This window comes from Populus trichocarpa, chromosome 14, assembly GCF_000002775.5.
Source record: "Populus trichocarpa isolate Nisqually-1 chromosome 14, P.trichocarpa_v4.1, whole genome shotgun sequence".
Lineage (NCBI taxonomy): Eukaryota > Viridiplantae > Streptophyta > Magnoliopsida > Malpighiales > Salicaceae > Populus > Populus trichocarpa.
Window position 1 is genome coordinate 10,997,430 of NC_037298.2, and position 126,032 is coordinate 11,123,461.

Consider the following 126,032-nt stretch of genomic DNA (forward strand, 5'->3'; position numbering starts at 1 on the left):
ATATCCATGGCTGAGCTAACCTTCTTTATGCATACTTATAGGGAGTTTAATCAAGCTCTGAAGACTTGGACAAGACTTAGACATCTTATTGAGGAATTTTTAATCTAAACACAAAAGGGTGACATCTCTTTATTTTTCTCCTATCATTTCAGAACTACATTTTCAGTTTTTTTTTATCTGAAGCCCTTTTTTTCTATACTTCGGTAAAATTAATGTTGGTGATAGCAATGAAAACTTCATATCCAGAAAGGGAAAAGCTGCTCTCTAGACGTTTTCTTCCCAAAAAAGCTGAGCCAACTCAACTTTCAAGATCTTATGACTGCTTGTAAGGTTCAACTGACAAGTCTTTCGTGGCAGGAAACAGCAGTGAACACTATAAAATAGTAATAGCAATTCTATACAGTGGTTCCAGCTTCGCTGACTCAACCTTAGGAAAACATACAAGTTACCTAGGATTGAGTCCTGTTCCAGCTTCTACTTCAAAAAATCAAGACAAAAAAAAAGGTGAAAGTATAAGCACACCTGGACAGGCATTTGGGGAGATTCTTGTATGTGGTGCCAAAGAGTTTCCTTTAGTGTCTGGACATCAACTTGCTTAGAAGCCTTGTCATAGTGTACTTCGATTTTATTTACCTGAATTGTTTACATATAGGAAACGAAAATAAGAACATGACTTGACCTTTTCCAGCATTTGACTAGCACTTGAAGTGGCATATTGACCATGTGCTAAATTTAAGCAGAAATTAGGATTTGGTGCTAGCTCATCGGCCTCCTTACTGTTTAATTTCAGTCTCGTAAATAATGTATGAAAACAAGTGCTAAATCAAACATACTCTAGAACGAGATTATAGACCAACCTGGCGAGGCTGGGTAACGAGTGTGTTGGGGTCTTCCACGTCACTATAGGCATCTCCATCATCAAATTGGCCAGCAAAGGCACTTTCACCATCCCATGATGGCAGTGGTCCACAATCATCTGCCTGTTGCCTCGTTTCATCTAAAATATTGTATAACCAGAATTGGAAACTGTAGACATGCTTTATTGTGAATGCAGACAATTCATATGATAAATACAGACTGTTACATTATTTCATGGAGCTAAATGAAGTTTGCAAGGAATGAAACGATTGTTATCACAATAACATCTAATAATTAGTTGGAAGGGCTGAGTGAAATTTTCGATTGCACCATACATTCTGATGAAATCTATAATGAGAGATTCCTCATACTATGTAGAAAATGGTATAAACAAGCATATCTCTGCTAGAAAGCAGCGAATGAAACCTATCTGAAATATTAGAGGGATAATCTGAGCAAGATGAGTTGCTTTCAGTTGACTCTTGAGTTTATGTTCCATCTTACGTAACTGTTGCCTTCTAAAAGTTAGAAGCTTAGCCTTCACATTTTCAATACTTTCTCGTATGTTTTCCTCTTTATATCTAACTTCCAATAATAATCAAACTAGCTCAGAAAAAGCAGAAAAGAGAATGATTCATGAGAGGAAAAATAGCATGATTCTTTTTTTATTCTTCTTTGATTTATTTTTTTTAATGACAAATCAGAGCAGCAAAGAAGCGTAACTCAACTCCGTGAACGGTGGCAGCAAGGCCCTCCACCACTTACTATGCCTCATTGCATATTTAAGTATTCTACTCACTGCTTAATATTCTAGTTTGGCCATGCCTTTTCTGCAAGTAAGATCATTTTGGTTGCAATTAAACTTGATAACTAAATACGGGGCTTTTCCTTTAAAATTAAGAGATGACTAGAAAACAGATACTTCCATGTGTCTTATTAATGCAGAAGCAGAACATGAATGCACTTTTCTAGTAATGAGGAACAAGAACAATTTCTACAAATTGAGATTTGATCAAATGGTTATTAAAATTACTGGTTCAGGTCAAAAGAAAAGAAAAGAATAATTCACACCAAACTTCCGAACCAAGATCCAATTATAATTATAAGCACAATTACAGCTATGAAACATTTAAGGAATAGATTAATTCAAAAGACGTACAAATTCATTAAAATATGCAGCGATGAGTACTGGAGATTTATTGCATTCAATTATAGTATTATGCAACTGACAAGGCAAGATATGCAGAAATTGTTGAACTTTCAAAGCAACAGGAAGCAAAATACAAATAAAATTATGGGAACTGCTGGAATATTCTAGAAAATTGTGTAGTATGTCTTGAAAAAATAATTACCTGAAAACTTTTTTCTTCTCTTCCCAAGGCACTGCAACCACAACAAGTCTTTCATTAACAAAAAAAAAATATCTAAATAATGTTTCGATAGAATTAGCAAACAATCCCAAAGTTCCGTAATAAGCATTACCATTATATTAGGTAGAAGAAACAACTTAGCAAGATCCTCAGGCTGGTAATGGCAATCTTCTGGCAGTGTTGTATTACACTGTGGTCTATTTGCAGGTAGAAGTAATGACTTCGCATTTTTGGGAGGAGCAAAGACATCAGGCATTTCTTCATCCAAGGCTTTTGTGAAATCAATATCAACTTCTGTTTTCTTCTTGGTCTTTGGTCTCTTAGTTATTACTGGTGATCCTTCTTCTGTAGTAGAAGGATCCTCTGCACCCATAGAACAGCTTCCAAATTACAATTCATGAAATGGACTAGTAGTGCAAAATGCTGATGATATCACATGCACTGGCACAAAAGTTTTACCTTTAACTTTCTGATACTTCCAATGATCAGGACCTGCCCAATCATTTCGTTTTGATGTAAATCCCAAACTCAAAAACAATGGCCAATCAACTTTGTCAAATCTGTCATCCGTATCTGGGTTATCGAACAAATGTGGCTCTCTTTCCTACAAGAATTGATCGCAACTTGTCAGCAACTTCTTCTTTTATTTTTTAAAGTAATGAGCAGAAAAATCAAAGATAGAAATGTAATGGGAAAAAAGACTCCCGTTAGTGTATAGCTTAAACCTCATGATAACTTGGAAAAGTTGTATCTGCACCAATGGGGTCCTCATCAATCACACTTCTTTGGTCATCTTGATCTACATTCCAGGGTCCACAATTCTCATGTGTTTCACCATCGAACTCAACTTCATTATTATAAGTTCTATCATCTTCATGAAATTGGTCACCGCATGTCTGGTGACATGGAAAAATATTTAATGGCCTTTTGTTGTCTTCATCAAATTGATCGACTATAGTCCCAAGAGTTGGCGAAATTTCATCCTGTGTCCGCATGTTCAGTACCATTTGTTCAATGTAATCTGGAAAGTAAATGAGAAACTGGCGCTTAATGACTCGAATAAGTATTTGAATGTTGAATGCAAGAAGAGAAAACAGCAACTAAAAGCAAACACCACACCTCTAGCGAAAGAAAGCTCAATCATATCAAGCCCTTCACGCTGATTTTCACATGATGTGCACTTCCCCGGTACTTCTTGTGAATCAAAAAGCACTCGACATCCACCATACACTCCAAGATTGTTCAATAAAAGACCCTTGGCTCCACCTTCATCGAATTGTGCAGATGTCTGATGATACAAAGGATCCACAGCAAATGCAACTGAAAAGAAAATGAAATCCCATTTCCAACATAAACAAAATTTTAACTCCCACACTAAAAACAGAGATATAACATTTCATGTGTGATCACTAACCATCAAACTTCTTTACATTAAGAGCTTCAAAAGACGGCTCCAATGTTGACAAAGGTGACATCTGCATAAAGTCTTCTGTAAGTTTCTACTTGTTCATCTAATCAATCAATGTAAGTCTGTAAATCAGGAAACTACCAACCTTTTTCTCAGTCTCTTTTTTCGAATGGCTTTCCTCGTGTCCATTGTCAGCATTAACACCATCCACAGTACCTTCATTCAAATAACACAACATCAATGAGATCAACAAAGATAAAAAGATCATGAATTATGCAGCAACATTAATAGCACAGCCTTTTCTAATTGTAATTCACAACCCAGTAACACTAAAATGTAGGAAACTAACATGTCTAATTTTGATTTCAAGTCATTAACTTGTTAGATGTGTAATGGAGTGGGTTAAGAAACCCAACCTGGTTCATCTTCAAGACCAGCTCTATTAATCCCACCAAGCACCTTATACGCCTCTGAATGCACAGAATCTACCCTTAATGAGTAGATTTTAACACCAGCTTCTAGGGTACAACTCGCCTGCACAAATTCCCAAATTCAATGCTATCAATTTTGCGTGAAAATAAAAAGGAAAAAGGAAATTGATGTTTTACCTTTTGGAAATTGGTCTCAGTATCACTTTCTTCTTCGACCTTGATGATCTCGGCGAGATGGTCAATCAAATTCAATTCCCATGTGTTCTTTTGATTTATTTTCTGCTCCAAAACACCAAAAATAAAACAATAATTACATTAAGAATCTCAATAGTTTTTAGAGGAACAGATAAGAAAGAAGACGGGGAGAGAACCGGACATTCTCGCTGGCGAGTTTTATGCAATTATGGAAGAGATCGAGGATCTGCTGCTTGTCGAGGCAGGGATCTGGATCTTGGAGAGGCGGTGGTTGAGAGTGAGCGGCGATAGTCTTGCGGCGGATAGCGGCGGCGCGGGCGGCGCGTGCCTGAGCACGCTCGAGGTTGTCGTCGTTGGAGCCTAAGAAGAAAGGGGAAGTTGGGGATTGAATCCTGGGGAGTCTCTGCTTAGGGCTTAGAATTTCTCCCATTTTTTTTCCTTTTCCTTTCAAATTCAGCACTAACCGATTGATTAATAGATTAATTTTTTAAACAAAAATAGGGTGAAAATTTTAAGTTTGGGTTTTTCCCTCCAATTTAGTGTTTTGAATTGGGTTCCGTTCGGGGGGAAGTTACGGTGTCGTCAGTCTCGTACGGTGAAAAGTTAGTTTTTTAAAGTATTTTTTATTTAAAAATATATTAATATAATATTTTTTATTTTTTAAAATTTATTTTTAATATTAGTATATTAAAAAAATTTAATTTTTTTCAAAAAATATTTTTTCAGTACAAATACAAACATACTCAAAATGATAAAAATGAATTTTAAATAAAAAAATATTATTTTTAAAAAAATATTATTTAAAACACAATTCTAAAATTACATAAAACAACACAACAGCGAAACAAATAACTAATAAATGAGAAGAGCTAACAAAGGCAAACGAGTTACATAAATTCATTCAAATTACAGCAATATGCACGAGAAATGCATTTCAAGTAAATCAAAATGAAGTTGTGAAAGGAGAACAGATCATGAAGACCAGAATTAAAAAAAGAGAAAAATGGGAGGCCTTTAATTTTTTTAAAATACAATGGTGTCAATTTTGGTTGTTTTTCCTCTCTTTTTTTGCCGTTAATTATTTTTTTTTAATTTAATTATTCGATATTATATTTATTAAGATTTAAAATTAGTTATTTATTTAATTAAGGCTATCTTGATTTAAAAGGAAATCATCGTCATCGGGCTAGAGCTTTATCTTACAAAAAAAAATTAATTTTATTGTTTGAGAAAAATAAAAAATAAGAGGGCTAGAATTAAAACAAAGTAAAAGATGAGAGGCTCTTTTTTTAAAAAAAAAACAATATAAGTCAGTGCCTTTATACCTTAAAATTGTCAAAATTTTCTTTGGTCCTTTTAGTTTTGATACGAAACTATTTAATTTAAAATTTTATTTTATTTATATTTGATTTGAAGAAGTAAGAGAGTTGTCAAATTATAACAAATAAACAGAAAGTTAATGAATAGCCTGTTTTAAGATGTGAAACTAGCTATCCTTTGTAATGATATATTCAATTTAATGAGCATGGTTCTATCTAAATCTTTTGTTTTTCCCTTTATCTTACAAGAAAAACAAGCAAGCAAATTTTTTTTTGTTTAGGTTGATTTTTTATTTTTAAATCAATTAAATGCTAATTTAAAACCACAAATGGATTTATTGGAGGCTTGTTGCGTATTTTAGGTGTTTCTAATTGAAAAATTTCAATTAGTGAAGATAAGTTATTTTAAGATTAAAAGTTGACAACTTGACTTTTTTATTATCTATGATTATCAAAATTTAGAATAATAAGCGACTTGTTATATGCTGTAATTTTGTTTTTTAAAAAAGAGTTATATGTACTTTAAAAAATAAATAAACAAGACTAATGTGTACTTGCTTTAGCTTATTTATAAAAGTCCAAGTATACTGGGCCACCTTGGCCCACACTCTAGGCCTTTTATTTTTTTCTTTTTTCTTCGGTTTTTTTTTTAATTTTAATTTTTAAAATTGCTTTTTATTTTTTTATTTTTTTATTTTTTTAATTCTATCATTCATATTTTTTTTATCAAGGCTTTATAATTTATTTAAATTTTTCATTGTTTTGCTAAAAAAAATAAAACAGATCAAGCCTTGAAATTTTTTATTTTTTATTTTTTATTTTTTATTTTTTTCTTTTAATATTTTGTTGGTATTGAATAAAGCTTTATAAATTATTTTATTTTTTCTAAAAAACAAAAACAAATCGAGCCTTTAAAAACTTCTATTTTTTTTAATTTTATCATTCGAATATTTTATTGATTTTGAATAAAACTTTATAATTTATTTATGTTTTTCCTTTGTCTTGCAACAAAAAAAAAAATTCAAGCCCTGGGCAGCTAGGCCCACTGCTTGGCATTTTTCACTCTTTTTATTTTTATTTTTTTTAACTTCAACTTTTATCATTGTTTTTTTTATTATTTTATTGTTGTTGTTGTTGTTTTTATCATTCAATATTTTATTGGGTTTGAATAAGGCTTTATAAGTTAATTTCAATTTTTTTTTAGGTTTATATCGATATCTAATAAGCTTCTTAATATTTGGTTGATGTTCAATTTTGTAGGTGTAATTTTTTTTATCGTGTGATAAAAAAAATATATAATGATTTTAGAAAAAAAACAACGTTGTTAAAACAATGAAGTCCATAACCTAAGTCGCAGGTTTGACGAGTTAAATTGAGTTGATTAAGAATTGAGTTTCATAACGTTTTTTGTTATTATTTTTATAGGGTTGCCACAGTGTCGAACATGTCCAACGTTGTTTAGTGCTTGATTTTGCGATAATTCGTTTTTATTATCGAATAATTAAATAAAAAAGTTATTCAACCCAGTAGATAGAGTTCATGATTCAGATATCTGGTTTGATGAGTTAACTTAAGTTAATTGAGAATTAGATTTTCTAATTCGTTTTAATTTACTTTCTATAAGGTTATCGTTGTCCTAAGCAAATATCTCGATGCTGGGTTGATGGTCAATTTTAAGAGCGTCTATTTTTATTAGCATATAATTAAATAAAAAATATTTTAAAAAATATCATCAAACTCAGTAAAATTCATTACCCAGGTTGCAAGTTTAGAGGATCAATTCGCGAAACCTAAGTTAACCCAATATTTAGACGTTTCAATTTTAATTTTTTTTTAAAAAAAACTAAAGTCATACTTTTATCTACGTTTGAGTTACATCCGAACTCATCAAGTTATTTTAAAAATAATTTAATTTAAAATCTGAATTACTTAAAATTTAGGTAAAAAAGTTAAAAAGTTTTAAGCTGACGTGACAGAATAAATTTTATAAATTATCTGGGATTTTTTAAGTATAAGCATTGTTTTTAAATTGAAACTTTGATTTAGAAAGAATGATTATGATTTTTTTCCCCTGCTTGAAAGACGTTGAGCATCATTAAACAATTTTATATTTTTTTAACGTTGAAAATGCATGGACAACGTATTTAGTACGACCTGCAACATGAATAACAATACATGATAATAAATACAAATCTGACTTGGCTGTAATTCATACCCTTTACCTCTATTTTACAGAAAAAACATCAAGGGGGGAACATGACCATAAATGAACCCAAAATAACTAGTAAAAAAAATAAAATTTGAGTACAATAGAATGAGCACCTGGACATTATAGTTCAATTGCAAAGATGCCAGATACAATAGCTGCACTAAATTCATTCTGGAAGCATTGTTTATCCATGAATGTCTTTTTACATATATTACAAAATCAATAAAATTCCCAGTTTCCAGGCATCAATTGTACATCTGTTTTCCAACAATTTTGGAGCTACAATATACAACAGCTCTTCCACTCTTTACTGGAATTGCCGCATAAGGGCCTGTAAATAATAAGTGATGGTTGTGCTAATCAGTATTTCTCATCAGGTAGCCTACAATGCATCCCAGGATAGCTCCGGCAACAACCTGTTCAAAGCAATAAGCTGGTTATTTGCACTTGAATGTCAATCTCAATACGTTTAACAAACTTCTATCCCAACTAGCATGGATAATTGTGAGATATAATAGAGCATCCTCCCATTTTCCTTGCACCCCACTTGGAAGGATTTGGAAAGTATACATAATCTAGCAAGGAATCATGAAAAAATAAAGTGCAAATATTATTAATTGACTTGCTGTAATGATTTCTAAAATCTCATCCTTCCCCTTAGAAATTGTTCTCCACGAAATTGTTTTCAAGTTTCAAGAACATAAAAACTCTTCCCTCAGCAATCACCGAATATGCCAAAACTTGGCTACATCTTTATCATAAAAGCCTTCCAATAACAAACTTTGTTTCATGGCCAGTTCTATCAACCTGTGCCTTTTGGAAGCAGGGAAAATGCTCTTTAACCACCTTTCTATAGAGATTTTGTTTGCATAATCAACGTGTACAACTATCACTTCCTTGCTTAAGTCTCCATGTCTCATTTCTCCTTTTTTTTTCTATCCCCGTATTTATTGTTTACAATCTTGCTATCATATTATTTTTCACACAGATGTTTCCAATTTACAATGTCAACGTACTTTGTCTACAGCATGAGTAAAGAAGTGTGATTATAAGGCTTGCAGCAGCCAGTAAACAATAACTAGCATCTCATCTGGATGGTTATCATTTGACAGTAAATCGAGTACTTTTGAAATGCAGAATACACAAACTCTAAAAAGAAAAAAAAACAGCACAAGCATAAAACAGAGAACTTGTTTTTTGAAACAAAATGCTATAATGCAACAAACCTGAAGGGGAGTATGTCCAAGTAATTCGCGCAGAGGTCTAGAACTGGATAACGGGTGTTCTGGAGGAAACTCACAGACTATTTGATTCAGCAACTGTATCAGGCACACAAAAAAACAACCATGTAAAGCAGTAGAAACAAAAAGACACCTATGGATGTGCCAAAATGCACTTGCAAGTTGAATATTAGAAGCAAACAAAAAACGCAACCTAGATTTGCCAAATGTGTCAAGATGACTTACTTCAGCTTGCCGACCAGCATGAAGTCTGACCCCTGAAGCATCATACATCACCTGCAAAAACATAAAAGCCAATCATGCCAACCTAAATGGCACTACAACCCTATGAATTTTATAGCACGTAGCAATATAACTGGGTGAATCAAACTTCATGATTAATGAGGGATTAACACTAAACAGAAAACATAAATGGCATTACAACCCTATGAATTTTATAGCTAGTATGAAATCATCCAGATCAAAAGCAGGATAAATCAGGTTAGATCATAAACTTGACAACACTTGCTGCATCCCAGCTAAACCAGCTTTTAAGGCTGCCCTGTAACAATCCATCAAAACCTAGATATTGGAATGGGAAATTATATATGAAATCATGCTAAATGTTTTGGTCTAAAGCATATTGGGATTGCAAAACTTTCTTGTTTGAGAGAACTGAGAAGGAAAATCAACAAATATCTTCATTTGCAGAGTTAGCAATGCTTAGGTTCAATGAAATTTCCACCGCTCCAATCAATTATTCTAGGATCTTCCACTGCATCATTTCAATTGCAGATTAGGCACATTTGAATATCCGAGACTAATTATATCAATTTCATTCCTTTGGTTCAAACAAGGAAACATACTAATCTAACCTTAAATTTTACATCAAAGGAGACCAGGTCAAGACATAAAATTTGAACCAAGTAATTCCTCAAACAATATGCCAGGATTTCCCCCCTCCCTTTTGGTTGGAAGCTAGTGAAGTGAGTCATCATGGCAGTCACAAAAAATGTAAAAAGGCATTTTTTTCCATTGCCAAAAAATGCACATCAAGCATGAAGGAAAAGTACGAATTCTTCCCTCACCACTAAAATTTCCTTAAAAGAAGAACTTCATAAACCTCCTAAAACAAAAAAAACTGAGATTGCTTACTTAAAAATTTACTAAAGCTTCAAAGTAGCCCACCAAGTAATTCCAATTCAAATCAATACAAAAAGGAAAAAAAAACATTATAAAACTAATCAAGTTGTGAAGAAAGTTGGAAGGCAATGTCAGTGAATATTATCAAAAACAGCAAAGAGTCAGGCCACACCACCAGAGTGGGAATATGTAAGATATAAGCAAGCAAACACCACAAGAGAAAAGGGGGCGTCTTACAACACAGGCCAAGACAACAACAATGGCAAAAGCAGGCGATCCCGTCCCTTCTTGCAAACCTACAGCCACAGCTAGAGCTGTAACGGTTGCAGAGTGTGAAGAAGGCATTCCGCCAGAGTCGAGCATTCTTTTAGAATCCCATCTCTTTTCTTTATACCTGAGCATCTAGGACAAGAAATGATCTACATTTAAACTCAATAAATTAATTACACAGAAGGCCATTATTCAAATCAGATGAAAATGGGATGGGATGGGAAGGGAAGGGAAGGACCAGGTGGTGAAGAGCTTGAGGAACTGAGCGAGAGCACAGGCGAGCAAGGCAGAGAGGAGAGGAAGGTTGTATGGTAGAAGAGGCGCGGGTGATGATGATGAAGAAGAAGAGGACGATGTGGTGATGGTTCGAGGCCCAATTCTTGATGATACCAAATCTCCAGCTGCTGCTGCCTCCATTGTTTCTGTGTCTCTCTTGACCTAGGGAGGGAGGGAGGGAAATGAGGAGGAAAGAATGAAAGGGTGGTTGTTGAGGTAGGAAATTGGACCATTTCTATCTGATTAATTTGGTGGCATGCCAGCCTGCCAGATCTCCTTGTTATTTAATTAATAAAATTATAATCGGTTGTTTTTTAAATTAATATCGAATTAAAAGTTTTTGCATAATAACAATTTTTTTTTATAATATATTTTATCTTGTTTCGAACAAAAAATAGTGATATTTAAATGTGTTTTTTTGAAGTGTAATAAGATAAATAGTTAAATATGTTGTGTATGATAGTTTAACATGAAATTTAATTTTTAATTTTTCAACTCAATTGTTTCGTTGATCTAATTATATAAATCAATCGATCATTTTACATAAAAAAAATATAAATTTATAATTTTTTTATATATATTTTATGAGTCAAAATATATATTTTTATCCAACTTGTAGACTCGAAAACAAATTTTAAATTAAAATTTTTAAAAAATTATTATTCACACAATAACTATCCTCTATTTTTTAGTGTCAACTGGTCGATCGGTTTAACTGATCATTACGAGTTGATAGATCGATTCGTTCAAATTTTAATTGATATTGCAGTTCTGAATTATGATATTTAATTAAATATCGTATTGTCTGTTTAAACTTTAATTAACCATTACAAATTAGTCGATCAATTCTTTTTGAATTTAATTAATATCATATTTAAAAAATAAAATATTTAATTAAATATTATGATTTATAACCAAAATTTTCAAAAGTAAATCATTTCACCAAAAAAAATATTTGTTGCTATGTTAATTCATCATTTTTAAAAAAAATTCAAATATCCTTTGTTTGGTCAAATTCACAGCTCATTATCATCTTGTTGTTGTAACTTTAACCTATAATCAAATTATAACACTATTGAATCTTAGAAAAAAAAAAAACTACTAATTCCACAGTTACTTAATACTACTTGCCTAATGAAAAGCATTGATATTTTATAATTTTAATCCCTTTTCTTATTTAATCAGTAAACCTATGCCAATTCTCACATAAAATTTAATGTCTTGCTGTTGATATTTGATTGGACAACTTGATCGGAAGAAAACTAATTTCTTTCTTCTTCTTTTTATTTTCTTAAAAATAATTATATTTATATTTTTTCTAATTCAGGAATAGACTCAAAGCTGAATTTCTTCATAATTTGTGAAATTTTCAATTCCAATCCATTTGTTTTAGGTTTTAACTTCCTCGGTCACTTTAAATTAGTATATTAAGAATGAGTTGAATACTTGAATCTGAGTTTATGAAATTAATTAATTAACAAGGTATTCTTTACCTTGAGAATAATTAATATATATATTAAATAAAAAAACCCAAATTTATGACGACAATTGCATAAACATAATTATTCTGCTAACCTAAGACATGAGTTTGTTCCTATTTCCGTGTTGTGTTCTTTTTGAACAGCTCGCTATCTCTTTTCGTAGTCTATCCTATGTACAACCTCTGTGCTGAAGAAATATCAACCAGTTTAATCTCCCAAGGACTCGCATTTACACACAAGTTGATGTCGCAGAAACAGTTTCAGAGTAGAGGATAATCCTGAGCTTCACGCTGGGAGGATGGAACTGAACCACTATGTTTACTTGGCAATGGCGTATTCCTTCGAGACTGGCGCTTTGTTGGGACCAGATCAGGTTCTTTCTCAAACTCTTCGGGTGCTTCATCACTGTCGCTATCATCTTCGCCTTTAAAAACTGGGTGGCTATAAGCATTTTGAAGGAAGCTTTTCAGGTTCAGGTTTGGCTCTCTGGCACGTTCCAATGTATCTTTCATCATTGCTTCCTGCAAAACAGTGGAAATGACAGAAAAGGAGGTGATGAAATTATTCAAGAAAGTTTTTGAGATTTTATACAGCAGAAACTGCTTGTAGTCTGTCTCAAGAAATATGCAAAATTTAACATACCTGCAATGGATATCTAACAAAAGCAGGTTCATATCGGCCTTTGCAGAACAAATGGAACCATATTGTCAATATTGGGAGTGTAATGAGCAACGGTGTGGACTGAGCAGCTTCTTTTGTGCTTAACAATCCCATTAGCAGCAGTTGTGAGACAATTACTGCAACTATGATGCGTCCATGAACATCAGGCCAGAATGCTGCAGCACTCTCATACTCCTGATTGTAAACATTTATAATCTACAATTTCATGCAGCAATCTATTTTCAGTGAGGATTCACAATCCAATAATGTTTTAGTGCTTGTAATACGAACTGCACATACATTACACATGTATAATTGTAGTTTGAGTGACAATTCTGGATGTGATTCAAATTTTTACCTGATGACGATATACAACAAATGCGAGGGCAAAGAATACAATTATGAAAGGAAGTAAGATAGGCGACACCACTGCATAGACGAGGCCAAGTAGGAAATAAAGTTGTATTTGTGGTTCCCCTGTGTTGAAACCAAGAGTTCCTGGATCCATCGCCTCTTTCTTATCCTTTTCAGTCTTCACCAAGAAAAAGTTTTTCAGGTGATAGATTATCAAGGGTTTCAATCTTAAAATCTCCCCAGCGACTCCAGCCCACCCATCAACCATTATGTAAGTTATGAAGAAAGTTGCCTTCATAGGAATCGAAACTCCAACTGTCTTTGGTATTCTGCAAAAATTCGCTTAATGTGTCAAATAAAAATAAAACTCACAAGTAATTATGAACTAATTGAATTGGGAGAAATGTAATGCATTCCTAAATACTGCACCTTGAAGCAAATTTTTTAAGATTATTAGACTTGGAGCATCCTACTCACCACATACCCTTCGGAAGGTTTAATTTCTACTTAAACAACCAAACACAAAAGCATACAGCAGAATCATAATTCAACTAAATGCAAAATGAATCAAGATTTACATGTGATGTTTAGTTTCTCTAGCGGCTAATGGACAAAGCATTCAAGTAGATGTTTAACTACATCAAAAGAACAATTTCCAATGCTGCATAAACTAATAAATTGGAAGAGTAGAACATATGAGAAGAACTTACTGAGTTGCAGACTGGTGGATAAAATTATCCAGTTGTTGAAATGCAGTTCCGGTGATTATGCTTCCAAGAAACACATTAACGAATTGGAAGATATAATATCTAGCTGCAGATCTCCTCTCTAAGCCTGATAGACTAATGAATCCCTCGAATTTAGACATTAGCATCAATATTGAGGGTAGAAAAATAAGAAATATCTTCAAAGCTATTCCAGGAAGGAAACCTTGAATGAATGACTTAATCACTTTCCTGCATGAAAAACAAGAGGTTGCCATATTTCAGGGGATAATTGCATTCAAGCAACGGAAAACAAAGCACAAATTTGGTAAAGGATTGAAATGATATTCTATGTTTTCTCCCCATATATTTTACTTTATTGAATGAATCATTCTACAACACACCCGAACCTTTGACAATTCAACTCTAATAAATTGACTCGCATCCATAGAAAAAGAAAACATCCAAGACAGGTTGGAAAAAAAAACCAATAACATTTTTTGAAGAAAGCTAAATATTATTCTGCAACATGTTTCCATCTTTTCATCCCCTTCCTAGAATCCACCATAATGTCATTTCCTGTTATCCACTAGAAATTGGCATAAGATGGCATTACAGCTTTCCGATGCCCAAAAACAGAACTTAGATTATTTCTTTCAAAAAAGTATGAGCTAAGCCAAAGAAGTTGGCACAACTGATCTCCATTCCTACATGTCAAATATACCTTTTCTGCCTTTATCTTAACCTAAAATTTGGCCTAGAGGTTAGTGTTTTACCAGAAGGATTAGAAATGTTGTTTTGATTTAATTGCACAATAAAAAAAATACAAGTCAGTAGCTCGCTGCCAGGTTAAGTCTATAAGGAGTGAAGCAAATTTTTATGAAAATAAAAGGCACAATTTTCTCAAAATAAAGTTTAAGGAACTTCCGAGATGATATGAAGCAAGAAGGTGAGGATGAAAGACAGCTATACTGATATAATATCATAACTTTGTCCAATCATGTAGATTACAAGCATTTAATATGACATAATTAAATGATATGCAGTTGTGAACCAAACAAATGACGAGCACAGCTATTTTTCCTAAGAATATAAGGTCACACTTGAGAAAAAGATACTCACATTTCAATTATAGGTTTCAGGAATGGGAGTGCTTTCTCAATTCCTTCAATGTTCGCAAGGGACTGTACAAATGCAATGGGAATCATGAAAAAGAAGGTGAGGAAGAAAAACGCAACAGCAATAACAAGCCTTCTTAGTGTGAGCGAAACAAATGGAATTGCGAGGTTATCCCAATATACATCACGGGGTTCTGGAGCCCACCCAGTCAACCATATAGTTGGATTTCTGGATTGTTGTGTTTGTGCACAAACAGCGGCTCCCCATCGAGTTTTGAAGGAAACAAATGCTGCTGGCATGATTGACTTGGGATTGTTCACAATCTTGTCTCTCTCCAAGGAGATCTAGCAATTGTTAATTTCAAAAGAAAATATGGTTAATCGAAAGCATAGAGATGACTACCTCAACAAAATTCATAATAAAAACATTAGTTAATTGTTAGATGTTTACAAAACTTTACAGGCTATTTAAATTCATGTATACAATTAAGTGACCAGAGCTTCATTCACAACGCAAAAATTTCAGAGCTGGAACATTCTCTGTGCTATGGTGTCAATGCTTCAACAAAGTCAGACCTTCAACAAATAATGACTGAACTAGAACAAACAATTGATTAAAAACAATAAGAGCTTCACAAATAAGACGAAAACAAGACCTAAAAAGGCCTAACTTTACTTTGAATGATGATAAATGTCAGTGAACAAATATGAAGTTAGGACAGAAATAGTTCACGCTGCAAGAAAGTAAAACAATACACTCTAAAATGCAAAACATATAATTTAAAAGTACCACTTACTTCTCTTGATAGTCTCTCAATCTCAGATGTGTAGTGATCAATTGCATCCACCCTATTCCCCCAAAGGCCAAGGAAACCAGTCTGCTCAATGAAAAATAAATTAGCACTACATGTTAGTGATTAAAATCTGAATAACATTTTCTCGTAAATTGTCATGTAAATTGAGTGTAGAAACACTACATCTGGAAGGGAGGGAGGGAGAGAAAATAAAAGATACCGGTGACTTCAATAGGACACCTTTAGCAATGAATACCTTGAGAGAAGGCTTTCTGGATTGATTTCTTGAATATTTGATTTGATAGTAGTCAAGCCAGTTCTTCATCTTTTTCTTCTTGTTGACTAAGTTAGAAAGTTCATTAGCATTGTAGACAACCTGCAAGCAAACGTTTAAGCCAAGGGAAAAGAATCATAACATGATTCACCTCCTCAAACCAGTTGTTTTGGGCCGAATAGGTTAACAAGATATTAATAAGATGAACTTTTCAGTTAGATGATGTGCTTAAGCTTGATGGTATAAAACTAGAAAAGCAATGCAGAATTTTCTTCCAAAGAATGGCTGGTGTAGTTCATAGACAGTACAATTGAAAAGTAAATGGTCAAACTACAATTTTGAGCGAATATAAGACAAGCTTGTTGGAGAAAGGAACTGGATCCATTCTGTGGCAACAAAATCTACATCACCTACTTAGGGAACCCTCCCGCCTCTCTTTTTCTTTCTTACCCTGGCAAATCTTTTGAAGTTTAAACTCCAATGAAAGAAAAAATGAAGATATTGTGACTTTACTCTCCCGGTCCCACTTCAGACACTCTAGGATCTTTTTCTGTATCTGCTCCTACAAATCAAGAGATAGATATGCACAGATTGCACTTGTCAGATTCAGGAGTGTTCTAAGTGACAAAGGAGTTTGAAGGCCAGGTGAAGCTAATAAATGAAAACTTTTCTCCCTTTCATAATCACATATAAGATCTTTTTTTCTGAACCACATCACATACAAGTTCTCATTCTGAGATCTGAGTGATTATAATGAAATTGTGGATCAATTAATGTCACAGTCATATTATGGAATCAAATAACTAGTCTTATAACAACAAAAAGCACTTAATCACTCTCCATCTCTCCGTGTCTCTCTTTGGGTGGGTGCGTGCGTGCATGTGTGCTGGCGGGTGTATTTATGTATTGTTGGTATATGTACTTGTCGCATGTGGAAGTATAAGAGGATCAAACCTGATGAGTGAGATAATCGCTAGGATGGTTAACCAGGAAAAAATGTTCCACAAGTTCACTAACTGATTCATCAGGATCTGGTGGCACATTTCTAACCAGTACCTACACCAAAAATACATTACTTCATCAACGAGGAGCTGGAAGAAAAGAGTTACTAAGAGTGCCCAAAGGAGATCATTTTCAAAGTATTCCAACTTATAAGAATGACCTGGTTATATAAATATATGCTACAGAACTTCAACTTGATTACAATCAAAAGCTGCAGAGGACGCAATCTGTTCAGGTGTTTAGATGCAGTTCTAAACTATCATTCTACTAAGAAATAAAAGTCAAGCTTCTAATATGCACAAAAACATATAGGATATGATTGCTTCCGAATTCTGACAACCGACCTAAAAGAGAGTAACCATTGGCCCTCATAAGAAAATTACTATTAAAGGAAAAGGAACTTTCAGTTGAAAGAGCACTCTAAAAACAAGTTGGCAAAGACTAAATCCAATAAAGCTCACCAAGTTGTAGCGGAATTAAACTAAGAACAAACTATAGGAACCAAGATGAAAAACCTGAACTTTGAGAACCAAAAATGAAGATAACCATAATATTTGCTAACAACGCTTTTTTTTTCTCTTTTTTTTTTTTTTTTTTTTTTTTATCATGTCCCCCCATTCTGAAAGAAGTTAGCAGAAAAAGAAGGCAGGTGGATCCACAAATGAGGCTTTCACATGCAACTGGACTCATGCTACCAGGCATAACCGAATCAAAACAATTTGAGCATTTCAGATATTTTGAACGTTAATATTTTCTATTGGGAAGAATACATCCATGAGTCAATTAAAGCATGGTTGGCTGTGTGCATCTAACATCTGATTGGTTCTAAACATATTCCCTGTCCTATATCTTTAATTGATGATAAACATCCAACCTTCTTTCCATGCCATCTTTTTAATTAATGTCATAGTGCTTTACAGAGTTGCTCTTACTGTAAATTGATCAGGACGTCGTTTCTCTGATGCAAGAAAATGCAACCTCATTTTAGCCACTGTCTCATACTCTGTTTTTAGCACATAGCATGTCCAGAAGGTAAAAGCATAAGCCATCACCATATGGGTCCAGAATCTGCAACCAAAAATTTAAGTTGACTGAAAAGTTCAAACCTACTCTGCCAACAAGAAATTCTATTGAAGGAAAAAATATTAAATTTCAATATTGATATAAAAAACTTGATAGTTCATTAGATCAATTTCTTTCTTAGTCACTGGGCTCCGCACACCAAAGGCTGCGGAATATTCCCCCAACCAACGAAGAGGTCTTGCCGGAATTGCCACATATGAAATTGAGCATAATTTTACAAAGAAAAATTTCAATATTGATATAAAAGACTTGACAGTTCATTAGATCAATTTCTTTCTTAGTCATTGTGCTCCGCACACCAAAGGCTGCGGATTATTTCCCCAACTAACGAAGAGTTCTTGCCGGAATTGCCACATATGAAATTGAGCACAATTTTACAAAGAAATAGCCCACTTCTTTCTTGAGAAGAGATGGAAACATACTCAATATTTCCCCAACTAACGAAGAGTTCTTGCCGGAATTGCCACATATGAAATTGAGCACAATTTTACAAAGAAATAGCCCACTTCTTTCTTGAGAAGAGATGGAAACATACTCAATATCATTTGATTGAATAGTTGACCCAACCCCTTGTTGTTTGAAGAAACCCTCCACTTTAATTGGTATTTTTTTCATAAAAAAGCAAACATAAGATAACAAATTCAGTCTTTCAATGGTTTAAGAATTACTCAACATAGTTCATAGTTCACTACACTAATTTCTTTTTTTAGAAAAAAAAAGTTGATATAAAGCAGAAAGATAACAAAACAAAGGTAATAAGTCTTGTATACCTGCATGATCCTGTGGGTATATTTGATATAGAGAGCTTATCCAAATCACTGTAAGTTAAAGTGGAATGCTCCAGAGTGTTATTTGTCCAATTAACTGGCACTGAGATAGTGAAGGCCAGGAATGCAATAGGAACAAAAATTTTAAGCCTGCACTTAAGAGGAAAAAAGAAAAAAGAAGAAACGAGTCTATGAGTATAAAGGTTAGAAGTCAATATTTTGCTCAGAATAACATTCAACACATGCTCCCAATGCAAAATCCTATTGTATATAGGAAAAGGACAAATCCATTCCACAGACAAGAATTGAATTGATGAATGTGCGAAGGATAAAATTTTCCAAAATGCTCAGAATAACATTATCCCAACTATTTAAAGGAGATATATACTTAGTGGTCGAAACTTCAACTTTTTTAAAGGAATACGATCGATTGAATGCAGGAGAGGGCTCGGTGTACAGGTTCAGCTTACGTAAGGCAGAGAGGAGCCCAATTCATTGTTAGCGGTGTAAATTTCAACAAACTTCCCTAAACTGTTCCAATTTTATCTATCCATTATAACAGAAGGGTAAATCGCAAATCTCAAATTCTTTCTCTTCAACGAGTTAAATGGAAAAACATTTTTGCACATCCCAAAAAGAAAGGGTGGACTAACAATTTGTGATTGGGGGCAGAATAAACCTACCAAAACTCCTAAGAGCATGCTGGCTTTGACTGATGAACAGTGACAATAAGTTCGTGCATATTTTCAAGGTTAGGTGAAGAGGCAGGAGAGAAACAATTTAAGACATCAAAATACCAGCTTCAATTGCAATTACACCACATATCCATCTATTTACTATATTTTTATCCACATTAATCTATTTATAAATTGCTCTTGATACCGAGTATAAATCAGTTAGGTGTAGCTTTGGTGACAGAAGATTTCAAGGTTTGGTCAGGAGAAAGAAGAGACAGTTGAGACATCAAGAATACCAAAATGACAATCAGGTTTCTTTCACATCTGCACCAGATATCCTAGCTATTTGAGTTTTTTGCCAATGTCGATCTGTTCATAAATTACTTGTGTTTTTCCATGATACGACTGTGCTTGTATAAGATACTCTCAATGCCAGCCACTACCAAAAATTGACAATGTGATGGAAAACCTCACTACCACTATCAGAAATAAAGAACAAAAGATGTTATTCTGAGTTCCATCAATTTGCACAAGGCAAGGCCAATCACTTAATTAGTCAATACACAACTAATATGCACATTATTTCCACAAAACAACATGAACTAGAAATACATCACTTAAACAAGTATTATCTAAGCCCATATCACAACAAAAGTGCGGATGATACTGTTCATATGTAGATATTGACAGACTTTCTGGGACTGCAATAAATAATTTCAATGGCTAGACAGAGGTTGGCTTTAGATAAAGCATGAAATCAACTTGAAATAGGGGAACCGTTATGTGGGAAAATGAGCAACAGCTTGCTCCAATGTTGTGTGCTTGCTAAGCACAGCTAACAATTTAAACTGATTTTGTAAAAATATGGGATATCTAAAACAAGCAGAAAAATGTTTACCGACTCAGATGACATTTTGGATCAGCAGTTAATTTTACAGTACATTCTCAGTTCTTCAATCCTACTCCATTTGCAGCAATCATATGTCTTACACCAAAATTTAGCAAAATATGAAAAGAATAGAAAAAAAAAGAAACTACACGCAATTGAACGCCTAATGAATGCCTCCTATAAATACTTCAAATAACTCAGATTATCTACTTAAGAACCAACCTGTGTCTACTTTATATTAGCAGTGGAGCAAACTTAATATCGGAGACATCAAATTTGCAAACAGTCAGGACATAGATCTCTAACTACCAGTTTTTTGTTCGCCTAGAATATAACAACAAAATTAAAAAATTAAGACGATTGAGTTTACTATCAAACTAAAGCATCTCGAATCACACGAAGCATAACGAAAAATAAGAGAACCATCATACCCTGTCAAGTAAATCCTCAAGTACACAGCAGAGTCCAATCCAGCATGGTCAATTAGCTCAGGCTCCGGCATTTGCAATGCTGCGGGCATCCAGTTGAGAAACCTCACATATGACCTGAAGTCCAAATTGACAAACTTGCCTACAAACGCACCAGTGCCCAATGGACTGCTCCTTAAACCCTTGATATACCATTTGGGGAAGTAAACCCTATCATTTACCGGCTGAATCCGAAGAATCGCAAACACAATAAAGAAAGCAAATGCAGTGAGTATATTAATAGCTGCTGCTACTCCTATATCACTTATTGTCGCCATATCCTGTTCACTTCACTTGAAAGAAACAATAACTTATCCTCCCTGCAACAAAGAGATTGACCTTAAAATACCATAAACCGGCTAGTAGGATCAAACATTAAAAGAACAACCTTTTTAACGTTCAAAATCATTGCAGCAAGACAAACAAAATCGCAAATGGGTTGCCATGAAAAGGGGGTGGGGCTAGCTTTTCAGTAACATGAGAATGCCAATCAAACTACCGGCATTTATCTGGAGTGTCAAAATCAAGGGGCTCACAAAATCTTAAATTCTCAAAAAAATTCCATCACTGTAACACATATATGAACACTAAAACTGATTAGTCAAAAAAATTGCTTCTTTCATCCCTATTTTCTCAGAAACCAAACACACCCCTGAAAACAGAAGGAAATATATATATATATATATATATATATATATATATATATATATATATATATATATTACACTGCAATACTGAACTTACCAGCAACGTAACTAAGAGGAATTCTATTCCAGCTCATCAGAAACCAAACCAAAAGGAAGTTTCCTTTTCTTAATCAAACACATTATCTCGATGTTTTTCCTTGCTCAATACTTTCCTCCGCCACCAGTTAATTACTCAGCAAACAAACAACTAACGACTTCGTACAAACATAATTAAGTTTGGAAAGATCCAAACAACTTGGTGTTACCTTTGAAGCGAGAAGACGGCAGCGTTTAAGAGCACAATGCCAGAGAGACAGAAGAAAGAAACGCACGTAACAGAAAAGAAGAGAAAAAGAAAACAAATAAGTACGTGCTAGCGGCTTCTCTCTAACAATTTCTTGTGGTATATCTCCGTTGTCTAATTTATTGTCTTCATCCTCAAAGCTAAAGTGAGAGTAAGTAAGATTCTTCGAACTATTATAATTATTTCTGCGCTTCCTTTTTCTTCTTCTTCTCCGTCTTTTTTAGTTTTTTGAGAAAAAAATTATGGAAGACGCAAACAGTGGGAGTGATGTGAGAGAGATGAAGAAGAGAGAGAGAGAGAGAGAGAGAGAGAGTAGAGAATAAAAAAGAAATGAAAAGTGAGGAGGTGTCTCCTATAAAACGCTCTTTTGACGTTACCAAATGTGTCGTTTAGGGTAACCTTTTAATATTTCTTATTTAAGGAAGAATTGATGAATGGGACAGGGGGTGGCGTGGCACGCTGTTAGCCATTTTGGTATTAATCATTGTTTTTCAATTTTTTTTTTTATAAATTTACTAATATTTTTTTTTTGTTTTTATAAATTTATTAAATTTACTTTGTAATTTAATAAACATTTAGGAGGTAAAGTAATTTTTTAAAGAGAGAGAGAGAAAAGAGTCAATAAAGTTTGCAGGTCGGTGTATTATGCATGTGGTTGGCATGTGATGGGATGGATCACTAACGGCTACACCTCCTTAACAATGTCATTCCCTATAGTCTAACTTTGTTGACTATTTTTTCCTTTGTTGACTAATTTTTCCTCTCTTTTTTTTCGAGTTAACATAAAATAATATTTTTTTAAAATAAAAATTTTATAATTTATTAAGGAATGTCATTAGAATTTATTAACAGTGAACCACAAACGTTAGTCATAATTCAAAGGAGATTAATGTGGAGCCTTTGATTGCATATATATATATATATATATATATATATATATAAAAGATGGATTCTTCACTAGAAAATAACGCCTCCAGAAATTGTATGGTTTTGGGTTCTTAGCAAATTAATTCGGTAAAATAATCTATTCAGTTAAAAAACTTAAGCTACTAGATGAGGTCTTAGAATATGATTTATATTATTATGTAACACACCTCTTCAAGCGAAAGTCCTTTAAACTTGAAACTTGTACATACTCATTTTACCTTATGCTTGATTTTTTTCTAAATAAATAAGGATGATGAGATTCGAACTCGTTATCACTTGGTTATCAAGACTTTGATATAATATTAAAGAACCAATTTAATTAAAAAACTTAAACTATTAAATGAGGTTTCAGAATATAGATTAATTTCTCATCTTGGGAAGGAAAATAATACAATAAAATCGAAGAATTAATTTGCTTTCCCCGCAAAGCAGAAAAAAGAAAGATATTCCGTGGATCTCTCTCATTGAAAAGAAATTGCTTTGTTGTTCGTGGGGCAGTGTATTATTCCATCACAAATCTGATTCTTTTACTAGAGAAGTTCGAAAGATCGGTCTTTTTTCGACCATATGCCGCCAATCTGTACCTTCTTCTCATTTTAATAGAATATTTAAAAATGTAGTTGTGTTTTTTTTAAAAAGTAATTTTTATTTAAAATTATTAAAATTATATTTTTTTATTTTTAAAAATTATTTTTAATATTAACATATTAAAATAATATAAAATCACTAAAAATATATTAATTTAAAATAAAAAAATTAATTTTTTTTAAAACACAAAAAAAAATTACCCTATAATTTGTCGGATGCTGAACTTTTTGCCAACAAAAGTCAAAAGATAAATAAGTTTTTTTTATATTCTTGTACAATAATTATTGTGTTCGCACCATACGATTTATTTATTTGTTTATTTATAAAATGCCCCCACCACTACTATGTTAAGGTCAAAACTTAAAATCTTTTCGAGAGTAGCTACTATCATTCGTGGGGGCTATAGTTTCAGACTAGTTTATTTACTGTGTTTTTTGCTGCGGCTTGGATTAAAAACGTTTCGAACATATGAAGATAATATCTAGATTTTTTAATTTTTTTTGGCATTATAATAAAATTTGGTGTAATGACTTAAATTTTAAAAAATCTGGTCTAATTATTTTATTAATTCAGGTTTTAAATTAATTTGTGTAAACTTGTGTAATCTTGTTTACCCGATAAATCCAAAAACAATCAATTAAATATATAAGAATAAAATTAAATAAAAATCACATATTAAAGAATGAGATTAGAAAAAAAAATCAAAAATTTCAAGAGGAATTAAAAATTTAATAATAAAAGATGAAAATAAAAAAAATAAAAAGATAAAAACAGAACTAGAAAGTAAAATAAATGATATTTATTAATATTATAACTTTATCATTAAACATATAATTATCACTTTGCCATCAAGCTAATATTATAACATTGTCAAAAATTAAAAAAAAAAAATCTAAAACTTTCATAGTGGTATTTTTGTATTTCATTCACTCATTCAATAAGGCATAAACATCTTCTCTTATGAACTCAAAGCCACCATTAATTTGTCTTGATTATCTTCTTTTATCTTCAAGAAAGCCGCCAAGGAGATGATCAAGGGCCTAACACTTTTATAGTGGCAAGCAAAGCCATGATTCCAGCACCGGCTATTTTAATTGATAAAGTGAATTCTAGTAAAATCTTGTTTGTTTTTATATTTTAAAAGTATTTTTAAAAAATTTAAAATTTAAAATTTTATTTATTTATTTAAAATTAATATTTTTTAGTATTTTTAGATCATTTTAATATGCTGTTATCAAAAATAATTTTTTAAAAATAAAAAAATATTAATTTAATATATTTCAAAATAAAAATACTTAAAAATATATCCACAATCATACTCCTTAATGATGCTAAAATAAAATCTCTATTAAAATTATGAAAACCAACACATCCACTACCTCAATTCATTTTTTATTCATTTGCAAATGTCAAATCTGTTGTTAAGGCTACACCACATCAATCATCACCCTATCTCTCTCTAGTGAAACATCCCAGAACCTGTTTTCTCCATTAACATTGTATTGTCGACAATTGGCGAGCCTCACCCTCTCTCTTTCACGTGGCTCATTAGCCAAGCTTACTGATATTATAGGTTTTTTTTTTTTTAAAAAAAAAAATGCTTTTCTTAATTTATTTTATTTTATCAGTTATTCTCATTCAAAATTTTATTGGTGGTGTTCATAATAAAGATCAATATTCTATACAAAAATATTATGTTAGAATTCCACTAAGAATAATCTACACAAAGATATTATATTAAAAACCCAAGATGAGATTAAGAACCATGATAGAGTAATTCATGTATAAAATAGTGTTCTTGATGGATAATGATTTCTAATTGAAGACTAAATATGAGGATGAGTTCATTCTGATATAAAGAGATTGATGCATAAAATATTTGGGGTGAATCACACTCTCCAATTAATCAAGAGTTGATTTCAAAGATTTTATGTTCTTATAAACCTAGAAATTAGATATTTAAGTGGTCTATTTCCATCTATCATAACTTTTAATTCACAACTTTGATTTTAAAAATGATCTATCAAATAAAAAAACTCACGACATACGATAACTAAATATTAATTTCGACCATAGCACTCATCGAAAAACCATATTCTAGTGGTCTAAAGTTACCAGCTCATCATCTTTTTTTTTCTCCTCCTTAATTTCACTATTACTTCAAATTAATCTACCAAAAAACATATAAAATTACTTTCAATGACTTCCTGTAATCAATGACTGCATTAGTGTAACATTTACTTCTTAAAAGTAATTAAAAATTAAATATCATAAAAACTATAATTCATAAACCTTTCTTGGTAACCCTAATATGTATTAGATAGAGCACGTACCTTAAATTAATTAAAAAAACAAAGATTTTGGCATTAAATCAAATCCCCTCCTTAATCTTCTTCTCACTCTCCATGTTGATGGAGGTTTTTTTATACTCTATATTATTATGTAATTACTAATATACCCGGTCTTATTTATAATACCCTTAATAAATAAAAGAAGCATAATAAAAAACCTAAATAATTTTATTATTTTATTTATTATTACTATATTTTTAAATCCATATATATATATATATATATATATATATATATATAATATTAGAACTTGTGAAATGTGTTAATTGGCCCTCAGCTATAATCACCTATAATTACTCATCAAAGAATGTCCTTTCCTATTCAATTTTTCAGTGTTTTTAACATGCAACAAACCTCTTTATCCTTGTTTACTTGGCATTGGAGACCAGTTTCTCAAACTGTATTTCCCGAAAACTTGCTTGAAGACGACAAACGCCCGACCATCGATGTGTTTATATGCACTGTGGATCCAAATAAGGAGTCTACCGTGGCGGTTATGAGCACTATATATTGTCGGCCATGGCTTTGGACAATCCTGCCGGGAAGCTTCATGTATATTTGTCAGATGGTGGTGGTGCTGCTATAACTTTAGTTGGCTGGCATGAGAGGGGCTTGTAAGTTTGCCAGATCGTGGCTTCCATTTTGCCGGAAATATGGAATCAAGACAAGGTGCCCCCAGTTTTATTTTTTTTGATGCCACTGATGAACACAGTCACCTTCGGAGTAGCAAGGAATTCATAGCCGAGAGGGAAATTGTTAAGGTCTGGTAAAATTAATTGAAATTATTTAGAATCTGACTTCCTTTAACTTCATCTTTTCTCGGTTTTTGTGTTTATTTAACTTAATATTCCGTATATTTATTGGAAGATCTTCATCTATATAATTTTGCAATCCAAGTTCAAGGTTCAGTTATTTTTGTTAGAATTTTTGGGCATGTTTAAATTATAGTAGCGGTGAAGGTTTAAAATATTTTTTATTTAGATATATATTAAAATAATTTTTTTTAAAAAAATTATTTTTGATATCAACATACGATGTGAAAATATATATAAAAAATTTATTTTAAACAAAAACAAATTAAAATTTTTGAAAACGATTTTCTTTTATCCTTGTTCAACCTTCATTTTAGTTTTTACAACTTTAATTATAGACTGTAACACTAAATTTAAAATAATCTCTAATTTTTTGTCCAGAATAAATAAATCTTAATTTACTTTATAATTTTCAAATAGTTGGTAAATATTGAAAGATTCATAGCAAAACCTATCAAATTCTATTTTTATATTATTTCAGAAAAAACCATGCTCGTTTAGCAAGGAAGATATGGTTTTTTAAGCGTCTTGTTCCTTTTCATCCAAAGGAATTTATCATTAATCCATTTCCTTGAAAAACATATATATTCTAACTACCAAGATATTTTCATCATTTTACTTACTATCAATTTAACATATTTTTATTTATTATTGTATTTATTTGATATGAAAGTTTGTCAAAAATAAATAAATAAAGAAATAAAGAAAAAGAAAAGAAAAAAACATCACGTTATGTTTATAAAGCTCTTTTTTTATAATAGTAATATGAAAAATCGTAAATATAACTTTCTAAATAATTTATGTTACAATTTTCAGTATTATTCTATCTTCTTTTCTTTTATTTTTAATTTTGGTTTGGGTTCACTCCAAAAAATTATCTTCAATTCTTTTATAAATTTTCTAAATATCTTATTTCATTTATTAAAAAAAAACTCTGAAATGGATGATGAAAACACTATTTTCTTAGATACATTGTATTGTGGGCGAGAATAATATTTTTACCATCTTATTTTTTTTAAAAAAAAAACATTTGTTGATGGTTAAAGGCAATATTGTCTTTATTGTCTTTGCCAGGGACAATTACGGCATTTTAAATTGATTGAGGGGAATGTATATATTTTTTAATGCACAATGAAATAAAATTAATATCATTAAAGGTAAAAAGTTCGTTCGGTGCCCTTTGGAGTTATATTTTTTACTTTTATATGAAAGATGTACAATCAAATAACAATTTTGTACTCATAAATAAAATAATTTAACTTGGAATGTTTGGTTTTTTCTGTTTGATTAGCATAGTAAAAAAGTGAACTTACCGTTGGAGTTTAATTTTTTACACAATCTGAGGGTATCTTTGTCATTTATTTTTTATACCTTAGATATGAGGGTATCTTTGTTATTGTAATATTTTTTTTTTTGTTATTGATGAGTAAAGTTAGGGGAGGTTTGATATTTAAAAAAATAAAAAATATATCAAAATAAAAATACTCATTAATGTGTATGTTCCACTGTCTTTGGGTGGCACGTGCAATTAATTTAAGATGCCAAAAACACCATTCTAGAGTAGCGTTTAATTCATTTTGGTGTTTTCTCCTTGTTAAGACGATGTGTCCAGCAAAATTTCCTTTGGTTCGACTCCGACAAGCTTTTTTTTCTCTTTTTATCTTGATATTTGTGCTGCCCTATAATTTTTAAATCAACCACTCAACTTCTCTTTCCTTTTGATTTAATCTCTGATCTTTTGATTAATGTTTGTTTTATTTGAGATAATTAATGGAATTGAAATTTTGTTTCAATTTTATCCTCATTTGATTTTTTTGTTTGTCAAATTTTATCCCTACTCTTTTAATCGCTATTTATGTATTTTGGGTCTTTTCAATTTAGTCTATAGTCCTTTGGTTAATATTTTTTTTAATTTTAAATAACTTATGAAATTAGAATTTTATTTCAATTTCATCCTCATTTAATTTTTTTCATTTGTTAAAATTTTTTTCCCTTTCTCTTAATTGCTATTCATGTAATCTGAGATAATTTTTAGAATTGATTTTTTTTTCTATGATTTCATCGTCCATCATTTTTTTTTTCTATCAAATTTTATCCTAATTCTTTTTATTGTAGTTTTTTTGCTTTGCTAAATTTTTTACATTGATATTTTTTTTACTTGATTTTATCTTTTAATATTAAATTGATTTAGATTTGAACTTCTTAGTTAATTCTATATCTGAGATTTCATGGGTTGCGGGTTTGGGAAGTTCGCTTGAGGTAACTTTGGTTTTTTTTAATAATTTTTTAAGCTAATTTTTCTCAATTTTATCCTCTGATATTTATTTATTTTATTTGCTTTCTACATCCTTTGTTTTATTTTATATTTAATTGGGTTATCTCGAGTCTTTCTATTTGTTGTTTTTGTTAAGTTGATTTATTCAAAATGAAATTTATTCTTGAATTAAATATAATTAATTGATTGAATATTGGTAGATTCTCATTTCACTTTTTTTTGTTCGGTTTCTTTTTCAGGGCATTACTCTTGCAATCCATGCGGCTTCTTTTGATATCGTCGTGCAACCTTCCATAATGAGATTCAAAATGTTTCAGCAGACTCTTTTAATTATGGGCAATGCCCATGGTGGAATGGCAGTGGGTCTCTAGATGTCTTTTTTCTTTCTTCTCCTTACATGTATGCTATTGTTGGCTTTTTTTAAAAAAAATTAATCAATTGTTGCATGATTTGTTTTTTTGTACATTTCATATATTATCATTGCCTGTGATTTAGATCAGATTATTAAATTACTTGATTTTATTGGAAACAATCAAGTTAATAGCTTGAGCATCAAGTTTTTTTATTTTTTTAAAAATATTATCATCGTATGAGCATTTTCTTAATATTAAAAAATCTAGACCAGCCTGCGACGTAGCACATATCACCCATCTAATAATATTCTAATTAATTTCATTCGTTGTCGTTCTTATACTTCTACAACTTCTTTTAAAATATTATCTTGGTGCTCAATTTACATTTTAAAATTTTCAATTTTATTTTGAAACCTCAAATAATAAATCATTATTGTTATTTTGTTGTGTATCTGTTATCAAAGCGGATACAAGAAATAATACACTTTTCTTTAAAACCATACAATCTGGTATCTGAACTAATTCAGATTGAAGGAAAAAAAATAATTTATTTTTAGAATTAGATTCGGCCAAACCATCCTGTGTGTGACCTGGACGTTACTCTTGATCAACTTTTAAAACGAGTTTTATAATTATGATTAAAATAATTTTATTGTTTAGGTGTTTCTCTGTCTTGAACACACACACACACACACACACATACACACACACAAAATTAAGGGGTCAAACTGCACAGAATACAGAACATGGAAGAATTTTGAGAGCTTTGATAGAGTTGATAATGTGACAGTGGTTGTTTTTTTCATGTTAGATTTTAAAGATGCGCGCTGTCCATGTAGCAGATAAATATTACATCTTTTTGCTAAAAAGAATAGCAAATTCAAGAAAACAAATAATGACACGAGCAGAGATGAAGGCAATATGAATATTAATAACATTACATTGACATGATCCACTGTCTGTGTCATGCCTTGCCATATGGACAACAGTCAGCTTGAACATCAATCATTGACTCCAACAGCCCAGGGCGACGAGACCAGGGTCAGATCACAATTTAATAGATTGCTATATCATGCATCTACACAACACGACCACATGGGCAGCACCTTCAACAGATAACTTGTGTAGGGCATCAACTTTTTTGATGGACAGCAATTTGGTGTATGTCCATCTCCTTCAACATCACTGATCGTCCACAAGAGTCGCATGGAGCAGTTCTAGATCCACAAACACTCTCATGCTCAGTTAATCCTCTCAATCGATCACGCACATCCATAGCTGAAGTCCCAGCTTGAACCATGTCACCACAAAACCGGCATGTAATAAGACGGACGGGACAGATTGAAGCCTGGTGTTGTACCTGCCACAGGCAAATGAATAGATGATATACAACATTGCTAAGAAATGTAGAGGTAACTACGTAATCATGCTTGTGATTTCATGCAGGAGAAATACAACCCTTTAAAAGCTCAGGGAATTTCATTTAGTCTGTTGACTTCTTATTTCATTTGTTTCATGAGGAATTTCAGGGAAATTGTCAACAGAATCAAAAGACAGCATTTTTACAATTCAATTTAAATTCTAACTTGAGGAGCATTTATCATCATCAGCCAAATTGGAACCAAACGAAACTTCAACCAGTTGAAAATTATCCCCACCATCTGAAACTAACAGAAGCTCAGCTTGGACCATTCTAATCTTCCATGCTACATTATGCCAAATCTCACCTAAACAGATGGATTCATGGTTTATTTAACTTTGACAATGAATCGGATGTTCTATGTGCCTTAGATACCCAATTGGCTATACTACACCTTCGATTGAAAATGCAAATTCACACTAAATCAGACAGTAAAATAAACCAGCGAAGAATTTTAAGAAGAGAAGAAGAGGAAGGGTTTGTGTAGCTTACCATCTGGTTCTTTTCAAGGACCACCCCACATGGGCATTGAAGTGGTTCATGGAAAACTTTCATGTGCTTCTCCATTTCACCCTGTTGAAAAGCTTGCCCACATTTGTCACAGTGCAAATGGTTTTTGGACTCTTCAATCCTCAGAACAATTCCACAGCCAGGATGTGAACAAACAATATTATGTCTGCTACAGAAGGCTTCGTGCAATGCTATACTTCTGCTGGGTATAAAATGCTTGCAGTTCCTACACTCTACAGCATCAATGTCCATAGATGATGAAGATCCAGCTTGTTGACCCACCTTGTGGTTGCTATTCTCTTGAACACTCACTGCTACATTGTACTTTGTTGTTCCTTTGAAACCATGCACACCAATGCTGTAAGCACCCATTCCCAAGTTCTTATCCTTAGAGCCAAGTATCAAAACTTTTGAACCTATATCATGAGAAGACCATTCATGTTGGTGTCTGGTTGGAAACATAAGAGGATGCTTTGACATGTAAAGATCAGTATCGCCATTATTGGTCTCGGCCTCTATCCTTACCTCGACCCTAACATCCTCAGCAGCAATTCTGTCCCAAATATCATTATCAATAGAGAATTTAAAATAGTTATAGTTTCCTTCTTCCACCATCCCAGATTCTGCCTTCCCAAATATAAGAGGCTTCAGCACAGGTTGACTGCTCTCCAGACCTGAATCTGGACCAACAACATCAACCTCAATATCTGTTTCCAAGACAGAGACACTCGACGAAGGTCTCAACTCCAGAACCTGTAACTTGTATGTCAGTATCCCATGGTTGACAGTGATCACATCACCTTCAGAAAGCGTAGCATGTTGCCGAAGGCTTGTTTCAAGTACAGCCTTATGATTGGGCAAGTCTGAAAACCCAACAACATCTGGCTGAAGCTTTGCATAAGTTCCTTTAGGCAGCCAGACATACTGAACCTCAATCAAAGGAGCCTTTGGAGAATCTATGGGAAAGAGGTTACTCCATACATGAGGAGGAAGCCCTACTGAACCCTCTTCTGCAGTAAACTCAAGAACACCTGAGTGGGTCGTCGACTGCTTTGAGTCAGTGTCAATCATCTCTGAAGAACCTTCTTGATGAACCACTGATAATTGGAAATACAATGGTCCTTTATCAAATGCACCTTGATCAGACAATCCTGTGAAGCAAGAAGGAGGTAATTTAATCTTATCTCCACTACCCTGAAAAGATACAGCTTCTAGGATGCGAGAAAATACTATTCCTCTCCCTGCAAGCAAATTTTCTTGCATTTGCTCATCAACCTGAAGAGAAAACCAACTTCTTTTGAGCATAAAAAAGACCATTAACATTCTAATCTGAACAAAATAAAAATAAAAATAAATTTGGAAAAGAAAAACAAGACACGAGAATCTCCTAGTGTGCTCATATACATATGTAAGCACTATGTGGTGTGACTCATGTCCATCTATTAACATTCTAAACATTATATAACTATATTAAAAAAAAAAAAAAATCCATTTCATATTGAGATAAAATATGGCAGCCAGTGACCACTTAGCGGCCAAAAACTTTCTATTTCTATAACTCATGATGAAATGTCGAATGTTCTTTGCAACAATGAGGTGAATTAGGTTGGAGAATTCATATTTCCATAAATCTAGAAAATAAGAAAGAAAATGAGTTTTTCAAACATTTGATTACGACTCAAGAAAATCTTTTTAATCATTCAATAATGATTGAAAGAAACTTTTCAAGAACAAATAAGTCATGCCCAGCGCATTCAAATCCTCAACAAATTGCCGATGCCATGAAAGCTACAGGGAGAGATTTGCAGAAAAGGAAGAAGGAAGACAGATAACTGAAACATCTTCAAGATGTATCTAACCATCATGTCAGTTAAATTCAAGTTTGCCTGACCACAGTCCTGCTATAAAATCAAGACATTAACGCATCATTTTCCCTCTTTTGATCATGTATGGTTCCCTCCGTACAAATTGGAATTAGATGCAACATTTAACAGCTGGCGGATGAAATTCACATGCCACAAAAGTTGAGGGCCAAATAAAAATTCAGTGCATGTTGCTTTAGATAGGTTCAAAGTTCTAGAAAAAAAAATCTTAACTAACACAAATAATCCCCAAAAACCCGATCAATTATTGATGTTATTTGAAAACTCAAGAGAAACAGGAAATAGAGAGCAATCAAATCGATTAAACAAGGAAATCAAGAAAGCGAGCATAATCTCGAGGGAAAATAAAAAAGGGGGGAGGGACCTTGAGCTGGGCTTGAATGGCATCGAGCCTTCGAGATCGATGAACAGCTTCGATGGCTTCTCTTTGCTTTCTTGCCTCTTCTTTGGCTTTCCTCTCTCTATCAAGTCTAAGCTTGGCTCTTTCTTTCCTCTCTTTCTGTTCTTTCTCTAACTTCTCTCTCGCTCTTCTCAGCTCAAAATCCATCTTCTTCTTTCTATCTCTTTCTCTACAAGACAACCAACCACCCTTGCAATATTGTAGATATTTTAAGGATCAATCCGTGGAGTAATTAATATATAAGTTTGGTTCTGTCTGGTCGGTAACGGACGCGGAGTTGGAATTGCTCTAAAATTGTGTTTTTCCAACTTTTTATTTTGTTTTTTAATTTTTAATTAATTTTTTTTAATCATCTTAATATATATAGTTTAAAAATAAAAAAAATTTAAAATACTTTTTTAAATAAAAAAATACTTTAAAAAAGTATTATCAAACTAACGATGACGACCGTGATGACGATGATGATTAGTTTACTAAAATTCGAAATCGTTTCCAGATTCCAGAAGGATCTGGGCTTTTCTTTTCTTCGTTTTTAAGTTGAGGCCTGTTGGGACCCAATGTTGTACAATTAGCCCAGTTGAGTTTCATATGCTGCCCAAACTCTCATCACCAGAAACATCATGGATGTGTTTTTAAGATTGTTTTTTTTTAAAAAAAATAATTAGCCTCTCAGTCGACCCATGAAGTGATTTAAAAAATATTTTTTATTCTTAAATAAATAAATAAAAATATATGTGATCAATGACACATTTATTAAGATTTTACACTGGTGTTTTACTCCACTTTTATCAAGTCATACATACGGTGCAAACATGACCTTGTCAACCTAATAAAAATGTCACTCCTTTTGCTTCATATGGTAAAATAAAAAAGTGGTGTGTCACGTGATAGCTTTTATAAGTCCTGCAAAAAGACAATTAATCTAAATAAAAAAAAAGAATTTGTTACGTATCAGTGGGTGAGTGACTTAGAGTTTTATAATAATAAAAAAATATCATATAAAAAATAGTTTAAAAAACAAAGTTTTTAAATTTAGTAGAGCTAATGATCTGGTTGTGAGTTTTGCGAGTTAAGCTATACAACTCAGGTTAATTCAATATGTCATCATCTTAATAATAATAAAAATATCATCTTGAGATTTTTTAAGTTAAACTATGCTATTATTAATCATCTAGATTATCTTTAGATACGTCAAGTCAACTGAATCACGTAGAGTCAACTCCAATACAGGTTAATTATAAACTAGGGATAAACAAGGAGATAAATCAAAAGGTTTCAAAGTTGACCCGTTAGGTTGAGTATTATTATTAGTTTTATAATAATAATCTCAAGTATTTTTTTTTTAAATCCATCTTTCAATTTTTTTTCTTTTGAATGAATCTTTTTTGGCCTTTTTTTTTATCAATTTTTTTTCTAGTATTTGGTTTGATTTTGAATTGATATTCATAATTTGTTTCAGTTTATTTTTAATGAGATTATCACAGTCTCAAACAAACTTCCCGATATTTGATTGATTCTTAATTTTATGAGCATCTATTTTATTTTTGTTACCATATCATTAACTTGAAAATAGCTTTTAAAAAAACAAAGTTGTTAAATCTGGAGTTTATGATCTGGGTTGTGGGTTTGATGGATTAAACTGTGAAGTTTAGGTCAATCTAATATATCAGCGTATTAATATTAAAAAAAAATTTATCTTTGATTTTTATTTTAACTAAACCATGCTTTTTACTAGTTATTTAAATTGTTTTTGAATTCATCAAGTCAAATAAGTCATATCTCTTATATGATTTAATTTAAAATACAAATTAGATAACAAGTTAAATTAATAATTTTTAAATTTAACCTGCTAAATTATATTTAATAACAATACCAACAAAATTTTTCATGATACAAATATTTATTTTAGATTAATTTTATTTTATCGAACTGATAGGACAACATGGCTCCGGAAACTAGTGATTAAGCTAAAGTAACGAGGCACCCTTAAGAGTCCTTGTCGCATTGTTGTTATCTTGGCAGAAAGAATTCTTGTTTCATTGTAATTATTTGCGTTACAATATGTTTTTTTAGTATATATATATTTTTAAATATTAAATTAATATTTTTCAAATTATATATATATATTTAATTAAAAAATAATTTTAAAAAATATTCTTCACTGCAGTACCAAAAATATAATCAGATAAAAACACCACTGCAAGGGACACGAGGTAGGATTTGGAAAACGATGATATCCCCCCCCCCCCCCTATATATTGTATTGTAACCTGTACTAAACGAATTAATGTTTTACTGTGGATTGTATAATATAGTTTATAGTAAAATATTGATGCTTTAAGGTTTATTTTAGTTATTTTAATTTTTTAGTTGTTTTTTTTTGCTTTTTGCTTGTTTTTTTTTTTTAACAATTTTTTTTGTTTAATTTAGTTTATTAATATTTAATTTTTTTTATTTAGTTATCAGACTTTCATGACATGTTTTTCAGATTTAACAGGTTAACTTGGTTTGACAAGTTAACCTATAATTTTTTTTTGCTTTTTAATTAATTTTTTTCGTTTAGTTTAGTTTGTTAATGTTATTTTTTTTTCCATTTAGTTATCAGACTTTCATGACACATATCCCGAGTTTCACGAGTTAACCTGGTTTCACGGGTGAACCTAGTTAATTATGGGTTGACCCGTCAATTTTTTTTTGTTTTTTTATTTTCATAATTTTTTTTGTTTAATTTAGTTTGTTAATGTTAATTTTTTTTATTTAGTTATCAGACTTTCATGACACAGATCCTGGGTTTAACGGGTTGACATGGTTTGACGAGTTAACTCGGATTTTTTTTTCTTTTTAATTAAATTTTTTTTTAGTTCAGTAATTTTTTTTTTTGCTTTTTTTTCTTTGTAATTATTTTTTTCCTTTTATTTTAGTTTGTTAATGTTAAATTTCTTTCTATTTAGTTTTTTTTCTTCTTAGAGTTTTTTTTTCTTTTATTTTTTATTTTTAATTAATTTTATTTAATTAATTTAGTTTATTAATATTAAATTTTTTTCTAAGTAGTTTTCAGCTGATGCCTTTAGTTTTTTTTTTTTTTTTTTAGTTGTGTTTTATGCCTTTGACCGTGGACTGCACAGTGCAGTCCACAGTGAAAAGGCTGATGCCTTTTGTTTTTTTTTTAATTAATTTTTTTTGTTTAATTTAAATTGTTAATGTTAAATTTTTTTCTATTTAGTTATCAAACTTTCATGACACGAATTATGGATTTGACAGGCTAACCTGGTTTGACAAGTTAGCCCAGTTAATTCTAAGTTAACCCATTAATTTGTTTTTTCCTTTTTAATTATCAAACTTTCACGATGCGAATTCAAGGTTTGAACGGGTTAACCTGGTTTGAAAGGTTAATCCAGTTAATTCATATTTTTTTTCTTTTTCTTCATTAATTTTTTTATTCCTGTTGGTTTTTTTCTTTTTAACTAATCTATTTAATTATCACACTTTTATGACATGACCTTGCAGTTAATTATCACATTTTTATGACATGACCTTGCAGCCAGACCCACGTCCAATGCTATTGGATCTGGTATTGCAGTCCAGACACTTTTATGCTAAGGGTTAACCCAAGTTTAATGTTATTATTAATATTATAAATATTACTCTTGGGTCAGTTGTTGCGACCAAATCTAAGACTCTTGGGTATAACTTTACAGAAAAATCTAATACTTTTAGATCTTTATTTTTTTTAAAATACAAAAAATAATTGACCCACAGCATCCCGCGTGTCATGTAACCAGTATAGACTATAGAGAATCAATTACAGTGTCGATGGGTTTTATAGTATGCCACGTCCAAGTCTACCCTAATCGTAATTATTGAAGTACAGGAAAAAGTTTTTCCCGCCTTACATACTGCCATGATACAACCTTACATCTGCTAGCTATGGCTTCTTGTAAAATATTAATCAAAGAAAATCCAGCCAGTTTTCCAACTTCCTTTAACAAAACAACTCAAATTAGCTGAGGGAGGTGCAAACAAGAAGCCATCTCTTTCCCCCAACTCAAATCCAAAACTCTGCTTCGGGGGCCGTGGGGCTTCACTGTTAGAGGAGTTTGTCATGTCACCGTCCGCTCTTCATGGAAGGCAAGCTTTGACATGAGTGATGCCGTTGCATTGCCTTTTATCTTCCTGACATCAGATTGACAAGAGCTTTATTTTCATAGAAGGAGCCAACATCCCAATCCTCGGTCGATGATGAAAGAGTCATTAAGGCAACCACAATGGATCTCATACTCGGCCGCATCTGAGGATTCTCATGAGTGCATGCCTTGGCAAGCTGGGTCACCTGGGACCAAAATAGGCACTTAGCTTTAATTCTGACTGAAAAAACAGGATCTTGATATTTATTTCCATGATAAGTTTTTTTTACCTTTCGAACTGAATCGAGTGGATAGTCTTCTCCAAGCCTTGGGTCAACTAATTTGCGAAGATCTTCTCCAGGATCAGGCTGATTTAGAACATTCTCAAACTGTAGAATGAAGTAAAAAAAAAAGGTCAGCTTGGAGAAAAATTCGGAAGCAGCACATAGACAGGCTTGGAAGTTTAATACAAATCTATGAGAGTCTCAAATGCTAGTAAAGTTCAATTCAACTCCACTTAAGCCTGGTATAATATTGTAGTTCAAACTGTCTGGCTCAGCATTGATTCAAGCTTCAGCGGAGCAGTAAATTAAACCCATCTTTTGACATCCGGAAATTAATAGATATAAGAGGAATGGCAGAAAATTAACCAAAGCAATAAGGCCCCTTGATTCAGCACTAGAATCATTTGCCTTGACGATAGCTTCTTTAGCAGAAATAAGTTCATAGAGGACAACTCCAAATGCAAAAACATCTAATTTTGGAGAAACATCACCATATTGAGCATATCTGCATAGAAGCATGGGAAATGTTAATCCATGTTTCGTCAAAAATAAAAATATCATTTAAGTTTTTGCCCTGTCCTGCTAGATGCATGAAATACCCTTGCATAATTCTCGTAGACTAAAAATGGCATTAAATTTTCATTTGCAAACTATAGGGACTTCATCAGATATACTTCTAACTCTATTAGATTTATAATTATAATCATACCACCCAAAAATCTTACTTGGCTGCAGCAGTGCTATGCACGCATATCTTCCCACTCTAAAAACAACTCTTTTGCATTATAGTCAGACTCCTCCATATGACTCACTCATTCATGTTTCACCACCCTCATGAACTCTTTTTTTATTTCCATCACATTCTGGGTCATGAATTATAAACTGGGTGATCAACCTCCCATCCCATACCCCTCATTGCCTGGCAACAAACCTCGGGGTTTGAAAAATTTTGGATTTCACGAGGTTTATGCCATCAAAGTACACATGGATAATAGATGCAATACAAAATTCTCAATAGCCTTCTATCAGAACATTTTCATTGCCACCTACATGTGCCATTTACTGACCCTACTTTAAAATTATATCAGATGCTCCAAACAATGACATTCATAAATTTGCAGATAAGAATAAGGTAAAATCACACAACTCATAAAAACTTTGTTTGCTCTGACACAGATTTTGGGCTCTTTCTCTGAACTCCAGAAACCAGCCAGTAGTTAAGCTAAACATGATCCTATCTGAAACCTATTCCAAAGTTTTTATCTTCTTATAGAATTGTTAAAGGAGAAAATGTCTTACTCTGGCGACATGTATCCAAATGTACCCACAAGACGTGTAAGGAGAGATGCACTCCCAACCTTAGTTAGTTTTGCTAATCCAAAATCTGCAACCTGTATAATAAAGGATTCAGTACAGCTATGTGAAAAAGGCTTAAAATGGGACGCCATCATGAGAAAAATATCAACCCAACCTTTCCCCTGAAGTTCTTGTCTATCAGTATGTTAGCTGATTTAATATCACGATGAATATAAACAGGGACAGTATGCTCATGGATATATTCAAGACCTCTAGCTGAATCAAGGGCAATTTGCACTCTTGTAGACCATGTCAATGGATCCTTCCCTGCAAACAAGCAACACTTTTATCATTGCCATTCTAGACACTCCTACCACTAGAAATGATGTTCACAATGGACATGTAGTCTCACCAGAGCCGCGCAAATGTTGGCTTAAGTTTCCATTTTCAATGTACTCGTAAACTACGAAAAGAGAACCCTCCACACAATATCCTATTAATCGGACCTGCAATTAAGTGTAGATAGTACTACTTAGTGCATAAAGTACAAGTAAAAACATTACTAGTTCTTTGAAAGTAAGAAAACTTCAAAATTTAACAAGGTCATCTATGCAACTCGTGTGTGCAGATACACACGATCAAGTGCACATACAGCTATTTTATTCACTTCCATAACAATGGTAATTAAATAATTACTGACATGCAAAAGTCCTTCCTGCAGGACATCCATCAATTATTTTTACAACTCAGATCCATGAATATGTTTAACCGACATAAATTCCATCCAGAAATAGAAGGACCATTCAATATTAGCCAACTATAATTCCTTCCAGAAATTAAAAAAAAAAATGTCACATGGCAGAGTGCTCTAAAGGTCTATGATATGTCCTGATATAACATGGAGCACATTTCTTTACTTGCATAACAATCTCGAAATTCCATATACCTATGCAACTGTAGATCTTCCTATTATTTATGTTGCATAGGATGGATTTATGACGAGGTAGACGTAAAATTAGATCATGCCCCCATGGAAGAGATATACAGTGTTCCAAATTGTGTTGCCTGTTAGGGAACTGTATGTGTTGGGGAGATGCATGGGCCTCAATGTCTGAATTGACCTGTGCGCACGAGGGCTTACACATAATGATGGACACCACCTCTAGTCCAAAAGCCTAAACTAGAGGGTTATGGGTCCAATCTTGTATATAAACAGATGTGGGACATTTCACTCACACGTGCACCCAACATTGCCAATAACAGATAGTGTGCAAGGTTTTGGGTGAATAAGTGGACTAAACTATTTACATCAAAACTAATGTAAAGGAGTAGAGGGTGCAGTAACTTTATCAAAGTTGCTAAGCAGATGAATATAGGCCTTTTGCACTCACTGTTCCTGGAACAGAGAATGCAAGGCTAACCGTGCCTTCCTCTGTACCATGCTAAATTGAAAAATTGGTGAAATTAATTAAAGGATAAGAAGATACTGTCTCCAGTTTAAAATGAAGATCTAAAAAGTAATCTCAAGAATTTTCCAGAAAATTGTTAGCTAACCTAAATAAAATGTATTACATTTTCTCAAGTACAGAAAAGATTCTAGCACAGCTTCATGTTCATAAGTACAGTACATATTTCTTGTAATTGCAAAAACATGAATGCATTACCAGGTTCAGGTGGTGAACATGTGTTAAAACCTTGAGCTCAGCAAAAAATTCTTTTGAATCTTGCACGTCCATCTTCTTGATTGCAGCTTTCTGCATAACAAGTCAAAAAAATAAATTTTAGAATGGAAATTCACACACGCATGTAATAAGTGTAATATGCAATAAACATTTGGGGGTGCCCAGTTGGGGGTGAGCATTTGGTCAGTTCAGCAGCTGTAAAATGTCTATGTTTTTTTATTAACAAAATTCCTAAACTAAATAGCTGAATCCAGACTGAACCAAATTGAACCAGTTCCATCCTGTTCAATTTAAAAATAGACAATGATTAAAAAATGCAAGATACATTGATCAAGGTTCTTTAGTTGAGGTACATCACTTTAAGGCGCTTCATATTTTCCAACCCACTTATATGTTATAAATGCATGATAAATTGATTAAAAAATTGAAAAGCAATTTCAAGAATATAAATAGGTTTGTTCAGTTGGTTTAGTTCAACTTCTCCAAAGCTAAACAGAACTCCAGCATTTGAGACTGTACACTTTTCTTCCAAATTAAACCAAATCTGAAACAATCGATCTGAAAGTATTGAAGAGTCAGTTCAGAAATTCACGTTGACAAAATTTCACTCACCCTTTATGCTGACATGAGTCAAGAAAATCTAAGAAAAGAAAAGGCATGGACCTCAATCCTTAAGAACACAGAGGATGTTAAGAAATGTAGATTCAGCAACCACTATTTCAATTCAAGCCAGGCAGATGCTAACAGTTAATGTAATTGCTCATCCACCTGTACCATTCACCCAGTAGAATTTTTTTCATTCATTTCCACAACTTGAATTCCCAGTTCTAATTGACCAATGACTAGGCCTCACATAGCTTTTATGAAGTTGGCTCTAGGACTCCTATGTTCTGCAAACATAAATCTCTCTAAAGCAGGTAGAATCATATATATGACCTGATCAAATTAACAAATCAAAGTCTTGTCAGTTCACATCAAGTGTTTAATATAAATCGTGGCAAAGTAACATTATCCTAAACTCAAAATATGCTGAATAAGCATGTCCTCAATAACATAAATATAAATGGCCTTCTACAATAAATGGATCTGTGTTTTATTTGAGATCCATTCCTTGACGGTTATGTTATGTGGTAGGATGGGAGATTATAACTACCAATATAAAAACAGGAACAAAGATCAGGCACCCGCACTTATCATTAAAAACTCAGTGAAGGTGCCGAACTAACTCAAACTCAATAACTAACATTCAATACCTCGCAGGAAAATGCATGATGTTATATCATTGCTTTAACAATGGGGATCATAAATAAATAAAAATTACAGTAATTACAGACCTCGCCTCTCAGTTCTGCATAGTAAACAGTCCCAAAGCCACCTTCACCAATCTTATTTGCAAAACTAAAGTCATCAGTGGCCTTAGCAAGTTCTTCATAAGAGAATTCCACAGATTTGTCCACAGTTATGCCTGCAAGACCTTGAGACCCAGTCGCATTCACAGGTGTATTGGAGCCAGTTACTGAAGCAAGAAAGAGAAATGTTTGACATGTTTAGTCATCTACATGATTTCATTTTCTCCAAAAGAATAAGAGAATCAAGAACTCATAAGATGAGATGATTGTGTTTAAATGCATTCACACAATGAAAAAGAACAATCATAAAGTGGAGCATGGTGATCATGGTACTAAAAACAAGATACATTGAAGAACTATCCTAATCCAGTTAGATAGGACTGAGCTCTACACTCAATAAACGTGACATATATACTGTGGCAACAGAGTTATTTTGATGGCATGCCACAATTGCATTGCAATGTCGATAAAGTGTTAGTGAACTGAAAATTGAACTATATTGAGGACTTAGTACTAAAATAAAACCCATAACTAGCAACTATAAGTTTGGAAACAAAGGTTTTGGGAACACTGCAGATATTTAGCCATACATGGGAGTCCTGTAACCATGCCCCGTAATAAAATATAATCAGCTCATGCCTCATGCAAAACCGATTCCTAATGTTCTCTCTAAAAGAAATAAAAAAAGAGAAACTTGTTGACACCAATTAATTCATTGAGAACTCTTCAGTCATAAATAAAGGACAGGGATAATGATAGAAATACCATGAAGAATTCGTGGAGAGAGTTGTGGAGAGGCCGACAGCAATATTGCTCCCTTCTCCTTCTTCTTTCTGTAAAATCCCACATAAATAAGAACTGCCAACAACAGTGCCACAGCTACTGCTGCTATACTTATGCCAGCAATAGCTCCACCTGCTATTCCTGGTTACAGGAAAGTACAACGTCAGCTCAAAGTAGCAACTAACTTTGAATTTTATCATCTTACATTCAAGTCCCAATATCAAAATAAAGAATCAGAGAAGCCCAAAGCACCTGTGCTGAAAAAGGGAAAAATGAAAAACAAAAGGAAATTACAAACATGTAATAATTTCATAAAACCCACAAATGAACAAACAAACAAACAGTAAAAAACGAAGAACAAATTTAGAATGTAGTATAAGTAAAAATAAATAAATTATTACCTCGACTTCAAGGGCCGGTAGCTACCATCTGCATCTGTAAATAAAGAAGAAACAGATTCGCGGTAAGACAAATTGATAGCATCTATCTGCTAAAAACTGTTATTTCAGGCATCAATAAATAGCTTTAGAATTTAATGAACATTCAATTACATAAATTTAATAATCCGGACCGTGAAATATAGACTAAGTTCTCCAAACAAATACCCCAGTACTTATTAATTGTGTGTTTTCTTAATTAATTTCCCTAATTCAATTACCCCCAACTAACTAATTATCAAAACAAAACATTATCTCTCCGATTCTTCTAAAAATAATCAAATAAACAAATCACCTTTGGTAGGAATATAAACCACACCAGTCCCTCGACTAAAATTGAAACCAACATTATACCGCTGCAGCAACTCCTGAGTAACATTGGTCTGATTGGCAATGGAATTCAAAGTATCGTTGGGTTGGAGCGGGTACGTCATAAACAGGCCGTAATCCTTAGAAACCGAGCTATCCCCACATGAACAATTAACACTCACATTGAGTTTTCCGTTATCGGGTATATTAAACTCGGAGTAGTTATTAAAGTACATCAACGACGGGATCGTGGTCAATTTGGCATAGTATGTATCAGCGACGACAGTGTAAGTGTTTTGAGATCTGACGTTGAAGTTGAAGAAGTGGCCGAGGAATTGACCTTCGATGCAGTCGCAGGGGAAAGGGATGTTGATCCTGATTAAGGATGAGAGGCTGTCTTTGCTTGGCAATTGAGGATTGTAACGGAGGATGGTGTCGAAATCTGATGATTTTAAGATGCTTGATTGCATAACTTCGGCGATGAATGTCAGGTTTGCGTCTTGCCAAACGTAGTAGGAGGCTAGAGCCAAATCGCAGCCTTTTCTGCACTTTGATTCGATTGAGTAGCAGAGTAAAAGCAGAAGAATAAAACCTAACCCTAGTTTGGGATTCATTGGTTCGAAAAATTCCTGTCCAGGAGAAGGAAGATGAACTAGAGAAACTGAGTTTTGATTTGACCGATGCTTGACGTTTGTAGTGTTCAGTTAAATCCCCGCGGTTTTCTGTTAAATGAATTTGTTTTGTTGGGTTTGGCGGGGCGGGGCTTGTTAGCATAGAAATTATAAAGTAAAGGACGCGCGCCGGCTGTTTGACTTCGTCTCTTCTAATTGGACCCGGCACTACTCCCCGGGTTCCCTTTATATTCATAATGAGATGACATGCTCGAGTCCTACCGTGAGCTATGAAACAAATATACTTTATATTATTATAATTATGAATTAGTGTTAGATAACTAATAGAAACTAAAAGTATGATGGATTTAATATTTCATAACGGAAAAAAAATTGTGTTGGTAATAAAAAACTTAGAAACTAAATAGAATGATTTGTAGCAATCCACAATGTTTTGTGAGGAAAGATATAATGCTTTCTCTATATGATTTAGTTTTTTGCTACATGATTTAGCTTTTCTATTAATAATAATACAAAAATTACAAAGCTAAATTCTCTACCAACTTAATATTGAAAAAAAAAATCGACAAAGATAATTTTGGAAAAACAAACCCATGAGGGGAAACACTGTAGCAATCCACAGTGTTTTATGAGGAAAGCTATAGTGTTTTCCCCAGTAAAATCAACAAAGATAATTTTGAAAAAAATCATAAAAAAAACCATGTAGGGAAACACTATCGCAATCCACTGTGTTTTGTGAGGAAAACTACAATGCTTTCCTCACATGATTTAGCTTTATTGTACAAAGATAATTTTGAAAAAAAAATCATAATAAAAAACAAAAAAAAAAACTAAGTGGGGGAAATACTACAGGAATCCACAGTGTTTTAAAGAAAAAAATTACAAAGCTAAATTCTTAACCAGCTCAATATTAAAAAAATAAAATCGACAAATACAATTTTAAAAAAAATCATAAAAAAACCATGTGGGGAAACACTGTAACAATCCACAGTGTTTTGTAAGAAAAGCCACATCTGTAATTCTCAACCAGCTCAAAATTAAAAAAATAAAATCGACAAATAATTTTGAAAAAAATCATAACAAAAAAACTATAAAGGAAAACACTGTAGTAATTCATAGTGTTTTAAAGAAAAAAATTACAAAGCTAAATTTTTAATCAGTTTAATATTAAAAAAAATAAAATCGACAAAGATAATTTTGAAAAAAAAACTAAAAAAAAAAAAACCAAAAAATGAAAAAAAAAAAAGAAAAGGAAAGCACTGTAGTAATCCACAGTACAATGTGAGGAAAGCTACAATGCTTTCCCCACATGTTTTAGGTATATGGGGAAATACTGTAGCAATTCAAAATGTTTTAAAGAAAAAAATTACAAAACTAAATTTTTAACTAGCTTAATATTAAAAAAATAAAATCGACAAATATATTTTTGAAAAAAAAAACAAAAAAAACCAAAAAACAAAAAAGAAAGAAAGAAAGAAAAGCATTGTAGCAATCTATAGTAAAACGTGAGGAAAGCTACAGTGCTTTCCCCACATGTTTTAGATATATTTTAATTGTAATTATAATTCTCAACCAACTCAATATTAAAAAAATAAAATCAACAAACATAATTTTGGTAAAAATCATAAAAAAAAACAAAATCATGTGGGGAAACACTATAGCAATCCATAGTGTTTTAAAGAAAAAAAAATATAAAGCTAAATTCTAACCTGCTCAATATTAAAAAAATAAAATCGACAAAGATAATTTTGAAAAAATCATACAAAAAGAAAACACAAAAAAAGGAAAAAAAACCATGTGGAGAAACGCTATAGCAATCCATAATGTTTTAAAGAAAAAAATTATAAAGTTAAATTCTCAACCAGCTCAATATTAAAAAAATAAAATCAACAAATAAAATTTTGGAAAAAAAATCATAAAAAACAAAAAACAACCATGTGAGGGAAACACTATAGCAATCCACAGTGTTTTGTGAGAAAAACCATAACTGTAATTCTCAACCAGCTCAATATTAAAAAAATAAAATTGACAAATAATTTTGAAAAAAAATCATAACAAAAAAAACTATGTGGGGAAACATTGTAGCAATTCACAGCGTTTAAAAAAAAATTACAAAGCTAAAATTTTAACCAGTTTAATATTAAAAAAATAAAATTGACAAATATAATTTAAAAAAAACGAAAAAAAAGGAAAGCACTATAGAAATTCACAGTAAAATATGAGGAAAACTATAGTACTTTCCCCACATGTTTTAGGTATATTGTAATTTTACTTGATTTAAAAATATATGTGTTTTTTCTATTTGAAAATTAATAAAAAATCTAAATTAAGTAGGAAAAGTACTTTACATATGTTATGATTTACTATGAATTGAAATAATAAAATTATCATTTTTTTTTAAAATTAAATAAATTAACTTTCAAGGATTAAATAAGTCTTTTTTATGAATTCATTTGTTATTTTTGAATTATTCAATGTTAGCATGTTTTTTTTATATAATTTTTAAAACAGTTAAATTAATATATTACCCTTAAAAAATAAAAAAATACCTTGGGTCTAGGGAATTTTTAGGAATTTTATTTTTTTTATAAATAATATAATAACTAAATTATTCTTGATTTAAAGAGATTTTAGCCTTAGTTTAGGGGTTTATTTTTAATGATCATTTAATATTTAATATTAAGGATGTAACACACCTAATTTAGCTCATCGATGTCTCGCTGTATAAGATGGACTTACAAGAACATAGTATTCCAATCAGTATTAGCTCATATTATATATATATATATATATATATATATATATATATATATATATATATATCCAAATGGAAAGAACTCAACGTACCATCACTTTGCTATAACATAACCACTAATTAATTGCAAATAATTTCTACTACATTAATTAATTCTTATTTCATTTCCACAACTCATTATTCTTTCAACTAACCCCAATCACATTCCATCATTTTTAATCTTCGTTCAAACAATTAACAATTTCTCATAATATATTCATAGATTCTAACCAAACGACTAACTATGATACTAATAATCATGTTAGTCCTTGTTCACACAACTGACTAAATCATATATTTGTATCTCTAGTTTGCATTCAAATACCCGACTATGATACCAACAATTCATATCTATCTCCATCCAAACAAAAAACTAATTTCATATATATAAATGTATCCATAGTCCCTGTCTAAATAGTCGATACTAACAATTCATATTAGTCTTCATCCAATGGTCGCCTAGTTTCATATATTTGTATCCATAGTCTTTGTCAAAATAGCTGATTATGATACTATTAATTCACATTAGACTCCAATTCAAACACTTAATACATTTCTCTCATTTCATGTCACGGTCCATCCATTTGCATTACAACATATAAAATCAACAATTGTAGAATTTTAACAGGAAAACATTAAAGTTCAAATAAAAAAATAGATGAGGTGTCAGACACTTATCTCCTTTTCTTATTGGTCGAGCTCCTCCAGCTAAAAGTCCAACTCCTGGTGCCTCTTTTAATTTAAAAAGAGGGTCCATTGTTAGTATATCAATAATTCCATCACATGAATCAATATTAATGTTAATACAATTATGTCTATACTTTACATTGCATCATTATAATTATCATCTTTAACCTCAACATATCCAAATTCCTCTCCTTTAATTATCGGATGAATTCTTTTCCATTTCATGTTTTGTAACTATATAAATTCTTGACCCCAATGACTAATCTTGGCATGAATTGTTAAGGATTTGATAAGTTCGATGTTGATTTCTTTAGACGTGTCAATTAGGCAAATGCTCTCATATTGACTACAATGGATATCTCGAGTTTTCCATATAAACAAAGCATCACTGAAATTTCTAAATCATTTCTCATTAATTCAAGTATTTTACATAATATCAACTAAACCCTCAATGGTTTATAATCTAATATGATATACTAATTTAACCATTTAGGCCAATATTTTTCAAATGACTTACTCATTTTTTTTACACTTAACCTATCCATATATTACCATAGTCAACCTATAAAATTTGAAACAACATCATTCAACTATGTGTTCAAGTCCATTTAAATATTTCTCAGAACTTACTACTAAGCATTTGGTTCAATTCAACAAACACTTACAATTTTGTCGTAACCACTCATCCTCGAGCACATATATTCCAACACTAACTCAACACACAAATCCAATTAGCCAATTTACACACAATTCGAACATTATTTCCTTCTACATATGGTCGGATCCTAGCAACAAGGATTTTCATGTTCTTTCCTTCAATTTACTCATTATTTCTATTTCATTCAGTCATAGACAACCAACCCATGATCCTATATGGTTTCCTACACATTCACACATCAAGATTCTGCCCACAATTTCATAGCTAAACTTTTCATTACCTACAAGAAACATACAATTTGTATACTTAACTAATAGCTTATTCTATCATCATTTTTCATACATGCATATTGTGTAACTACACATTACCACACAATTTAAACCAATTTCTATTATTCCTCTATTACTCGCCCTAGGTGTAAAGTTTCCCCCTTGGTTCATTTCAATTTTCTTTCATTATTCTAGTTTACACCCTTTCCATGTTAAAATAACCAATTTACTTCAAAACACTTATTTCTCAAACATTCTTTAAGAATTATGGAATTAAAATTTAAGGTTTTCATATTTCTCATTCTAAAATCATTAGAACAAGGAAAGAGACAATAAAAATCATCTTACCAACCAAGTTTGAACTCAATTGATGGATTCCTTGTCAAATTTTCTCCTATCTTATCTTCCTCATTTGAAATTTCTTGCTTCCCTCTCTAACCTTGTCAAACTCGTTTCTCTTTTTATATGCAACTCTTTAATTTTTCCTTTCTACTAGAAATCACTCACAATCTCCCTCACAACTCTCATTTAGAAGAGCAGGCACAAGTTTTTTGAAAGAAAATTACGCTCTTCTCTCCTTAGCTCTCGCCAACCCTGAATCAGAATTTTTGGCTTAATTATAATTATGCCATTATTTAGTTATTGTTGTGTTACCTTATGTAAACTACCCAATCATCGATATTTTTTATACATTGTTTTATGTCCAAATCCCTTGATATTTCTTGATTAATTTTGGTACCTTCTCCCAAAAAATAGCATTTTATTTGATTCTTTTTATTATTTATTTTATTTTTATTAATTCATTTCCCTTCGTCAAAGTTTACCACTATTTCATAAAATTCATAAATTTTTAAACACGATGGTCTACAATCATTTAGTTCACTTTATACTTATTTAAACTCATCATCACTTTCATTTTTTTACTAGTTCTTAAAATTTCAAACCAGGGGTTTACAAAGGATAATTTGGTCTTTCAATAAATAAATAAAAAGATTAAAAAAAAGTTGTTGGTGCGGACGTGAAACACGTTAGAGAATTAGCCACCTCGTTATGCTTAGGTGACACGTGTACCGTTTATAAAGGATTGTTTACTAATTTATTGTTCTCTATTATTTTATTGTTTTTTTTAAAGGATTGTTTACTAATTTTCAAAATAACCCTGATTATCTCAGGGTTTTTTTATTTATTGTTTATTTTTTTAATCATATTATTAAATTAACTCGACTTATTGGATCTAGTGAAGTCAATTACCAGAGTCATTAATTTTCCTTTTTCTTTAAAAAGACTGCCAACATCGAGCATCCTTTGTTTTACATTATAAACAATTTGGTTCCACTCACGGCATTGCATGGACCACCAATCTAGATTTACTAGGGTCAATTCTTTTTATCCTTTTATTAAACTATATATTTCTTCCATTTCCAGCCTTTAATAATTTGTTTGTTATAATTAAGCTTTCTAATTTGTTTTGATTTGGATTTTATGAGGTTATCACAATCTTTTACCTACTAGTAACTTTATATTTTTTAAAAAGTTATAAAAAAATTGTTCGACTCACGGCATAGCACGAGACAAAATCTAGTAAATTATAAGTCTTAACTTTATGACATGAAGCACTTCTTATGATTGTTTTGTTTTTTATTGATTGTACCTTCACATGATTGCACCATGAAAAGAATAAATAAATACTAAGCTTATGGAAAAGGTGAGTTTTGGAAATCATTGCACTTAATTTTCATATAATAAGATTTAATTAATGAAAAACATCTACATAATGACATAAAAGCTATCAACTATTTTTAATTTGGATATTTATGACACAAATCAGAAGGTGATTTTTTTTTATAACTTTAGGTGCTAAATTAAATTTAGAAATTTTTATCACAAAAAAAAAAATTCAAACGTTTGGAGAATTTACTATGCACCTAGATATAAATTACTATTTACCATTACAATGTAGTTAGCATTTTGCCATTTCAAAGAAAACTCAATGGCGTTGTTGTTATAGGTAGAATAGTTTTTTTCCTAAGGATTCATTAGTTATTATGAGATTGAATGGAGATTGTTTGGTTTTTTTACCTTTCAAATATATAGTGTAATTATTATATTATCCTAAAAAGTAAAATATTTTAAAGAGTTGCACGATGGCAATTTAGCAATTCTATGTTTTAAATGTATGGTGTAAAGATTATATTCCACTTCCAAGCATGAATTGTTAAACTTGTATCTAGGGGTGTTTTCATCTTTTCATATTTTTTTTTGTAATAAAAAAATAGAGAGGGGGCGACTTGGTTTTTTGAATAATATAAATATTATTAAAAAAAAGTTCTCACACTTGCCAGTGAGTGGGCAACGCTCGCGCTTTTTAAGCGGTGTGTGCGACCTCGCTCCACCTCCAAACACCGCCTTTCAGACAGCGTTAGAAGTGCCTCTCCGTCCTCTTTCCAATAATGCACGCGAGCATGCATGGTGGAGAGTTGATTAGGCTTCAATGAACGTTTTTCTTCTCCTCCCTCTTTTCTCTCTTTTTCCATTGCCAAAATATAAAGGTTTCATTTAATTTGTTTTTAGTTTCCAATTCAATCCTTATTCTTTTGATTGTAATTTTTTTATCTTTTTTTTTAATTTTGCCCATCATTATTTAGTTTCATTTATTTTTTATATCAAATCTGCTCATTATTTTTTGATTGTTTTTTTAATCCTTTTTAATTGAATTTCATTTTTAATTTCATCCATTAGCATTTGATTTCAAATTATTTTTTTAATCAAATTTAGTTCCCATTCTTTTAATTGTTACTTCTTTTGTTTTGGATATTTTTATTGCTTTTTTTTTTATTTCACCCCTTAGCATTTTGATGATTTATAATTTTGTTTTATTATTTTTTAGAGTTTGCCTTCTATAGGGTTAGTTCCGAGTTTTTAAGGTTAACGCAAGTTGACTTTGGTTTTTTAGGTTTATTTTTTAAATTGATTGAAAACTGGTCTTCGTGCTTTTCTTTTCAATCTCCTTTGTATAGGGTTATCCCAATCATCTATCCATAGTTATGGGTTATCAGGTTGGCTCAAATCTTTTTCTTTTCATTGCTTTTCTTAATTAGTTTTTTTTTCAATTTCGTCCTTCAACATTGGATTGTTTGATAATTAAGTTTTATAGTTTTATTTAATTTTTTTTACAAGGTTACTCTAGCATCATGACTAGGTTACTAATTTGGCATGCTAGCCTGGATGAGCTTAATTCAGGTTTTTTTTAGCTTTTTTTACGTTGTCAATTTTTTGTAAGTTCATTTATTGTCGTTAAATTTTTTTTTCGTATTATTTGAATTAGTCAATCTTATTAACACACAATCCAGTTAATGACTAGCTTTTTTATGAACACTTGTGTTCCCTTAGCATCTTTTGTTTTACGTTGAATTTTTTTTGGGTCAACCCGGCGACGTAGCTCGACCCCCTATCTAGTACAAGTTAAAACTCCTACATAAACATCTTAATGTAGTAGATTAATGGTATTATTTAAGGTTGCTTTTAATTCCTGTTTTTGAACAAAATAGACATAAACATATTTTTGTTAAGAGATATAATTCAAAATTCATTTTTATTTGTGTCTCTAAAACTATTTTTGAGTTGATTTATGTTCTAAAACTGTGACAAAGTAAAAGGACATAGATAACATTTTTTTTTTTAAAATCTCTCAAAACTTTCCTAGTTGTCACCTTTATATTTGGATGATTAGATCTTTTCTAATTTAATTTGAATAATTGGATGTGACAATTAAAAAAAATAAAAAATAGAGAAAAATGACAAACAAAGAAAAGAGTAAGTGACAATCTGAATTGGAATCCAAGAATAATTTTTAAAGATTGTTTTTAATGGTCTAACATGTCTTGCTGGATAGTATTATCTTACGGGTTTACCTGACTTGTGTCTCCTTTTTTCCTATTTTATCAAATAGTAAATCATGAGTAGTTGAATATGGAAGAAGAATGACAACTTCACAATTATAAGAAAATTTAAAACACTTTGAAAAACAACGCGCTACTCCACGGTAAATTATTTTTTTTACTCTTTTCAAAACAAATCAATTTTTTTTAAAAAAATAAAATATTGTTCATCTAGATATAATTCATTATGTACAAGAATAATTTTTTCTCTTTCATGGCCTTTAAAAAAACCTCTTAGTCAATTGTTTAAGGGTAAAATATTCTTTGCATTATGATAATTTTGATGTTATAAAAATGGATTATGGGCAAGACATGTATTTTTCATTTTAATTATATAGTAAATTTAAATCACTATCCTTAAAAGAAATAATTTCTTAGCTTTTACTAAAGCTTACTCTCGTATTTTCATAGAAAAAATACATAATGAAATGACCTATCTACCTTTGGAATTAAAAAATAATAATTGATGATGGGGGCTTTCTATAATTTTAAACTTTGTTGCATGGTAAAAAGACCTTGACGCCCTTGCTATCAAATAATTTAAGCCTTAGGTTAAATGGTATTTCTATCATTTTGTTGCTATTTTTTTTTTGTAATTAATGAGTTGGGGTGTGGTTATTTAAGTATTTTCATAAATAAAAAATAATTAAAAAAATATGATGATGTGTGCTACGCAAATGTCAATCGCTCCGTCGTCTTAGGATGATGCGTGCGGTTCAAGAGACCAAAATTGTCATTTCAGGGTTGCTTTTGATGTGTCTCAACATGTTCTCCATGAAAAAGCAGCGCGTGCATAGATAAGTTCGCCGGTTTACCGTTGGCGGCTATTCCTTTTTTCTTCTATTTTCTTTCCTCTCTCTTCCTCGGTCTTTACGCCTGACCTGCAATTTCTCATATCAACCATTAAACTACTCTTTCTTTTTTATTTAGTCCATGTTCTTTTCTTATTGTTTGCTTTATTTTAAATTATTCATGAAATTAGAATTTTATTTCAATTTCATCCTCATTCAAGTTCTTACTTTGTCATATTTGATCCCAATTCTTTTACTTGTTATGTATAGAGTTTGAGATAATTTGTTCATTTGAATAATTTTTCTAATTTCACTCTCCATTGTTTTTTTCCCTATTATATTTTTTCCTCATTATTTTGATTTTTTTTTCTTTGCAAAGTTTTTTATATTTTTTTTACTCGATTTCATTCTTCAACTTTTAATTTGTTTGGATTTTAGATTCTTGGTTAAGCCTCTATCAAGAATTTCACGAGTTGCAAGTTTTGAAAATTAACCCAACTTTAGAGGGTTCTACGATGAGGATGAAATAAAAAAAAACAAAACAAATAGCAATCAAAATAATGATGATCAAATCTAGTATAAAAACTAAATGAAATTAAACAATGAGATGAAATTAAAAAATGAAATAAATCAAGAAAATGATAAAAAAAATCAATAAAAAGATTGAGAACAAATCTGGTATAAAGATTAAATAAAATAAAACAATGAGGATGAAATTAAAAAATATAATAAATCAAGAAAATAAAAAAAAAACAATCAAAAGAATGAGAACCAAATTTGGTATAAAAATTAAATGAAATAAAATAATGAGGGATAAAATTAATGAATAAATAAATAAATGATAAAAACTAAGAAATAACAATAAAAAGATTGAGGACCAAATATGATAGATGAAAAAATTGAAGGAGGTTAAGATTGAAAAAAATTCTAATTTTATATATTAATTTAAATAAAAATAATAATAAAAAGAACAGAGACTAAATTCGAAGGAAAAACAAATTAAAGGGAAACTTGGAAAAATTAGAGGGGTAGGCGTGGAAATTGGGGTTGTGAGAGAAAAGAAGAAAAAAATACCTCGAGTGTTAAACTGTAGATCTGTTGGTCTCACGTGCTGTCTTGGGATGGAAAGGTCAATGAGACAATCTGAATGACACCTCAAAAGCCACCCTTAGGCTGCTAGAAGATGCTTCACGCACCACCCAAATAACGCGGCATCTTCCACTCACTAGCATATGTGTTGCGCCAACTACCTTATCTTTTTAAATAATATTTTATATTTATTAAAATACTAGATTATCCCTCTTTCAACTCGATTATAACAAAAAATTATTATTATAAGGCTAAGTCTATCATTTCACTATGCTAAAAAAAAAGAAAAAGATGAATAAATCCCTGGATGCTAGTTTTTAAATATATATACATATAAAGGGTAATTAAATACTTTTATTGTGCTGAAAAAAAAATATTCCGAATCAATTTAACAATAACCAATAAATAATATAAAAAAAACCATATTACCCCTGTTAACAACAAGAAGAACATTGGTCTCTATCGAGAAGGGAAAAACATGAAAACAATATCCTAACCCAAAGTGTAAACACATTTTAGGTTTTTTTTGGTTAATAAAAGAGCCAGTGGCATCTAACTCCATATATATCCAATGAGAACTTTGATAGGAAGGATGACTGTTCAACTCATAATCATGAGAGGGACTATGATTTGTACGAGCTAGGGAGCTGACATGACGCTGCAGTTGTAATCCTCAGTAGCATCACTGAGAATGTCTCCTCCAAGAAAAGAGAAGTGATGGACAAGAGCGTGAAAGGGCAAGCAAGATTGCTAGTTTGGTGGGTTACAGAAATGGAAAGAATGTCAATGTTTGATGTCACATGAGGACCCTAAGGCACCCATTCTTGGAAATTTATTCAATACAGAAACCATTATGATCCCGGTGGCCCTTTTTTAAGGCCCCTTCTTCTCTTCTAATTCATTTTGGGTTTGAATGCTTTTTTTTAAAAAAAATTAAATAGTATTTTTCGTGTGTGTTTTTTAGTAAATGGTTTGAATTCTTTGCATTTAATTACTTGAGATACGAAGGTTGTTATAATATTTTGAAATTTGATTGTTAATTTAATAAGATATGTTTTAATTTATAGCATTAGGACATAATTGAAACAATAAAGACCAAACTGAAAAAAAAAAACTAGGAGGCCTATCTTGGATTCACGCAGAGAAGTTATAATTAGTCCCATATTTTTTATTGATTTTGTTTTAGATTCCTTTAGTTTTTAGAATTTTTATTTTGATCTAAAATTTTATTTTATTTATTTTCTTGTTTTTTATTTTAAAAAGAAAGAGAAATTAAGTCACCAAAATATATATTAGTGAAAAAAAAAGTTGATAAATAGCCTAAATTTAACAACAAAACAAATTGTTTTTGATGCATTAATGATAACTTTCTCCTTTATTATTTTTAAAATACACATTTTAAAATCTTTTTTATATTGTTGATTTTATTAAAATGATGTGTGTGTGAATTTGGTAAAATATTTTTAATATATTACAAATTTTACCGATCGTTTTATATCTCAAAAGCACATCATGGCAACTTTAAGCATAACATAATGATTAAGTTACTAATAAACGCTGCTTTTACATCACATCCCAACCACGAAGAACACAGCGAAACGGAGCACGACACAACAACCATATTAGAGCATCACCAAACACAGGAGATTGGTCTGTGCTGCTGCTAATTTGACGGCAAATCCCCAACACAGGAGATTATATATTATGCATCATGAAATTCACCATGATATTAATTCAAAATCGTATTGATATTAGTAAGGACTGTAAAATTCAATGTTTCTTTTGATCACAATCAAGAATTCAGCACCGAGTCTGCCTCTCCACCGACCTAAGCTAGATGCAATCAACTACAACACATGGGAGAGGGAAAGGGAAAGGTGGGAGAGGGGAGCAAGATCCATCGTCAAGGAAACTATGTACATGCCATTTACAGACAATCCTCTTAAAGAACTGGCTTGCACGGTAGACTCATCACTGATTTTTTTCGTTATTTGACACGTTCATATTTCATTTGTAAAATGAAAATATCTTATTTTCAATCCTGCTAAAATTCTTATAATTAAGATACATTGAAGTGTGGAATACATAATAATTTTTATTGGGTATTGTTTTGGGTTTTTTTTTTTTTGAGCATATCTCATCTAAAAAGAATTCAAATTAATCATGAAATTGTTCTTAATATGAGATAGTAGGTATGTTTTTGTATTTTTTTTAATGAATACAATTACAATGGAAACTCTAAACCCAAAATTACAAGCTTGCTTTTACAAACTTATAATCATCCGTCTACAATTACATGTGTTTATACTCAATAAATAAGTTTGGAAGATGATTGAATTACAGAACAATTGCTCACATATTTTTGTTTTGTTGTTGTTGTGTTTTGATGATGTATCTTATATATGATTTAAATAGAAAAAATTCAAGATAATTTTAAGTAATTATCCATTTATTTATTTTTATTCTGGGTTTTATTAAGTTTGATTTATAATTAAATTTAACATATTTTTTTTAGTCCAAACTTTATAACTCTTTTATCAATATTTTATAGTATATATCATGTACATAATCAATTTACATTATTTATTCAATTTTAAATTATCATAAAAGTTCGTATTGGCTATTGGTAGAGTCGGTGAGGATATAATATGTTTAGCTAATTAACACATCTTTGAAACTCGAAAGAAAGTGAAACTTTGCGGGTGGATTGTTGAAAATCAGTGCCATCATCAATAGAATTTTATGGTTGGACGAGAATTATGACGGTTGCCAAAATAACGCATGCCGTACAAAGAAGAATGGATCCCCTGAATTCCATACTATTATTATTATTATTATTATTATTATTATTTTTGTCAGATGAACATTGTAGGCTTTTCCACCTCTCTCATAGGTTAAGATATAAAAACTTGTGATATCTAGGCAAGATCGGATTTGCCCACTTTGTTAGTAGAGAGTTGACTTTTAGCTTTCCGTCAAAGGATTATTGGATCTCCGTATTCCAAAATTCTGATTTCCCCATTGTCTGCTGGCAATTAAAATCACGTTTGTGTCGAAAAATGTTGACCTGCAGGTTCTTCAATGAAATTGCGTTTCGAGGGCTTTGTTTAGATGAAAGTATATATATATATATATATATATGGAGTAAAAAGGACTTAAAAAAAAAAAGAGGAACAAAGAAAAGAAGCTTTTTCGCTACCCGTGCACTGAAAAAAAAAAGCATACTTCCTAGACAGTTAAATCCTCTTCCCTTTCCTATATTTCACTAGGGTTTTCTTGCATTCAACATTACATCATTTAGGGCATGAATATTCCTTTTAACTTTGCAATAAAGAGCCACTTTAGATCACGCACACTGATGAATGTATTGCTATGCCCCAGTTGGTTCTAATTGGCCAGTCTGCTGTAGAATTGTCTTCCAGAAGCCATTGTTTCTATTGGAGGGTAACTGTTGTCGGAAATTGCATTTGGACAGCTAATCCTCGGATCCCGTGTGTTCTTTTCCGTTGAACCTGGCCCGGAATCCCAGTCTTGATACGTATGCAGCCGACCTTCTCAATACGTGTCCATACTAGCTACCTCTTGCGTACTTTTTGACCATAGCCCGTCTTCAAGCTGGAACATTTTGTTTATTACAATTTGAAAGCAACAGGCATTTTGGTCCTTGAACAGAAATCCCAAGTCACAGCAAGCAAAACACCTGATTGCCTTCACCTTCAAGTTCACGTTTGACGGTTTCCATGTTCATATTTTTCTCTGCTAGTGATGTTATATTACTGTTTGACCCTGGCTAGCTATAGCTAGAAAAAGACACCACTTACACAATTTTCTTTCCCCTTGGATCAATGATGAGATGGTAGGAAATCGGCACCTCATAAACAAATATTTTAATGGCCAAGAAACTTTGGGTGTTTACATGACATATTTTACCAGCTTTAGAAGTGGACCATCCAATATCCATGCCCTTATATAAATAACACATGAAGCTAGCTAGCTACTAGGCTCCCACATTGCCTTGATTTGTACATCCACACCTCTCTTTCAAAAAAACTTGAATAATCACCAAAAATGAAACTCTTTCACCTCTTCCTCTTGCTTGCTCTTCTCATTTTCTTTAGCAGTACTCCTAGGAGTAGTCACGCAGCTCGCAGGAGCTTCTCTGCACCTTCCACAAGCCAGCAGGTTTTTCGCTCCCCGTTCAGAGCTTCACCGTTTGCAGAAAGAGCTAAAGAATTCGAGTCACAGAAGCGAAAGGTTCCTACAGGCTCGAATCCATTGCATAACAAGCGATAATTTTTGCAAAGTTCTCTGGCCGAGCTAGTACGACCCTTGTTCTCTTAGCTTCTACTATATGTTTTAATTATATTGGATTTAACAGCAGCAACTTGGGTAGTTAATTGTATGCTAAGCTATAGCATAGATTAGGAGCACTTTGTTATTTACTTATATCACATGATTGAAGTATACACTTTGTAGAGATATTTGTGCAGATCGTAGCTTAATTAATATATTAATGTTTGTTTGAATAATGTTCCTCATGTATATACGAGTTAATAATATCCATTTACATGCTTACCTTTATATTTCAGTAGCAGTAGGATTAACTGTTGCAGCATTCAATATCTTATCGTATCTGCACTAGCTATAAATTCTAGTAGCTAGTGATTCAGGGCTTGAAATGTTAGTTCTGTATTGGAACGTATGCATGATCCAAGCTAGCGAAGGCTAGATCTTTGTGTGGTTTGCGACTTTGGTGCGTGGTTCTAATTTGTTGGGCTCTCAGTATGGTAATTAAGTCAAGAAACAGCAAGACAAAAAATACAGATTGGCAGATAACAGCAACACGGGAGAAGGTTGGTTTCCTTAGCTATCATTTTCCTTGATTTTCATAGCTATCAACTGCTCCGATTGCGACTCGATGATATTAAATATTAATTTTCTCGGCGCTGAATCATTGTTGATCAGTGCGATAAATAGAAAGATCATCACCATCGATCAAACAGCACACAAATCAAGATTTATATATATGCAGTGGCTGCAACTTGCAGCTTTATCTTGTTAATTTCGAAAGACCCGGTCCGGTTCAGTTTGATTTCCGGACAGGAACTTTGAGAGACAGTGAGCACGATGGAAGGGGTTGGCTAGCTAGCCCACTCAACCCCTGACCCGTAGACCCCAATTTTAATGGTGGGTGTAAATACCCATTATTTCATACAACCACCATGCAATTAAGAAACAGTACCCCCTTCTCATAAAACGGAATTTTTCTTTTTTAATTGTGAATATCCACGTCAGATTATACATCTCGACTAAATAGAACTACCCGTTTTAGCTGTTTGGTCCTTCAAGTACTTCTCGTTCCTGTACCCCAGTTCTTGACAATACATAGTTATCAAATTCAAGTGGAGTCAATTTCATGTGGGTTGTTATGTATTAATTTTGAAAAATAAAAAATATTTAAATTTTAATATTTTATATAAAAAAAATTAAAAAATAATTTATATATATATATATACTGTAAATAATAAAATTTAAAAAATTATAGAGGACCACTGCCATCCCTGTCGAGGATCCACGAGTGCATACAAATCATTTAAATCTAAAACGGTACGCACATGTGATTCTTCTTATAATGACTTCTTCTGGAATTGATCTATAAATGGTAACGAGTCTGTGTAGCAAATTTACTTACAATTCAGATTTATGGTCCACTTATTTCTCATTCGTGGGGGTGATTATGATCCAAAAGGAACAACCAAAGAAGAGATCTCTGTGCATATCGATCCCGCACAGAATTGCAGATGGAAAATACATATGAGGTGGTAGTGCGTGTGGGCTGTGGTCCATTTTGCAAGTGCACATACGCTTGTGTATTTGCGCATGTAATATAGTTGAACAAATTATTACGCCATTGAAAGACCTATGTAGCTTTATTATCAAGTCAACATGAGAAATATTAACTCACGCACCATTAAACGCACGCCCAGTGACCGGGACATATATACTGGCTCGCTCGTCTATTTAATTGGACACAATAATTTAAAAAAACTTCCAGGCTTTGTAGTACTTAATTAAGTTAGAAAATACAAGAGGAGTGAAATATGTGCGCGCGTGAAGAGATAGTAATGTTGTATTTGGAATAGGAGAATAATGACATCAAGTGATCATGTCTTCTCCCCCTTCTTGAATGGTGACCCATGTTTTTTATAAATAATAATGTCACATAAACTGTAGCCCTGTGATTGCTCATATGATGGCCATTAGAGGCTTATATGGTTGTTAACTTTCAGGGCCCGTGGGATTAGTTGAGGTGCGCGCAAGCTGACCCGGACACCCACGTTAAACTAAAAAAAAATAATGTCACATAAACTTACACGGTGAAGAAAGAAAAAATGAAGAGAAATATCTGTTTTTTTTATAAAATTGAGTCATTGATTGGCACACACCCTTGCAATTAGTGAATAGACTGACACTTGAGAGTAAGTCATTGGTGGTAAGGGTGATAGGCCAAGAAAACTAGTGCAGAGTCAGCCATAAAGACAGTCATCAGTGAAAAGGTTGGTCAAGCCAGAAGTAGGGATAATTTCTAGCGGAAAGATTAGCTTGAGAAAGTCTGAAAGAGGTTTTTATTGGAAAGAAAATGTGACTATTGTAAGCTAGGAGTAGGGTTCAGTTGGGCTTGGTCAAGGTTGAGAAGTGTTCAGTTGGAGATGAGAGGGTGAGGTTGGGCCTAGAAGGAGAAGGTTAGGTTGAGCTTAAAAAGCTTAATTTGAGCCATAGAGGAGAGGTTTGATTGGGCTAAAATGGAAGAGTGTTTGGTTGGGTTGACATTCTTTCCTTTTTTCTTCTTTGTTTTTCTCACCACCTAGCTTCAGTCGGACTAGTGAGGTTCAGTTGGGCTAGCTTCTAAGCCCCTTCTTATTCCTTTCTCTCTTTTCTTTCTCTTTTCTCTTATCTTTTATCCTCTTTCTTTTCCCCTTATAAGAAAAAAATTTAATTCGAACTCAATGGATACCGACTCAAATGGATTAGTTGTTTTTATGAATAATTACCTTACCCGATGAAAAATGGATAAGGTATGTGTATTGTTAAATTAGGCTCGAAACCCAACTCAAACCTAAACCGAACTATATATTTGTATTTTATATATATAATTTTTGTTGAATAATAAATAATAGTCATAAAATAGATATTTGTATGAATACTTGAAACTCGATAGATATTGTATGAACATTTATATTTCTTACTCGATGAATAATGAGTAAGGTATGAATATAAAAAAACTTTGACCCGTGGAAATTCATTGCCATCCTTTCTCTTCTCTCGGTGGAGCCACCAACCTCTAGGGTCGGTGGGCCTGCTGCCAAGCTTGATTTTTTTTTTTATTCCCCCATCAGTAGGCTAGCAAACACTAAAAAATTACAAAACAATTCTAACAACATGGTAGACTTAAAAGTCTAAAATGTGCCATTTTCTTATTTATTTTTTTAATCGATATCTACCGGATATTAGTTCATGTAAAGTGAACCTTAAAATATTTTGTTAGGTTTGAAGAGAAATTCCTTATCTTTCTTACCAAGTATGAAATAAAGTTTCTTGAAAAGAAAAGAAATGAAGGGTGCCATGTAAGTGCTTATGTGTTAAAAAGTGACAAGGAAAGTTTATCATAATCCCTAAATAAATGCTTGTACGCAATTGAATTATAAAGGGTTAAAATTATGTGCTTATGTTTCATCTGACATTTGAATTTTTAGATATGGAGTTAGTATTAGTAGTTATATTATTCATTGCACGCTCATTCCACACGCATACACATATATTGATATGTACATTCAGATTTCTTTTTATATTTATTATTTGAATACCAATCAATATAGGTTATTCAGTTAAGGATGTCTTCTCTCATTTATTTCACAATTATAATTATAAAAAAGAGTTTCATTAGTAGCTTATCTTATCTTATCTACCAATCATACTGCATTTAAAATGAAAGAAGGGAGATTTTATTTAACCTTAACACACCTAAATTTACTCAATATCGTTACTAGTCAAAATTGTTCAGCACAAATTTCAACTATTCGACACTCATATTTTTACCTATAACCGAAGACTTATAACTCCAAATTATGCACGATCAATTTTATTTTTTTTTTGTAAAGTTAACATTCTTATTTATAACTTCTATGCATAAACTAATTTTAAATTTCATCATTTTCATGCCCCAAACTCTGGAAAATGAGTGATAAAGATATCCAATTTTTGTTGTTGTTTTTTTTTTGTCTATAAATTACGAAACCAACAAAATATTCCATTCATTTTCACATTATTCATACAAGTATTTTATAAGTTTGTTACAATGTCTCCAATTTCAACTACCAATCTCATTTCGTTTTATTTAAAATCTTCAAAACAACATCATGGAAAAACATATGCATTAACATAATTTACAACTATGTTACCTTTTATATACTGCAAATTATTCTCGTATTTCATTAGAATATTTCTTTTTTGGCCAATACTACCACCTAATTTCTTATCATAATTCATTCATAAAAATTTTAATCAACTCTTCCTTACATGAGAAGTCAACACCACACAATGGTCTTTCACCTCTAAAGGCCTCGATTTTTCTCAATTCTAAATATCTCAACATTATAGCATTTTAATTTATAATTCTAAGTTAGGAGCTTGAACTGTGTATGAGATTTGCTTGTGAGAAAAAGAGATATACAAGGACCGTGATATTTTTTTTTATTTTAATATTGTGAAGTGTTAATGTGTGGATCTGAATGGATGATGTGAATTCAAATTTGGGGTGAAGATGAAGTATAGGCCTTTGTGGTATTTTCATTATTTTAATGCTATAAGAGCTTTTTAGTCATTAAATAAAAAATAATAACAAACTTGTAAATAATTAGACAATTTTTGTTAACTTGTTTTAGCGCACCAGGTATAAGATGTAAATTATTACGCGTGCATGAACGTTTAGGTTGCAAGCTGTAATTTTTTAAAATTTGATAGATAAGAGCAATTTCGATTAAATTATAAGATATTAGGGGTATTTTTTTAATATTTCTTTTTGTTATCCTTTACACAACCTTAGAAAAGTTATTTATGATATACTCTTTATTAAATTTATATTTAAAATTATGTTATTTTTATTTTAAGATTCAAATGATAAAGATTCGATAATTAACAATTTATGAGTAAAAATATTACGAGTAAATTTTATAAAAGATATTATGAGGAGAAGAAAATTTCTTGGAAAAGTCTTGAAATTCTCCTAAAATACATATGATAAATTGAAAAAACTCTCCAATATGTAGTTTTATGATTTATATTTCGTCAATTGAATGTGACAATCCGTTTACTTCCTTTTGATTTCTTTAATGTCGAATTATACAATTTCTCTATTTTTCTTTCGGTCAACTTCACATCAGTCATGTAAGTTAGAAATATTGAAGTTGCACACCAAAATTCATGCGTAGTTACCACGAAAGATAGCCAACAAATGTGTTGAATTTTTTTTCTTCTTCTTGCTTTAATTTTATTACAAGAAATAAACTAATTCGCCTTGGAATTCTATTGTATCATTCACTGTGGACTTTCTATGTGTTTTTTTCTTATCCTATGAGTTTTTTTCTTGCAACCATGTTCTTTTGTTTTCCAATAAGGTCTTTAGCGACTGGTCGATTGAAATTTAAGCTTTATATAGCATAGAAAATTTTAGTTTTCAGTTGACACTTGATTTTGCACAAAATAATTTCATTTTTTTTTTTATTTTTCAACAAATTAAAACTAAGAAGACTAGAATTGAAAATGAAAATAAACAAAGGCCCTTCTCTTTCAGATAAGAAAGAAAAAAAAATAAAAAAGAGAGAGAAGAAGAAATAATCGTCGAGCCACATCAAGACTCTTTCTACACTACACGCTATCTTGGGATGATTGACTCGACGAGACAAAACCGAAGGTGTCAATTACAATCACTTTAGAAGATCGGAAGCCACCACACATCACCAAACCGTGGTAACCCCACCCACTCACATGTTGACGCGTGTATACCAAGCGCCAACTCTTTTGCTTTTTTTTTTATTTTAGTCCCCAAATCAATATTAATTCTTCAATTAAGTCTTCAATTTCATTCCACCTGAGCCTAAACAATCTCCTTTTAATCTAGTGTTTGATTCTCTAATAGCACATCAATTTAGTCTCATATTTCATTCCGACCGAACCAAATGAAGATCCAACATGTAAGAGAAGCTGGGAAAGGGTAAAGAAGGAAGCAACCAGCAAACCAAATTAGCTGACTAAGTAGCCTTTTCTTTCTTTATTTCCTTTTCTGTTTTCTGTTCCATTTCTTTCTCTCTCTCTCTCTTTCTTTTTTTGGTGCAGTTCTTGCCGTTTTCTGAAATGTGATAAAATGAAGCTGAGAGCAGGTTTAATTTCGAAGAACACGAGGACTAAACAGTCACTTGAATAAATTCAATAAAATGTTTAAGAAAAAAGGGGGCTAATTTTTTGTCATATAGTCTTATTTTCTAAAGTGAGGATTTCGTATGGATTTTTTTATTTTTTTTTATTTCACAAGTCCACATTCAACATTATCGTATCTAATGTTGAAACAGCACCTGGAAACACCAAATCCAAATTCACCAAACCTGTCCGTCTGTTCGTCAGGTGAGCCTCGTCCAATCCACAACAAATTATAGAAAGCAGCTATGAGTTTTCTAGCGGGAAGATTAGCAGGAAAAGAAGGAGCCTTCTTTTTCCAGGAATCCAAACATGCCGTTAACCGCCTCGCAGAGAAATCAGCCACCACCGTCAAGAACCTCCCACCCCCCTCCTCCTCCTCTACAATAGAGCACGAATCCCAAGCCGACGTGCTTCCCGAGGTCTTAAGACATTCTCTTCCTTCCAAGATCTTCGGCAAGCCGTACGAACCGTCTTCTCTGTCCACATCATCCAAGTGGGCCCTACGATCTGATCATCCAAATAGTAGTTCAACCGTGTCCCCTGATGTTCTCAATCCTCTCCGAGCTTATGTTTCCCTCCCTCAGGTCACTTTTGGTCCCAAAAGGTACACCACCCATCTATCGATAAATATAACATTTCTTCTTCTTTCTTTCTTTTTTTTCTTTCAATTTTGATTAAACATTGGTGGGGGAATGATTCCGAACAGATGGGAATTGCCGAGCGAGGAGCACTCGGTACTGGCGTCGACGGCGAATGAAATGCGAAAAGACAGATATACCACTATTAATCCCGATAAATTGAAGGCCGCAGCCGAGGGGCTTACTTATAGTTACTTTTTCTTTCTTCTTTGATTTGGTTTTATTTTAATACATGAACCAGAATTGAAAAATGCAAGCTCAAGCCTATTTATTAGTGCTAATAGTTGGCTTAATTACTTTGTTTACAGTTGGGAAGGCATTTGCGGTTGCAACTGCAATTGTGTTTGGTGGCGCCACTCTGGTATTTTCCTTGGCAGCGTCCAAGCTAGACCTCCGTAATGTAAGTAATCGAAGAAGAAAATCATGCCTTTTTTATGCTACTAATTCATTAATCACTGGTATTAATTGTGGATAATTCGTGTTGGTATTAGATCTTGGAGGACCATCTTTGAAATGAATCACCACCAGTTTACCTTTACCTTTTCTTTTTAATTATTCTGACAGGGTGGTGATATCCGAACTAAAGGGAAAGACCTGGTTCAGCCAAAACTTGATGTCATCAGAGAGCATTTTGTGCCTTTAAAAACTTGGGTATATGATTCTTACAAGTTCTGGTTTTGATTGCTTGAGTTTTTTCTTCTATTCCTCGCAATTCTTTTTGGGGTTTTTGCTGTGGTCATATATCTTGTACCTTGTGTTTTCAGGCGGAAGATACATCGAAGAAATGGCATCTTGATAGGCAGGAAGACGTGAAAGAGAAACCTATGGTCAAGGAGCTTGCTAAAATTCTGGGCGCAAAAACTTCCAACTGATTTCTGTGTAACGTTTTCGTTCATGCAAATAATGTGGAACAGTGATGATGGTGGGTTTTCTTAAATAAAAGATACAAGGTGAAAATGTTGTATCATCAATCAAATGTCATTCAAGTTCTCGTGTAAATTGCTGCAACAATGCCGTGAGTATTTATCTGGAAAGTGTATTATCTAAAATTTCAGTATCTTGTTCAGCTGCAGTTTTTTGTCAAAGCTGTGAGAAATCTAGGGACCAAACAGGTTTCTGCAGAAGCCTCTCACAGCCTTGGCCTCTTCTCTTGCTTTCAACAACAGGTATTTAGCCACTCCAGAGAGCAAAAAGGAGGAAAATTTGAAAATACACCCAGAAAAAAAAAAGGTTGAGAAAATGAAAACCGAAGTATGAAAAATAAAAACAGAGGAAAATGGAAGAATGGAGTGCTCATCCAATAAAAGAACTTACAGTTAATCAAAATGGTGGACAAGTGCTAGCCTGTTCGAAGAATAAAAGAATTATAAACTTGTGATTGTCATGAGTTCGATGGATACAAAGTTTTCTGTTGATTTCAATGAGAAGAAACTCTCTCGGATGTGCATGAGATTTAATTCTTTAAATCAAACATGCCGGTTCTGATTCACTCTGGGGAACGGGTAGCTGTCCACATGTAAACACCAAGTCTCCATTACACTGATGATGCCTGCATCTTTACAGCTTATAATCTAAACCAGACCCATATTTCCAAGCCTCAAGATACCGCTTCCACTCATACTTCATCTTGGATGGAAATGCAGTTAAGAATGGTCTGTGAAGAAGAGGTCAACAGTACAAGGGAACATACAGAAGAATAGCTTCTATTACTGTTAACATGGACAAAAACTAAAGAGTAAAACTAGAAAACCTAAAAGAGGAAAATGTATACAATACCTTATTACTGGATCTGCATAGGTGGAGAGAAAAGTATAGTAGCCCAGCATGAAGAAATGACTGGACCAGTCAAGAAGCACAGGAATACCAACCTGAAGATGAAAAGATGGTTAAGATGAGTGGTAATTTCCATTACCAAACATTACTTGTGTCCATCGTAAGATCTGAATCATGTGAGAAGGTGGATACAGAGAAACCTAACTGCTGTACGTGCATGCTTTCAAGGTTTTATGATCACTGTATCAACACCACAATTACTGTACTGAATCCTGTCAATCTATGTAGTGCATACCGTTATTAAATATTTTATAGTTTCACAGTAAAGAAGCTAACATTTCATTTCTCTAACTGCTTCCAAGCCAAGGCAAAGGGTCATTAACGGCACAGGAAGGTGGCAGAGACAATGCTAAATTCTTCTAAGAGAAACCAGTGGCAAATTACAAGTGTTTTTGTGCTGCGAGATAGAATGAGGCTGCAGCAATTACATTACCAAGTTGTTTAGAAAAGATTAAAGTCTATAAGATAAAAAGGAAATAACCAATGGGTGTTTAATTAAATGCAAAATCGAGTGTTTTTCTCCAGGTGCTTGCAACCTAATACCACCGAGTCTATGCAAAATATCATTTGAGTTTTTTATTCTTTAAGCCAAAAGATAAAAGCAAAGAAAATGAGATAAACACGCATGAATTTATGATTTTAAAAATACAATGCAAAGTTAAAAGATTCAAAAGAAAAAAGCAATAGGAAAAACCTGCAAGAATTTATACCAGCATCTCAAGTTGAAGAGAAATTACAAAGAAGGAAAAAGAGCACCTCTGAAGTTCATGCATACCTGCTTGAATATTGATGGGATGATCTGAGGTTTAGTTAGCATAACAAGGCCTAATGTCTTGGAAAGAGCCCAGAACTGTATAACATCCTGTGACCATATAGTGGCATCTGGCATTATTATTTTATATTCATAACTGTTTTTCCTTTAGTGCTAAATCTCCTAAGACAAATAACTGGACCATACCACTCAAATCAACTTGGAAAAAGGAATGAAAAGGGGAAATAAGACAATAAACCTGAAGAAATGGTCTTAGAACTGGATCCCCCAGCTTCTGAGAAGAGATACGCAGATTCATTAGTAAATGAAAGAAAACTGACAGACTCAAAAAGAAGAATTAAAGAAGTCATGGCTTATTTACATAGCCTGTAATCACACCTGCATGCTCTGGAAATTGACATAAAGAAGCTCATTAATAAATTCTGGAGGAACATTAGAGTTTTTCTTGGCTGACATTGCTCTTTGAAACAGCCACGAAGCACTTAAATTTGGCTGCAATGAAGAAAATGTCACTCAGATAATTGTAAGAGAGGCTGTTCAACCATATAGCCATAAATAAAAGTCAGGGGTCACCAACCATGTAAGGATTTAGGAGGGACAGGCTGGATGCATCGAGAAAATCTCCATTGATTGCTTCATATACTCCTTTATTTCATGAAAAAAAATGGTAAGCTTTCAGCTAGAAAATCTTTACATAGCACATGCTTATGGAGACACCTTGAAAGTAATTTGTTGTTTTGTATAAAATCAGGGACCAAGTACTTACAAAGGAAAAGTATGTATATTCATCTGAAGTGATTTGTTATGCCTACTAAATTATCTAATTTGTGTTATTCCTCCAAAATAATCAATTGAACTCAAGTATTAGCAAATTAATTGAATGTTACGGTAATTCAATCAAACAATATACCTGCTGACAATCTCCCAAGGTGCCTTGTCAAGCTTCCAAAACCACCAAATGAAACAGGTGACTGGATGCCACTAGCATCCCCAAACTGCAGAGAATGAATTAGTGATGCTTGCATCTCATTTGTGTTGTGCCCATAATCTAGTAAGAGCTTTATAATTGTGTGACTTATTCCACCTGTAAGATACGATCAAATGCTGCAGGCAATGGACTGACAAGTTGATCCACCCCCATTAAGAATTTAAAAGATGTTAGACTTGAGGACCAAAATTAATAAGAATATTCAACGGAAAAGAAGAGCAAGATCACTTTTGGCATGAAGCAGACAAGACATGAGAATACATGTTATTCAAGTTAATATAGTTTGCGAATAACAAGCAGTTTAGAAAAAACACAGCTTCATATTTATAAAAATTCACTGGTTTCAAATCAAGATAGAAGAAATTATGATCAATAGACTACAACGTCAAACATGCCTGTGTTCCCATTATGGCTCAATATATTCAAGTTAAAATATCTCAGATCGTTCTTTATCTGAATGCTTCACACAAAAAAGGAGGATCATGGGTTTGGAGAAGAATCTAAGATATCTTGACTTGAATATATTGAGCAATAGACTACAATGCCAAACATGCATTGTATACGGAAAAAATTTCAAAAGCAAGGGGCTTGCATTTTCCCAGGTGAAGAAGTCCACAATTCCTTCTACCTTTTGGTCCTGTGAAAGCCAGCAGCTTTTTGTAGCCTTTTCTTTTGGAATGTATTATTCTCAGTAAATGTGTTTACATGTATAATGCAGTTCCAGTAGCATGCAAGTAAGCCTTGGAGTTCATATGTTGCATCGTTACCTGTCACGATATGTAGGGAAAATGCCATATATAACTCTCAGTATCTCCAGATTGTCAAGAGAGACTCCCTGCAAAATGAGCGATAAAAAGTGCATAATCTTACCAATCAGTTTGAGGGCATCACAGAGAAGGAAAAGCTTGTAAATAGAACTTGTTAATGATCTCAACAGACAATGTCTAAGGCCAAGTAAGACACCAGTTTAAAATAAGAAAGAAAATATCCATTCCCTGACTACAGGCATGCACCGATAAATTCCAAATACATGCATTATTAAACTTCCTATTCATTGCAAGCAGCAACATGAAACGAACTTGTTTGGTTTAAAATGTAATTACTAAACCACAGGCTAACATCATGTCTAGATCAATTTTCTTTTTCCCTTTTAGGCTGGTTAAAGTTGGGCATGAAATATGGTCAATTAAGAGTTTTGGATTAGGCTATGTCAATTGAAAGAGGGGTTCCTCAAGTCTACAAGAGCCCCCTTTTCTATTTCCTCTCTAGCTGTAGAGGCTTCATTCTTCAGTAAACCAAAAGAGCTAGCGGTGCTAGAAGCCCTTAAGGGTAGAAAAGACTCAGGTTGTGATAAACCTGTCTTCCTCTTGAGATGCCCAGCTTATCTATATCTATCCAAGCTGGGAATAAGAGAAGGAAGGGTTTTGAACTACTTGTTGTAAACTCACTCTTCCTGAAGCAGACAGACAACCAGCTGAATCAAGTTCTGTTCGGTGCTTTAGAGATGGATGGGGAAGCCTGTCCTTCATCGCATTGATCAAAGAAAATGAATAAAGAAAACAAAAGAAAAGAGTAAAACATTGAGGCTGATTAAAGTTGGGCATGAAATATGGTCAATTAAGAGTTTCTTTCTTCTTCTTCTTTGAAAAATGGGTGTATAGATAGGTGGACCACAACCCTTTCACAGACGACACTCATCTTGCACCTCACCAAGGAGCTAGTGGCAGTACTCAAACCTGAGACCCGAGTCCAAATGAATCTTCTCCTTACCGCCACCTAAACCAACCACTTGGAGGCAGTCAGCTAAGTGTTTAGGCAGCAGTATTGACATTTCAACCAATACAAAACAAGCTTTGGTCCTCAACATCTCATCGCATATCATAGAGCAGTAGATATTAGAAATCCCTAAAGAACATACTCCAAAAAGAAACGAGTCTTTTTCTTCACAACATTACCCATGTACTGCTGTTATTCTTACATCAATTTTTTTTTTGGTGGTGGTGGGAGAAAATTATTACAAATAAGGTTGGCCTCTCTAATGCTGTGGCGATTATAGTTATCATGAGTAAGGAAAGTGGGACAATCCTACAAAACATAATGTCCTGAGATTAAACACTCAAGTATTAACTGGATTTGTGAGTTCAGAATTCGTACTTAAGAGTTAGGAAAACCTCCTAGATATGGAAACAATTTCCACAAATGAATTGAGCACAACAGGAAAAGAAAAAAAAACAGATTTAGCATAAAGTAAATGACAAGGTACATATTGTAGATTGAATAGTAACAGCATTCTTAGGATGAAGAGGATCCAATATCATCAAGATGCAGAACTACAAAAGTTGAAAGTGAATGTAACTCTGCAGATTGCAATCTGAAAATTAACCTGATATTCTGGCATCAAGTCCCAGAAGTCTTCTAACAATTCTTCTAATTTTGGCGATCCTGGTTGAGGACTGACATAAGTGAACATATATGTAGTACGATCCAAAGGACCAGATCCAGCTGGAAATGCCTGTCAAAAGTACTTCAAAGCTTGACTCTCTAAAGGAAAAAAGTCTTTTATAAATGGTAGCATCCCACTAGATTGTTACAAACCTCCCAGAAGTATTGTGCTTCGGAATCGCCAACCTTCTTTACAGATGAACTACTATATATGATATCACTGGCAGAGTTATCTTTAAAACCACGAGCACAAGATCCAACAACAAGGCAAACACCATCTGGCTTCTTTCCTCTCCTTATCTAAAAAACATAGAGTTGAGAAACAGTTTCTGCCAAGATTGCAGACATGTACTGGATATAAGTTGTCATTTGTCTTGTGTGAATCATTTTTTGAAATTTTTGGAGCTTATATTTCAATATCTAAGAAATAGCAAAGGCACATTGTACTTAAGGGCTTGCCAGCCTCATTTCATTTACCTGTGACTCAAACATGCAAAAATGAATAAGGTTGTGTATAGTAGAAAAGACTGAAAATCTAGTGTCCTATATTACATTAAAATGCATGTACTTATGTACAATGTAGTCAACAATGATGCTTGTGGTCCAGTGCATAATTGCAAAGAAACGATAAATATGTACAAGAGGAAGAGTCTAACCTGTTTTACCACGGGTGAAAAGTTCCCCATTGCATCAATAATGAGTCGAGATGACAGAATGTTCCCCTCCGCCAGTTGCAAGACCTATTGAGAGAAGTTATTCAAACCATTGATGTTCACTAAGAGAATAAAATGCTATTCAAAATCAATGTTTAATTTTTCTGTGCAAGCAATGCACCATTATTTGAAGCATAGCCTTACATGAACTTAAAGACAACCCTTTTGGAATTTTGAAAGCTAGACCTCCATGGTTATTATGAAGCATAAAACTCATTTAAAATTTCTTCCAAGTGAGTGCCAGTGTTTTCATTAAATAATTCAAACGTTCTCTTTCCTTCGGCCTTCTTTAATCATGATTCATTTGTATTCCTCGTAGACTTTTTTTTATTTATTCTAATTTACAATTTCAGTTGTTCTCACTTACATCTTGAAATGCTCATTCCACTAAACATGGTTTTCGATAATGTGTGGTGGATGTGTCCAATCATGTTGCTGCGTAACCAGAGGGGCCCATTATGAAGTTCTCTCATTAGTTCAATTGGAGCACCAGACCAGAATTCAGCTATAACTCAAATATGGTAGAAAAAAACATCAACTAAATTTTAACCCAACTCAACTAAAAGCCTTAGTCTCAAACCAGTTGGAGTCAGCAACACAAATCCTTATCTTTCTTTCCATCCTACCAGATTTTATTTAATCAAAATTACTTGTGATTATATTACTTTGCAAGATTCAATAGACTCACTGATGCATCCTCATATATAGAGATGCTGGAGACACTGCAGCCTTCAAAGATGACTCCACCAAGGGAAATAAAACGTTTCTTCACAATCTCTATGAGCTTCACAGGTCTGTAAGGATAAAAAAATTATAATCCAAAGGATTTGTCGACTATTGAAGAAACAAGATTGATGTTCCTGTCAAATGACGCCACCAAACTCCTTGTTGAAAGAGATTAAATCATGCTTCATCAGCATGCCACAAAAACAAATAAAGGAGTGAGAATCGAAAGGAAAAAAGAAAATTCAAGCTTTTGGAAATTTCAGAAGTCCTTAATCACTTGCTATGAAAATTACATAAAAATAAGCTAAATCATGGCCTAGCTTAGTTCGAGAGTCATTACCCAATATAAGAACAGATGTCACTGAGGATGCCGTGCTATCTTCGCAATAATTTCATGAAAGAGAGCTTTCAATATTGATTTGAATGACTTTATTGGAAACTTTGGCAGCATTTATTGCAAATTTTCATGCCTTTCTTGTACCTACATTCTCTTTGATATCTAATGCCACATGATATTCAGAATTCTCCAGAAATCAATATTTTCTTGTATAGTCTGACACGCATTTTAAACCCAACAGTCCATGGAAGGAGAGTTACAACATTATAAATTAACATTATAAACAAGATTAGCGTTTTTATTTTCAATTGATCCAAGGCCTGGTTTAGGTTCATCTTAAAATTAAATCTCGCTACCAGTTGCATAGAACATACTATTACCAAAAATGAAATGATAGCTTACGAAACACCAAGATTAAGAATGTCTTTGACCCAGATTTCGCCCTTATCCTCAAAGCCACATCTATTCTGCACATTTAGTGAAATTTTAAACAATATAAATATACCAAAGAGGTGACATCAGGCAGTGTAGGCAGTTGGATATGGATCGACAAAATCCATGCAACCTCATAGAAATGAGGAAAATCTAGACACAATAGTCAAAAAATGGAAGAGATACAGAACATGCTGGAATTGCACAAATGAAGGCATGGTATATACGTGCGCTCATTTGATTGTGCTTAAAATTAGAAATTTCTGAGGCGATTTGAAGTTTGCAATAATTATAAATCCGGGAGAAAAGTCATAGCAAAGATGGCATAGGTAGTCACCCTTCTCACAAAAAAAACAAAAAGAAAAAAAGATGGCTTGGGCAGTCATTCTTTTGTACCTAAAAATACAGACTCTGTACTATTTAAAAAATATAAGCTGATTTATGAGCATCCAAACTGCTGTCCATCGTAATCAGACATCCACTGCGATGAGAAGTGGCCATCACAGCTATACTATCTAGAGATTGATAGAGAATATAGCTTATAGCAGAACCTTCTTCTGAGAAGAATTATCTTTATATATGTGTGCTTGTTTCCATAAAATAAAAAAGAGAATGCTTTCTGAAAGCATGTAGAGTTATAGAAAACAAATAACTATGAGGCAAACATGATCCTAGCATCAAATGTTTATCTCCAATCCATTCTTTGGTACACAACTGAAATGTTGAACTAAGAAAAATTATTTGATTTATGAAGTTCAAGAACTCACAGGATTAAAGTTCATAGCTATAGCTTGTTCAATGTCATTCTCTTCCAGAATTCCAACATCTACAAGCTCCAACAGCTCCTTCCTTGAGATATTCCATTCTTGCTCCCTCTAACCATTTCAAACAATTCACATATCAAAAGCAATTTGTTATGCCTTAAGTTGTCTCTATATTGAAAGTAGCAGTACGTTATACCCCTTTTAGTATGTTTCTTTCCACAACGCCTACTTGAAGACCTTTGGCACTCAAGGCTGTGGCAATGAATATTCCCAAAGTACCTCCACAAACTACCACGTCAAATTTATCAACCACTTTGCCAGTGAGATCAGAATGGCTTGACACTCCTGGAATACTCGAAACAACTTGCTGAGGCTGTTGAGAAACTGCAAATGGATACAAAGATTGCTAGAATTCAAGGATTTCATAGACATTGAATCATCATTCAAAGTAAGTTGCATGATTTGTACCTGTTACAGTGGAGCAGATACTAGACCAAATATGGTCCAACCTCTTTAAGGCATTATATGAGTAAGCCCCACCAGCACCACCAACTTCACCTTCAACTGCAATACTCTCCATTATCCTCTACCAAATGGAAGAGAACATGTCAGATTAGAAAGCACAGGATGAAGCAATTGGAGAATCCAAAAAAGTCAAATGGGAATATGTATTTCTTTGGACTTGAAGTCATAACAGAACCATAAGTACACCGTATTCCTCTTCTAAAATATAATTCACTACTCCGAATAAAGCACACTAAAGGCAGAAGCTACCAACTTCGAAAGAAGATGGATTCTTGATTTTGCTTTAAAAGAAGTTACTTAAACTTGAAATCCAAACCAGCAACAGCCTAAAACATGGAGTTGATCACGTTCTATTCATTTTTACTCCCAGCATAAGCGATCACTAGCGCAGTTACTATGTTGCAAACTTGCAATTGGATGACTAAGTGAACCTCCAGGCACCTCAAGAAATAATAAGATTGTTGCATTTATCATTTATACTATAGAGCATTTGAACCCTACCACATTACAAAAATCTCCACAGAATTCTCTCAAGTAGAAACAAAGAGTAAAATCAATGTGCAAAGAAATAACTATTTTTCTCCATTTATAAACAGTCAATAAGAATATCGGTTTTAACACCAACTTAGATACATGTAGCCCTGACTCAATTACAAACAGAAAAAACATTTACTAGAAGGTATAAACCCTTTATCATATTCCTTTTAATCCATCAAAGAGAAAGAACCATTCTTTATTAAAAGTGGAAAAAAGAAGAATTTAGAAAAAACCTGACCTGGGTTCTAGAGGGAAGAGCTTGTGCTTGCAAAGACATGCTCCTTTGAATCCTCTCCTTTCTTCTCCGAACCAAAGGGCTCAGCTTTGGGTACTGACCCAGTACCCCATTGCACTGTCCAAGCTGAACCATCAACATATTGAATTGAGCTCAAAATCTAAAATCCTGGATTTCTAGCTCCTTTTTCAATCAAGTTATCATCAAATCTCCAACATTACCGAGATGCCAATGTACAAGTGTAAGAGAACTGGACACGTTCCACGACCGAAAACCCTCTCTTCCCTTTATTCTAAGGACAAGTAGGATAATGAGATAAAGCAAACTTTTTAATGTATTTATTTTTTGTTTAAATATATATTAAAATAATATTTTTTTTATTTTTTTAAATTATAACAAAAAGTTAAATGATGTGGAAAAATTTCTTTATATCAAGAGACTTTTTAATGTGGATTGTAATGGTAGTTTCACTTTCAATTTCTTATCTTTTCGCGTGCGGACAAACGTTTCTTTGGCTTTCTTCCATAAGAGTATTCAGGTTTTTCCGATTTCTAAATACAATTAAATAATATTTTTAGCCTAAAAAAAACAAAAAAAAAAAGAAGCTTTATTTTGGGGGGTATTTTGGTATTTTTTACATAGGTATTTTGTGTAATTAAGAGGATCATGAGAGGCGTTTTAGTATTTTTACAATGTATTTGTTATTTATTAATCAAAAAGTTGCGGGCTAGTGTTCCTCACGCCCCAGCGAGTGAGCAGTGCTTGCACCATTAAGGAGATGCGTATGGCGCTTCCCGGTGGCCAAATCTTGTCATTCGTCATCTAACTGGATGCGCAATCTTGCCCTCTTCCACATGATGTGATACGTGTAGACAAATAATAATTGGATTGCCCGCGGTGATTAATTGTTTGTGTTTTTTCTTTCTTTTCTCTCTCCTTACAACTAAAGTACACAATTGTCCTCTTTGTTTGTTATTTGTCAAATCAGACATGTTTGCCATATCCAAACACCTTGGGTCTAGCATGGTTGCGAGACCCAAAACGCTTGAATCTGGCATGATTTGTCAGACCCACGCACCTTGAGTCTGGTATGGTTTGCAAGACCTCATGCGCCTAGATCTGTCAGACCCGCGCGCCTGGGCCTAGCAACCATGTCAAACCTAAACACCTTATTCAAAAAAATTAAAAATTTTCAAAAGCATGATTGGACTGCAAAAAAAAAAAAAACATTACCTCATTCAAGCAGAATTTTTCATTCATATGCAGTAGAACTTAACTACAAACTTCTTTTTATTTATGTAACTTATTTTATAAATTTGTTATATTCAAATAGAAAAGAATAGAAAAACAATGTTGAGTTCTAAATGATTTATTTCAAGTCTTCGAAAATAAATTTCCCTTTTTTGTATGCATTTTAGATGAAAATATTAATTTTATATTTTCATTCAAGTATTGGACAGTTTTTTAAAGCGTTCATGCTTTTTTAAATTTGAAATGTTATTGCATGATCTAATTGTCAAAGTTTGTTACAATGAGAGTTTATTCTACATTATAACTATTAGTATATACAAAAATTTGAAATATATGATCATAAGAAAAAAAATTTGAATTGATACATTATGTTATAGGAAAAGAAAATACTGTAAATGTAAAATACTTATTGTCCTTTTAACTATCTTAATTTATGTAATTTTATAGATGATTTCTTAAATAAAATTAGAGATTAATAAAAAAAATTAAGTGAATTCTAGGAATACGTATGATTAATGTTTTAAAATAGAAAAAAAAATATATAAAAAAGATAAAAATATATTTGATTAAAAAAATAAAGATAAAAATACAAAATAAATATATTTCTAGAAAAATTATAAGTGAATTCCTATATTAAAAAAAAAACGCATAGGTTTGATATGACTGTCAAACCTAAACACTTGGGTCATGTCAGATCCAAGATACTTGGATCTGGTGTGACTGTAAAACCCAATGCACTTCGTTCTAGTAAAGAATTGAGTGAAGATTTTAAAATTAACTTGTTTGGTTAGATTTAATTATACTTTTAATATAATTTTATATTTTTTTAAAAAGTAATATTGATCAGTGATGGAGCACAGGTGAATAAACTATTTAAAATTAAAAAAATTAAATTTTTTTTAAATTCAAAAATTAAAAAATATAAATAGTTTGACCGTAACACCGAAGATGTCTAAATATTATGTAATAGAAGCGGAAGTAACAGTTGTAACCGAGAGACCCGGTACCCAGTAAACCTTGACTAACGGGTGACATTTACAAGTTCACCTACATGTGACCCTACCGACCAGATAGAAGATAAACCTCTCAACTTTATCAGGTTTTAGGAAAGACTCCAACTTTCCCCCTTCTTCCTTCTTTGGCTCTGCAAACTTTCCTTTCCATAATTATCAGGTGAGACCTCTCAAAGTATGATTTGTTCCATCTATTCTCGGTATTGTGTTTGTGATTATCAAATGTTGGGTATCAGTGATTTTACTTCTCTCTTTTCTATCTGCTTTCTGTTTGGTTTGTGAAAATGAAATAAAATATTTGGAGCTCTGCATCTTTTGATGAAATCTTGAAATGAATGAAGTTTTTTGCTTTACTGGGCGTTAAAAAATTATCGAGAGTTTAGGTTATTGTTGTTGGTACATTTCATGTATATGCTATCGTTTTTTCGTTGTTTTGGTTAGCTTTGTGAAATTAAACTTCTTGCTTTCCCTATTTGTATTTGTTCTACGCCTGAAACTAAAGTCTACGTAGCTACAAACTTAAATGAAGATTTAGCCTGCCAGTTATATGCGAAATGTGAAATTTTTGCTGTGTTAAAAATCTAGTAGAAGTCGCTACAAGTTCCCCATCTAGAGTCCACGAGGAATGAGGCTAAAGTTTAGGTTTTATTTATGATCCAAAGCTAATGAAGCAACAATCTTTGCCGAAGATGAAAGGCATATAGAAATAGAAACAAAATTCAGGAAATAAGAAGAATCGGTGATACAAGGTGTGTAAAACTTGAACTGAATGCATTAGTTACTTATGCCAGGAAAGAATGGCATGAGGGATGGATGATACCTATCTGCTTAGCCTAAATGAATTTGTGCTTGAAATAATTCCAGCAGGCCTGGTTATTGTAGTTTAAAAAACAGTTATGTATTTTATGTTTGCTTTATCTTGGGGAACTTGTATTTTTGTACAACGGTTTACTTTTATTGTGATGGTTGGAACACGGGGAATACACATGAATATTCTCTGTAAAAGATGATTTTGCGAGCGTTTTGAATTACTTGTCACTTTGCTTTGCTAATTTATATGTTTTGAACGTGTGTTAGTCATTCGACACAACTTTAGCTAGCTTGAGCAGACGAGAAAGGCTAGAAACTGTATGTAGCTATGGCAAGCGTGATCATATCCCCAACCTTCTCTGTCAACAGAAGCAGCAGAGATTGTAAAATCTTGAAAAATACTATTCGGCAATGTCAAGGTATAAAGGCGATGCACATCGAGAAGCCTCTTGAGGAGTTGTACAACGTAAGGGTGGAAAGGAAAGTGTCACGAGATAGACTGGCAGAGCTTGGGGTTTCAAAATGGTCAGTGTGGAAGACTGACAAGTGCAAATTGCCCTGGGACTGGCAGGTGGACCAGTTAGTTTACATTGAGGAAGGAGAGGTGAGGGTAGTTCCTGAAGGGAGCAAAAAATACATGCGATTTGTTGCAGGAGACCTTGTTCGCTACCCAAAGTGGTTTGAGGCTGACCTCTTTTTCAATGCTCCATACCAAGAGCGATATAGTTTCCGAGCTTATGGTGATGACCACTAATCCTTTTCTGTGTACTTCATTGAGGAATGCAATGCTTGTTTCTTTGTGTTGGCTTCAAAGGCATCCATTTTAGAATAGAAATATGAACTCAACATCTGCCATTTGGAACGCTAATGTAAAATGATCAAAATATCATCTCATGATTTTTCAGTTATAGACTCCCTAATGCATGTCTGGATATTATGTACTGATTTGCTGCAACTGTGGTTGTCAATGGATTCTGCCACAAGGATTTAGAAATCCTGAATTTATTATCATGAACCACTTTCAAATTGGATCAATGCGTTTTGATTTAAATCATAAATGGAATGTGGTGGTGTTGGTACTGTTTCCAACTGCTGGTGCAAGTAACAACGAAAGTATGAGCTTTCAGAAAATAAAATTGTGCGCTTTATGCTAAACAGATACATAGGCCAGGTACCTGGTTAGCTGCGCTGGTGTAAAAACCACCACTAGAATCTAATTGATAGCCACCATGAACTGCCGTGATCTTTACTATAAATCGTTCAAGCAAGAATTAGTTCATAAATTACCACTATCACGATGACCATAGCAAAGTAATTTCAACTTGTTCATTCAGAACTTTAGGATACACCCTATAAACAAAAGCTTGTCAAGCATTGATGCTATCTTGAAATTGTTTGTATGTTGTCCTCTAAGCCAAGTCTGAGAATCATTCTCAATGCTAGAACTACATGACAGAGTACTCTCAGTTGAAGAGCACAGGCAAAATATTCCTAGCAATAAATTTTGCCATTTCCCAGAGACTTGCATGTTTGTGAACGCCCGTCAAAAGTGTCAACACGATGATCGTGCTAAGGGCCCAAAATGGCAAACGGTGAGCCATTTAAGGAAGATTGTGGCGATATTTTGGCTTGAGAAGTAGCAGTTTAAAAGAACTAATAATTTTAAGTCATCAAAGTCGAAGCATAGAAGGAACAATCTTCTTTGCATCATTACAGCAAATAAATTTTATCAGGTAGGAAATCCAAAGAAGCGCTACCTCTATGAATCAAATCCTTTATATTACACACAATTACATTTTCATGGATGAAAAGAAGAAAACGGAGCAAGCATAGAACCGAAAAGGTGAGTAACCTCAGTGTCTCAAAACCGAACATTCACTTTCCGCATTGTTCGGGTATGGACTAATGAGAGAACTATGGGAAGTGAGGCTGAACAATTCCTACATCGCAGGTCTCACCTTATATTCCTTCATGAGGGTAAGCTCATAATTTACACTAGTCAAGGCTCTCAACCACCTGCAGTGGTCCGAGGACTTGTTCCAGTGGCAATGGCAATAGACGAGACAGAACTTGGGACAAGCACAGCCTCATTGCTTACAGCCTTGGAGGTTGCCAAATCTTCCAACCGCTTCCAAGTTAATTCTCTTTTCTCCCGTGTCTCCATCTGCTTCACTTCATCTTCTTCGAATTTGACCAAGCACTCATCAAAAAGTTCTTGATCAGCATCTGAGAATATCTTCCTGACATTCAGGGTCAAACTCTGAACAGCTTGGTTCCAATGCCCCCTTGTGTTTCTCTCCAAAGCTGGGAAGATTATAGGCAGTATCACTCTGCGATTCTGCGTGATCAAATTTCTTATGTGATCATTGTTCCACAAAAACAATGCACGTTCTGCAACCTGCCAAAACAACCAGATTAAGATCATCCATATGAACAACCTGAAGTCCAAATCCAAATCCTTCAGATGGAGCGGATATTTGGTTAAATAGAAGGGTAGATAATATGCAAATCCATTTGATTCTATCAAGCAATATAGCTTTCACCAAGACAGTATAAGCTCTGAAGTGAAAATATCCACTGCCATGGATGTGCAGCTCACTGCACACATATGCAGTCTCCAACATCCTTCATGTTCTTGGTATTAAGCCTCCTTTTAATCCACATATGTGCAGATTGAAAACTGAAAAGCATGCTTATTCAGCTTAAACATTAACGAATACATGCACTCTCTTGATCTGTCAAACAATTGTTACCTTGACCAAAGAGTAATCATAGTCTGTCAAACAATTGTTACCTTGACCAAAGAGTAATCATATCAAAACTACGAGTAGCATGCACTTCCAAAGAAACCAGAAAGCAGCAGCTGAATCCTAAAATAAAGCTACAGGTAAAAATATTCACAGCATAAAACACTCTTTACATCCTCCATTACCATACAAATGCTGAGCTTTCAGCATCTAGACATTCGACTTATTTTCAGAACAAGAAGTCCAATGGCTTTACCTCCAACTATTGTCCCACCTGGAAACATAAAATCACCGTGGACACAACACATGGCTGTGATCATAATGACAACGCAGATGATAGAAATGACTTGCTTGTAGCTTGTTTAAAATAATTTTGGCCTCTCACTAAAGTGTCAAAAGTATCTCTTAGTGTTCATAAGATGACCTTGTAATTGTGGGGTTCTGATAAGAAAAAAGAGAGGTGAAAGAATTTTACTAGGCCATGTGGGTGGTTCCACACAAAAGCATCTAGAAGACAGGTGCACCCTCTAAGCTAGCTTTTTTTACTTGGACTGCTGCTATCGGGAAGACTTATGTTGATAGCACAATCAATAGGAAACACAGTACTCTTGAGTGGTGATGTCTGAAAGATATGTGAGGAGCTGATAGAGCATCTGGTTGGGGATAAAGAAAAGCAACAATCAAAATTAATATTTCATTTAAATTTTAATGTTGTATGATCATCAAAGATATTTAGTATTATTTAGAAATATTAGTGATTATTATTTTGTAGTTAAATTCCTAAATAATCAAATATTAATATTATGCCTTATGCTTCTAAGTCATGGCGAGGGACTGCAGGGACACTTCACAAAGATGATGAGTGGAGAGCTATTGTGTTCATTTCATTGACTAAGTGTGTGTGAACAAAATCTCACCCTTATGGAGTAGAACTCCCATCATAAATACATCAACTCCAGTTGTAAGGTCCTAGTACAGATGGGTGTTTCCTTCATACTAACTATGTTTTTTTTTCATTTTCATGGAAAGTATCTTCAGACTTCTCAAGTAGCTTTATAATGGTATGTTAGGCTTCTCTTTGATTTTATCTCAGGGGGTTATCTTATATACTTCCCATGGAGTTGCCCCCCCCCCCCCCCCCCCCCCCTCTTTTTATCTCAGGGAGAAAAATCATAGCACTTTACTCAGCCTTCTTGATTTTAATATCAAATAGAACATTAAATAGGTCAATGACAAAGTCTTAAAAGAGCATATTAAAAGGTTCTTAATGGTATTGAATCCATAGTTACATGAGTAGTGGATATATATCTTCGAAGATGCATGATAAAAAAAACCTCTGACAAATGACATGAAAAAAAATGCAAATTCTGACCAGATCCCTTTATGTTTGCATATTATTTGCACGATTTAAAGAATCCTATTACACGGAAAATCCATGAACACACGACATAATCAATAAAATTGCATTTAGTTGTTGAAGCCAAGGCAGATGTCCACACCTCTCATCATCAATACCATAAACCCAACTTCAATAATTCAGAGCAGAAAAATGACAGCAACCCAGTAAGCACATAAATTCAGAAAAGCTCAAATCCCTTGTATGCACAAGTAAAAAGATAGTGCAAATAAATAAGTGATAAACTAAATTTGCAACTATCCAATTTGGAATTCAAATATCCTCATGAAAACAATTAAAGTTCACCTAACGTAAGATGGCAAAAAAAAAAAAAAAGTTTCAGTTGTAGTGAAACTAAAGTGCCGGAAAGAATGATCAGTAATTAAATGTGAACAATTATCCCCCAAGAGTTTATGGACCAGATTGACAAGGTTAAGCCTGCAAAAAAAATCCATGAAGAAACCCGGAACCATCTGATATGAAGCCTGAAGTTTCTGTTTTTATATTTTAATTCTTTTCCTAGTTAATTTTGGATTTTAATTATTTGTTTCCTACATAGTTTAGGAATTGTAATTTAATTAGCATTTTACTATTTAAAAATCCTAATACTAGATGGATTCTATTAGTTATGAAAGTTCTAATTAGGAATCCTTTTCTATAAAAGATTAGAACTATTATAAATAGAGGATGTCTAGTTTATTTTTAAAGATTCATACTATTATTCAGATTTAATAAAAATAACAGAGAATTTTCTCTATAGATTTCTCTAGAGTAGGTCTATAACCTTAAAGCTTGAGAACCCTAATTTTATCTTCGCTATATGTTGCATCAAAATGGTACAAATACAATGTCAATGGTGAGATGATAAATGCAATTACAAAGCAGCAGAAACAACAAAGCAGTAAAAGCTAAAAAATGATTAACCTTTTATCAACCACCAAAAACTCATAAATAATTATTCTGAATCCAGTACCTGAAAATGTGAGCTGTTGAGGCAGCGTCCAATTTGATGGAATAAAGGAACCATGCACCGCTGAAATTCTGCTGCCTGAGTAGCCTCTAAGACCTCCTCCAACTCACCAAGAAACATAACTTCCTTGGAACTATTAGTTATGGGCCAATACTTTAAGAGACCTCGAATTACAGTATCAGCCAGCTTGAAATCTTTCTCCACGAATTGAGTGATACAGTATGACAGTTGTTGATGATACATCGATACACACTTGGGCTTGTGAAGTGGAATTAAGGCACGGACAAGAAAAAGCTTGTGCTCTTCCTTCAATGGCAGAGCAAACCCATTAATAATGCTTCCCAATATCTCAAGCATTTCTGCAATCCCATTATGCCTCTCTGTCTCGAAAATGAATCTGTAAAAGATATTGTTGATAGCCTTCCTAATGAATGGTCGATGTACCATGAACTTCCCATAAATGCGGTGGAGTATCGTCTTCAAATACTCCCTCTCTCTTTGGTCCTCAGAATCAAATAAGTCCAGCAGTCTCAGCACAAATGAATGGTCAATGTATCTCTTGGCAAGCTTGGCATCAGTTTCTGATGAAGCCACAAATCTAAGCAGAAACTCATAAACAATCTGAAGATGAGGCCAAGCCGGCTCCATAGCTGGCTCTTCATCTTCGGGATCAAACATTTCTAGAATCTTGTTATCATAGTTTGCAGATGGAAGTGTTCTGAACAAATTGGCTGCCACCATCTTTGTAATTTCTTGCATTGCCATCTCATTGAACTTTGAAGTCACAGTTGAAATATAATCAACAAGCTCAAGCAAAGTCTGCCTCTTAATGTCCTTCTCTTTTAGATTCTTAGAGGGATCACTAAAATCAAACACAACGCAACACATGTTCACCTTCTTAATAAAGAGATTCGGCTTCTCTGAATTAGGAACATCACGAAAGCTAGGCAATGCCTCATAAACCCCAGAAGTCATCACAGGACCCAATTGGGGAGCTGACTTTTTCCCTTGATTCATCTTGCTATTCGGTGCCAGGATCCCATTGTTCAAGCGTGAAGCGCCCAAACTCGGATTCGAAGTTTTGGATGAATTGGAAGAGGGCTTTGAGTTGTTAATGGAATTCGCTCCATGGGATGAGTTCAAAGACGAGTGGGCATTGAGTCCACCATCATTGTTTGAGTCGTTACTCGATGATCTTGAGGGTTTTCGAGGTAGCTTACCCAGTATTTGTTTGATCATTTCTGCTGCTAAGCCAAAACCCAAACCCCAACACTAATCCTAATCTATTCCCACCCAAAAAAATCCAAAGTCTCCACCTTTTAAACACCTCAAATCCAATACATTTTTCACAGCTAGGCAACAGAAGCCTAGTCAAATTAGTAAATTAAAAAAAGAAAAATCAACCGAGGCTGCGCATGTAAGGCTCTTAAAATCCAAACTCCTACCTCAGGATTCTTCAACAAAGCAAGAAAAAAAAACCCACTTGAGGAATTGCATAATTTCGTATACGGAGGAGGGAATTACTTACATTGATGACATGAACAGAGAGATCCGAGAAAACCCTAGAAATTTGATCTGAGATTGATAAAACCCACAACTTGATTTCAGAGAGAGGGGGTGGGGGGGACAACATGAACAAGGTTATCAAAAATAAAAGTCAAATTAAAAATCCATAAGAGACAAAAAAACAAAAGGAAAATGGTAGTTGCATTTTACAGAAATAGCCAGATGAGACTCTCTCTATATCTCTCTCTCTCTGTTTCTTGCTTTGTGTGCAAAGTTTAGGAGAAGGAAGAATTGAGAGAGCACAAAAACAAAAACAAAAACAAAAACAAAAACATAGGAAATCGAAACCCAGGTCTGAAAACAGGTTGGTATTTGGTTTTCTTGTCAGGGCAAAAAGATTAGTTCAAATTACCATTAGTTCCTCCTCTACGTTTTTTTTTATTTAATTATTTATTCTTGGTGGATTTAATTTTTATGACCAGTGATTATGATGCAAATGGACCCAGTATCATCACATATTTTGTATAGGTGAGCAACGGGGGCTCTGTGGATTGGGTTGACTTGCTTAATTGACTAATTTCTCCTCCCATCAAGCCATCACATAAAAATACTTCAGATATTTATTTATTTATTTATTTTTGGGTTGTCTTGGTCGCTTAATGGGGATTATTGAATCTTTCCTTCTGGTTTTACTTGCATGACCCGCAGTTGACATTTCTTTTTTCGTCTTATTTTCTAGTTATTTTTTAATATTTTATATTTAAAAATATATTAAAATAATATTTTAAATTTTTTATATTAATATATCAAAATAATTTAAACTAAAAATAAAAAAAAATTTAAACAATGATAAAAATAAAAAATATATTTTTTAAAACGTTTTTCTTAAACTAATAATCATAAGTCAGTTTATTTTTGTGTTTCAAAACAACCTGACTTGTGATTACTAGTTTAAAAAATTACATCAAATTTTTGATAGTTTGATATTATTTTTTATTTTGATTTTATTGTTTATAAAATTAAAATTATTTTTTATAAAAGTTCTTTTTTATTAGAGTTTCTAATATGAAGATAAAGGTGTAATATTCAATATATAAAGTCTCTTTACTTATATAAGTAGAATATAATAGCACAAACTTATAAATAATCCAATAATATTTTTGTTAAACACTTCACGGCTTGTTGTTTAAGGAGCGAATAAGCTACACAAGGGGGGTTGGTTCTCCCCTATGGACGTCTTCCTAGCATGCTGGAAGGACCCTGAATAAAGGGTTTACCCGTCGAGAATCTATCCTCCGTCTTCTTCTCCGGAGCTAAAAGGGGTGGTTGGTGTTTAAAGGCTAGAGCAGAGGCGCATTAATTAGCCGTTAAGTGTCCCATTAATTTCCGAGGGCAAGAGCATGCACGATTCGCGACCTGTATAATAAGAGTTGTGCCGCTGAAGATGCCCTTCGATCCCCTCTGATCCCAGAGAATGAATTATGAAACCAGCATTTCTTTCCCTTGCCTATTCATTTCCTTTGTTAATGGCCCCAAGCCTTTTCCCCTTCCTGGTCTTCCAGCTCCGGCCCGTCCATCCAAGCTTCTCAGAGATAGATAGAGAGAGGTAGGAATTTATCCAACGAACCGCACTTCTTTGTATACGTTAGGATTTCATTGATGAGAAAGAGAGCGTGGAACCCAATTCCTACAGTGATGAATATAAGCTAGATTGAAATTCCTAGGTAGTTGTATATATATTTGTATCTTTGGAAATAGTGGGCGACCCCTGTTACTGTTAGGTAGACGAGCATGAACTAGAGGCCGCTAAGGTGTGAATACGAGTTCCTTTTTTCCCCGGCTGAAAGGGAGCGAGGAGGAGGAGGCCATTTAGCTACATTCACTTCACGCCACTCATGGCTAAAGAAGTAAAGGACCAAACCGGCGGGACTCCTTGAGGCGTGCTTTTAATGCAAAACTCTCCTGCGCATGGCGAGCTAAGAAACGAAATGGGAAAACTTATTTTAGGAGGGCATTTCCACTTCTACGATTACAAGGATAGCAGACAGCCACGCCCACACACACACACAGAGGCCCTAGGTACCTGTGGAACAGGATATTCAATAGGTTTCCAACTAGCTAATTTTTCTCATTCAAACTCCCAATAATTAGGAGTTAATTTTGACCAGCTTAATCCATTATAAAGAAACCGAAACGGTGAACCACTGTTTATTTATTTATGAAATTTGATTTAATAACATTTTCAAAAAAAATTGCCTTGACATCGCACGAACAACCAACTACTAGTTACAACTATACCAACAAAAACCTCCACTGCTTGTCTACGAAACTTGGTTCATTCCACCTTAATTTCTAAACGTACCAAACCAAATGAAGTCAGCTTAAAATCGAGTCAACTCTCATCAGTCAGCTTAAAATCGAGTCAACTCTCAACACGCTGATAAAATCTCATCAGTCATCAAGTGCCTTTCAAAATCAACACGCTGATAAACCTAACTTGTTCTGCGGTTGCCCAGTTCCTTCCACCTTAATTTCTAAACATACCACACAAAATGAAGTCAGCTTAAAATCGAGTCAACTCTCATCAGTCAGCTTAAAATCGAGTCAACTCCCATCAAGTGCCTTCCAAAATCAACACGCTGTATCAAACCCAACTTGTTCTGCAGTTGCCCAGTTGACTCACCATCATGTCTCTCAAATTTGTTTTGGAATTACAAATTTTATTTTATATTATTTTAATATACTATATTAAAAATAAATTTTTAATATATTATTTTAATATATTTTAAAACAAAACATATTTTAAAAAATAATCGTGTTAATGGTTCGATCAGTCAAAAACTTTAATTGAAAAGGTTGAGTTGGTCAACCACATTAGTCATTGTGAGCGTGGAAAATAAAAGGAGAGAAACCACCGATCGAAGAGTTGCCTCCTAAGTTTCTGTCTGTTTCTCCATGTCTGGATTTTCAGGAAGAATTTTATAGCAGAGAAGAGTCAACAAAATTAATGGTGTGAGAGTGAGGTATCAAAGATTCCGGTGACAGTACTGTTTACTGTTTCCCCTTCGTTAAAAAATGATATATTTTATTGTTAAATAAAAAGTGGTGTCGAGAATTATATTTATTATGAGTTGAGTTTTATAATTTATTTTGATTTGATTTTAATATGTTATTATAATCTTTGAATAACATATCAGTATTGGATTAATTCTTGATTTTTTGAGTTTTTATTTTTTATCATATTACTAAATGAAAAATTATTCCAGAAAAAAATAATTATTGAAAATTAAGTATATGATATCTTTCAAATTAATTTTTATGGGTTATTGTGATCTTAAAAAAAAAAAGTTAGGATATTGAGTTAATGCTAGGTTTTGCAAGCATATATTTTAGTTAAAAAAAACAAGGTTATTAAACTCGATGGAGTTCATGACCTGGATCACGGGTTTAGTAGATTAACCTTAGTTGATCCAATGTGTCGTCGTCTTAATATTTTTTAAGAAAAGATATCATCTTAAAAAAAAGATTAGATCAAAACCACGTTATTACCGGTCATTTGACTTTTCTTTAATCCTCCAAGTCAACTGGGTCACAACTAGGCAGCTTTTTAATTTGAAACTCGAGCTAGGCAAAACATATGGTTATGAGGTTTCAAGTTTGATCCGTTGAATTGGATTTAATGACATTGTCAAAGTTTTTTTTTTAATCTAAACATTATTTTTTTACATGTAAATTTTTTTTTGATCCTTTCACAGTGTAGCACGCGGAATTATCTAGATACACAACACTAAAAAGGTAATGTTTTTATTGCGCACCACCTTATATAGCACTATTCATTATGAATAATAGCTTTTTGTTTTTTTTTCAATATTTGGTTTGTTGTGGATTGAACTTTATAGTTTGTTTCAATTTGATTATCTCATTCTCATGACTTGAGTCACATGTTTGGCGAGTTAACCTAGTTGACTAGTTTTTTTATTTTTTTATTGATTTTTTTTTTAATTTCATCTTTCAACTTTTTATTGATCGGGAATTAGGCTTTACAATTTATTTTGGTTTGTTTTTTATGAGGTTATTTCAGTTTTATGACCTGATTCATAGGTTAGTGGATTGACCTAAGTTGATCCGGATCAAGTTTTTTTTCTCTTTTTTTTAATTGGATTTTTTTCAACTTCATCCTTCAATATTAAATTGATTGAGAATTGTGATTCATAATTTATTTTGACTTGTTTACTATGGGGTTGTCTGAGTCTCTGTGATCTAAATCATGAATTTGATAAATTATCTTATATTAACTTAGATTATTTTTCGATTAGTTTTTCATAAGATTATTCTGGTTTAATTATCTAGGTTACGAGTTTAACATATTAATCTATGTTGACTCACATTGTTTTTTATATTTTTAATTATTTTTTTAAAAAAATTGCATCATTCAAATAAATTGAGAAATTTATTTTTAATTAGTTTTTATAAAATTATCTTAGTCTCATTACCCAACATTTAATATTCAAGTTTAATAAGTTTATCTAAATTAATTTAGATTATTTTTTATTATTTTTTTTCAATGGTTTAATAAAAAATTATACTTTATACTTTATTTTGAATTACTTTATTTTGAATTGTTTTTTATTAAATTATTCATGATCTAGATCATAAATATAATGGGTAAATCTAAATTCTTTTGTTAAGGTTATCTTAGTTAAAACTGTTACTGCTACGTATCCTATTCTAGAAAGTTCTGGTGACAGCATCATACTTTTCTTTGGTGAATCCAACTTCCCAGATGTAAGCTTTCTCAATAAACAGTTTATGAAAATTTTCCAGCTGGTTATATATAATCTCTCCCCTCTTTTCTTGCTTGTTGAAGGCTATTGGTATTTCACCTCAATGTTTTCAGATCAGGAAGGATAAAGTCCAAAAGTATATGAAACAAATCATTCCAAATTTGACAAGGGAATCTACTACAGAACCTATAAAAAGAACGGCAGACCCTCTTGTGATTTGCTTCAACCAGGAGATTCCATCAAAGCTCTTGCTCAGCTCCGATCTTATCTACTTTTATATCCCCTTTCTTATTAAAAAAAAAGAAAAAAAAAAGAACAAAGAACATTGCTATCATGACAGTTGTAGAATATCACATGAAAATCTAAAAGTTCTCTAAATTTTCATTTCACTGTCGTGGTAGGTACTTATGGGGCTGCTTTTTTTTTTTGGCAGAGACTCGCAAGGACATCAATGATCACAAAACCATCTCCCAAGTCCATTCACACATACAAACACTGGAACATGATAATTAATAAAATGCCTCTTGTTTGTGCAAGCACGATATCTTCTCTGCACTGTACAATTCCATAACATAACCCAGCAGGGATGACAGCGATGGTGGAGCTAGTGCAAGAACATTTACTAACCCTTTGTTATGCACCGCAACTTCAGTCATCTCTTCCTGCGTTTTGTCTCCACCTAGCATAAAAATCAAAGACAACTACATCAGAAAGGGTAGAAAATAATAAAGAAGATTCCAGTTTGCATGGTTATGAGTGAGAACGAGCAAAGACAACCAGTGAAACAAATTGCTAACGACCAAAGATATTCAGTAAGACCACATATCTTTTAATCAAGATGCCTCGTTTCCTTCTCACCTGAACTTTAAGAAGTCACATCTTACAGCCTTAACACATCAATTGGTTATGACAGCTTTACTGTGATAGCTCTGCAATGGTTTCATCACTTGAAATAACCCATCCCATGTAACTATGATTTTTAACAAGGGAATATCATTTTTCCTTCAAAAAACTTTCTTTTCATGAATTAGAATTCCACAAAAATGCAGAGGAACCCATATACCCTTGATTATTAACATCCATAGTCCACTTTTTAGGTAGCACTTCAAAATATCCTAATAGATCTGATTCTATTGCAGCTAAAAAACATACAGGTTACACCAGCAACTCTCCCTCTAAACTAGCATTCTCTTATCAACATTAATCAGGCATGAATTATTTTTGTTGACTACCTTTTCCTTGGAGATAATGAAACATAAAACTCATAAAGCTTCTGTCTACTCAGCCCACTTATGCAGCAAGCAGCATCAGCTGGAATCCTTGTTAAAACTAGAACGAAAATCCTAGGAAAATTAACGCTGCCTGATTATGAGATAAATTTTAGTTTTCTGTAGGTTGTTACTGATAGAATCACAGCAATTCAACGATGTACGCTTGAAGTTAAGATCATTTTTCTCATGGTACTACAATCGGTTTGGTTGACAGACCTCCAGGTTAAGATACAACATTCCATACCCCATCAATGGAAACCAATAATGGTCAAGCAGGCAGTTCCAACTTAACATAATCCATTTTCAACCCATTACAGTCTCTCTCTCTCTCTCCATATCTTTTTTCTAACTTTTTAATAAAGGTAAACTGCAGCCTAAGGCCAAGAAAACATTTGAGGAAGAACTTCAGGCATGTCTATGAGTACTTATAAATCATTAAGGGCAGTTTTTAAGATCAAATTTTAAAGAGCTTTAGGCATGTCAATCGAATGGACAGTGACTACCATCCCATGATAGACTAAACAATAAAACCATGGGTTTGTAGTTTTTTCTTTGGCAACACTGCCTGCTTTTGCTTTTGCTTTTTGTAGAAGGGCTCGCACCAAACATTTTGACTGCAAACTATTGTGCCTCATAGCTATTTTCTATTATACCCAACCATATGAGAAATAACTGCACATGCATTAAATACTACTACTAGCTATGCCCACATAATAGAAGGCAGAAAAATTGCACAAAAACTCTCATGCACAATTAATTAAACCCAGGGCAGAGAATTGTGATATATTATAGAATGAACATTGCACTATCAAGAAAACATATGAAAACGTGTGGCACAGACTTCCATAATTGTAAGAATTAGCTTAAAAGTAGCCTTAAAGGGACAGTTATGTAATTTGTATCAGCTTATATGAGAGAAAGGGGGCAAAGACTCTGAAAGCTCACACCATGTCGACAAGCCAATAAGGTAAGGGTGATCCTACATCTTCAAGATATAATGGTAATTAGTCAATATCTAAATAGCGCCAGCTTAAGAAACCTAGCAGTGGTAGTATTCATAATGATACACATAAATTGCAGTAAAAGATGTTGCTGCACAGCTAAACTGATTTTAGTTTCCTTAATGAGATTGAAACAACTGGAGTACATTCTTACCTTAACCTCAAGTGATGGTGATACTGGGAATACATTCAAAGATCTTTTTGCATCATCATCAGATGAGCAGTCGGAGCACAGAAAGTGATCTGATTTTTTGGCTTCTTCAATTGTCATACCCATACAAGAAGGATGAAACCTGCAGCACATTAGTTAAAAATGATCAGGAAGCAATAACCCTTGAATTTACAAGAAAACACACATAACATAAATCGTGCGTAGTATATAAAATATTATAAAACCAACAAGCAGTGGAATACCAACAAAAACCGTACAACTAAACAACATAGATAGTTCTCTCTTCTCACAGACCAATCAACTCATGAACTTTTAGAGATGACTGCAGATAAAAATTATCTTGATAAGCTCCTGCTTAGACATCATTGATAATAGCATTAATTGAAAGTGGTGTTCATCATATGATAGCACAGGATTAGCATATTGAACCTCCCTACAACCAAAACCAAGCTGGTTGATACCGTTAAGACCAAAGAACTAAATAAAAATGAAGCTAGATACAGATCAGCTAAAATGGCAACTTCAGTATCAAATCCTGTTGTGTGTCATATCCAATGCCTAATTTAATTTGTTTAACACTGTAGAAGTTCATATCTCCTCCCAAAGCTCTTATTTCCCCATTTTTGCCTATGGAGGCTATTTGGGGAAGAAGTTCAATTATTAATGATCTTCAAAAGAAGAGATGATCTTAGCATGGAATCATTCTTTTTTCTGGATAACAACACCCTAAACTGTAAATCAATTATTGCACTGGATGGGTAAGCTTTTGGGACTTCGCACAATGAGCCATGGAAATTTCCATGGTCATGGTTACGCTATTGACTTGGAGTTGGGAGAGGGTGGGATAGGAAAGAAAAGGTTGTATCATGTACCTACATTGGAATATGCTTGGAGGAACACAAGAAAAGAGCATTTAAGAGAGAAGAATCATCTCTAACCTCTTTGAAAGATATCTGGCTAACACTATACGTAGCAGACATGCAGAATGCTTAATGAGATGGAATTCTTAGAGATATTATTTATTTAATTTGATTAAGTTCTGTATATGGTTTGATTTTGTATGAGTTCTTCACTTCTGGTCAAACAACAAATACAAGGTGTTCATTTTCTCTCCATAACAGCCTTCAAATCTATACCATTTTTTACAATTAGATAAGTTCTCAACCATCAAATCCAGTTTTTCAGTCATTTCCAAATACACAGCAAAGAAGGGAATTGAATATCTCTACAAGTGCAAAACTTACATCTATAAAATTGCAAAGAAAGTTCTTATTCCAAGAAATGATTCTTTTCATTGTATCATATGCTATCTACAAGATCAACCAGATTTGACCAACACAAAATTGAGAAATAATACAAAAAAAGAAAATCCAATCAATCTATTCAACAATCATCTTTTGATGATGCTACAAAATGTGATGTTCATGATTTTCATTGATAACATTAGTAAATGACATTGCATCGATGCCTAATGAGGATCTTCTTGTCCAAACTATCTCTCAAACCCCATTATAGCATGTTTACGATGCAAACTCTACAATTTGCGAATTTTTAAATCACCTCCTATATAATATCAGTTTCCTAATTGCATCTCAACATTGCCTGCTACATCCTTTAATTACTGCCTATTTGAAAAGGAATTGTTAAATACCATTCACTATTCTCATTAGACAGCTAAACCCCATACTTCATTTGATGTTGATAGTACAAGAGTATAACACATAAGTTCTTTGGCTTCTTTCCTCCCCACCCCACCCCCCTTTTTCCTTATCTGTAAGGAGCCTTACAACCTTGATTTGTACCATCTGTGGTACAAAGGACAACGGTAACTGATGCCAATTTCAAATTCCTTCACCCATCTTAGCTTTAAATTTCTAACATGGTCCTTAAATGAAAGAATGAAATTTATAGCAAAATTTGGCATGCAAATTAGTCACTGAGTAATTTCAACAACCAATGGAATAATAACCGCAGTAAACTGGAATATTATCTTTCACCCTTCAAAATTAGGAAATGTATTGACCTTTCCACTATTACTTAATAATTCTTTTAAAATGATACTTTTGTACTTTAATCATCTTTCACTTCTTCAATTGTTAATACTTAATGCTTAAACTACCATATTGAACCATTAAGAACTCAAAAACCAAGCAAATTCAAGGTTGAAGGAAAACAAAACTGATAAATGAGATATCCACTTGACAGATTAACTAATTTGATGTCCTAAGAGTTCATTCTCAGCATGTGAACCACACAAAAGTCCAGCACTAACAGATATCTGTGTTTTCAGAACAGTATTTCAATCAAAATATGTTTAAGATATTCACCTCTGCCCAGATTTTTCAACATATATGACTATGAGGATCAGACACAAAGAGCCCCATTTAAGTAGTAAGCATGCATGAGAAGTACACACGGGTTTAATGCTACCAACTATTAATCAATTTAGGGCAAATTGGGAGAAGACTTACAGAAACAAATTACGAACAATAACAAGATGATAAACTATGCAAGGATCATGGTGATGTGCGGAAAATGAAAAGGGAGGATTAACAAAACCCTACTAACATGAAAGCTCAATGGTTATCCCCACGTGTTACAGGCAGCTGAAGTTGGTGCAGAACAAATAAGCTATGGCCTAAGAATGGCTAAATAAAGCCTGCAGTGTGTTAAATAAAGTATCTTTAGTTCCATAAAAGCATTATTGCATAGGAAGTAAACTTTCTATACAAGATACAAGGTATTAGCTTAAATCCAAAAGAAGCCATCACTGGATATATTAAGAAGAAAATGACCTCTTACAACTTGATGAAACTAGATAAATCTCATAGAACCTACTTCTCATGCCTGCTTGATATGCTTTACTGGTCCCTATTAAGCTCTCATGAAGTTAAAATGTTTGCCCAACATAAAACAGAGTTGAAAGAAGCCCACATAAACTTAAAAGCAAAAGACAAATGGCTATTACACTCTAGAATGAATTCCTATTTCTCTCACCAATCACAGTTTTTGTTGAAGTTCCAGTAAAATTAGATACTACTAGAGGAATGAAACAAATGGAAAAAGCTATCATAAGTTCAAATCATTAAGCTACGCAATGAATTCAAATGAAGAACAACGCCATGCTACATTGATTCTGACTGATGCAGCTCCAATAATTTCAGAGATCAGATGAGATAAACAAACTAAACTTGCAGTTACAATGCATGATTCCTAGTTACAGAAATGAGTGCATTATCAAGAAGTTACCAATCTTTGCATCCCTCGCATTGCACCATGAGATCATCCGGATTGTATGGCATTTCACACTTACAGTACCTTCAAAGACACCAATTCAAAAGGCCATTCATTTCAGCACTCAAAACCCAGAAAAATCAACTCAAAATTTTATCAAAGAAAGGGAACTCACACAGCTACACGATCGGGAGTGAAACCACCAGTGGAAGCCTTGTATTCGAACCTACAAAAGTAATCCTCAGCTCCAACATTTTCAAGCTTAGTGTAGTTCTTGAAGGAGTGCACTGTGCACTTGCCTTCGATTGTATGTGCACTTTGCACATCATAGTGGTCTGACAGGAATAACTCTTTTGCTCCGTGGAATTGACGGCGTCCCCCAATGGATTCCTCCGGCCGGTAGTACCACCGTACACGAACTTTAACGTTGTTTCGATGATCTGCCTCGATTTTCTCTATACGTGCCACGTATGGAAGCTTATCTGTATCCGATGGGCGCATCAACACACAATCACCAGCTGCAATAACAAGCATGAATCCACCCAAATTCAGAAGCCAAAAAAAAAAGCAAAAAAAAGGAAGCAAAGAATGAATGACGAGAGTTAAAAACGATAGGGTATTCAAGAATTGAAAGGAAAAAGGGAGACATTTTGGCAATCAGGGTCTAAAAGGGGAAACTTTAAGCAAGAAATTGATGGATTTTTAATTGTATAGCAACAAGAAGAAGCTTGTTGCTAGAAATTATGGTTTTTAAACAAGGTAAATGCTTACGTCTAACAACTTTGTTGGTGCCTTTGATAGTGTAAGAATCAAGGTCTTTTTTGCCAGGTTTGGTTTTGGCCATGAATTGCTTGGTTTTAGCTGGTAGCCAAGCGCTGATTTTTACTTCTATTTCTGGAGACACAAAGCAAAATAATCAACAGAGGTTAAAAGTGTAAGGACTAAGGGGGGTTTTCTTAGGGGTTAAGGTTTGTTTGACAGGGAAGTGGAAGGAAAAGAAACCCTAGGGCGGGGCAGGGAGAAATTGGGGACAGTGAGCATATAGCGAGAGGGACCGCGTAAGAGAGAGTGAGTGAGGTGGATTGTGTTTGTGAAACAAGGTGGAGAACACATCATCACCGTCGTCAGCTTTTTTATGCATTTTTTTAATGAAAAAAGTATACATGCAGGCGTGGTATACAGCACAGATACTGTATAAAATACTAGATGGTGACAAGAACCTGTACATTTTCTTGTAATGCTAAGAATATACTGTACGTGTTGACAAGATTAGACTAATGCCAACACTCATAACAATTTACTACACGGCCATGGACAAATCAGAGCTTCTAGTTTTCAAAGTATCTGAGCAGAGTATGGCATGCATTTCAACTATGATTTAAACAGGCTAAAATGTAACAATCAACAGCTTCGTTTACAACAAACAAACTATCCCCACATAATATAGGTTCTCCATGGTTGCTAGCCCCGATAAAATGTTGTATTGTGTGTGTTAGTAAATAGAGAAATTTAAAGAGAAAAGAGATGTTTTATATTAACAAGATGATTATGAATAGAAGATCCTTCCTACCTCGTGGTCTAAGGTTGTTTATATAGTCTTAAATCTGTGTGTGTGTGTGTGTGTGTGTGTGTGTGTGTGTGTGTGTGTGTGTGTGGGGGGGGGGGGGGGGATGATTACTATGCTTATCACCTATAATTTTAAACTACTTGGAGATAAAAGTTCAAAGTGATAACATGCCACTGTAAAGGTTATCTTAACTTTGGATTTTATAGGTAGTGTATTGTTAATGAAGATAACAAAACCATTTATTTAAGGATATATGTCAAAGGAGCATTCTTTTATTTAATATATGTGCAATTTGTCTTTATAGTTTGTAATGAATAAATTAGGTTTGACCATGAGATAGTGCATTCAGGTGTACCACTTGGATTTAGATGTATCATTCATCTTCGAGGTATTGTCTTGTTGATTTAAAGATGTCATACCTAATTAAAGGTTCATTCTTCATGGAATGTAAGTGGATTTTCTATCCGAGAATATCATCTTGTTAAACCTATAAACATTTGAGACCCTATCTAATAAGTCTTGAAGAAGAACCTAAATTTATCTTCTTCTTTTTTACACATGAGCGATAAAACAACAATATAAGAGAATAAACAGGTGCAACAAAGTAACTGATATGTTATTCATAATATTGTCAAACCATTAAAACAATAACCAGAAGGCGATTTCTACTTTATTCCTTTGGAGATTTTCATAAAACAAAACTAATTTATTACTCGTGTTTTTAATAAACTAATTTGATGAAGTCATGAAAAAACTTCAAAATAGAATTGGGTTTTCCATGGTTGCATCTCTAAGTTGTTAGAATAGTGGATCTTTGATGCTTAAGTTAGTAAATGTAGAAGGGGAGACTAATGTACAATACAAGAAAATGAAATGATATTGTAAGGAGTGTGTGTTTGTATTTTTTATGTTTTTATCTATGAACTTGTATAACTTGTGAATGGTTGTTTATGGCTCTAAAAATTGTTGAGTAATTGTTTGTGGTTCTAAGAATTGTTGAGTGATTGTTGGTTACTATATGAATTATTTAGTGGTTTTTTTTTGCTATAAAAAATATTAAATGATTGATACTTAGATATGAAATTGCATGTGGCCTTTAAAGGTCAGTGTGTGAAGTCATGTCGACTAGTTTTTGTATGATCTTGGTTGTGGAAAGTCCCTTTAATTACATGTCTTAGACTTATCTAGTGATCAAGGTATTTATAGATCATAATCATATATGCTTACCTCATAGAGTGTTGAGAGTAGTGTTGCAGGTACCTTGGTATATGTGGAGAATGAAGTTGTGTTTTTGGTAAAGATGTTGGTGGTTGTCATTGGATGTGGTGTTGGTTATGACATTGGAAAAAACGTTGGTGATGTAATAACTATTGGTATAGAAAAGTGATGCCTTCTCTATATAGAAAAATATTATGTGCATAGAAAGTTTATGTGCACCCATTCTTGCATATAGAATTATATATCCCTGTATAGTCCTGAGAACTAGAAAAATACATAAAGGTATATATCAGTAGGATTGGATAAACTCGAAATGAATATCGGGTATTGGGCTAAGAAAAAGAGAGAAACTCTAATCGTTTGGGTTGTTCTAAATAGCTAGGGTGTCTAGCCATTCTGGTTTGGCCCAAATAGCTGGAAAATGTTTTTTGAGTTTTTCGGAGCCATTATAATTAATCTACTACCAAAATTTATTTATTTTTCAAAGTAGTACAATAAAAAAAATATTGAGGAAATAGAATGGTTAAAATTTAATTATAGCAATAACACAGTTTATGAAATCGTATGTGACTTAATTCAAAAAACATTTCGCATAGACAATTTCCCCAACCTCTCAACTTTCTACGATAAAAAATAATCAACTCAACAATTCACAATTCAACTCAATCATAATTCACAGAACCTTAAATTTAATTTAATTTCAACTAACTTCATAATTAAATAAAATGAATTCTCATAACATTTAAGTATATCATTTAACTACATCTAAAAATCACCTTAACATTTGAACAGGCATGGACTGCTCATAGAGAGCCCTACACCAAAATTATTTAAGCTCATGGATAGGCCTGCCTCCCCAACTAAAAGTTCTCTTTAATGAAAAATGCTCTCATCCCTCATTAATGCCATTCCAAAATGCTTATCCTCCCCAACTTCTTTTTGAAGTCCACCGCAACATAAAGAAAGTGTAGTATTGGTTATGACATATGTCATCTCATTGATTCCTTTACAGAGCACAACAATAGCTCTATGAGCCTTCTTATTAAATAATACATCTAATATATATACAAAAAAAAATTATCATCATCATCTATAATATATATATATATAAACAAGATATTTAATAAATATTATAAAAATATAACGCATACCAATTGATTCTATCTCAGAAAACAGGTTTGTAATGCATCAGATTATGTGGATGCCTTGGAAAATTCACTTATATGTTATAATAAACTATCATGTTAAGCTCATGTACCATCTCATATAGCTCTCTAAATTAATTGTCATATGTCCCTCTGTAAATGACCATCTATTCATCTTTTTTTTTTTCATGCATGCTTTATATAGTTGCTAATATAGATATACATGCATGGATGGCCCCTATTTATAGTTATAAATGGCTTAAAAGTCCTTAAATAATGTTAGAAAGTATATTAGCATTGTATTATCGAATAAACTTGTGAATATGATCCTCTCAAACTGCATTATATATACTTGAGCATACATAATCAATTGCACCTCCATCGCATCATGTAAAGGGTCTTTAAAATTATCAAACAACCACATTAACTTGATATTATCACCTCTAAAACTAGCGGGTGGAGGCACACATCTTAATAGATGGAAATACATACTATCTTGGTCAACCACCCATCTGTCTGTCAAAGAGGCTTTGTCTATAAAATAGGAAATTAACATGAAAACATCATGCAACGTGAGTGTCATCTCCCTAACATGTAGGTGAAACATGTGGGTCTTGCGTATTCATTGCTTAATTGATGTAGCAATTAATTTTTTTTTATCAAGATTGGTATTATAAAGTTAGTTGTTTTTATAAAAAAAAACAACCTTTATAATACACGAGAAATCACATTCTTGTAAATCCATAACAATATGCTAGTGAGGTATCACATGATCATTGCCTCAAAAGACAGTCAATTTATATACAATTATTAAAATAATTATGAGTTTTAATATAAATATATTATATTTTTATACAAGCCAACTTACATGTCCATTCCATTTTTTATTGAACGATGTTGGTCTTACAATTGCTAAACTGACATATCATTAATACCTGAATACATTGTCAACTAGTCCTAATGGTGGCCTATAGTAGAACTTGATGAACCTCTTCTAGCTCACATCATGTTTGTCTCGTGAACCCATCAAAACAAGTTGTTAATATTGCAAAAAAAATGTGACATAAATTTATATACATGTAAAATAATAAATTTATAGTAAGAATGAAAAAAAAATCCAAATATTTATATATGTTGTGCGGTTTGACATGTTTTTCTGCTATGACCCCTTTCACCGTATATACCACATTTATTTTGTGTTTGCCTCTCTTTTACATCTCTATTGTTATATAAATGAGTGGATCTTCTTCGTCTCTTTTTTGTTCTCTATCTAGTTAGGCCTCAATGTACTATTGGCTAATATATTCAGGCCATAGTGATATGTAGGTAAAGGTTGAAAATAAAAAGCATATGCATTTTATTCATTTCATTATAATAGAAAAGATCCGTAAATTATTTATGGTCAGTATTTTACAAGGTGCAATATGCAATAAGTTGTGAACATGGTTGATGGTATAGTTGTCATTTACCACAATTGCAACTTATTTCATAATTGTTAACTATTTGTCTCACATCTCTTCGATTTCCAGCTATATGAGGGTCTCAATTTAAAATAAATCAATTTCAAGATTAAATCTACTTGAAAATTGTCTTTTTGATATTCTTGCATCAACAAATAGTTTAATAAGTATAACTAGAGGCCACAATACACCATATTTTAAGAAAGTTTTGAAATTGGTCATTCTCTCAATAAAATATTTATTAAATTTATAAAAGGTTGTTCGCATTTTAGCCATTCCAAACAAGCCATGAACACCTTTTGATACATTATTAAAAATCTCTAACAAATTAATGATTATATTATCATAACAACGACCACTATTATATAAAAGTACTCATCTCTCTTTAGGTTCAACTTCTAGTCATTCTTTTATATCATCACCCATCTCAATCATATCAACATAAAATCTATCAAAAGAAAAATTGAAGGTTCTTAACACATTTTATACAATATATTATTCAAGGAAATATTTTTTAACCTAGTGTTGAAGTTATCAATAAAGTATCATGAACAATAACGATGATACCTTACTAGCTCGAGAAATATTGTACCATTGAATTTTTAATTTTTGCATATCTATCTAATATAGTACATAATGTGGTACACCCACCAATGATATATTGATGAAGTAAATCTAAAAATCATCTCTAGTTATTATTCATCTTTTCTTTAATCATAACATAACACAATAGGTAAACCTCATTATTCATGTCCAAAGGAATTGCAATCAATAACTTTGCCTTGCACTTTTTATATATGCAAGTGTCATCAATACTAATTAGAGTATGATGGTGTTGAAACCCATCAATTAAAGGTTTAAATGCGCAAAATACTCTATCAAATATTGATTTATTATTATAAACCATTTTATGATTCCATTCAAAAACTGTATTTGGATTTGGTTCTTTGAGAGTTAATATAATCATAGGTATTATTTGAAAGGACTCACTGTGCATACCAAACAATAACTCCAATATTTAATGTTTAGCTACCCATGTTTTGTAATATGAGACATTATACTCATGATCCCTATGTGTAGTAGCTTGAATATTTACAATTTACATACTTATATTGGCTTTCATAATTGTTATCATCACCTCACTAATGAGATTTGATCCAATCTGACGATGGCCTTGCAAAACTAGTGGGTTTAGATATTTTTATAGGCCTTTTAATTTTAAGATCTGAAATGAATCAGATCTTTGGTCATACCCTCACACAAAAACCAATTAAAGACGGATTCATGAATACATTGCAACTACACATAAGTTTTGGTTAAATATTCCACCTTATATTGTAACAAATTATTTATATGCCACTACTTAACTATAATAGTACATTCAAACTTCTATCTGAATTTTTATTCAATCTTTGATTCATTATCCAATAAGCCTGAATTCCAACAACTCAAAGTCTGGTCATTGAATGTCATTTGGGCATACCCACTCACAACCTTAAATTTAGGAACGAGATGTCTCATTAATTAGCTTAGTGGCTCAACTAACTCATCTTTCTTATATTTCTTAACTATATCAACATGATGGTCATCTTCATTGTCACTTGCTTTATATTCTTCATGATAATATGGAGCATCTGTTATACCTAACCGAGCTTTCATATCCATAATTTTTTGTGTCAATGTTAGGTGCATTTCATCACCACCAAAACTAAAGGGGCCAACAGTTTGTGATGCTTGTGTGCTCATTTGAGTGTATTTTAATATCTAAGTGAACTCCATATTAAAAGAGTTTCCTCCTCTAGGTTTATTATTGAAGTAAAACTTTAAAATTTGCAACTCATTTTCGGTGGCCAACCCAAACATTAAATTCAAATTGCCATAGCTAGAAATGGTTTCATCAATATAACAAATTGGACACACCCTAACTTGCATCTTCTAATTAATGTCAACTTCAACTTCTCTCAAATTCCACCTAATTTGACCATATATAAATCTTTTTATTTTATTAAAAGAAATTTCTAATCTAGTAGTTAAGAGCTTATTATAAGTGATACCATTATTGATATCGGCAATAGTACCACCATAAAAACATAGTAATCCAATGCTAAAAGATATTTTATAAAACAACACAACAAAACTCAATCTTAATTTATCAATATTGCAAATTAATCAAGGTATCTAATTTCAACAAGACTTTAATCAACAAAACATTAAACCTTAACATCATCAATAAAACCATAATCTATCATTTTTTTTCCTTAAATAACATAATTTATGAACTCAATTGGTGTAATTCAAATATAATTGCCAAAATATATAGTTAATTCAACTAAACTCTAAACTAACAAAAAACCTTAACCCTAATGTCATTATCTAATGTCATAGTGACCACTCTATTTCCTCGAAACTCGGAGAAAATGAGTCTTTTATATATGTTTGAGAAGGGGGAAATGTTTGATTTTTGTAAAGGAGTCACCACCTAGTATTATATTAATGTTATAAATTAACATAATTTATACATAATTCAAAAAAATCCTAAATTAACTTAAAAACTCTAACCCTAAACCCTAACATAATCAAAATAAAAAATTAGCCCAAAACATCTAATTAATAGAGCGGGTGTGTAATATACTTGAAATTATTGAAACCGGATGGTAGCAAAATATGGTAATGACGATCAGATTTGTGCATAATCACACAGATGATAGGAGAGAGACTGTCGCATTTGAGAAAGAGGTTGCTTCTCATGATGGAGAGAAAAGGAGAGTATCGTGGTCGAAAGAGAGAAATTAGATCGACGACTATGATGGAAAGAGAGGAAGACAGGAGAAATAAGGAAAGAAATGAGAAGAAAAAGGGTATCTGATGTTTTAATCAACTAGAGTCGTATATGTCAAATACAATTCATGAGTCACAGATGTCACATATGACTTCATAAACTATGTTATTTTTCTAACTAAGTTTTAATTATACTATTTTCTCAATATTTTATTTTTACTATCCTAATTTGATAGTAAAAAAAAGAGTTGATTGAAGATGACAAGATTGTATGTGAAAACAATAAGATGAAAACATCTGACAAGGATATTGCAGGAGAAAACTCATCTAGAGGCCCACCGCATTTTTGTATAGAAAAAGAAAACTTAAAAAGGGATTTTTATGTAGGTTTAAGTAGCAAAGACAAGCAGGTAATTCTAACTTAATTATATAGACAATGTTGTTAAAATCACGAGTATACTCATAAAATTATATGATTTTATGAGTCAACATATATTATTGTGTAAAATCATGTAAAAATAATAAAAATGATAAAATCAGAATAAAATCGGGTAAGATCATAATTTTACTACCTATGGTATTATTTTACAATAATCCTAGATTTTCAATTCTTACTTTCTCATCAGATACCCTTGTGTTTACTCACTAATACATAAGTCCCATAAGTGCTTGTATTTATAGATTTTTTCTTCAACCAATAGTGCAAGGATGAAGAAAACATAGTCTTGCTTAAATCCTTTCTAAAATAAAAAAAATCTATTATGAGACAAAACTTTGAAAATTCTTATTCTACAAGGATATTTTTATGGAAAATAGTGATAGATCATACTCTAAAGTCTGATTCACTATATGTTTATGCCTAAACATCATAGTCTTTTAAACAAGTTTACAACATTATGATTTCTCTATAGAAAATCTCATAACTTGTCTCAGATATGATCTAACAATGAACCAGACTTCAAGATTAAAAAAAAGGTCCTACTTTGAATTGTTTGATTTATTTGTTTTAATACAAAACCTACAATCCCTTATTGATCTCACTTATTGAGATTTATGGTGTGTAACAAACAATATATGAAACTTATAAAAGTATAACAATATCTAAAAGAAAGCATAACAATATCTAAAAGTGTTGTATTATTTATCAAGTCAAAAGACATCAGATAAACTAAAACACTACAGATAGTTATACATTTGAAGGGAGCAATGGAACTGGTGTTAGCCAACAAGAGAGTATAGTTGTGAAGATATAGTTGTTTTCAATGTTTTTCTTGGACGTAAAGTCTTACCAATCACTTCCAACTTTTTTCCTTAGATCTTGCATGATAGGATTTTATCATGTAAGAACAAGTACATCACATCTTGATTGATGAAATTTCTTATTGTTTGTATAAACCATGTATGAAAAAAAAATATTTATAATTTTACAATTTGGTTTTATAATCCGAGTTTATAGTGTATTTTCTTTTTGTGTGTCTATGCTAAATGGTGGAATATTTATCGTTGTCCCTGCATTTAAGTCCTGCAAAACTTACATGATAAAAAAATATGGACATGAGTTAAATATCCTATTAGGGATTTGAGATTAAGAGAAAAAAAAAGCCATGAATGGAAAACTTATTTATCCTGACAAAACCTGATCAAATAGGAATGTATATTTTTTTTAATGCATTTATAAAGTGGCTCGAGGAACATGCTCTGATCTATGAGGAACCTAAATATATACATATTATTTTTTTCCTTTGTTAGATACATTTTTTTTAATAATTAGTATTTTTAAAATAAATTTATTGACGAGTTTGCCTTTTTATTACTTGTATATTTAACGATAAATAATAAACTAGGAAGAAACTTTAAGAAAAAAAACTATGTTATATGTTAACTATTATAGATAGATAGATATAATATTGGAATGTGAGTATAGAATAATTATAGATTTTTTACTATACTAAATCCCACCCCACACTGATAAATATAGGATGAAAAGGTATAATTAGTATTATCACTCGCACCACACTGTGAGTATAATTCTAAGTTAATTTTGAATATAATAAAAAAAATTGTATCAATATTGTGGATGCAATTTAAAATATCATGACTTTTTTAAATTTAGAAATGCAAACATACTGTTTATGCTAAAGTCAATTTTTTACTTGAAAAAAATAATTACATTATTGATATATTTTTATATATCACTTTTTTAATTGAGAATTAAAAAAAATGTTTATTTTTTATAAAATAAACTAAGAAATATATGAACTGCTAAATAAAAAAAATTGTTAACACTAATTAGATATTAAAGTGAGAAGAAAATCTCCATGGTAGAAATAAAATATAGATGCACATAAAAATATTTTACATTAATTGTTTTTATTTTTATTTTAAATTTTTCATTTATTTTATCTCAACAGCTAAAAATTATTGGTAATAACAAATATTTTTGTTTTTATAAAAAATTCATGCAAATACAACTAATTCATATACAAGAAAAAAAATTCAATATAAATAAAACTAATTTCTTTGAAGCATCATGCAACAAAAAAAATATATAAAAAGATCAAACATTATTTTAAAACATAAAATTAATTCAATTTTTTTAAGAAATAAGAGCGAGATAGAGACAAATAGCATAAATCAATATTTAAATAGAAATAATTAATGAAAATAGATAAAAACAAATAAAAACAAAAATATTTAAAAAAAGTCATGCACTAATGGGCCAGGCTCGTGCCTGGCCTTAATCAATAACCTAGGCCTACACTTGGAGTATTTAAAAAAAAACAATTCCTTAGCTTCCATGTTTTATTTTTCTTTTTCTTTTTTTTAAGGCGCGTAATATGTCACTTACAATGGTAGGCTATTTGTGCGACATGTCGCTGACTGGTCACTTTTTTAGTCACTTTCTATGACTGAATTATTAGAATCCATAATTACAGACCCCAAAAATCCAATTCTAGCTTGTCCTTACTTGAAAGCACCTCTAAAACACCACATAAACATTTAAAAAAAAATATAAGGATAAAATATAAAAAAAGGACCAAAAAAAAGAAAGAAGAGGAAGAAGAAGAGTGAAGAGCAACTTAAAATTAATTCAATATTTTTAAGAAATAAGACAGAGACAGAGACAAATAGCATAAATCAATATTTAAATAGAAATAATTAATGAAAATAGATAAAAAAAAAACAAATAAAAACAAAAAAGATAAAAAAAAAAAAGTCATGCATTGATCGGCCAAGCTCATGTGCTTGACGTTAATCAATAACCTAGGCCTACACTTGGAGTATTTAAAAAAAAAACAATTCCTCAGCTTCCATGTTTTATTTTTCTTTTTCTTTTTTTTAAGGCGCGTAATATGTCACTTACAATAGCAGGCTATTTGTGCGACATGTCGCTGACTGGTCACTTTTTCAGTCACTTTCGATGACTGAAATATTAGAATCCATAATTATAGACCCCAAAAATCCAATTCTAGCTTGTCCTTACTTGAAAGCACCTCTAAAACACCACATAAACATTTAAAAAAAATATAAGGATGAAATATATATAAAAAAAAAAACCAAAGAAAGAAGAGTGAAGAGCAACTTTATTGTTCAAATGAATAATGATGTCACTAAAAAAACCCAATTCTTATAGTTGTATGTATAATCCACTCAGCATTTTTTTTATTGCTCTTTATTAATCTCTAGCACAAGTCATATAAGAAAAAATTAACTTGTACATCAATAAATCAATTCTTAGTTGTTTTTTTGGTTTCTATTGTTTTTTAATCCAAGAAAAATCATTTCTTATTCTCAAAGTCACTAATTTTTTGTAGGAAGGACATGGAAACAACAGATCACCAAAAAACACCACCTTCATTTTAGTTTTTATAATTAAATTAATAATTAATTTGCCTCCATGTACAACGCCTTGCCCAAGGCAAATATAAGATGATCGCAATGAGGTCAAAGCAAAGCTGACAGACAAGCACTTCAATACAAGCAGCAAACATGGGTGATTATTTTTTATTCGGTTTTAAACTAAAAAAACTAACCAAACTAAAATTTATATTTTTTTAAATTATAAACCGAACCAAACCGACTAACCAGTTAAAACCAACCATTTCAGTTTGGTTCGGTTTGATTTTTTTCTTTCAAAACTGGCTGGACTTGTTTCCATTTAATTGGGCTTTTACTAGGCTTGGGCTTAACATGTTTTGGGTTCAAGTTGACCATTTTGCAACTGTTGTTGCTGCTGCTACATTTATCATTCACTTACTTGAAGAAGCTGAAGCAGACTGCAAAAGAAAGTTAATTGAGGCCAAAATCAAGACTACGAAACAAAATTATGTTGCTGGTTCTGTTAGAAAAAGATTATATTGTTGGTTGTGTTAGAAAAACAAGATATTTTTCTAGCAAGAAAGTGATAGTTGCAAGTAAATGTCAACAATCAAATGAGAATTTCAAACAAAAGTTTACTTCCAAACTATAACAAATAAATAATTTCCAAGTGAAACTTTTGTTAGAAAACCAATAGAAAAGGACAAAAGACAACAAGAAAATGTTTTCCCTACTCGAAAACCAAGTTGTTCCACCTTTGTAAGTCCAATGAATCAACAACCTTCAGAGTTCATACATAAAGCTTATGAGAAATTTAAAATTAAACCAGGTTGTGGAAACCAAAGCATATTCTTGAGAGAAAGTACTCTTTTATTTATTCACAAACAATTCAAAAAACCTATTTTAAAAAAACATTTAAAACCCAGATCAATTTTCTTAGTAAATACGAGCAAGCAAACAATGAAAAAGTACTTAGATTTTTCCATCTCCAGCCTCACAAAACTAAGAAATTAGAGATAGAAAGAAAAAGAAGGAAGAGAGGGTTGAGGGAGAGTTGAGCAAACTATAGAGGGAGGGGAGGGGAGGGGAGGGTGGCTCCGAGAGAAAAGGAAATTAAAAGAATAAGGTTTTAGTAAAAAATAATTTATATCTAACTTTGAATTAGAGTTGAAACTTGAAACTTAATCAATCCAATTCAGTTTAATTCAATCGATTCTAAACTTTTAAAATTAAACCGGATTTTTTTTAATTAGTTAATTTATTAAACTGGATTTTTTTTAATTTTTTTTCAGTTAATTTTTTTTTAATTTTCTCGTTGTAATCAGTTTTTTAATTTTTTTAATCATCCCTAGGCAGCAGCAGCAGGAGATAATTCGAACTGTTTAAGCGTATAGGGCCTAATACCTAGCTCTGCTGTCTCCTCAAACTATAAAAATTTGATGCGGATGAGACTTGCTGCCTCAATCAATTCTTCTAGTAGGAAAACAAATTTTTATGACTAATTAAATAAAACTTTCCACGTGTAAACAAATTCCATAACCTTTGGAAATAAAAGCATATTTAATGTAAGTGTCATGAATCCAATTAAGTGGAAGAAAATTCCACCAGCAACCTAGTTAGAATTTCTGGATAACAACAGAGCTAGCTATGCCGGCCTCCTCGATTGTCTGATCGAGATCGGTGAGTAGTTTTGGAGGGAATCCCATTATCTGCAGTTGATAATTGCTTGCCCCACCTGGCCTTGATGCCTCAATGAAGGCTCGTATATCTCTAACATTATGGTTTAAGTTGAAGCGAGGGACCATGCGAGTGCCATCTGCTAACCTGAGCTGAATTAAGGTAGTTGGTGATGAAGAATCTATAACTAGATCTGGGGTTGGGTGGGGAGCTGCCTTGAGAGAAGCAACAGCAACAGTTGGCTCAGAGGCAGCAGGGTCGGTAGGGGTGCTGGTGCTACCTAAAGCTCTTCCCACACCTTGGAAAGGAACCTGAGGCTTCTCTGGCTCCTGCATAAAAGCAGGAGGTCGAGGGAACAGTGATGAAAAGATAAATACAGAAAATAAAATTTTATTAAGAAAAATAAAGTGGAAAAGGGGAACTCACAGAGTAGTTTTCCTCTCGCCTCATGAGATTAAGATGCACTTGAGCCCTCCTGTCTGCTGGTTCAAGCTCTTTCGGGCACTCAGACTGCTTGATGCTCTGCACGAAAAGCATTTAATAAATAAGCACAACTTCCCATTAGAGGGTGAACACTAAACGAAATGCAAGTCGTTCCATAAGCATCATAACTTCACATATCCAATGGAAGTTGGATAAAGCAGAATTTACTGCGAAATTAAATCCAGCATTTAACCAGAAAAGAATCAAGCTAAACCCTCAAGTCAGAAAGATACTTGCAAACAAAAAACCAATTAACAATGGTGTACCATTAAAAAAGCAAGTTGTTTTGCTTATCTGACACGGTTCGCAAATCCAACTTGCACTCCAATAACATTATCGTGCTTAGATCCAATCGCAATAACCTTTTACCTTGCAAACTAGACTAGTCCTCAAAGCCTCGTAAAAAAATTACTTGAAAATAAAGAACAGGGTTAAAAAATTACTTCCAAAAAGGAGGCATTAGCAGGATCATCAAACCTCCTTAAAGGACCATCATCATCCACGGTGAACCCATTCCTCCATAGAGTGACAGTGTGATTGACAGCTGCAGGTGGTTGAGGAGCAGGTGGAACTGTTGTATCCCCTGAAAGTAATCTCCCTGTTCCAGGGAAGCTTCTCGAACTTGAAGACGGCTGAAGGTAATCAGCAGTTGCTCCTGAATTTCTAGCTTGGTCAAAAATTGCATCCACATTGTGACGTTTGGTAGGGTCTTGAACCAGCATTCCACTAGAAAAAAAACTTTCGATTAACACAAAATTGAACTAACCCTAATTCAACAATTCAGCTTAATTAATTTAAAATTCTAGGGTTTAGATACCTCTTTTCACCGCCAGCGTAATACTGCTGCGGCTCATCATCATCATCATCGCTACCGGACCCACCATCAGGAATCCGATTAAGATCAGCAAGCGTTCTGACTCCGCCACGTGTCCGATTAGCGCTGGGCTTCTTATCCCTCGATCTTGGCCTGTTGGGAGCCCGAGAAGGAGAGCGAGAGCGAGACAGTGACTGGGAGGGAGAGTGAGACTGTGGAGGGGACGGAGGAGGAGAGTTAACAGGATGAGAAGGAAGAGGAGGGATTGCGGTTACGAGAGGAGGGTCGGAGTCGCTGTCCATGAAGGTAGAGATGGCGGAGTCGAGATCCCATTGGTGACTTTCTAAGAAAAAGAGGGCTTCTTGTTTAGAAGAAGAGGTGATCTCGCAGAAACCGTCGATTAAGGCAGCGTTGTTAGTGTCATTGAGATCGAGATTTGATGCCGCTGTGTTGTCTTCCATGGATGGATTGGCGATTATGAGAATTTGTTTGTTTGTTTGTTTGGGTTTAGCGGAATGCCTTTTGAACTCAACGGTGACAGACACTGTCCTCTACATTTTCTCTGGGACACGAAATGTATACGTGCACGCGAAGAGAACGGTTCCAAATTAATAATTATATAAATATTAAATAAATATAAAAATTGCTTTATGCTAATTAAGTATTTGATTTTACGTTATAAACTATTTTTTAAAATTATTTTTTATTTAGATAATTTTATATGACTTTAATATGTTAATGTTAAAAAAAATTTAAAAAAATTATTTAATATATTTTTAATTAAAAAACACATATTGAACATTAGATGCATATTTCTACTATGTTTTAATTAAAGATAGTATATTATGTGATTGTAATGTTAAAAACATAATAAGATATAATGACTTTTGTGTGTGTGTGTGTGTGTGTGTTATATAGAGATAGTGTGTGTTGGTTTTTTTTTTTCAAATATAACTTTTTTAAAGCACAAACCACGTCTTATAAAAGCATATATTTTTTGGTTTTAGTTTCAAAAAAAAACTAACAACATCTCCAAACCAAATACCCTGTAATCATTTAAAATATTACTTCATGTTTTATTCCTGTGGATGACCAAAATGATTATTGTCTATTTTATTGCAATTAATTTCAAAATACCAATCTAAAACATAATATATAAACCAAGCATAATTTTTCAATTTGTATTTACTCTCCATGTAGGTTTTATGGTACTCTGTGGATTTATTTTGTTTTTAGTTTTTTTTTTTTTTTGTCTTTTATATATATATATATATATATATATATTTTGCATGAATGTATCAGGATAACAAGAGTTGAAACCGAACTAAGCTTGTTTGAAAAGTGTGGTTGCAGTTTCCTTTCAAAGTGCTTTTTACTCAGAAATGTATCAAATAATATTTTGTATTTTTTAAAAATCATTTTTGATATTAACGCATTAAAATGATATAAAAACACCAAAAAAATATTAATTTAAAGCAAAAATAATAAAAATTTTAATTTTTTTAAAAGCGTTTTTGAAACGTAAAAACAAGCAGGATCTTAGATCCCATAATTAGACATACTTGTTTTTATCAAGATTAGTGGTCGACTACAATAAATATCACCACATCCATTGTTTAACTATCATATTTTAACATCAAAAAATTGTTTAGTTGTCTTTGAAATAATCCTTTGTAAGATGTATAATTTAATGATATATATATATATAGGCATGTTTAATATTACTATTCAATCATGTTTTTTTTAAATTGATCATTTTAATATGTTAATATAAAAATAAATTTTAAAAAATATTATTTTAATATATTTTTAAATAAAAAAAAAACTTTAAAAAATAATATTTAACACAATTCTAAAGATTGTTAAACAGCCACATTTATAAACCTAGTTTTATTCCATATCCTTTTGATACCTACTTTTTCATTAAAAAAATAAGGTAAAATCGATCAAATCAAAAGATTTGAAACTCACTGGATGACAGGATCATTCGATTTTTTTACTAATTTTAAGATTTTTCTACTATATATATATATATATATATAAAGGAAAAATAAAAATAAAAATCAGCTATATATCAGAGAAGAAAATACTTTGCTTGCCGCACAAAACCAATACGATGTGCTTGTTACCACATTCATCCAAATAAATTTCGTAAATTATCACTAAGGGGATCAGAGGTGCATTCTGATCTCTCCCCTTTCGTTATGTTCAATCAATTCTGACGAAGTTCAAGCATTGCCGTTGTAGCCCTCACCTCCTCCGTTTGGAAGGCGAGGCACAACGACTGGTCCGCCTCGAACTCTTTCAAGAGCATAGCTTATTCTCAATGGACGACCTAACAATGCCTGCAATGAAATTATTTACCTTCACTCTTGGAAGCACTTCGACCACTGACACAAGAAATGAAAACAAAGCAAGAATACCCATGCTCACCTTTCCATCCATTGCATCTTTCGCAGATACAGCCTCATCTTCTTTACAGAAACTAACAAAACCAAACCCTCTTGATCTACCACTGTTTCTATCATACAATATATTCACTGAACCACGACCATCCCAATGAATTCGAGATCACCACAGATTACGTTAGATTAGATTTGACAAAGGAAGGGGATTGAAATATTCACTGAGACAATTCATCGAACAAATGGATGACATAATAATTTTGCAAAGTACTAGTACCTTCCGTGACATCTCCAAAGGAAGAGAAAGCATCTTTCAATGACTTCTCGTCAACTGACCATGACAAACCTTGAAAACACAAAAATCTCTGAAAGTAAGGGCAAATCTCAGCACACACACACACACAAGATAGTCTAGAAAAAATAATACATGGGTGACGGAGATAGACCTGCAACAAACAGTTTATTATTGGTGGCGGGATTGTGAGCTTTTGTTAAAGCTTTTCTAGCAACTGACATGAGATTTCTATTCATTCTTGTTCGAATTTACTTTTATCAGGAACCACCTGTCTTTTGTTATTCCTTCTGCGTTTATATAGAATTTCCTTTTCGGGTTCAAAAGTCAAAACTAGCCAATTAGTCCCTATATTACAAGAAACAATTGAAGTAATCCTTTGTTTTTTGTTGAGCTTGTAATTTAGGGGCATAAGATTTTCAAAATCTTCTATCTGAGTGTCTCTGTTTTTATTTCTGTTATTTGAGTATGTAAATCTTTTCTGTCTACGTATTTAGTTCTGTAGTAATAAATCTTCTTGTGGACCTTCTAAAGTTCGAGACTTGTTGGACCTTCGCTAATACCTGGGATAAATCTAAAATCAAATATTTCTGAGCTTGAAAGAGGTGGGCCTATTTCATCCTGCATTTTATGCTGGGCTTGGTAAATCATAGCCCACGAGCCACCACAAGAAAATGAACGTCCATTGAATAGCTGTCGCAGCAAATTTCACAAAGAACAACGAGCAGCGTCTGCCGGGGGACGGAATCACAGGTCAGTTCTTTCTCTCAATTGACGAACTTGGTAAACTAGTTATCTTGCTGTTTAATTACTTAGATATGTTTTAGCCATCATTTTCATTCGATTTGCATCCAATTAAACTTGCAATGGAAAGTTTGAAGTGGGATTGGTCAATTTTAAACGAACAAAGGCCTTTAGCTGATTCCAAGTTTGCACGCTAACTGTTCGATGCAATGCCACAGAGTGTATGTGCGTGACATTTCTTGAGTTCTCTAATTAAGTTGCACTCTGCTGATTCTTGTTCTTTGCCTTGAGCTTTACTATGTCGTAGTGGGCTGTCTTGGTATAGTATTTCTTGCACTCTTTGTTTTGGACCCGGTTCGTTATCTTGGTATTAACTTTGTAGCTTGTTTGGGCCTTTGTTATTCTTTTTGTGCTAATACTGCGATTCCATTGATAAAATTTGTACGCCTACTGTTTGGATTCCTTCTGTGTACCTTGAATAGGGGATGCTTTGTTTATCTGAATCAGATATTTAACAAGGGGAAAACTAATGTGGGGAGGGTACTATACGTGACATTTTTGCGTATCAGCTGGAGGTTTATCGAGTTTTGGGGTTTTCCCCTAATTTTTCAGCGTTGTTGAGTAAGAGTTGGGACATCCTTAAATTTCTAGGTTTGTAAATAGTCTTACCGATTCGATTTCTTGATATTTACTGATAAAGTAAGACAGAATGCGGGTATGTTTGTTATCTCTCGAGACATTTCATTAGAGAACAGGTTTCTTCTGCCTTCAATACTCAGTACCAGTCAGTTGTCATTAATGTGCCTTTCATATAATATATCTGATAAGTATAATTTAAGAATCAAGAAGAAGATAGGGAAAGGAGAAGGTTGTTTAAGAAATAACTGCATATCCTTTCACTGAACTCTTTTAGGCTATATATAGATATAGTAGTACAGGTAGGAAAAAATAACAAACATGGCTACAGACTAGGAATGCTGAAAACAGAACAGAACAAATTGACTCAACAGACAAATGACTAAATAAAGAAATTAGACTAAGTCTTCCACTTTGCCACTACACGTCATGGTCTCTTCCACCTTGCCATTCCACAATTACACATCGTGGTCTTCTCATCCCTGCATGTCATGGTCTGCTAGTGTGCAATCCCTGCATGTCGTGGTCTGCTAATGTGCCACTACGTTGCTGTGAAGTGGTGAAGTGGTACATATCAATATCAAACAAGATATCATGTTCTTTACTCCTTTTGAATGCATTTTCTGTATTTCCATTCATTTACTTGGAGTCATCTCTTCTTGAAGTTTCTGTCCCTTTAGCATTTCATTCCATATGAAAAATAACATTGCTAAGAAGTTTTAGCGTACAATGCAGTTACAAAAGAGAAAACATGAATGCATTCAAAGCTTTCAAAGCCCAAGTTCCAATTGCATGGAGTCCGCACCTGTATATAACTTTGGTGAGGGGCATTCCAGGAACTAGGAGACTTCACAGGCGTACCTTAGAGGCATTGCGTCTTCACAAGTGCAATCGGACTGTCATGCGATGGAATACTCCTACAGCCATGGGAATGCTCCAGCAGGTTTTAGTATAAGCTCGGATTAAGTCGTCAGTTGCATTTTGTCAGAAAAATAAAGTCTTAAATCCTTGTAATTGCTTCGACTCATAGGTCATTGTTTTGAATGTAATTCTTTTTCCCATCAGGTGAAGAGGTTAGTTGTGATTGAGACAGAAGAGATGTACAAGGCCCGCAAACAAAATGAGGCAAACCACCAAGCTTTACGCCCACCATTGGTCATAAATCACTTGCCTGCCTCTGCAAGCAGTTTTTCTTAAGATTTTGTTCTATGTAATTCTTCAGAGGTCAGCTTTCCGTTTCTCAAAGTTTGCATCTGTTGCTCAAGATATCTTTCTTTTTTTTTTCAGAACTGTATTTCTAGAAGGATGTTGATTTTACACTTGTCCTTATTCTACATAGTGGAGTCGGTGGATTATACATCTCTTTGCTTGGGTATTGACATAGATATCAGAATTCAAAATTAGCAACATCATTTGCATCTACAAGCTTTGTAGTTTAACCAATGATTTTAAAAAGTACTTGGTTTTAAATATATGAATCTGAAAATCGTGTCTTAAATCATACAATGAATGGACACCCAACATCACATCTAAAGTAGCTCAATTTTCAATAGGTCTGAAAATTGAGTACAAACTAGCACTCTATAATTGTGTTTTTAAAGGCTGTGTAAAGAAATTTCAGAACATCAGGAAGGCCTTGGAGAGCATGTAGACTACGGTCCTTCCTTTTCATCAATGTTGTTTTCATCTTGTATGTTTATGACAGTTAAATCATTTCCTCCTCCTTCACCATCTCTAAAACAGTCAAATCATTTGCAGTTTTAAGCTCTTTCTCTTCAGAGTTCTTGGGCTTGATATACTGCTGGACTTTGTACTGATGCTCCCTTGCAAAAACTAGGAAAATGAATAGGTTCAACAGTCCTAGCACTGCAAGCATCCAATAGAAGTTATTTAACCTCCCTTTATTCAAGTTGCTCCTGAGCCAGATTTTCTTGGTAGCTTTGTCAACTAAAGACACCAACAAACTGCTAACAAAGAAACCCATTGAGATGCTGCTAAGGAAAAGCCCAGTGCTCATTGATTTCATCCTTTCTGGTGCCTCTCTGATGAAAAACTCAAGTTGTCCAACATAAACGAAAGCCTCCCCGGCACCCACTAGGAAATATTGAGGGACTAGCCAAAAGGCACTTATCATTGTATTTTGTTGAATAACAGTTTCCCTTCTTTCTTTCTCAATGATAGCAGCAGCCACCATAGCTAGTATTGAAAGAAAGAGTCCAATTCCAATCCTTTGAAGGCTTGTCAGTCCTTGTGCGTTGTGGGTGAGCTTTCGAGCCAGGGGAATGAAGAGTCTTTCATTTAGGGATGTAAAGAGGAGAATGGTGATAAAGAGAAAGGTGGAGTATGAACCTGAAGGAATAACCAAGGAGCCAACTTTTCTGTTCATGAAGGTCGCTTGTTCAATGGTGAAAGTAGTCATTTGAGAGTAGACTGTCCAAAAGAGGATACATGTAGACCAAATTGGGATGAGCTTTAGTACCATCTTCACTTCTTCAACTTCCGTAACTGTCGATACTATCCAAGGGTCATTTTTTTGTGCGCTGGAGGTGGGATCCATGATTGCAGCCTTGTCAAGATACCTGATGAATAACAGATGAGCAAACTTATATCAGTAGTGACAGTAATGATGATTGAATTCTGGGATATAAGGAAAATTTCCTTAAGGGCCTGAGAATAAGCCAATAAATAATTGTTTCTGAAGTAATTGTTTTGCCAAGTCAAAACTTACTTGAATTTCTCTGTGTGGGGAACTGTGGCACTGTCATAATCATTCAGAAGGCTGGGATGGGAAGGATAAGGGTGCCTCCTCTTCTTCCATGCCAAGAGTGATACCCTCCATATGGTAGTTAATGGGCTACCTCGAGGCTTCTTGAAACGGTACCACGGTGTCCCACAGAGCAATACTGCTACTGCGATCACCATCGTCCCCGCTGAAATTCCATATCCCCACCCTCTTCCCACGTTATCTTGTATGTATACAAGCACTATAACCGCAAACAATGACCCGATGCTAATGCAAAAATAGAACCTATTGAAGAAGAAATGCATCGCCTTCTCCTCCTTGGGATCTGTTTGATCGAACTGATCAGATCCAAAACCTGAGACATTAGACTTAATTCCACCACCACCAAGTGCTGTGGTATAAAGTGCTGCATATAGCAGAGCCAGTTGATTTCCACTGGCCTCGATACACTGATAATGCTGTTTCCTGTAGTCATCGCACTGTGGGGGTCTCATGGTAGGAATGGTTGTGGCCATGGTTAATAGACTGAGCCCCTGGTGCATATGATAAGGAATTAGCAGTGTGGCCTGAAATTAGAGATAATTGTGCGCAGATTTTGGTAGGCCTAGCTCCTTTGATTTTTAGGTCCATGTTATTGACACTTTCATCAATGTTCGGCTCAATGATTAAATTATATGCTGCTGATTTTCTTAGCTGGAACTTGAAAGGGTATCAAAGTTCAATGCAATAGCCGATTTCCAGCTCTCAGAGCACGTCGATACTAGAGCAACATAAATTCTCAGAGATTTTATCCTCTTTAAGCTAGTGACATGCAGGCATGCAATATTTTAGTTAGAAGCTTACCAAAGCAGTTATGGATGCGAAGATAGCAACTGCCAAGTACCGACCAAGCTTAGCATCTGCCAAGAAACCTCCTAGGAGGCCGAGAAGGTTGAGAGTACCCATGAAATTGGTGACTATGGTTGCAGATTTTGCTGATGAAATATGCAGCTCTCCTACTAGGTATGTCACTAAATTCATTGATATGCCCATGACGCATATTCTCTCTGAAAGTTCGGTCCCTGCAAAACAAATTAAGGTGGAGATTAACAAAGTGCTTCAATACATATACTTAGTAACACACATGCTCTTGTTGATGAGAAGCACCCAAAATGAGCCCCGCAGCAAGCCATCCTCCAGTTCTGGACTTGTCCACAGGATTTCCTCGAAAGTCTACTGCAGGATCAGCGTGCGCACCATCTTTCCCACTGTGGCTTGTTGCTAAAACCTGTTACAGTTGAGAGATGATAAAAGAAATAAGATATTACCGATGAAATATGTAGTATCACAGTAGAGATGTTCAGGCAAGCCGTTACCATTATTGAAGAGAGAGACAGAAACAGAGAGCAAAGATCGGTGTTATGTAGACCTTAACTTTACAGAGGAAGAACAGAATGGAGGTGCATTAGGGACTACGTATTTAGTTCTGTAGTACTCTTAAGAGAATTGTTGAATGAGTTCATGGTTGGGAGGGAATATAAATATGACAAGGGCTGGACATTAGAAGGAAGTGGTCGCACTTTTTTTTCTAGTGGTGAAGAGTGGCTTGTCATTGTTTGTTGTTTGGACTTATCATCATCCTGGGGTTCAGGTCCCAACAGCCACAACCTCGCAAACTTTGGGGAAGTGGCAATCCTTGCATTCTAATTTTGCTTCGTATATCTTCTCATCTCATCATTATTATGAGATTTCAAACGTCGTCTAAAACCTTTGCTTTGAATCGTTTAAACCAGATGTTTTTTTTTTTTTTTTTCAGGTCAGGTAAAGTGGTGTCCTAGTAATGTATCAACATATTTTATACACAACTCATTAAAGCATGATAGAATAACAAGCCTATGAGGTGAGTCTAGTTCTATTTCCAAACTCAATATCTTTAGACTCGGTTACGTGCTGAGTTATAGTTCTTATGGGTCTGACAATATTCCATACTCAACCACCTTAGACTCAGCTACATGCCAAGCCCAAACACCTATGGGTCTAGCAAGATGTTAGAATTGAACCCAAGTGGGTTTGACAAGATAACAGACCCAATCCCTTTAGGCTCAGCCATACATCAAGCCCAACCACCCGTGGGTCTAGCAAGATGCTAGACCTAACCCTTTTAAGCTCGGCTGTGCATTGAGCCCAAGTGCAGGTGGGTCTTGCAAGACGTCAAACCCAAACCCCTCAGGTTCACATTGAGTCTAAGTGTACATGGGCCTGACCAAACGCCATACCTTAAGATAATCATCCCCCAACACTCCTAGGTGTATAAAAGGTCCTTTAAGAGTCGACTATATTTCAATTGATATTAATGCTATAATTGAGTCATTCTCATCAACATTAAATGTTGTGTACAAAATAAGATATAAAAGTTTTCTATAGCTTCATTGTTTGTTCATTAACATTAATGATGTGTAAGGGTAACATAATTTTAAAACCCGGACCGGCCCGGCGGGTCGACCCAAGACCCGTCCGACCCGGGTCTGGGACCGGTCCGGGTTTAAGTAAAAACCCGTCGGGGAGTTGGCCCGACGAAACTCGGTCGACCTGGCGGGTCAGCCCGGAACCCGGGCGACCCGGGCGAGACCCGGCGTTTTGGAGTTCGATCTGGGTTTGGAGATCTTGAGGATTGGCGTTGGGTTCCCATTTTTTTCTTCTAGCCCTGACAATTGATGACTGTAACTTGAAAAAAATTGAAGGTTAAATGAGACCAAACTCACACTTTCAGGAGAGAGAGAGAGAGAGAGGCAAGGTAACAGTACCAGCACCACAAGCTTTATTACCATCATCAAATCCACAAAAATTTACAGGGAAAAGATGTGAAAGAGAGAGGGTTTGTCTGGTGTTTTTAAGCTTTAAAGGATGGGGGCATCAAGGAGCAAGGATCGTGCTTCACAATCTACCAGAAAAGAAAGAAAGAAAAAAAAAAGAACATTTATGTCGACAATGGCATGAAGGAGGTTACTAAGGCATTTCAAAAGACTTGCATCTGATTTAATAGCAGGCAATAAGAGCAGATTTGTGCAAAAGAGCTACGATTATGAGCCCAGAAGCGAGGTTTCTTCGCCAGATAGGAGTTGCAGCAGGGGTCGGGGTTTCCACCTTTATTTGGTCATTCTGCTATGATGTAAGGTGTAGTCGTCCCGAGGCAGCATGATGTATAGTGTTCACCCCAGGGGAAAGGCTTTCAAAAAATGAGGTGAGGCAGATTCAAAGAAAGCTGAGCTCTTTTGTTATGCAATAAATGAAAGCAAGAAGGAAGGAGTGAAAGAGGAGGTTAAAGTGATAGAGAAACAGACAAGTTTGTCCCGGAAAGCATTTCAAGGAGCCAGAAAGTGTAAATATACTTTAACCTAACTGACCCCCTAAATAACCCGAGTTTTATGGGTTGACCCGGGTTGACCCGGGTTGACCCATAAAACTTGGGACCCGGTCCATTAGCCGGATTAAATCCCGGGCCGGGTTTTAAAACTATGAAGGGTAATCTATAACTCTACTATTTGTTTCATCAATATTAATGATGCGTAAGGCTAATTTTCATAAACATTGATGTTGATATAGGAGATTTTTTCCTTACTAAAATATTTAAAAATAAAAGACTTTCGATCTTTTAAGTAAAACAATAAGATTTAAAGTATAAAAATTATAAATATCTTTTGAACTATTCAGGTAAAGAAATATATGATCTTTATTCTTTTATAATACATTCTCAAAACATTTATTATATAAAAATTAAGAGCAAGAATTCTTATTCTTAGAGTTTAATATTTTTCTCTTCACTTATTAGAATCTTTTAGTATAAAATTACTGACACAATTATTAAAGAGTTCCTGAAACTATATATATATAAAAAAGATTATTTTACAGTAATAACTTTGATTTCTACCACCATTGCTATTCCTATCTCTAGAAATTACCATTTACTTTTCAAATACTAAAACACTATTTCTGTACATATTGGATCATCACCCAGGAAAGCATACCTTTATCCCCAAGAATCACGTATGTTACTGTTATGTAGAATGAATATTTGTGGTGTCCCCACCATTCTTTGATTTCTTTCAGCAATGATGGCAAATTGGTGACTTCGGAGTAATCAAGTGAGGTTATACTGATACATGCTTATACGCAAGAGAAATAATGTAGAATTATCCAAATTTATTTGCTGGAAATATTTTTTTTAAAAAAATGAATTTAAAAAAAATAAATTCTGTGAATTATTTTATGATGTTTGGTAGTGTAATAAATAATAAGTTGAAAAATATTTTATGTTTGTATAAAATGTTTGGTTATTGTTGTTTTTTAAAAGTACTTTTTATTTAGAAATGTATCAAAATTAATTTTTTTATTTTTTAAAAATTATTTTTGATATCAGCGCATCAAAATGATCTGAAAATACAAAAATAATAATTTGAAGTAAAGAAAAAAATAAAAAAAATTTAAATTTAAAAAAAATGTTTTTAAAACGCAAAAATAAACAGAATTTTACAAAACTCAATTAAAAAAACTTATAAAAACTAATTTATAAAAACTGCATTTCAAACTTAATTTTTTAATAAATTTCATAACATAAAACATAGTATGATAAATTATCAAACACCTAACTCCAATTTTTACGCAAACACAAAAGTTAAAACTAAACAAACGCACAAATGAATCGACCAAACTTTTCATTTCGTTCCTTTTCTTCTGAACAGTCGTCAGCAACCAGAAGTTAGTGTTAGTGTTATGTACCAATTTGACCACCACAAGAGGTTGAGTGACCAAATTGCGAGCTCAAGATACGGAGTCATGGTGGCTAAATCTCCCAGCAAGCTGCTTGGTACCCAACCAGATCAAGATTATACAGGGCTCATGCTCCCTCGGTCAATGGATGATTTTCTCGTTCAGGTGAGAAAGAGCAGCTCTAGCTAGGTCGATCTGATCATTTCTAAACAAAGAGAACGAACAAAAATTCATCTCTCTCTCCCCTTTCCATGACTGGTATCCGGCCGGTAACATGCTTGTTCAGTTCATTTCCATCAAAAGAGAGTAGCATGGAGAAGCCATGAATGAGGATTCGAATCCAATCCAATTACATGGAAAGAAAGCGAAACCCATCCTGATTCCTGACCATTGCTCCCGAGGACAACCGATGATACCTCCATTAATATTCTTGTAAGCCATTTCCATGGAATGGGGGCAAGTCCCTTCTTAATGTTTAGAGGGAAAAAATTAAAATTTGATGACAGTTTTATTTTGCTTCTAGTATTCAAAACCGACCATATCACTTCCTTCTAACTTATTCTCTGCTTTCTGTTTCCGAATATAATAATAATAACAAGAAGAAGAAGAAGGATGTGGTTGGAATTTGGCTGAACGTAGTGCCCACAAGCCATGCTTAAAGAAGGAGCTGTGGCCATCAATGGATGTGGAAATCATGACGTGGGAAGCTATGGTTACCACTCATCATAGAGTACAAGATGCCACTGCTGGTGAGCATCTTGAAATTTGAATACTCATCGAGACCAGGGTCCCATCGCAAAAAGTTTTTTTGGTTTCTTCGCCAGTTCAAGAAAGGGCAATTCGTCACATTTTTTACAAACGATGAATCCCTCAATAATAGATGGATGGCATGATGATGATCTAGCTCACCTTTGTCCTCTTGACGAGAGGATGTTTGGGAGTTTGGTAGTGGTTGCTTTTCAAATAGCTTTTCGTGCTGAAATACATGCCAATGATATTTTTTTATTTTTTAAAAATCATTTTTGATATCAGCACATCAAAACGATCCAAAAGGTACAAACCGCACTCAATTTTAGCAAAAAAAAAAAAAAAATTGAAATTCGCTGAAAAGCAGGTTGAACAGCAGAGCCAAACGCTAAGTGTCGTCAATTTTTAGTTCCGTGATCTGAAAAACGCTGGCGCAAGCAGTGATGGTGACCATAGAAATAAAACTTTTTCTACACCGACGGGACGGGTTAACTCGAAATCCAGTTAATTAGAGGTTTTAACCGAGTTTTATATAGGTAAACAAAACTTGTAATTTACCTGGTTAATAAATCTGATTGATTTGTTTGTACAACACGAAACTCGAGTGAAATTTGAACTTTTTTATATATATATTTTTAATAAATCTAAAAATATAAAATGTATTTCTGAATACTTAACTTTATATATTTTTAATAGCCTACAATTACATAGATTATTTTTTAATTTTTCAAAGTAAGATAACTATATATATAGCCTACTTCCACATAGAATGTTTTTATTTTTACATGCATTGTTTAAAAACCACGAGAAATATTAAAATCTCAAACATATTTTTTAAAAATTTTTCAAGTTCTTCTTGATTAATTTGGGTTGATTTTAGTTGACCCAGGATATAACTCTTTAGTTGAGTCAACCTTTAAGCTGGGTTTAATAGGTGACACAGGAATACTTGCAAACATTTTATTTTTTACAAGCTTTTATCATGTTGACAAAAGGAGAAATCTGAATGTAACCAGATAGTTTACACCATAGTTTTTAGACCCGGCCCGGTCCAAGGTCCGGGTTTCAGGTTTTGACCGAGTCGCCCGGGTTAATTCTTTTTAAAAAAAAATCAAAACGATGTCGTTTTAGTAAAAAAAAACAAAAGTCAACGGGTTGCAACTGGGTTTTTGACCTGGTCTTGCCGGGTCACACCGGGTTTTTTCTTCTCCTATTTTTTCTTCAACCCGGCCTGGTTCCACCCCCAGATCCCGGGTCGATCCACCGGGCAGGGTTTTAAAACTATGGTTTACACACATGCACATATATCTCGCTTATAAAAAAAATTAAGAAGTCATCTGGGATTGTTTTCAATTTTTTTAATTTTCTATTTTTAAAATCAATTTTGAAAATAGAAAGAGAATTTATTTATTGGTTTTCTTAATCAAACAAAATGGTAGTTATAAATTGTGACAATGATGTTAGTTTTGTTTTTTGTCAATAGAAAAACTCAAAACATTTAAGCTTTTTGTTTTTATTTTCAAAATTTTGAAAATAGAACAGAAAAATGACACCAAACCAGCTTTTAGAATTTACAATCCAATTTTATGTTTTTGTCTCTTACCAAATGAAGTGAAAAGGAATCGACTTGGTATTGTCTTCTAATGACATGGATGCTAACATTTTATTCTTATGATTACTTTTCATGTTTTTATTATGTCGTCTCATGCCGATTATTTTCTTTCGTGGAAGGAGATAATGTTAAGTTCTTAAAATATCTAAAAACAAGGTTTATATAATGGATAATAAATTAATCTTTTAGTTTTTGTAATTTGATATATTTTTCCTAACTAAAATAGTTGATGGTTGTAAACTAGTATCTGGTAAATCAAGGTGACTGATAGCTATTTAACCGGTGCTAAGTAAGCCAATATGGTTAGTAAGCTAGAGGTGGCGCTTGGTAAGCTGAGGATAACTAGAAATTAATATCTATAAAAGGTCCTCTTTGATGATTACAGGGACTCTTAGATGCTTAAGTAAATATCTTTGAAAGTACAATGATAGTTTAGAAAAATAAACTCTAAAAATATATATGCTAAAAATATTGAGAATGAAAGAGATTGTGCCCCTTGAACCTTGGCGATTCATATAGTATTTATAATCCGTAAATTTATTTTTCTTGTGTGGTGGAGGGACTAGAGAGTCATTTGCTCTAATAGCATTAATGAGAAATAAATATCTCTTACAAATGCATTAATAAGAGATAAATATCTTACATAAACATTAATGAGATACAAATATTGTAGGTCATTGAGAGATTTTTTTATACATCTCAGAGCGTAGGGAGAGTAGGATTCAAGTTGTATTAGGCTAGTAAAAAATATTGGCAAGCCCACATGGTTGGGTAGGAGTGCCTGCAATAATGGGTAGATCTGTCATGCATCCTGATCAAGGTGTGTCTTGGTTGTATTCGATGGAATACTAAAAAATATCAAAAATAAGTTTTATAAAGAAATTGATGGCTTTTTGATAAGTTTCTCAAAAAAGACATCAATGATTAGGTCTTAAAATATACAAATAGTTTAGGAAGAAAACTTATGTATTTGATAA

General features: G+C 33.0%; 14 protein-coding genes across 22 annotated transcripts in view; 3 read left to right on the top strand and 11 right to left on the bottom strand.

Moving 5' to 3' along the window:
* LOC7462066 (condensin complex subunit 2) overlaps window positions 1–4,757 on the bottom strand; it is a 6,853-nt gene extending 2,096 nt beyond the window's left edge. The window contains exons 1-12 of the mRNA XM_024584699.2: window positions 4,444–4,757; window positions 4,245–4,346; window positions 4,053–4,170; window positions 3,782–3,852; window positions 3,643–3,703; window positions 3,348–3,548; window positions 2,954–3,249; window positions 2,688–2,832; window positions 2,341–2,591; window positions 2,211–2,241; window positions 858–997; window positions 523–633 (exon numbers count right to left, since the gene is read on the bottom strand). Of these exons, the coding sequence (XP_024440467.1) occupies window positions 523–633; window positions 858–997; window positions 2,211–2,241; window positions 2,341–2,591; window positions 2,688–2,832; window positions 2,954–3,249; window positions 3,348–3,548; window positions 3,643–3,703; window positions 3,782–3,852; window positions 4,053–4,170; window positions 4,245–4,346; window positions 4,444–4,692 (1,776 nt within the window). The 5' untranslated portion in view covers window positions 4,693–4,757. The remainder of the gene's footprint in view (window positions 1–522; window positions 634–857; window positions 998–2,210; window positions 2,242–2,340; window positions 2,592–2,687; window positions 2,833–2,953; window positions 3,250–3,347; window positions 3,549–3,642; window positions 3,704–3,781; window positions 3,853–4,052; window positions 4,171–4,244; window positions 4,347–4,443) is intronic.
* A 3,091-nt stretch (window positions 4,758–7,848) lies between these two features.
* On the bottom strand, window positions 7,849–10,906 carry LOC7462067 (uncharacterized). 3 transcript variants are annotated; one of them, XM_002321102.4, is made up of 5 exons: window positions 10,662–10,906; window positions 10,391–10,547; window positions 9,257–9,307; window positions 9,017–9,109; window positions 7,849–8,206 (listed from the first exon to the last, which is right to left on the bottom strand). In XM_002321102.4, exons 1-5 carry the CDS (start codon window positions 10,838–10,840, stop codon window positions 8,147–8,149), a joined length of 540 nt encoding a protein of 179 aa, XP_002321138.1. In that variant the 5' UTR covers window positions 10,841–10,906; the 3' UTR covers window positions 7,849–8,146. The 3 variants fall into 3 exon arrangements, with proteins under 3 accessions (XP_002321138.1, XP_024440201.1, XP_024440202.1); XM_024584433.2 differs by having other exon boundaries at window positions 10,391–10,555; window positions 10,662–10,895; XM_024584434.2 differs by having other exon boundaries at window positions 10,391–10,572; window positions 10,662–10,808.
* Window positions 10,907–12,142: 1,236 nt separating this feature from the next.
* Window positions 12,143–22,214, bottom strand: LOC7462068 (CSC1-like protein At3g21620). Of its 3 annotated transcripts, none has more exons than XM_024584498.2 (12): window positions 21,922–22,213; window positions 20,934–21,289; window positions 18,940–19,086; window positions 18,019–18,154; window positions 17,039–17,140; window positions 16,067–16,186; window positions 15,814–15,894; window positions 15,021–15,361; window positions 13,905–14,150; window positions 13,199–13,523; window positions 12,823–13,056; window positions 12,143–12,701 (listed from the first exon to the last, which is right to left on the bottom strand). In XM_024584498.2, exons 2-12 carry the CDS (start codon window positions 21,245–21,247, stop codon window positions 12,441–12,443), a joined length of 2,307 nt encoding a protein of 768 aa, XP_024440266.1. In that variant the 5' UTR covers window positions 21,248–21,289; window positions 21,922–22,213; the 3' UTR covers window positions 12,143–12,440. The 3 variants fall into 3 exon arrangements, with proteins under 3 accessions (XP_024440266.1, XP_002321139.1, XP_052302676.1); XM_002321103.4 differs by having other exon boundaries at window positions 21,714–22,213; XM_052446716.1 differs by lacking the exon at window positions 17,039–17,140 and having other exon boundaries at window positions 21,922–22,214.
* A 7,798-nt stretch (window positions 22,215–30,012) lies between these two features.
* On the bottom strand, window positions 30,013–33,771 carry LOC7468516 (uncharacterized). Its single transcript, XM_002321104.4, has 3 exons — window positions 33,443–33,771; window positions 31,178–32,470; window positions 30,013–30,625 (listed from the first exon to the last, which is right to left on the bottom strand). Exons 1-3 carry the CDS (start codon window positions 33,623–33,625, stop codon window positions 30,398–30,400), a joined length of 1,704 nt encoding a protein of 567 aa, XP_002321140.1. The 5' UTR covers window positions 33,626–33,771; the 3' UTR covers window positions 30,013–30,397.
* A 3,474-nt stretch (window positions 33,772–37,245) lies between these two features.
* Window positions 37,246–44,502, bottom strand: LOC7462070 (lysM domain receptor-like kinase 3). 3 transcript variants are annotated; one of them, XM_052446726.1, is made up of 11 exons: window positions 43,728–44,501; window positions 43,397–43,430; window positions 42,978–43,045; window positions 42,198–42,379; window positions 40,846–40,935; window positions 39,594–39,687; window positions 39,357–39,508; window positions 39,185–39,276; window positions 38,252–38,390; window positions 37,892–37,990; window positions 37,246–37,807 (listed from the first exon to the last, which is right to left on the bottom strand). In XM_052446726.1, exons 1-11 carry the CDS (start codon window positions 44,353–44,355, stop codon window positions 37,643–37,645), a joined length of 1,743 nt encoding a protein of 580 aa, XP_052302686.1. In that variant the 5' UTR covers window positions 44,356–44,501; the 3' UTR covers window positions 37,246–37,642. The 3 variants fall into 3 exon arrangements, with proteins under 3 accessions (XP_052302686.1, XP_052302687.1, XP_052302685.1); XM_052446727.1 differs by lacking the exon at window positions 42,978–43,045 and adding an exon at window positions 43,072–43,136; XM_052446725.1 differs by lacking the exon at window positions 43,397–43,430 and having other exon boundaries at window positions 42,978–43,136; window positions 43,728–44,502.
* A 20,446-nt stretch (window positions 44,503–64,948) lies between these two features.
* LOC7468517 (uncharacterized) lies at window positions 64,949–66,759 on the top strand. The gene is made up of 5 exons (XM_002320441.4): window positions 64,949–65,676; window positions 65,779–65,900; window positions 66,019–66,110; window positions 66,275–66,361; window positions 66,475–66,759. The coding sequence occupies exons 1-5, from the start codon at window positions 65,318–65,320 to the stop codon at window positions 66,580–66,582; spliced, it is 768 nt and encodes a 255-aa protein (XP_002320477.2). The 5' UTR covers window positions 64,949–65,317; the 3' UTR covers window positions 66,583–66,759.
* A 228-nt stretch (window positions 66,760–66,987) lies between these two features.
* LOC7468518 (uncharacterized) lies at window positions 66,988–76,311 on the bottom strand. Its single transcript, XM_002321106.4, has 18 exons — window positions 76,018–76,311; window positions 75,186–75,303; window positions 74,914–75,101; window positions 74,721–74,828; window positions 73,924–73,988; window positions 73,147–73,252; window positions 72,402–72,485; window positions 71,899–72,045; window positions 71,687–71,815; window positions 70,071–70,138; window positions 69,400–69,433; window positions 69,226–69,310; window positions 68,893–68,960; window positions 68,694–68,807; window positions 68,554–68,589; window positions 68,319–68,405; window positions 67,487–67,578; window positions 66,988–67,364 (listed from the first exon to the last, which is right to left on the bottom strand). Exons 1-18 carry the CDS (start codon window positions 76,153–76,155, stop codon window positions 67,268–67,270), a joined length of 1,764 nt encoding a protein of 587 aa, XP_002321142.4. The 5' UTR covers window positions 76,156–76,311; the 3' UTR covers window positions 66,988–67,267.
* Window positions 76,312–78,301: 1,990 nt separating this feature from the next.
* LOC7462073 (uncharacterized) lies at window positions 78,302–79,996 on the top strand. 2 transcript variants are annotated; one of them, XM_002320442.4, is made up of 2 exons: window positions 78,302–78,438; window positions 79,356–79,996. In XM_002320442.4, the coding sequence occupies exon 2, from the start codon at window positions 79,417–79,419 to the stop codon at window positions 79,840–79,842; it is 426 nt and encodes a 141-aa protein (XP_002320478.2). In that variant the 5' UTR covers window positions 78,302–78,438; window positions 79,356–79,416; the 3' UTR covers window positions 79,843–79,996. The 2 variants fall into 2 exon arrangements, with proteins under 2 accessions (XP_002320478.2, XP_024440268.2); XM_024584500.2 differs by having other exon boundaries at window positions 78,318–78,453.
* Window positions 79,997–80,731: 735 nt separating this feature from the next.
* LOC18105339 (serine/threonine protein phosphatase 2A 59 kDa regulatory subunit B' gamma isoform) lies at window positions 80,732–86,173 on the bottom strand. Its single transcript, XM_024584499.2, has 2 exons — window positions 84,205–86,173; window positions 80,732–81,486 (listed from the first exon to the last, which is right to left on the bottom strand). Exons 1-2 carry the CDS (start codon window positions 85,438–85,440, stop codon window positions 81,097–81,099), a joined length of 1,626 nt encoding a protein of 541 aa, XP_024440267.2. The 5' UTR covers window positions 85,441–86,173; the 3' UTR covers window positions 80,732–81,096.
* A 4,364-nt stretch (window positions 86,174–90,537) lies between these two features.
* On the bottom strand, window positions 90,538–97,271 carry LOC18105341 (chromatin remodeling protein EBS). Its single transcript, XM_006375477.3, has 5 exons — window positions 96,941–97,271; window positions 96,345–96,687; window positions 96,185–96,253; window positions 92,918–93,056; window positions 90,538–91,170 (listed from the first exon to the last, which is right to left on the bottom strand). Exons 1-5 carry the CDS (start codon window positions 97,011–97,013, stop codon window positions 91,144–91,146), a joined length of 651 nt encoding a protein of 216 aa, XP_006375539.2. The 5' UTR covers window positions 97,014–97,271; the 3' UTR covers window positions 90,538–91,143.
* A 12,406-nt stretch (window positions 97,272–109,677) lies between these two features.
* LOC7462075 (plant UBX domain-containing protein 4) lies at window positions 109,678–111,720 on the bottom strand. The gene is made up of 4 exons (XM_002321110.4): window positions 111,134–111,720; window positions 110,760–111,042; window positions 110,260–110,355; window positions 109,678–110,162 (listed from the first exon to the last, which is right to left on the bottom strand). The coding sequence occupies exons 1-4, from the start codon at window positions 111,589–111,591 to the stop codon at window positions 109,773–109,775; spliced, it is 1,227 nt and encodes a 408-aa protein (XP_002321146.3). The 5' UTR covers window positions 111,592–111,720; the 3' UTR covers window positions 109,678–109,772.
* Window positions 111,721–113,183: 1,463 nt separating this feature from the next.
* Window positions 113,184–114,305, bottom strand: LOC112324152 (glycine-rich RNA-binding protein 4, mitochondrial). Its single transcript, XM_024585631.2, has 4 exons — window positions 113,982–114,305; window positions 113,813–113,881; window positions 113,564–113,670; window positions 113,184–113,475 (listed from the first exon to the last, which is right to left on the bottom strand). The coding sequence occupies exons 1-4, from the start codon at window positions 114,064–114,066 to the stop codon at window positions 113,359–113,361; spliced, it is 378 nt and encodes a 125-aa protein (XP_024441399.1). The 5' UTR covers window positions 114,067–114,305; the 3' UTR covers window positions 113,184–113,358.
* A 98-nt stretch (window positions 114,306–114,403) lies between these two features.
* On the top strand, window positions 114,404–116,566 carry LOC7462077 (uncharacterized). 2 transcript variants are annotated; one of them, XM_024585633.2, is made up of 3 exons: window positions 114,404–114,580; window positions 115,943–116,150; window positions 116,273–116,566. In XM_024585633.2, exons 2-3 carry the CDS (start codon window positions 115,959–115,961, stop codon window positions 116,402–116,404), a joined length of 324 nt encoding a protein of 107 aa, XP_024441401.1. In that variant the 5' UTR covers window positions 114,404–114,580; window positions 115,943–115,958; the 3' UTR covers window positions 116,405–116,566. The 2 variants fall into 2 exon arrangements, with proteins under 2 accessions (XP_024441401.1, XP_024441400.1); XM_024585632.2 differs by lacking the exon at window positions 114,404–114,580 and adding an exon at window positions 114,642–114,792.
* Window positions 116,567–116,653: 87 nt separating this feature from the next.
* On the bottom strand, window positions 116,654–119,660 carry LOC7468520 (protein NRT1/ PTR FAMILY 6.4). Its single transcript, XM_002321112.4, has 5 exons — window positions 119,306–119,660; window positions 119,097–119,217; window positions 118,794–119,011; window positions 117,936–118,483; window positions 116,654–117,786 (listed from the first exon to the last, which is right to left on the bottom strand). The coding sequence occupies exons 1-5, from the start codon at window positions 119,306–119,308 to the stop codon at window positions 116,913–116,915; spliced, it is 1,764 nt and encodes a 587-aa protein (XP_002321148.3). The 5' UTR covers window positions 119,309–119,660; the 3' UTR covers window positions 116,654–116,912.
* Window positions 119,661–126,032: the final 6,372 nt, after the last annotated feature.

Excerpts from the sequence above, each read along its gene's own strand:
- LOC7462067 (XM_002321102.4), bottom strand. The coding sequence starts at position 10,840 with ATGGAGGCAGCAGCAGCTGGAGATTTGGTATCATCAAGAATTGGGCCT. Across the intron at positions 9,110-9,256 it reads ATGCTGGTCGGCAAGCTGAA|TTGCTGAATCAAATAGTCTG; the intron begins GTAAGTCATCTT and ends TGCCTGATACAG. Across the intron at positions 8,207-9,016 it reads TTGGACATACTCCCCTTCAG|GTTGTTGCCGGAGCTATCCT; the intron begins GTTTGTTGCATT and ends TGCTTTGAACAG.
- LOC7462068 (XM_024584498.2), bottom strand. The coding sequence starts at position 21,247 with ATGGCGACAATAAGTGATATAGGAGTAGCAGCAGCTATTAATATACTC. Across the intron at positions 17,141-18,018 it reads GACGTCCTGATCAATTTACA|GTACTGGTTAGAAATGTGCC; the intron begins GTAAGAGCAACT and ends TTTTTGGTGTAG. Across the intron at positions 13,524-13,904 it reads ATCCACCAGTCTGCAACTCA|AATACCAAAGACAGTTGGAG; the intron begins GTAAGTTCTTCT and ends GAATTTTTGCAG.
- LOC7468516 (XM_002321104.4), bottom strand. The coding sequence starts at position 33,625 with ATGGATTTTGAGCTGAGAAGAGCGAGAGAGAAGTTAGAGAAAGAACAG. Across the intron at positions 32,471-33,442 it reads CCATTCAAGCCCAGCTCAAG|GTTGATGAGCAAATGCAAGA; the intron begins GTCCCTCCCCCC and ends TTTTCTCTTCAG. Across the intron at positions 30,626-31,177 it reads TCCTTGAAAAGAACCAGATG|GTACAACACCAGGCTTCAAT; the intron begins GTAAGCTACACA and ends TGCCTGTGGCAG.
- LOC7462070 (XM_052446725.1), bottom strand. The coding sequence starts at position 44,355 with ATGAATCCCAAACTAGGGTTAGGTTTTATTCTTCTGCTTTTACTCTGC. Across the intron at positions 42,380-42,977 it reads CTCTCCACGAATTCTTCATG|TAACTGGCTCCAATACACCT; the intron begins GTATTTCTATCA and ends TTCTTGCTTCAG. Across the intron at positions 39,509-39,593 it reads CCAACATTTGCGCGGCTCTG|GGAAGGATCCATTGACATGG; the intron begins GTGAGACTACAT and ends GCTTGTTTGCAG.
- LOC7468517 (XM_002320441.4), top strand. The coding sequence starts at position 65,318 with ATGAGTTTTCTAGCGGGAAGATTAGCAGGAAAAGAAGGAGCCTTCTTT. Across the intron at positions 65,677-65,778 it reads GTCACTTTTGGTCCCAAAAG|ATGGGAATTGCCGAGCGAGG; the intron begins GTACACCACCCA and ends GATTCCGAACAG. Across the intron at positions 66,362-66,474 it reads TTGTGCCTTTAAAAACTTGG|GCGGAAGATACATCGAAGAA; the intron begins GTATATGATTCT and ends TTGTGTTTTCAG.
- LOC7468518 (XM_002321106.4), bottom strand. The coding sequence starts at position 76,155 with ATGTTGATGGTTCAGCTTGGACAGTGCAATGGGGTACTGGGTCAGTAC. Across the intron at positions 74,829-74,913 it reads AAAGAAACATACTAAAAGGG|AGGGAGCAAGAATGGAATAT; the intron begins GTATAACGTACT and ends TGAAATGGTTAG. Across the intron at positions 72,046-72,401 it reads TTTCACCCGTGGTAAAACAG|ATAAGGAGAGGAAAGAAGCC; the intron begins GTTAGACTCTTC and ends TATGTTTTTTAG.
- LOC7462073 (XM_002320442.4), top strand. The coding sequence starts at position 79,417 with ATGGCAAGCGTGATCATATCCCCAACCTTCTCTGTCAACAGAAGCAGC.
- LOC18105339 (XM_024584499.2), bottom strand. The coding sequence starts at position 85,440 with ATGATCAAACAAATACTGGGTAAGCTACCTCGAAAACCCTCAAGATCA. Across the intron at positions 81,487-84,204 it reads TCAACAGCTCACATTTTCAG|GTTGCAGAACGTGCATTGTT; the intron begins GTACTGGATTCA and ends TTGTTTTGGCAG.
- LOC18105341 (XM_006375477.3), bottom strand. The coding sequence starts at position 97,013 with ATGGCCAAAACCAAACCTGGCAAAAAAGACCTTGATTCTTACACTATC. Across the intron at positions 96,688-96,940 it reads CACCAACAAAGTTGTTAGAC|CTGGTGATTGTGTGTTGATG; the intron begins GTAAGCATTTAC and ends TTGTTATTGCAG. Across the intron at positions 93,057-96,184 it reads TGCGAGGGATGCAAAGATTG|GTTTCATCCTTCTTGTATGG; the intron begins GTAACTTCTTGA and ends AATGTGCTGCAG.
- LOC7462075 (XM_002321110.4), bottom strand. The coding sequence starts at position 111,591 with ATGGAAGACAACACAGCGGCATCAAATCTCGATCTCAATGACACTAAC. Across the intron at positions 111,043-111,133 it reads TACGCTGGCGGTGAAAAGAG|TGGAATGCTGGTTCAAGACC; the intron begins GTATCTAAACCC and ends TTTTTTTTCTAG. Across the intron at positions 110,163-110,259 it reads GGCGAGAGGAAAACTACTCT|GAGCCAGAGAAGCCTCAGGT; the intron begins GTGAGTTCCCCT and ends GCTTTTATGCAG.
- LOC112324152 (XM_024585631.2), bottom strand. The coding sequence starts at position 114,066 with ATGAATAGAAATCTCATGTCAGTTGCTAGAAAAGCTTTAACAAAAGCT. Across the intron at positions 113,882-113,981 it reads TAATAAACTGTTTGTTGCAG|GTTTGTCATGGTCAGTTGAC; the intron begins GTCTATCTCCGT and ends TGTGTTTTCAAG. Across the intron at positions 113,476-113,563 it reads AAGATGCAATGGATGGAAAG|GCATTGTTAGGTCGTCCATT; the intron begins GTGAGCATGGGT and ends ATTTCATTGCAG.
- LOC7462077 (XM_024585632.2), top strand. Across the intron at positions 116,151-116,272 it reads CCATGGGAATGCTCCAGCAG|GTGAAGAGGTTAGTTGTGAT; the intron begins GTTTTAGTATAA and ends TTTTCCCATCAG.
- LOC7468520 (XM_002321112.4), bottom strand. Across the intron at positions 119,012-119,096 it reads TGCTGCGGGGCTCATTTTGG|GGACCGAACTTTCAGAGAGA; the intron begins GTGCTTCTCATC and ends TTTGTTTTGCAG. Across the intron at positions 117,787-117,935 it reads CCCCACACAGAGAAATTCAA|GTATCTTGACAAGGCTGCAA; the intron begins GTAAGTTTTGAC and ends GTTATTCATCAG.